General features: G+C 41.4%; 1 protein-coding gene across 1 annotated transcript; it reads right to left on the bottom strand.

The window, feature by feature from the left end:
• Positions 1-44,446: 44,446 nt before the first annotated feature.
• Positions 44,447-139,682, bottom strand: HS3ST3A1 (heparan sulfate-glucosamine 3-sulfotransferase 3A1). The gene is made up of 2 exons (XM_036920687.2): positions 138,936-139,682; positions 44,447-48,019 (listed from the first exon to the last, which is right to left on the bottom strand). The coding sequence occupies exons 1-2, from the start codon at positions 139,532-139,534 to the stop codon at positions 47,398-47,400; spliced, it is 1,221 nt and encodes a 406-aa protein (XP_036776582.1). The 5' UTR covers positions 139,535-139,682; the 3' UTR covers positions 44,447-47,397.
• Between the last annotated feature and the right edge of the window lie 4,497 nt (positions 139,683-144,179).

Raw genomic sequence — 144,179 nt, 5'->3', positions numbered from 1 at the left:
AGGGTTGGGCTTTATAATACCCACCTTTTACAGTTCCTGGAAGGGTCCTCCAATTTCTTTATGCCCTCCAGGCAGTTTATATTGTTTGGTATTAGTCACCTGTCAAGGCACAGGCAAAGCTATGGGCGGGTGCCTAGCATGTCCCCTCAGAACTGCCTTCACCACACATACTCTCAGTCTGAACTCACCTGAAGTAGTCTGCAACCATAGACCCTGCAGGATATCAATCCCCAAAATATATTTGGGATGAGAGAGATATACACAGTATACTCTTTTGGGTGTAGATGCCCCATTCCCAAAGGGATTTGGGCTTGTTTCATTCTGATAGCCTTACTCCCATATCCATTTATAATAGTGTGGGTCCCAGGAAACCTCTTAGGGTTATCATAAATCAGTGAACATTCAGCCCCTGTGTCCACCAGGGCCAGGACAAGACACATTGTATGTTCACTGGGACCAATGGATAGCTATTTCAACATGTGGCCTCCTGTTCCCCCCAATCCCTCAGGGCAGATACCTCAACTGTCCCCTCAGTCAAACTGTGTTCCCCAGTTATCTTCCTGTGTGGTCTCAAGTGGGGTTGGCTCACACTCCAGCAGGAAGTCTTGCAAACACACAGGCTGGACTTGTGGCTCTATTGCTGGCCTCTTCCTCTTTGTTCTTAATGGCTAGAACTGCTGCTCTGGTTTTAGTTGTTGCCATAGCTCCAGTAAGATTCTATTTGACTTCCCATCTAATTTCCTTCTGTCTGCTCCTATCCTTATTAAATCAACCCACATCTGGGCCCTTGTAACCTTCATGGGGCTATTTAAATTCTTCCTGTGAGTAGCAGACATTATTTCTTTCTGTGCTGTCATTGCTTCAGCCTCTCCTCAGTCTGCTACTGTATGGGTAACCTTGCTTATGGGATGCCCTAAGTGAGGGTCAAGAATCACCACTAGAGACCCAAAGAGGGATGTGGGAGTCATTTGAAGAACATTTCTCATGCCTTCAGTAAAAGGCTCCTCATCTGGGCTGTAAGTCTCTGGACTATAAATGACATTTTTTATGCCTAGCTCGCATAAAACCTGTTGGAGCTCAGCATACATCTGCCATCTACCAGGGAAGGATGGTAAATCACCCTGATTGGGCTACACAGCATGAAGTACAATCATAAACCAATTGAGGAGGGAGTGATTTCCTGGGGTCTGATGTGCATTTTGTACTCACTTCCTTAAGGCAGGCTGAACTGTCATGGAATCCAGCTTTCCCATCTCTGATCCTGACAGAACAACTCCATCCACCCCTAAATCCCACAGATGCAGGAACCAAGCTGATATAGAGTCTGAAGGGCTTTGGCATAAACCAGGAGCCCAAATCTACCAGCTCAGCCTGAGTATAGGGGCAGAGCATAGACAACTCCATAACCTGGGGAGGGGCTGCACCTCTCCTGGAGGAGCTCATGTGGATGAAGTGAAGGTTCCTATGGCCAAGATTCCCATCTGGCCCTGGTTGGCTAACTCACTACACATGTGTGGGCAATATGTCGTTATTGACTCTCTATAAAAAGCTCCACTCTGGGTGACATGGTGGCAGGCACCACTTAAAGGCTGCAGGAGAGCAGAGATGAGATGGGCGTGGTGGTAGCACTGAGGACAGAGACTGAGACAGCTGCAGGTGTAGAGAGGCCCAGAGGCAGAGACTGGCTTCCTGCATACAGATTCGCTCGGAGTGGATGGGATTCTAGTGACTGACCTGCCACCATGGAAATAAAGTTGGGTATAAGCCCTTTCACCCCAAGAACATTCCACGCTCATTTCTTTGGTCTCATTGAATCCATAGTGAACTTGTCTGGGGCTGAAACCCATTGGCAAGACAACGCGGTTGCCGAGTCTTTATCTTCTTTCGGGCTTTTCACCGGTGTTCAATCAGGTGGGGTTTCAACCGAGAAGGGGCTGATGCCTCTGGCACTGGCAGGGCCTCCACCCCTACCTGTTTGTCAAACCTCCTCTCCTCCTTCATTTCTGGGGCTGACAGCTCCACTACACCCTTCACCTGCCCCACAGCACCTGGCAGCCTGCACTCTCGGGCTGCTTCTTCTAGGGCTGCTCCTTCTCGTGCTACTTCCTCTCAGGCTACCACGGGACATCCTTTACCATTTCCACAGTACATCGTAGTGATGCCATTTCAGTCACCAACAAATTTTTTACCTCCTCAATGGCTCCTCACAGCTCACGTTCTCATGCTGCCTCTTCCTGTGCTTCCTGCAGGAGGACGTCTTTCTCCCTTAAGGCCTTCTAAGTACTGTGAGAATAAAACTCCCCACCATTCCCATGACCTTATGGGCACTCTGTTTCTCTAAGGAATTCCCTATTTTGCTGAAGGCCAACTTTACTGCCTCAGGTGTTGTCTCCACCCCTTCCCAGTCTAGGGGTGGAGCCCAGTGCTCTAGGAGGCAAGCCACCTCAGACCACACGTCCACTGGGGGACACTCAAATGTCTCCCCATCCACAGGCACAGCTGCTGAAACACTCCTCTCGTGAGGGCAGCCTGTTCTTTTCCTTGGTCAACAATAAATCCTGCCAACTATCGCCAACTGTCTTGCCAATGGATTTCAACCCTGGACAAGTTTATCATTTTTTCGATCTCACTGAATCCAAGTGAACTTGTTTGGTGCTGAAACCCATTGGCAAGACAACTGCCCTCTAGACACTAACTCCTTCTCCTTCTCCTTCTCCTTCTCCTTATGTCATCTGCTTATCACAGTCCTTGGGACATGAGAGGTGCACCCTCCTTAATTGTTTTGGGAACAAATGACTTACCCAGAAGGAGAACAGTTCTGGAGATGATTTTCAGGCACATGCATCATTAAACATGGAATGCTTGCTAAAAATGCAAATCTTTAGGCCCCCACCCTATCCAATTACTAAATACACACCTATGGCATCCATCTCTAAATTGTATTTTAATTACTTAAATAACTACATGTTCTCTACATGCTTCTCTTTTTAAAAATTTACATATTTATAGAATACATAATAAATAACATCCACATAATACAATATTCAAAACATAGCTTAGGATTCAAAGAAGCATAAATCTTTCTAGCACCCTACACCCACCCACCCACACAGGTCTCCTGCAGTGCAATTACAGGGAGCAGGGTTTGTTCTGTTTGCTTGTTTCTCTTAGATTCTTTCAGAAATTTTATACTTACATAAGCAGTGACACACACATGCACACACAGTACAAAAGGATCATACTTCTGTCCCTATTTTTTTCTCTCAACTTTGTATCTAGAATCTACATTTAAACAATTTCACCAAGTGATTCTACAGTAGGTGCAGCCACAATGGAAAACAGCATGAAGGTTCCTCAAAAACTAAAACTAGAACTACCATACAATCCAATAATCCCACTTCTGAGTATTTATCTGAAGGAAACGAAACACTAACTCCAAAAGATACCTGCAACCCCATGTTCGCTGCAGCATTATTTACAATAGCCAAGATGTGGAAGCAACCCAAGTGTAAACACACTTTTGAGAGTTACTTTTTTGGATTTTTGGACAGAATTTGAAAAATGGGTTCCCATAACCAAGTTATATATTCTTCAGAGAGCTCTAAATTGAATCTGAGGTCATCCCACATATAGGACCCACAAGTTGTGGATAGATAGGCTCTGAACCAATGAGGTAACCTTTAATTTATACTTATCCTTAGGTTCTTATTTGTGTAGCTCTCATGTGTCTGTTTTTAGTATAGGAAAACCACTTAGAAGAGAGCAGTTCTTTTCTTTCTGTTCACACATACCTAACACTTAGGGTAGTAGCACCTGGCACAGGTTGACATGCAGTAAATAGTGTCGAGTGTGTGAATAAATGTGTTGTATACATGGCTGACTATCAGTGGGAGTGACTGAGTCGTCTGGACGTTTCAGCCTAGCAGAGTCACAAGTACTGAAGTTCAGGGGGCTTGTGAGGGAGACAGAAATTCTAAGCCTCTGAGCCTCACTTCACACCTTCTCTCTTTCTAAACATGTATAGCCCAACTCTTTGCCACGCTAAGTTGTCAACAGTTAAAGTCAGTAGGTTGGAAAGGCATGCTGAAGGGCTTCTCTAAGACAGAGGCAGGCTGCTCTTAGGAAAGGAGCTGTAGCAGCGACAAGCATACAAATAAACAAAATACATGAAACCAACAAACAAACCACCTTCCATCTAGGCAGTCATCCAGGGCAGAGAACAACTCCAACTCTTGCAGGACTCCTTAGATTCATAGCTTGGATTCACAGCTCTCTGACCTCCCAAATCTATGATTAAAATAAGAAAAATGTCTACTATTTCTTCTTCCTAATGTATGCAAGTTATCTTTCCAGTTAGTTCAATAAAGCAAAGCAAATGGAAGTTTCCAAAAAAAAAAAAGTTTTCTTGGCAATTTATGCTCCTGAAAATGCAGAGATTGAATTTAAAAGACCCTCTGTGAAGCTTGAGATCAGCAGCTAGATCCTCCCAGGACCTTTTAAAGACAAAAAACAAGCTGGGTTTATTAAGGGATAAAGCCTCAAGCTGTAGGCTAAAGACAAGGGCGTGTTAGGAATAGGATTAAATGGTCCTGGAACTGTTGGAGTCTAGAAGACGAGGGGGTATAAATAGCTGAATCAAAGGATGTCTATTCTAAGTTGTCCTTTTTGCTGGGCATTCTGGGAGAGGGCAGAGCCTGGGGCAGCCCCACTGGATCTTGGAGGAGGGAAGCAAGGACTGACAGAGCAGGCACCACATTCCCTCACAGCTGTTTGGTTTACTGGTTTGCGGGCAACTCATATCCATTCCAGTGCCTCTGCCTGCAAGAAGGGTCTAGAGATAAAATGCAGACTGAGTGTTCCCCAGGGGTAGGAAGACCCAGGTGGCTTAATGACAGTGTGGTCAACAAAGGCCTGCAATGGATAAAAATGGGCTGGAACCTGGCAGGAATCAAATCTGTGAGAGTGAGAGCTGAGATCATATTGAGCTAAAATGCTTTCCTTAAAAAAATAAATCTCCAAAAACATTCCATGGATGATTTTGGTGCCTCCACAATGTCTCTGTTATGGAGAGGAAAAGTTCCTGCTTTCATCTGATGGATTCCCAGCATTCTGCCTCTGTGCCTCAGATTAGCTCTCTGACTTTCAGTTCACTTCAACTCAACTGATACTCTGTCATCCAGTGAAGCCAAGAAACCATGTTGAAACACCTGGAGGATACATAAATGAACAAGGCAAGAAACAAAGAGTAGTAATATAAAGGGCCTTAGAGATCATTTGTTAATTCATTTAAATAAATACTGAGTTGCCACTATGTGCCAAGCCTTGTATCCCCCTAGAAAACCAAGAAGGTAGCAATAAGCAAGATCTTTAGTTCCTGTGATCCAGGGATACATTCTAAAGCACTTGAAGTGCTTGTAAGATGCCCATGCCAGGACTTTATCCCACCCCAAAGATTGTGATTCAGTTAGCTTTCACAGAATCATGGAAACACAGGTAAATTCTGATGTACATTCTGAACAGGAACCAGTAATGTAGCACCATTTTACTATCATTAAGTTGAGAAAACCAGAGATCAGAAAGAAACTGAGATGTTCTCAAGGAAATATATTGCTTAATGTGGAGACATGCTAGCACCCTGAATTTCATCCTGTACCATGCCATGGCCTGATAGATAAAAGTATGTGGACACAAGTGACCATAAAAATAGGTAAAACATGACAAAGGTGCCAGGAAAAGTCCAGAGTATGTGAGTACATGAGGATATAGATGGAGAGACTACTTCTGGGATGGTAATCAAAGATGCCAGAAGAAAAGGACCTTAGGAAGAGCCATGAGGGTTGATGGGGATTATGTAAACTTTTAAATAAGGAAGTATGAGTTCTCCAACTTTGTTCTCTGTTTTCAAGACTGTTTTGGCTGTTTAGAGACCCTTGCAACTCTCTATGAGTTTTAGGATTGGCTTTCTCATTTCTGCAAAAAAGGCCACTGGGATTTTGACAGAAATCATTGCATCTATAGATTGCTTTGGAGCATATTGTCATCTTATTAATATTAAGTCTTGCAATCCATAAACAGAGATTTATTTTTAATTATTTAGGTCTTCTTTAATTTTCTTCTGCAGTGTTTTGTCATTTTCAGTACATATATTTTGCACCTCCTTGGTAAAATTGATATCTAAGTGTTTTATTCTTTTTGATGCTATTGTAAATAAAAGTGTTTTCCTAATTCTCTTTGTTCATTGCCTGTGTACAGAAGTGCAACTGATTTTTGCATGTTAATCTTAAATTCCGTAACTTTGCTCAATAAGTTTACTAACTCTAATGGAGTTTTTTTCTTTAAATCGATTCTCTAGGATTTTCTGTATATAAGGTAATGGCATCTGTGACTGGTTTTACTTCTGCCTTCCAATTTGGATGCTTTTGTTTCTTTTCTTCCCTAATTGCTCTGACTAGGATGTCTAGTACTATGTGGAATAGAAATGGAGGGAGGAGACATTTTTGTTTTTCTTCCTGATTTTAGAGGAAAAGCTTTCAGTCTTTCACCATTGAGTAAAATGTTAAATGTGTTTTTTTTTTCATACACCCCATTTATCCAGAAGGAAGTTTTCTTCTATTTCTAATTTTTTTGGGAATTTTTAGTCATGAAAAGATATTGGATTTTGTCAAATGTCTTTTTATACATCAACTGAGAAGATGATTCTTTTCCCCATTCTACTAATGTGCATGTTGATTTTCATGTGTTGAACCAGCGTTACATTCCTGGGATAAATCCCACTTGGTCATGGTATATAATCCTTTTAATGAGCTGCTGGATTTGGAGGGATTCTTTCTTAGCTAATTAAATTAATCTACTACACAATATAGCTACCAGTTAGATTCCTGGTGAAGGGAGCACATGATCTAAAGAGAAAGATTAATATTTTTACCTCTTACATGGATGTAGGAATAGCAAGCATGGAAATGAGAAAGGAAAATGCAAACTTTCTTCCTGCCGGCTTGGAGAAATTTCAGAAAAGACTTTGTAAAGGTCTTAAACTGCCAAGAAAGAAAGGCTGCTGGTGAAATCCCTGACAGGTGGTGAAGCTTCAAAATCCCCAGTGAGTGAGGTGGTTGCCACACCCATGACATGGGTACCCCCAGCAAGGTCTGTGCATCAGGTGATAATTAAGTTAAACTGAAGAATAATTTCTATGTCTATTATTCTGTACGCTTTCATGATTAATTTGTATTTCTGTTATTTATCAGTATCTAACAAACCACTCCAAGACATAGTGGCTTAAAATAAGAGCAATAGTTTTATCATTTCTGGCAGTTTCTGTGGGTTAGGTATTTGGAAAAGGTTCATATAGGCAGTCCTGGCTTGAGGTCTCTCATTTCAGTCAAACAGGGACTGACCAGGCATCTTTCTGTCTTCATGCTGTCTCAGGGCTTCTCTATGTGCTTTTTTCACAGGGGCCCCCTTGAGCTTCCTCAGCAAGGTGTCCTCGGAGGATAAGACTTTGTGCATGGCAACTCACAACTCTAGCTTGTATATTCCAGGTACCAGGCTGAAACTCTATGTCTTATGACCTGCTTCCAAAGCCACACAGCATCACTTGTGCCATAGCTTGTGAGCTGGCCCATCACTAAGGTTGGTTAGACTCACCAGAGGGAACATAGATCCCACCTCTCCGTGACAGGAGAGCCAGAGCTTTGCAGGCATGTTTTCAAACTGCCGCAATTGCCTCAACTGATCACTTTAATGATATTTTATTTAATTGATAGGAAAATTTAATCCCATGATGCTGAAGTATGAGCTTTGCCTTTTGGCCCTCAGAATTCACAGCAAGGCAGGGCTGCTCACCCAATGCAGGCAAAATGCCCGAGAGGAAACAATGAACTTCTTGAGTCCTGCATTTGCAACCCTAGTATAAGTGAGAATTTTACAAAAAAAAAAACACTACTCCCAACACACATATATAAAACCCATTTTCCAGAAAACAAAATTCCATTTTTCTTTATGTGAAGTTTAAGAAAATATCGTAAAATATCCTAAAGTCAAGGTGCTCACAGAACTTCTGGCTGATATTTATTTGCTATTTTCCTTTGCATGAACCATCTCTTTTGCTCTACAGCGCACAGAAGAAACAGCTGGTTAGCCCTTAAATGAACATGATGATACAAGGATAATGTTCTCTGTGTGCGCTAAAGGAGGCCTTGCTGGATAAATAAAAGGTTGCTCATTTATTTATGATGCAAAAATCCATTGTGCTTTCGGCAGAAGAATCATCAATTATTTATTCACAACCCCCTATCCCCAAGTACAGCTTTTTGTGTGCATGAAGCATGTTTGCTATCATTATTTTAAAACATGCAATTTTCTTCATGATTGTGGTGGATGTTTTCTTCCAAAGTGTACAGCATTGTGGTAACCTGTACATTTGATAAAGGGTTTCTAGTTTATTATACCATTTTTATCTGAACCCTCTGTTGCCTTGTCCAAAACACAGGAATTATGACAGATGGATATCAGGAGTTCATTCATCCCCTTGCACACTCATTCCCTTCTCCTTCCTCCAAATAGAATTACTACATCATTAATTTTATTCTGGGAGCAAACATCTTCTCACACATCACTGACTTATCATAACTCTGGTGAGGACATGGTTTGGGTGAGATCATTTCTCAAAGGTGTGTTATAGCCCTTAAATTGACTTCCATTCACATTAACTTGCATCCATCATGTCTGTTGCCAGATCAGACTATCTGGTTTCTGTGGTCTGTGTGGAAAATATAAATATCTGAAATAGACATGTCCATAGCTCCTATGTAGGCCCTCCAGCGGCTCATCCAACCTCGGGTGGGCAAACAGCAGCCATCTGCTGCGTCACTCAATCAGATAGGGACTTAGGGAAGCCGTGTGATATGGGCCAGGAATTACTGTTCAGCCATTTATCAAGAGCTTTCCTGAGGCAGAGGATGGGAAGTTCCCCTCATTTAAGATTGGGTGGCTGGCTGGCAAAGATTTACCTAACAGTTTTGAGGCACACAAGCCCTGCCAGTAGGAAAGGGCAGCTCTTGACTCCTCGCCCAGCACTAGCAGGGAGCAGTCTACTCTTCAGCCCCCTGTCCTGGTTTGAGGCACTCCAGGGGCAGTATCCATACAGGTGCATGGCTCAGATTTGCCTTAGGATGAGCCTACCGAGTGGAGGATACTCACCTTTGGATCCACTCTGGCATGCAGGCTGAGCCCACACTCTTCCCAGGCTGCTTCCATCCAATGACTGAGCACAGTGGAGGCCTGGTGGGTGGCAGGCCTCTTCTTCCAATGTAGAGCTCTGCTCCTGGGTGGTCTTGCTCTAGATCTCCCCCGCTGAGCCTTCCTCAGGGCTGCACTGCAGTTTGAGGCTCTGCTACCCAAGCTTCCTTCCTTCCCCATGTCCTCTCATGGATACCAGACCTGCATCGTGACTGGAAGGCTCTTCTCACCTCCTTCTGCTCCATCTCCCCTTTACTGGAAGACAGACAGGCATTTCCCCTGCAAGTCAGTCCTTCCTCCAGTGCCACTTGAATGCCTGCCTTCTGGAGAGCTGAACAGGCATACTGGGTTTCTCAGTTCATACTTCCTTCTCCCATTCTTCCATTCTGCTTTCATATCCTACATCTGCCAACACAGTAGCCCTATTTCCTTCTTTTCTTTTTTAGTGATGGATCAGAAAGAGAAAAACATCCCATTTGTCTAAACCTGAATCATGAGCCCACACCCCCAAAAAACTGGTTTGTTTTCCACTCTTTACAGAGTTTGGGTTTGGAACTCCCTCCTCCAGCCCCTCTCAGCACTGATGAATCCTTCCAATGAAGCAAAGAAAACAGTAAAAATCAAGCTGAAGTTTGCAAACATAGATGAAGCATCATGCTACTGTATCTGAATTTTCCTTGGCCATGTTTTATTCATCTGCATATTAGCATTATCAGTGCCTAGACTAGTTCTGACATAGTTGTAATAATTGCTGACTGAACACCCCACAAAAATTTGTCTCTGCTGCCTCCACCCCTACACACACACACACACACACACACACACACACACACACACACACACACTCCTCTTTACATAACCGCTCTGGTACCTCCTGGCATCCAGTGGCTTCAAGCTTCCTTCTGGCATTTTCTAAGACCTTAATTATTATATTCCAATCAGAAGTTTCACCACCCAATGTGTTCTTGTTGCTCACCTAAAATCCATGTTATAACCCTTATTCCATTAGTGCCCAGTATTCCAGCTTCCAGAAATCTGAATAAACTCATAAAGTACGGAAAAAATGTCCATGGCATTCAGAATGCTGCCTTTAAGTGGCTGTAGATTTTGGACAACTAGTTTCATTTCCCTTGGCATCTGTTTTATCACCCATGCTACTTAGTTTATAATGTCTATTGTAAAATGAAAGTATTTTCTGGGCAATTAATCCATACAATATGAATAATTGAAATTTTACTTTATATTTTCTGGGATATATATAAACATGTATTATATATATGTATATATTTATTTATTTAAATATTTGCTAAATCAAATATATCAGTTATAGTCATCCTTTCTGTTGATGGAAGTGAAGAAAGTCAAGTAGTGTTGAGAACATGGGAGGACTGAGGTTTATTCACCCCTGCCTTGTCACCCTCACCCCACCAACCACCTTCCCCACCCATACCTCTTGAGAGTTATAGCCTCATCTGTTCTGGGCAATAGTCTTGCTGACACCCTTGGGCAAGTTTGCCAGCTCATGGGTTAGACTCTATGTCCAACCTTGGGTTGCCCATCAAGGTGAGAAATGGACATCCTGACAATGACAGATAACTAATACACTACTAGTTTAATAAATGACATGCAAGGGGTTTGAAATACAGTGTAAAACCTTGCTCATTTATCTTTAACTATTCCAAAGTTCTGAAAGAAAGGAAATCTTAACATAAGCCTGCACATTTCCTTTCTCCACCACTGAGAAGATACACTGGAACACACACAGCTTAAAAAAACGCCCCCTCCACCCACCGGCTTTGGATCTTGGATCTAAGCACCCCCCCACCGGCTTTAAATACCATAATATGCTGAGATGATGGACAGCCTGGAGACAGCAGATGTTCCGCAGGGAATGTGCCCTGTGAAGACCCCTGCCCGACTCCCATTTGAGAGACTGGAAGAGAAATGAAATACATAGTTCTCTCTAGTCCCAATTTTTTGGCAGGTACCTGGTTTTTCAGCTCCTCTTTAGTTTCAAAATCTGGGCAGTATGTATCAAGACCTTTTACCTCAATATTCCTGATGGACCCTTGGAGACACAGGACTGGCAGCTTCAGGACAGACACAGAATGTGGGAAGATTATTGTATCCATTTGATCAAAAGCAGCAGGCAAAGCAGGATCATATTTTGAAGTATTGGCCAAAGGTTTTCCCTTTTCTTTACTCTGGGACACTTTCCCTAAACCAGACAGAGAGAAGACACCCCCACCATGTCTCAGGGTGAGGATATTTTAGCAGCTATGCCAAGAGGAAGAGGAATCGAGTCAGCTTTGGATTGAAATTGATTTTTGAAGTTCCTGGCAGGAACAATGGTCCGTGGGAAAAATATTTTTTAGGTCATGAGAACGTCAAAATAATGAATTTCAATGGCATACATGGTACAGCAAGTGTTTTCACAAGCATCTCCAAAAGGAGAGTAGAGGAAGAGCTGTGCCACCCCACCCATACACTAGGCAGATTGCAGAGAGGAGGGTAGGAAGTCAGGCCCTGCTGAGGGTAGTGCTGCCCCCATCCCCACCCACCTGGCCCAGCGGTGGGTCAGCCTGGTAACAGCTCCGATGGCTTGGGAAGGGAGAAGTCGGTCAGGGACATCTGTGTCTCTTCTGTGTGGATCTTAGGGAGACGAAAAACCATGGTCCGGGGGTACACTGGAGCTGTGGAGTAGAAATGGCTGGGACTCGAATGGTGTGGGAGCACAGCTGAGTGTTTGCCTTACACCCCCACCCCAGAAAAGCACAGAAAATGCTGGAGGGGAGTCAGACAAGTGCGTGTGAGGAGGCTTTCTGTTGGAGCAAGAAGGATGAATTAACAGGCTAAATGTTCAAATAAATGGAGAAACACTGGGAACAAGGACAGCTCAACGACTGTGATCAGCTCTGACTGGTAACAACCCAGCACCAGACGCCAGCACCCCCATGATACACACACACACACACACACACACACACACACACATACACACACTCACACTCACACTCTCTCTCACTCATACTCACAGCTGTGCACACACACCTGCCTTGGCACATGGCAAGAAACTGAGATACAACACTATGGAGCTGGGAGAATCCTAAAGTTCAAACATTCAAAAACTTGCTTCTTGAGGGGCAGACATCAGGTTAGGTTTCTGGGGATACAGAGGTACCGCCCAGTGGCTCAGGACCTTAAAAGAGAAAATAAGATTAACTATAGAAAATAAAGGGGAGTTTGTGGCCTGAGATGAGTATTCATTCCCCAGGGATCTCAGAGGTGTGGCAGAAGTCCCAAGGCACACAGAGAAGGACGCAATGTTTCTGTCTGGTTTCCCTAACTTGAGGGCCTCATTTTGCCAACCTGATGTACAATATGTTTCTCTTCTCCTGGTTGAGCACCCACAGCCAACTTTCTGGAAGTTTAACCTCAGAGCAAGAAGGAAGGAGGGCTGTCTTGATAGGAGACTCAGACTAGAGGCAGATGCTAGGGGACTGAATTAGATTTCTCTTAGTCTTAGACTCCTGGTCCTGCCTCGACGCCCATGCTCACGCCAGCACAGCTTGTGCACCAACTCTGCTAGAAGGACTTGTCTTCTGGCTCAGCTGCTGTTTTTCCATGTGCCCAGCCTCTAGCTACTAAGCTACTACTGACCCTAGTTAGTAGTCCCTAGCTCCCTGAGGCCCAGGGAAGACTGCCAACTCAGTTTTGATGGAAACCATGTTTGCAACTTCATATCAGTGTCAGACGGCAGGACATGGAATAGAAGCCATGGCTTCTTGTTCCAAGGAGTGTTTGCTTGCCTTAGGCTCCTAACAATCATTCCTACAGGCTGTTGGGATCACCCAGCATTCCCAAACTCCATAAAAAAACAAAAGAAACCCTTTGCTTAGACTTGCATTAGCTCTTGGTACTACCAGACAAGCAGTCAGAACAGCCATCTTAAAACTGAAGCCGTGCACGCCTCACATCACCCACCCTGCTGTGGCTCCCTATGGGGAACTGGCTCACCTAGAAAGCAGTGAGGATGCATCTGGGCTTTGTGTACCGTGGTGGTGGAAAATACTAGTCACAAAGCTGCAAAGTCTCCCTGAGTGCCTGTGGGTGATCGCAAACTAAGGGGAGGGCCTGAGATGGGCAGAGTCTAGGGCCAGGGCCACCACCTCGGGCCTGAGCATAGGAGGGGCATAAAGACTCCTATTGTTTACACTGGGTCCCTCTGATGCCCAGTCAGGAAGCCCCTTCGTAAACAGGGGAATACGTGCACCCGGCCTTTGGTCTGTGTGTTTAGACTCATGCCACACCGGATTTCATCTGGGAGGAAAAGCTTTTTCAGGTGACCATGAATAGCAGCTTTCATCAGCTGTCACTTCCCATTACAGCCAGCATGACATGGAAATGTACTGGAGGCTGCTGGAGACCTGGAATAGGAGCAGCTCTTTCTATTCTAAACATTTATTGACTTCATTTATCCTTTTAAAAAAGTTAATCAGCCCATGTGGTGTTTTTCCCCTTCTTGCTTAGGTTTGTCTGAATCTTTGGGGCAGAAAGGTTTGGCACTGCAGGCCAGCTCAGGGTGGAACTAACATGCCAATCTAGATGATTCCTGGAGCTCCATTCAGTGTTCTTTTCCTGGGACCATCAGCTGTGCACCTCAGTTTCCTTTTACAGCCTTGGCCTCAAAGCAATTGGATACATTTTCTGTTTTAGGAGAAATGGGATAATGTCCCTGTGAGCAGGTACTCTGTTTTATAACTGTTGCTAGGAATAGTGATGGGTTTACTTCAGTGACATTTGGTAAACCAGTTCTCTAAAAAGAAAAATAAGCCATATTTGTAGCATGAATACTCCACCATGGCATATTCCAAGTTACTAGCATAACATGACTGAGTGTAGACTCCACCAAGTTGGGAAGAGATGTAGACAACTGGCTCTAGGAGCCAAGAGACATCAGCTCCAACACACCGCTGGGCCACAGACCTCCAGATTGGTTACACAGAGCCGGGTAATGGGTAAAAGCCTAGGAACTTCTTATTGATCTATATTCTTCAAGCAGCACAGATAATAAAAGAGCTCTTGATCCAAGTGATGCAGGGAGCAAAAATAGGAGAGGGCATGACTGACTGTAGCCTAAGCTAGTTGCTGCAATTCATTTTAAGCTTCAGCCAAACAGGTAAGAAGAACCACTCATTGGCTATTCAGGATGTTGAAACAAGCAATGGGAACAGGCCAAGCTCTCCTATCTTGACCCTCAAAACCCTACCTAGGTTTGGCCACGGTTTGGCAAAACACAGAATGGGGAACCAGGACTTACTCATTCAGCTTTGACAGAAATCACCCACTCTGCTGGGCAGACAGGAGAAGGAATCTACTTTAGAAAAATCTTGCTCACTTGTAAGTTTCTGTATAAGCTGATATGGCTAAAGTAAACTCACATAAAGCAAACTGGACTTCCCTGATCGCCACTGACTAGGTGAAGGATTAGTGCCTGATTCAGAGCAACTGTATATTAGGTGGGGACAAGGAAGTCAAAGGCCTCTGGGGTGACCTGGGACAAACATCGCCCAGGAGGGCGCTTGCACAGCGTGGTGACCAAATGGCCCTGTCAGGTCCTCTTTGGGAAAACATAAAGTAAATGCAGAAGAGCTGAATCCTTTGCCCTCAGTTTTTCTCAGTGAAGTGCCAGGAGATGCTTTTCTGGTTCTTTGTGAAACGTGAGGCACCGCCAGGGCCACATCGGCTGGGCCCTGCCCTCCTTCCCTCAGCCTGCACCCGAATGCCCCGGTTGGTTGCTGTCTCAGAGCAAAAACCACCCTGTGCATAAGGAAACTGCAGCCTAGGAATGTCAGTCTTGTATACAAATAACAACCTAGAAATCATCAGCAAAGGGCTCTGATGAAGGGCTAGGACAAGAGAGGGGGCTTACACTGTGGAGGACTGGAGAGGGGATCATGAAAGACACAGCATTGTAACTGGGCTGTAAGGTTCACACTATGAAGACCCTCAGAGAAATGAAGAGGTGGGGAGAACAGGAGAACATTCTGGAAAGCATGAGCCGATGTATCAGTCAGGCAGGCATGGACAGAAAGATGGGGAGGCAGAAAGGAAGGAATCACAGAAAATAACATCAGAAAAAAATAATCCTGACTGGTTTATGGGAAGACAAATAATGAGCTAAAGAGAATTTTGACTAGGAGAGAGACTGTGTAAGAATTTCTGGAAAATTACTGGGGTGACAGTGTGAAGCCAGAAACATCCAAGAAACAAGATCCTTTGCACCAGCGCATCTAGTAACAATCACATCCAAACTTTTTCTGATCACGATGCCATTTGTATTAAGGGTTGCCAAGTGATAGGATACTTGGCATCGAAGAAAAGGACACAGAGTTGTGCAGAACTGGCTCTGGAGGTAAGTGAACTCTGCTGGACCACCTGCCAGGGCTGGGGTACCTGACCCAGGGAAGGTGGTTCCTACATGGCATGAATGGAACGTGAACAACCAAGAGAGTGGAGATAACAGGATTCATTCATTCAATTTTTCTTTTGTTTTTTTTCCTCCATAAAAGTGCAATTTTGAGGGAAAATGTTATCACTTCTATTATAAACCTACTCTTCCAAGAAAAAGGTTAGAAAGAAATGGAACAGATCATCCCAGAGTCATTGCAAAAAGTAATATAAAACCGTCTAACCCCATGCCTGTAGGAACTGCTTAGAAATGCTTCCTAAATGTCACTCACTGGACTTTGAAGCTCTCAAGGGCAAAGTCTGTGATGATGTACCTGTCATATGCCAGACGTGGTGGGGCAGTGGGTTAGGAGTGAAGGCTGTGGAGCCAGACTGTTTGGCTTAGAATTGGGCTCTATCGCTTGCCTCCTTTGAAAATGTAAACACTCAGCTATCCTGTACCTCACTTTCCTCTTCCATAAACTAACCTTGGGGTTGCTGAGAACACCAAATGAACCCACACAGGAACTCAGGATAGTATGTAACACTTACGATAGCTCTCAATAAATATCAGCCAGGAATACCTATCGATTTCTCTTTACGAAATGTTTACCTTTGTTTCTATCACATCAGAGGTGTGTTAACATCCTCTGACATCCAGAATGGAACCAGGACATGTTTATGCCGCCAGAATCTACCCACAGTAGGGTGTTCCCTGCTGCTTGTGGAGAGAGATTGTCTTACCGAAGCCCATTTCAGTCTGTGGACAATAAGGATGTGTGATTGCTCCCTATCAAAGTCCCCCTTGACAGCTTTCTGGAACCATTCTATAATAAGGTCTTCTGATTGTTCTAGACCTTCCTGCCTGCCCTTCATTCCCATATCTCATGCAGGGTCAATTCCCTCCCGAGGCCCTGGGAAACAGGACCGCATTTGGCAGGGCATTATTTAACAGGAACATAAAGAATTCCTCAGCTTTTACCACTTTCCTCTGAGCACACGTTTCTTTCATTGGCTAAGTGAGCCTTTTGAAAGCAGTGAGATCTTTTTTTCCCCACATTTTTAGGTCACCACTGACATCTACAACAGGTTTTTAAACAAAATGTTGAAGGATGTGCTGGTGTGCATCACTGAGTGAGAAACAGATCTGGGCCCCACCCCACTGCTGCTTACTGGCCCAACAACACTTTGGACATTTGAGCCTCTTTTCCCAGTCTCAGTTCACAGCATTTCTATTCAGGAGGTGATTTTATTCCAAGATAATCTACTTGCCCTCCCCTTAAAAAAAACAACAAAAAACAACGCACATAAGGAACTCAGGAGCAGACTTCAGTTGTGTTACTTCTGCTTCACTTGAGCTCTGCTGTCTCTCACATACCCTGTGGGCCCATCAGCTCATCTCAACTTTCTTCAAAAATGCCTGCTGTTCCCCCAGTTTTAAGATAAGGAAGTCATGCTCTATAGCATCTTACTATGCTGGACAGTGACTGCAATGGGGTGCGTGGGGGGGACTGGATAATACGGCTGAATGCAGTAAACCAAATGTTGCTCATGTGAAACCTTCATAAGATTGTGTATCATGATACTATAATAAAAAAATATATATAAATAAGTCATGGAGATGTACAGCATGGTGACTATAGTTAATACTGTATTGTATATTTGAAAGTTCTAAGAGAGTAGATCTTAAAAGTTCTCATCACAAGACAAAAATGGGTGTAACTACATAAGGTAAGTATGACTGACTTTGGTAATCATTTCCCATTATATATGTGTATTGAATCATTATTATGCACCTTAAACTAATGTAAAGTTATAAGCCAATTATATATTAACAAAACTGGAAAATGCACACTTTTAATGCCATTCTCGCATTATAGGGAGAATGAACACAGGGACATTTTCTTCCTGAAATTCCCCTTAGTCCCAAGTTAGTATTTTCAAGAAAACAACGACTGAGCCCTTTTTTCTCAGAGTCTCCTAAATATATATTTTAAGAGACCAAATCAGTAGATGCGCTGTGGTTAATACACAGCAAGGTGGGAGGCAGGCTTGGGTGTGTGGAATACAAAATGGCAAGCAAGCCGAAACAGTGAGTTTTAGGGGTTCTCATCTGCCTCTCACCCTGTCCCACCCAGATAGGGGTGCTGAAGAATCTGGAATGTTGGAGCCTTCCTACTCATACCCTCTCTGACTTCACTTGGCAATTCTTCCCAGCAGTTTATAGTAATGTGGGCTATTCTGTATGCCAGGGTCTAACGGGTTCCCCGACAAACACTGGGAAACTGCTCCAGTCACTGCCCTTCTACGGAGGTGAAGAAACCTTCCAATTGCCCACTGCCCTGTGCCATGCTGGTGGGGGCTGGATGCTACTCTGATGCACAGGACTCATGCGCACACGCCAAATAGATTGATGAGGTCAGAGAAAGAGAGAAGGGAGAATGTTTTTCACCCAATCAGATTGAGAGAGAGAGACAGAGGGAAAAAGTTTCAAATTCTTTTCTAAGACATTCCTCTTGTTGAGTGCTAAATTCAAGTTCACTTATTTGTGACTACAAAGGGTCAAAGTGGTCCACGTGTGTGGCTTCTAACTTTTCTGCTTTTTTGTGCACAATTTTGTACAGCAGTTTTACTCCTAGAAAACAATTCATTTTTTGCATCAATAAAATTTATAAGCTAAAATGAAGGAAAGAGAAGAATTACTAGACAAAGGTCCCAGGATCCCAGGGAGATGCTTACAGAGGAGGAGGCCCTGTGGCTCAGGAATCCCCAAGGAGGAGAGCCCGAGCACCACCAGGGGCTCCCCCCCAGCAGCCCAGGGGGCCTCGCAGCCCAGCCTTCATGCTGGGAGCCTCCTGCCTTCCCTGTGGAGCGCTGTTCCCTGGGCACTGAATACAGAGCAGCTGCATTTTGTGCATACTGAAAGAACACTAGGGAGAAGTCATTAGTACAATTTCACCTTATGTGAAAACATGGTTTAAAAGGCCCAAATTAAGTAAAGAACCACATCATTCCAAATGACCAAATGTGCTGTCCCCTTTGCAAAGTAGCACCCTCATTTGATCCGTCAAGAGCCATTCTTGGTACCTTGTGTCCGTCTCCTTTGCACTATGCTATTGTTTCTGTGTGTGGAAACTTCTGAGGTGGGAATGTTGACTGTTGTGCTGTGACTTTAGCATTCATTGTAAACATAATTTAAAATCCTCTGAATCTCAGAAGAGCATCAGCTGAATATTCATTCAGCTGAGGTCCAAAAGTTATCCCCAAAACTGCCCTTAAAATCAGTAGGTTTAGTTTGTAATCTAAATGGTGTATTGGTACATTACCAAGTAGAAATGGTACATTGCTCAGGTGAAGCCTGATAGTCGCTATGATATAGCACCCAGTTATTTACAAAGACCTCTGCAAAGTATTAGAGAGTACTGAAAAAAAAAGCATGGAAATGAAACTGTTCTCAGTGATTGTAGATTTGTGACATCCAGAAACATAATTCTCCTGCTTCATAAGTAGTTTTAAAATATGCAAGTCCTCTAAGATTGCATCCTTGGTACCAAATACGGCTTTCTTAAGTCACTGATGGGACTTTTATTTCCCCATCGTGTAATGACCCAGCAAGAGGGGCGTTTATCTAGGCTCTCAGACCTTTGCTTAGTCCTGGTCTCCTCCTTGTTTGTGCAAAGCCCCTGAAAAACTAACTCAGGGAAGAGGGCGAGCCCAGGACCCTGGAGGGGAGGGAGGACAAGGGGCAGTGTGTGTCCTTTGGTGGGAAAGGCATTGAGGGACCATCTCAGAAACCTGTGAGCTGGACAGTCATTAACAACACTATTCACTGATGATGTAAAATAATCTGCTCGGTTTCTCCCTTCAGAGCCCCTGTGACTGGGTTAAATGATGTAAGAACTTTGGAACTGAAGTTGAAAATCAAGTAAAACGTCACGCTAAGAGAATAAGCAGAATGTAGATCAAGTTTCACCCTGGAGAAGAGTAAGTTTCAATATGTGGGAAAAGAAATGCAGAAAATGGGATATTGTGTCATCTCGCAGGAGACTCACTGGTGGTTGATATCCAGCTTTTTGCTACCTGACAGCTGGGCATTGAAAGTTTGCAGAAGGTGCTATCGGTGAACACATTACCTGGAACTGGGGCGCAGACTCCTGGGACTGTGCCTGAGATTACAGCAGCCACCACTAAATACTCCCAGAAGAAACCAGCAATATCCCCCAAGGTCAGTACTGAAAAGTATTATGATGGTGATAGCCATCAGGGACGTGTTACAGAAGAGAGAGGCCTCCCTGCACCAGAGAATTACTATTACTACTTTCAGTACTGTGTAGATAGATTGGAGAAAATGCAGTTTCCTAACTGATTCAACTGGGCAGGATGTGCTCAGCCCTGCCCATGGATGATGCTTTACAGCGAGACCTGAGTTACTCCACTCACAGGAACTTCTGGCATTGCCGGCGTGAGGGCCTTTGGCTGGAGAGCATGTCACTCTGGAGTAGACAAGGAGCTGAGAGGAGAGCCTTACTGATCAAGTAAACTCACACTGTACAGCCTTGACCCTCTCATCTCTTCCCAGGTCCCTTTGAGCAATCCTGCTGTCACACTGTCTTATCTCCATTTGTGCTTTGATTTCTCTCACTTGATTCATGTCATCCCTCCATCAGAGTGAGTCTGGTATGCAGTAAATTCCTTCAGTCCAAACCTTCTGACTGATAGAACCAGGGCTTTGTCTGTATTGGACTCTTTCTTTATGAATTGGATCAAACCCCTCTCTGACCTCCTATCATATGTGCTTTGCGTTAATATCAGGAAGAATGTCTCATGCCAAACTTTGAGCTGAGCCTGTGTGCTATACAAAGCAACAGTATTCATTTCTTCCTTCAAGGCTCAGACTACACCTCTTGCATGTGTGTTGCCCTTGTGCTCTCTGCACTGGGACCCAAGGTAAGTCAGAAGGAGCATAGAGCTGAGCAAATAGCTTAAATACCCTATGGGTAGCAGAGACTGCGGCTGGGAGCCCAGCATGCCAGGAAAAGGGGCAAGGCAGTGAAGGTGCAATTGGTCAGAAAGTCAGAGCCAGTGGCATTAGTCAGGCAAAGGACAGAGTCCACAAAGGCGGGTCTGCACATTCGGGAGTCACAGCCCAGGGTGACTCAAGTGTGAAATTGTTAGCAGCAGCCAGCACCCTGCTGGACTGCTGGGTTCTCCCCATCCGCTCCCTCTAACCTAAAGAAAATGTTATCAGTGTGGTGCTGTATGGAGTTTGAAGTTGCAGGAATGAAGTTAATAGCTCCTGTTTTCTAACGGGGGAGCCCATTTAAGATCTCTCTCTACTCCCAAATTGTTAACAGAGTAAAGAGCCACCAAATGGGCCTCCTCTTCTTCCTTTAGAAGGTCAGGGAAATCAGGATGTGACCACTGGAAAAAAAGACGAAGGTGGCCCCTTGGGGTCTTTGTCTAGAGCTTAGGGAAGCTGGAATGGTCAGCTCCAAAGGTCTCTTTGAATTCCAAGATTCCATTAAATTGAAAATTAGCTGGGATCTTCCGCAGCGCCTGCAGTGCCTTGCTCATTGGCAGTCCTGCACCTTTGTTTATGCCCCTAGCCAATCATATTGAATTCTTGGATTTGATCTAGGGGATTGGGAAAAGGATCAAATTGCTTCCCGTCTTTTAAACTCGAAGTTGTTTGAAACCTTTAAAAATTGATGCATCTTCTATTTTTCATGAAAAAGACTGTGTAGGTTGTGGATATAATTAGGACCAAAGCCGAACAATATTTGGTGGCAATAATTGGAATCACTGATTCCACTGAGGTAACTTATTTTTAATTCCTTTCAAAGATTTTTCTTGGAGCACAGGCAATAAATAAATAAATAAATACCCTGTGATAAGCTAAATTCTGTAAAATCATCCCACCTTCCCTATTCCAGCCCTCCGGAGGGCTGCAGTGCATGGTTCAAAGGCACGGGAGGAGGAAACGATACACCTTTGAGGTTTGGAATGGAAGTCGAAATCTCAGAACACTTCATAAAGCTGGGAGGGCTTCCTCATGCCTGTTGGCAAACACTTGGCCTCTGATCCCTGGTCCGGTTGCTCCTTTCCTTAGTAAGTATCTCAGACTTAAAGTGTAACTCATTGTGCAACAAGAAGGTCCCTGAGGCCACCTGGCTCCAATTTCCCTTGCTCTATTGAAAGGAAGTCTACCCATCTTTTGTATTTTTAGACAGTAAAATAGACACCAAAAGTTGTGCTGGCCATCATTAGCTTTAGCCTGAAAATACGGTAGAAGCCCATGACCCATTTTGCTTCAAGGCTACAGCTAAGCCCATGAAAACTGCATTGATCACCAAGGGTGTGATTGCGAAATCACTTTTCCTGGTTGCTCTTGAATGTAATGAAGCAGAAAAGAGAGGCAGGTCTTTTGATTCCTAGCCTCATCAGTAGCTAATGAATCAAGCCTTCCATCCCTGGATACCACTAGGTTTAACTAGCAATAGGCACAGGATTTGTTGGGGTGGCAGATGGTTATGATATAGGATGCTGGTGTGTGAAAGCTGCCCGAGAATCGGAGAGCTCTGTACCCACGGGGGCGACCCAGTGCCACGGAACAGATGCATTTCCTGCCCTGGGTACTTCACCTGTGGTCTGTAACTCAAGAGGTCCCCGATGACAAATTCCTCCAACACGTTTAAAACCACATTTTCCATGAAGGTCTTTCTGAGCTGAAGTAAAAGTTAACGGGAAGCACAGTGAGGGGCCTGGGTCAGGTTGCACTGGGGAAGTTTGTTATGATTCACACCACACGGTGGACCCTGCAGACGTATCCACTCTGCCGTGACCTGGTGAATGTAGAGGTCAGCAAATTTGCCAGGGCATTCACACGGCTTGTCACTGGAGCAGAGGCGGGACTCTGGCTAGCCCACACAGGAAAGGCTGTGTTGGTAGGAAAAGACGTTTCCCAAGCCTCACCCAAAGGATGGCCTCTTGGAAATCCTAACGGATATTAACACCAATGACAGCAAATATTTATCAAGTCGCAATCACACACCTAGCACTCCTCCAAGAACCTGACACATATAACTTTATTGAATCTTTATGACAGCTCTACAGATGTGAAGCCATTATTTCTCTTATTTTACAAATGAAAAGGAAGCCAATTAAAAATACTACAATCTGGTTCTGAGATCTTAGGGAACTCAGATATCTTCTGGGCTCCAATATGGGACTGGAAGCTGAAATGGGATGGAGTTAAATGTGCTGTAAAAAGACTAACCTGTCCTTTGGGAGCCCAGTGATCTTGTCCATTTTCCTTTCTAAGTCTTTTTTCCCATTTTATCCCTTTATGTTTCCTGAGCTCTACTGCTGGGATGGCAAATATAGTGGCCACAGTTGGCTGGTCAAGCACATGGTAGCTTCCCAAGCACGTGGTTTGGGAGGATCCTCTGGGGATATCGGGGTTCCATATGTCAGAGTACTCTGATCTTTTAATGTTTTCTTGTGTGGGTACAGAAGGCTGCATAGAAGGCAGGTGGGCCAGGTAACGTCCATCTAACAGTGGTGCCACTGTATCTCTGTTGATACTTCAATAGTGACCTGAAACAATAAATTAATTCATTAACTTAGGTATTGTGAGAAGCTTCTCTGTGGTGGCACTATGCTGTCAACTGCCATCATGTCACCGCACATAACCCTGCCACCCTATGCAGCTGCTGTCAGATGCTGCTGTGCTCAGGAACGGGTTCGCTGTTCTGAGGCTGGAGATTCGAAGGAGAGTTTCCTCAGATCTAGGCCCTCGGTTGGAATTGCTTTACTTGAATCTCAGCATAAAAGTCATCTAGCTCTACATTGTTCTAACACAGGTTTGAGAATGTCTTCTCTTACCCATGAGGTGAGAGGGAGGGTGGGGGTGAAGAGTGGAGCAGAGAGCAGGCTGAGGCGGAGGAGGAGGGGGTGCCAGGGTTTTGGGGACTGCAGGAGGTGGAGAGCCTAGTGTCATGGGGAGTGGAGGGATGGGAAAAGCCAGGGCAGGGTGGACAGGTGCGTGGACAGGGGCCTGGGTGACAGCTCAGCAGGAAACCCGGGGTGGGGACACACAAGTTCTGAGCTCTTCTCTTCCAGGAGCATCTGTTTTCAACCAGAAATGGTAGAGTAGAAAGGAGAGTGGGCCAACAGCTAGCTACATCGCTGCTGAGACAGGATGAGAAAAGGGAGGTTGACAGGGATGTGAGAAAAGGTGAAGAAAGGGAACAGCCGCTGTGGGGTCATGTGTGTGTGTTTTATTTTGCAGCTGTTTTTAGTAGAACGCTCTTGCTGTGGCCAGGCTGGGACTGGTTGTAGCTTGAGCTGCCCAGAAAAGAGAGAAGACAGGGGGAGAGAAAGAAAAGCTGGTAGAGCAACCAAAAGGCATCCTGTGGCATGTGGGAGAAGGGTTGGAAAGCAAGGTCTTCTAGGCCAGAGTCCCATGATCCAATCTGATCAAAGCAGCCCAGGAAAAACGCAATATGCTGGGAACCTTCCTTAGTATTGAGTAAGTCGTATCAAAAAGTCATAGTTCTGCAGTTCATATTTTAGAAGTGAAGAATTTGATGAAAACTCAAATCAGCAACAAAAATATTCTTCAAGAGACTATGCAAGAGAATGTATCAAGAAAAAGCAAGTCAGGAGTATTATAAATTCAAGTTATTCTACTCAGAGGAAAGTGAGGGCCTTGTGCAGGAATTAAAATTCACCCTTACATTGGTTAAAGAAGCATTTCTATGAATGGTTACGAATCTCAGCAAAGGTAGCAGATAACTCTGGGTGTTTTGCAGAAAATGACAACACTAACTGAAGAAAATGAAAACACTATCTGTACTCCCATATTCACGGCAGGATTATTTACAATAGCCAAGATAAGGAAACAACCTAAGTGTCTGTCAGTGGCTGAAGGGATAAATAAAATGTGGAACAGATATACAATAGAATATTATTCAGCGATAAAAGGAATGAAATCTCGCTGTTTCTGACAACCTGGTGGACCTTGAAGTTGCTATGCTAAGTGAAATAAGTCAGAGAAAGACAAATACTGTATGACCTCAATATTTGTTAAAAAACAAAAACAAACAAAAAGACAAGCTCATAGGTACAGAAAACAGATTGGTGATTGCCAGAGGTGAGAAGTGGTGGTGGGGGGCAAGGTGTCGGGGAGTTGAAATGAGAGGTGAAAGGGGTCAAAATGTACCAATTCCCAGTTATAAATCTCAGGAGGCTGTGATGTGCAGCATAGTGACCACCATTAGTAATATTGTGCTGTGTGTTTGAAAGTTGCTAAGAGAGTCGATCTTAAAAGTTCTAATGACAAGGAAAAAGCTTTGTAACTATGCGTGGTAACAAGGTAACTAGACTTAATTGTGGTGATCAGTTCAAAATGTATGTGATTAGCAAATCTTTACATTGTACACGGAAATTAATGGAATGTTATATGTCAATTATAATTCAATGTTAAGGGGATGAGGTCATACTGGATTAGGGGGCCCCTAAATGTAATGACTGGTGTTTTTATAAGAGGCAGGAGATTTGGAGATGGAGGGAACACAGACATGCACAGATGGAAGATGGTCACGTGAAGACAGAGGTAGAAATTTCAGCTGTAAGCCAAGGAACACCAACGATCCTAGGAACCACCAGAAGCTAGGAGAAGAGCAGGAAATAGATTTTCCTTCCGAGCCTACAGAAGGAAGGAAGCCTGCCAGTGCCATGATTTCAGACTTCTAGACTCCTGAACGGTGAAAGGATACATTTCTGTTGTTTTAAGCCCCTCGGTTGGTGGCCATCTGTTATGGCAGCCCTGGGCAGCTAATATACCTACCCTGGAAATAAGCTTAGTGACCCAAGTTCTCCTAAATCTGAGTTCTTTAAAGTGATGAGGTCTCAGAACAGAATTAGAGATGTTCTCAAATGAGAGCAGTGAAGAAATGGAGTGTATGAGTGGATCTGTACATATTCTCACTCAACCCACGTAATAATGAGCAGGTGGCAGGTAGGATTTAATGCTAGTGGAAGAAACATAGTCCTTGTGTTCTTTTCATGGAACCATAAAGCCTAGACATTGTGACAATCCCACTTTTTTTGAAATATCTCACCCAAGAATAGAACTCATTATGCTTCAGAAACCCACTTGCACGTGCCAACAAGGATAAGATGGAATCATAAAAAAAAAGTCAGTGAATGCAAAGGAAGGCAAAGATAGATAAAAAATGGAACAAAAGGCAAATGGGCCAAATAGAAAGCAAAAACCAAGATGATAGATTTTAAACGTAATTATATTGATAATCACATTAAATGTAGATGATTTAAATGCTTCAGTTCTGCTTAGATTGTCATAATGGATAAAAAAGAGCACGACCCAGCCATATTTCTGCCTGCAAGAAAAAGTGTTATCAAATATAAAGATGCAAGTTGATTAAAGTATAAAAATTGGGGGAAAAAAGACTTACTAAGCTAACGTTAATAAAAATCAATCTTGAATAACTATATTAACACTCAACAAAGCATGTTTCCAAGAAAAAAATGTTACCAGGGACATAGGAGACTAATTCATAATGGTAAAGAGTTCAATTTATCAAGGGAACATGATAATCCTAAATGTGTATGTACTTAACAGCACTTCAAAACATATGAAGCAAAACCTGATAAGAAGAAATTGGAAAATTTTGGAGCATTGGATGTATTTGTCATTTTGAATATTGTGATGTTTTCATGGGTTTTTACATGTCGCAAGATTTATCAAACCATATGCTTTAAATGTGTGTACAGTTTATTATGTTTCATTGTATGTCAATAGAGCTACTTAAAAAAGTACCTTGGAAATAGAAAAAAATAAAATCAACAAACTATTTAAAGAATAAATACACTAATGTTAGTTTTTGCTTGATCAGAAAACTTAAACCCTCCCATATCTTACTTTTGGGTCCAAAGGAGGTTAGACATAATCAATTTTAAGGAAGGAAAAGAAGATATCAAGTCTAAAGTTTTGATATTTTTTGTATTAAGAATTTGAAACTAACTTTAATGTTGAAATAACATTGGGATCCTTAAGCATTATATACTATAAATAAGTATCAATGAATGACAGCAGATGACATGTATTATATGAAAAGGGTGACTTTTATTATGTAAAATACAAAACAAAGATTTTTTAATCAGAAATAACACTAAAAGGAAAATGTCCAACACAATATTATGTGAAGACAGATGTTTTATGCTCTCTGAACCTTCTTCATAGAAAACACACATTTTCTTACACAGAAAACACGGTGTAGTAATACAATTTAAAAAATACATCTAAAATGGGTTTTTCCAATTTTAAGTTTAAATTTCTAATTTGTTGCTATGGTCTGTAATAGTAGCAAATGGTAATTTTGGTAGTTTTGTCACAATGAATTTACATTTAATATATTGAACAGTTTCCAGTTCAAATTACTAGAGTGGAAATGTTACTGAAATAGGAAAATTCCAGAGCAGCATTTTGAATAAAGACCTTAGCAGCTTTTGTAAGAAATCCTCAGGAAAGATGCTCATAAAACACAAGAAAAAAATATAATTCCTCACAGAAAGAAACTGGTCAGTTCTCTCAGATGGGGTAAAATTTGCCATACTAAAGAAAAAAACAAAGACGTGAAATACGTGAAAGCTACCTTTTTGATGACTTAGTCATAGAAAAATATTTTAAAGGAGCTTTGAAAGGCTTTTTTTATGTTAATGATCATCATATAATGCCAAAAAAACTAGGAACTTCAAATAGAGTGCCTCCTTAATACAGCATATACATAAATATAATTTCTAGTTCAATAAATATGAGAAAACAAATTGCTTTAAATCAACACTGCCATAGACGATCTCTTTTCAGTCCCCTTCCCATGACAGGGGGAAGAAAATAACCAAAAATGTACAATTGGCTTGACTGAACCAAACCATCAAGGGAAACTTGGTTATTATTATTTTTTTTTAAATAATTATTTTTTATTGAAGGGTAGTTGACACACAGTATTACATTACATGAGTTTCAAGTGTACAACACAGTGGTAGAACATTTATATACATAATTCTAGGTTCCAGCTATCACCCTACCAAGCTGTTACAATATCTTGACTATATTCCTTATGCTATACATTACATCCCGGTTACTAATTTATTTTACCATTGGAAGTCTGTCCTTCTTTTTTTTTTTTGTGAGGGCATCTCTCATATTTATTGATCAAATGGTTGTTAACGACAATAAAATTCTGTATAGGGGAGTCAATGCTCAATGCACAATCATTAATCCACCCCAAGCCTAATTTTCGTCAGTCTCCAATCTTCTGAGGCATAACAAACAAGTTCTTACATGGAGAACAAATTCTTACATAATGAATAAGTTACATGGTGAACAGTACAAGGGCAGTCATCACAGAAACTTTCGGTTTTGCTCATGCATTATGAACTATAAACAGTCAGTTCAAATATGAATACTCATTTGGTTTTTATACTTGATTTATATGTGGATACCACATTTCTCTCTTTATTATTATTATTTTTAATAAAATGCTGAAGTGGTAGGTAGATACAAGATAAAGGTAGAAAACATAGTTTAGTGTTGTAAGAGAGCACATGTAGATGATCAGGTGTGTGCCTGTAGACTATGTGTTAATCCAAGCTAGACACGGGCAATAAAACATCCACGTATGCAGAAGATTTCTCTCAGAACGGGGGGGTGAGGTTCTAAGCCTCACCTCTGTTGATCCCCAATTTCTCACCTGATGGCCCCCCTGCGACTGTGCCTGTCTTAGGTTGTTCCTCCCTTGAGGAATCTTACCCGTCTCTGGCTAACCAGTCATCTTCCGGGGCCATACAGGGAAATGTGAAGTTGGTAAGTGAGAGAGAAGCCTTATTGTTTGAAAAAGTTAGCTTTTTACTTCTTTGCATATTTATGCCCTGTGGCTTCTATGCCCAGCATTTGTCTTGAGGTATCTTTACCACTTGGAAGAATTATGATACTCGGTAAATTTGATATGAGGCACGAATTCTATTTAAGGGTTGTAATTAGGAAGGAAGAAGAAAAGCTATAGAAGTAGCAGGCGGAAGAAAACATGGGAAGATTGATTATTTCTTTGATATATCTTCTTGTAGAGTAACTTCAGGATGTATAGGTTTTAAGCTACTACTTAAATTGCACACACACATTAACATAATAGGAGTATAGTTACATAACCAAAGCATACCTGTAATTACCAGCCATCTCCAGTGAAACCAAGAAAACCAGTTAGGCACCTTAGGCATTTGTGAAAACTTATCTATGATATGGTGGATATTGTCCAACTGAACTTGAACAGTCTGAGAGAAATCAGACAAATTAAAACAACCCATTCCTGGGAACTGTTCACATCCCATATGTTCTTTTAACAGTAAATAGTCTGTAGTTGTAAGATTTTGGAGTGCTACAATTTGCACTTCTCCTAATTCTTGGTTGAGTTCCAACAGTATAGATCCAGTCAAATTTGTTGTTTTACTGTATGCACAGGCCAGCTGAAATATCTCCTTCTTCATTCCCATGGCAAGTCCAGGAACTGGTGGGATGAGTGCATCTACAGCTGTAGCAGTGCATGGATCTTTGTTGGGGTTTTTTGATGATCATCTTCTGGCATGAGTCTTCCAGAGAGTGCTGATGTTGGAAGTTTTTTTCATATCGTATCTTAGTTCATTTTCGGGGTAGCCCAACTAGGCTTTGATCCTCTGTATAAACACAAACAGACCCTTTGCATACACTTTTATATGCCCTTTATACCCTTGTGTAGAACTCATTGGAGGTCTCAACACAAGAACTGCCCTTCTTTTTTTTTTTTTTGTCATTGATCTACACTTACATGATGAATATTATGTTTACTAGGCTCTCCCCAATACCAGGTCTCCCCTATAAACCACTTTACACTCACTGTCCATCTGCATAGCAAAATGTTGTAGAATCACTACTTGCCTTCTCTGTGTTGTACAGCCTTCCCCTTTCTCCCACCCCCCCATGCATGCTAATCTTAATACCCCCCTACTTCTCCCCCCCTTATCCCTCCCTACCCACCCATCCTCCCCAGTCCCTTTCCCTTTGGTACCTGTTAGTCCATTCTTGAGTTCTGTGATTCTGCTGCTGTTTTGTTCCTTCAGTTTTTCCTTTGTTCTTATATTCCACAGATGAGTGAAGTCATTTGGTATTTCTCTTTCTCCGCTTGGCTTGTTTCACTGAGCATAATACCCTCCAGCTCCATCCATGTTGCTGCAAATGATTGGATTTGCCCTTTTCTTATGGCTGAGTAGTATTCCATTGTGTATATGTACCACATCTTCTTTATCCATTCATCTATTGATGGACATTTAGGTTGCTTCCAATTCTTGGCTATTGTAAATAGTGCTGCAATAAACATAGGGGTGCATCTGTCTTTCTCAAACTTGATTGCTGCGTTCTTAGGGTAAATTCCTACGAGTGCAATTCCTGGGTCAAATGGTAAGTCTGTTTTGAGCATTTTGATGTACCTCCATACTGCTTTCCACAATGGTTGAACTAACTTACATTCCCACCAGCAGTGTAGGAGGGTTCCCCTTTCTCCACAGCCTCGCCAACATTTGTTGTTGTTTGTCTTTTGGATGGCAGCTATCCTTACTGGTGTGAGGTGATACCTCATTGTAGTTTTAATTTGCATTTCTCTGATAATTAGCGATGTGGAGCATCTTTTCATGTGTCTGTTGGCCATCTGTATTTCTTTTTTGGAGAACTGTCTGTTCAGTTCCTCTGCCCATTTTTTAATTGGGTTATTTGTTTTTTGTTTGTTGAGGCGTGAGAGCTCCTTATATATTCTGGACGTCAAGCCTTTATCGGATGTGTCATTTTCAAATATATTCTCCCATACTGTAGGGATCCTTCTTGTTCTATTGATGGTGTCTTTTGCTGTACAGAAGCTTTTCAGCTTAATATAGTCCCACTTACTCATTTTTGCTGTTGTTTTCCTTGCCCGGGGAGATATGTTCAAGAAGAGGTCACTCATGTTTATGTCTAAGAGGTTTTTGCCTATGTTTTCTTCCAAGAGTTTAATGGTTTCATGGCTTACATTCAGGTCTTTGATCCATTTTGAGTTTACTTTTGTATATGGGGTTAGACAATGGTCCAGTTTCATTCTCCTACATGTAGCTGTCCAGTTTTGCCAGCACCACCTGTTGAAGAGACTGTCACTTCGCCATTGTATGTCCATGGCTCCTTTATCAAATATTAATTGACCATATATGTCTGGGTTAATGTCTGGATTCTCTAGTCTGTTCCATTGGTCTGTGGCTCTGCTCTTGTGCCAGTACCAAATTGTCTTGATTACTATGGCTTTATAGTAGAGCTTGAAGTTGGGGAGTGAGATCCCCCCTACTTTCTTCTTCTTTCTCAGGATTGCTTTGGCTATTCGGGGTCTTTGGTGTTTCCATATGAATTTTTGAATTATTTGTTCCAGTTCATTGAAGAATGTTGCTGGTAGTTTCATAGGGATTGCATCAAATCTGTATATTGCTTTGGGCAGGATGGCCATTTTGACGATATTAATTCTTCCTAGCCACGAGCATGGGATGAGTTTCCATCTGTTAGTGTCCCCTTTAATTTCTCTTAAGAGTGACTTGTAGTTTTCAGAGTATAAGTCTTTCACTTCTTTGGTTAGGTTTATTCCTAGGTATTTTATTTTTTTTGATGCAATTGTGAATGGAGTTGCTTTCCTGATTTCTCTTTCTGTTGGTTCATTGTTAGTATATAGGAAAGCCACAGATTTCTGTGTGTTGATTTTGTATCCTGAAACTTTGCTGTATTCCGATATCAGTTCTAGTAGTTTTGGGGTGGAGTCTTTAGGGTTTTTTATGTACAGTATCATGTCATCTGCAAATAGTGACATTTTAACTTCTTATTTACCAATCTGGATTCCTTGTATTTCTTTATTTTGTCTGATTGCCGTGGCTAGGACCTCCAGTACTATGTTAAATAACAGTGGAGAGAGTGGGCATCCCTGTCTAGTTCCCGATCTCAGAGGAAATGCTTTAGCTTCTCGCTGTTCAATATAATGTTGGCTTTGGGTTTATCATAGATGGCCTTTATTATGTTGAGGTACTTGCCCTCTATTCCCATTTTGCTGAGAGTTTTTAACATGAATGGATGTTGAACTTTGTCAAATGCTTTTTCAGCATCTATGGAGATGATCATGTGGTTTTTGTCTTTCTTTTTGTTGATGTGGTGGATGATGTTGATGGACTTTCGAATGTTGTACCATCCTTGCATCCCTGGGATGAATCCCACTTGGTCATGGTGTATGATCCTTTTGATGTATTTTTGAATTCGGTTTGCTAATATTTTGTTGAGTATTTTTGCATCTACGTTCATCAGGGATATTGGTCTGTAGTTTTCTTTTTTGGTGGTGTCTTTGCCTGGTTTTGGTATTAGGGTGATGTTAGCTTCATAGAATGAGTTTGGGAGTATCCCCTCCTCCTCTATTTTTTGGAAAACTTTAAAGAGAATGGGTATTATGTCTTCCCTGTATGTCTGATAAAATTCCGAGGTAAATCCATCTGGCCCGGGGGTTTTGTTCTTTGGTAGTTTTTTTATTACCTCTTCAATTTCGTTGCTGGTAATTGGTCTGTTTAGATTTTCTGTTTCTTCCTGGGTCAATCTTGGAAGGTTATATTTTTCTAGGAAGTTGTACATTTCTCCTAGGTTTCCCAGCTTGTTAGCATATAGGTTTTCATAGTATTCTCCAATAATTCTTTGCATTTCCGTGGGGTCCGTCGTGATTTTTCCTTTCTCGTTTCTGATACTGTTGATTTGTGTTGACTCTCTTTTCTTCTTAATAAGTCTGGCTAGAGGCTTATCTATTTTGTTTATTTTCTCGAAGAACCAGCTCTTGGTTTCATTGATTTTTGCTATTGTTTTATTCTTCTCAAGTTTATTTATTTCTTCTCTGATCTTTATTATGTCCCTCCTTCTGCTGACCTTAGGCCTCATCTGTTCTTCTTTTTCCAATTTCGATAATTGTGACATTAGACCATTCATTTGGGACTGCTCTTCCTTTTTTAAATATGCTTGGATTGCTATATACTTTCCTCTTAAGACTGCTTTTGCTGTGTCCCACAGAAGTTGGGGCTTAGTGTTGTTGTTGTCATTTGTTTCCATATATTGCTGGATCTCCATTTTGATTTGGTCATTGATCCATTGATTATTTAGGAGCGTGTTGTTAAGCCTCCATGTGTTTGTGAGCCTCTTTGCTTTCTTTGTACAGTTTATTTCTAGTTTTATGCCTTTGTGGTCTGAAAAGTTGGTTGGTAGGATTTCAATCTTTTGGAATTTTCTGAGGCTCTTTTTGTGGCCTAGTATGTGGTCTATTCTGGAGAATGTTCCATGTGCACTTGAGAAGAATGTATATCCTGTTGCTTTTGGATGTAGAGTTCTATAGATGTCTATTAGGTCCATCTGCTCTACTGTGTTGTTCAGTGCTTCCGTGTCCTTACTTATTTTCTGCCCAGTGGATCTATCCTTTGGGGTGAGTGGTGTGTTGAAGTCTCCTAGAATGAATGCATTGCAGTCTATATCCCCCTTTAGTTCTGTTAGTATTTGTTTCACATATGCTGGTCCTCCTGTGTTGGGTGCATATATATTTAGAATGGTTATATCCTCTTGTTTGACTGAGCCCTTTATCATTATGTAGTGTCCTTCTTTATCTCTTGTTACTTTCTTTGTTTTGAAGTCTATTTTGTCTGTTATTAGTACTGCAACCCCTGCTTTCTTCTCACTGTTGTTTGCTTGAAATATGTTTTTCCATCCCTTGACTTTTAGTCTGTACATGTCTTTGGGTTTGAGGTGAGTTTCTTGTAAGCAGCATATACATGGGTCTTGCTTTTTTATCCATTCTGTTACTCTGTGTCTTTTGATTGGTGCATTCAACCCATTAACATTTAGGGTGACTATTGAAAGATATGTACTTATTGCCATTGCAGGCTTTAAATTCGTGGTTACCAAAGGTTCAAGGTTAGCCTCTTTAGTATCTTACTGCCTAACTTAGCTCGCTTATTGAGCTGTTATATACACTGTCTGGAGATTCTTTTCTTCTCTCCCTTCTTGTTCCTCCTCCTCGATTCTTCATATGTTGGGTGTTTTGTGCTGTGCTCTTTCTAGGAGTGCTCCCATCTAGAGCAGTCCATGTAAGATGTTCTGTAGAGGTGGTTTGTGGAAAGCAAATTCCCTCAGCTTTTGTTTGTCTGGGAATTGTTTAATCCCACCGTCATATTTGAATGATAGTCGTGCTGGATACAGTATCCTTGGTTCAAGGCCCTTCTGTTTCATTGTATTAAATATATCATGCCATTCTCTTCTGGCCTGTAGGGTTTCTGTTGAGAAATCTGACGTTAGCCTGATGGGTTTCCCTTTATAGGTGACCTTTTTCTCTCTAGCTGCCTTTAACACTCTTTCCTTGTCCTTGATCTTTGCCATTTTAATTATTATGTGTCTTGGTGTTGCCCTTCTTGGATCCTTTCTGTTGGGGGTTCTGTGTATTTCCGTGGTCTGTTTGATTACTTCCTCCCCCAGTGTGGGGAAGTTTTCAGCAATTATTTCTTCTAAGATACTTTCCATCTCTTTTCCTCTCTCTTCTTCTTCTGGGACCCCTATAATACGGATATTGTTCCTTTTGGATTGGTCACACAGTTCTCTTAATATTGTTTCATTCCTGGAGATCCTTTTGTCTCTCTCTATGTCAGCTTCTATGCGTTCCTGTTCTCTGATTTCAATTCCATCAATGGCCTCTTGCATCCTATCCATTCTGCTTATAAACCCTTCCAGAGTTTGTTTCATTTCTGCGATCTCCTTTCTGGCATCTGTGATCTCCTTCCGGACTTCATCCCATTTCTCTTGCGTATTTCTCTGCATGTCTGTCAGCATGTTTATGATTCTTATTTTGAATTCTTTTTCAGGGAGACTGGTTAGGTCTGTCTCCTTCTCTGGTGTTGTCTCTGTGATCTTTGTCTGCCTGTAGCTTTGCCGTTTCATGGTGATAGGAATAGTCTGCAGAACTGGGACGAGTGACGGCTGGAAGGACTTCCTTTCTTGTTGGTTTGTGGCCCTCCTCTCCTGGGAGAACAGCGACCTCTAGTGGCTCATGCTGCGCAGCTGCGCGCAGACAGGGTTTCTGCTTCCTGCCCGGCTGCTATGGAGTTAATCTCCGCTGTTGCTGTGGGCGTGGCCTGGCTCGGGCAGCTACTCCAAAATGGTGGAGTCGCGTTGGAGGGGGAGCGGCTGGGAGGCTATTTATCTCCGTCAGGGGCCTCCCTGCTCCCTGCAGCCCAGGGGTTAGGGTGCCCAGAGATCCCGGATTCCCTACCTCTGGATTAAGTGACCCGCCCTGCCCCTTTAAGACTTCCAAAAAGCACCCGCCAAAACAAAACAACGACCACAAAAAAAAACAAGAAAAAAAATTTTTTTAATTAAAAAAAAAAAATTTTTAATTAAAAAAAAAAGGTGGTCGTTCGTTTTTCTTTATTCTCCGGTGCCAGCCTCAGGCCTCTGCTCACTGGTCTTTCTGTCCTGTTTCCCTAGTATTGGGGTCCCTGTCCCTTTAAGACTTCCAAAAAGCGCTCGCCAAAACAAAGCAGCAAAAAAGCAAAAAAAAAAAAAAATGGTCGTGCGCTTTTCTTATGTCCTCTGTCGCCCAGCCTCCAGTGCCTGCTCACTGTTCTTGCTGCCCTGTTTTCCTAGTATCGAGCGCCCTGCACTCTGGCCCGGATGGCTGGGGCTGGGTGTTCGGCAGCCCTGGGCTCCGTCTCCCTCCCGCTCTGCCTGCTCTTCTCCCGCCGGGAGCTGGGGGGAGGGGCGCTCGGCTCCCGCCGGGCCGGGGCTTGTATCTTACCCCCTTCGTGAGGCGCTGGGTTCTCTCAGGTGCGGATGTGGTCTGGATATTGTCCTGTGTCCTCTGGTCTTTATTCTAGGAAGGGTTGTCTTTGTTATATTTTCATAGATATGTTGTTTTGGGAGGAGATTTCCGCTGCTCTACTCACGCCGCCATCTTCCGCCCCTCTCTGCTCTATTTTTTGAACCTTAATATATTTGCAAAAATTTCTAGGAAGCCCCAGATTTACCTTTGCAAAATCACAACTTTTAATTTAAGGAAAGGCAGGGGAGCCAAAACTGTTGAACCCATCCGATAGATACATAAAGTGCTAATTGTCCTAGTCTGTGAAGCCATTGTAGGGTTTCACAGGAGCATTGCAGAGTTTTATTTCATAGCATAGCAGTCCTTGTTCATGATAAATATCTTATGCAACTGCTGCTGAAGACTGTCTGCATCATGTTGCAGTCTTGCAGCTGTGAATATGAATTCATTCTACGACCTCAAAACATTCTGATAGAGTGTTGCTGTTTATCAGAAGCTTTGTTACCTAAAACTTACCACTTAAAAAATCAATTGATTCTGTCTCCCATATCCCCATCTTTCTTCCTCTTCTAATGAAAATATAAAATGTGAATTTAAATTGTTTCCTCACAAGATATCTCAGAAGTGGGGTGTACTACAGAGTACTAAATGTATCAGATCACTGTGCCCGTAGTAATGATGTTTTTTAAAGGAGACACTCTGCCACATTGTTGCAAAGGAATTTTGACCAGGAATTTTACCAAGGAAATGTCATTGAATTTAGGTGCTGTTAGGAGTGTTTGGTGATGAACATGGAAATAATCCCACTTTTAGTAGGCACACTGGCTGCTAAAGAAAAAAATGCAGCCTGTGCCATCAAGACTTACTTGTGCAAACTCTTAAGTGTCCTGCAAGGGAAATGTGGCATTGCCAAACAGTTTGAAGAAATTTGCATTTATATTTGCTTAGAGCTGGCAGAGACCTTCCAAACCATTTAATCTACTCCCTGGTGAGCAAACTGAGACTCTGAGAGCCCCTAACAATTTATGTAAAGTCATGACAGAGTGTCAGACAGAGCAGACCTCCAGGGCCCAAGCTGTTAAGGGCTGCTCCTTCCAGAGGCTCACGGCCCTGCACTGGGGGGACCCGTGTGCCACTCTGCCAAGTAGCCCCAAATGTGTAGGTCCTGCTGGATGACTTATGATGAGGAAGCTGAGGTGATCCCCTCCTGCCCACGACTTATTTCTGCAAAATATGGGGGTATAACTATGGAATCACAAACAGGGACTCCATCAGTGGCTTGAAACTATTCCTCTCCCCTTCTGATTTCTAATTAGCTATTAGAGAGCTTTAGGATTTGGGAACTTCCAGTGCGTATTTGAGCAGTCTTCTCATTTCAAGATAAACTAATCTTAAAATGCAATGCAGTTGTCCCAAGTTGTATGTCTGTGCTTGGAGAGCATAGGAAGAACATAGGATGCTCATGTGTGGAAAAGTATTCATGTAAACTACAGTTATTTTCCAGAATTACAAGAGGGGGTCTACTAAGCTTCCAAATAATAGCTAATATAAAAGCTGAAACTTAGAACCTATTTACTCTCTGCCAAGTACAAGCATAATAATTTAATCCTAGTAGAAACTCTATTAATCTGTTAGTATTATCATCCCTTTTTTGCAGGTTAGAAACTGAGGCACAGAGAGATTGCATATGTTTCCCAGAGTTACCCAGCTAGAATTTAGTAAATCTGGAATTCAAATGGAATGCCCATTCTCTTAGCTAATAATCTACACCGACTCTCAGCAATGAAGACTGATGGTAGAAAACAGGCTTAGAAGGGCTTCTGAGGAGTGTTGGGGTGATTTGCACGTCATATTGACATAGCTAGTGGTCCTGGTCACCAAGGGTTAAGGCCTGTGCTGATCAGTTTTATCTGGCATACCAGGTAAAATTAAAATGCTTCATTATCATTCTTGTCCAATGGAGCTGAGAGAATGGTCTCCTATTGCACTGGTTCGTCCAGGTTCCTTACCCAGATCTATATGCCTGCCTCTAGGCTACAGCTCCCAGTCAGGAGCACATGAATGGAATGGGGAGGAGGAATGGGAGATATGACTAAGAATCACACAGGCAGCAGTGGAGGCAGGCTTTGTGGGGCCCGGAACTAAGACAATTTTAGATGCCCCTTTAAGAAAAGAATACCAAACTGCAAATGCAAAACTGGCGAAAGGACCCTGTAAGGGACTTAAGCCATTGAAGGAGCTAAAGCTTGACCTTTATTGTAAATCCACCTGCTTGAGGGTGGAGGCAGAAAGAGCTCCTGCTCTCCCTGTGCCCAGTAGACTGGAGAGTTCTTCAAGGAAACCCTTCAGGGGAAACAACAGCCAGCTGGGGAATATCAATTCAAGTAGGGGGAAGCTCTTATTGTTTAATGGGTAGAGAGTTTCTGTTGGAATTACTAAAAAGTTCTGCAAAACCTACCCTTCAAATTCCTACAAGAAACACTTTCAAATGGAGAGAGAAAACTGATCTGCATTCGAAAATCTATGAAGAAAAAAATGGGCCACAGCCATTGGAACATGTTCTTTGGAATTAGTCTTGCCTTCACTTTAGCATGGGTCCACAAGGACATTCTAAGATGATAGAATAAGGTCAGGTGCTTGGGGAATTCACAGAGAGGACTGTTGCCCCATCTTCTGACCTGCCCAGGCAGATAAAGCAAGGGAGGAGTGGCAGCAGACATCAGGAACATGGTCAGAGATAGGTTTGGCATCCCTTCTGATCCTGGAGTAACCGGGGGAAGGGGGTGGAAAGGCTAACCCCCAGAAGAGAGGTGGAAAGCATTTAGCTCCTAGGCAGAAGTTTGAGATTGGAAGCATGGTTACAGAAAAGTAAAATGAGCCTAATTATTGGAATTTGAGCAAAATGTTAAAGCAGGTGGGAACTAAGTGACAAAGGACAGGATTAGTCTCTGAACTTGGGGTGGTTTTGATTTTGTTCCTAGTAGTGTATGTCCCATATGTGTTTTTCAGGGTGACAGCAGCAAGAATTCAGGCAGATCCTTTCCTTCATGGTGACACTTTAATTTATTTATTTTTGAAGTCGAAAAGAAAATAACAAGTGTTGAAGAGAATGTGGAGGAACTATAACCTTCAGGCATTGCTGCTGTTTGGCAGTGGCTCAAAATCATTGAAAGTAGAGATTCTGGCAGATATTTGTATATCCATGCTCACAGCAACATTGTTCACAACAGCCAAAAGGTGGAAACCACCCACATGTCCTTGAATAGATGAAGGGATAAACAAAATGTGGCCTATATGTACAACGGAATATTACTTCAGCATCAAAAAGGAAGGGGATTCTGACACACCACACCCTGGATGATCCTTAACAACATTATGAGAGAAATAAGCCAAATACAGAAGGGCAAATATTGTATGATTCCCCTATGTGAATACCTACAAGAGTCAAATTTTCATGGAGATGGAAAGTGGCATAGAGATTACCTGGGGCAGAGGGAGGGGGCAGTGGGAGTTCCTGTTTAATGGGTACAGAGTTTCTGTTGGGATCACTGAAAAGTTCTGGATGTGGATAGTGGTAATAGTTGCAGAACAATATTGTGAATATACTTTATGCCACTGAATTATACACTTGATGGTGAAGATGGTAAATTTTATGTTATGTGCATTTTACTAAAGTTTTTTAGAAAGGACCTTTTTTAAAAAAGGGAGTTCAAAGCACACCTGGCAAACTAAGTAAACTCCCATAAATCAAAGTTGACTGGATTTAATTATAAGATCACCGAGGCCAGTATACAAAGCAACGGAGCTTGCCTTTTCTGGTCATTTGAAGATCATCTTAGGGTAACCCCCAAACTCAGAGGCCTGTGTACAGTTGATTGAGAGGCAAGAAACACTGTCCTTAGATCCGAATGGCTATAGTGGTGAATTCTCTCAGCAGTAGAGGATTCAAAGAGGAAGGTCCCTACCTCCTTCTCTTGCAAAAGTAGGGGATGGTGAGGGAGGTATGAAAAACCAGGGCATAAAAATTATCAGAAAATAGCATATGTCAAAGGAAAATCATGTCTGGACCAGATCAGAGGGATGATGGAAGCAATGGGTAACACAAGAATGAATGAGTTTCTTTACAGCTATATTTTACTGCTCAAGGTGGGGGGGTCGTCTGTAAATTAAGGGACCAAAACTGAATGAATGAAGTCTATAAATGAAAGGACCAATTTAGAAACTGTTACTAAGTACTTCTTTTCAACAGAATATTTTCAGAATCCAGAGAAGGTATGGACTCGGAGTCAAAGAGGAATGCTAATGCCAGGATCTCAAGGAAAATAGGAAGAAATACATAATTGAAGGGCAGTCGCCCCTCCTCTAACACTGACACGTGTGACCCAGTTAAGAGGACGGTTAGGTCTGCTGGCCAGCTAGCGCTAACTCTTATTAGTAAAAGCAAACATTGGTAATGATTCTCAGGGGCCTATGGGAAGCAGGTAAAATGATTGATTTAATGATAATCATCTTAAGAGATAGAAGAAAAAAAAATTATTAGTAACAGGCCCAATCATAAAATGTATCCAGGCATTTTAGTTGGAATGAGCCAATGAGCAGTTTACCCTCTGCCATTTTTTTTAGATAAATGAGAAGACTGGCATTCATTAGTACTGAATGATTCATGGAAGCTTTCATGATTTGTGGTCAAGACGAGTCACAGAATTATCCACAAGGCACAGAAAGAGCTGATGAATTGAAGAAACATCATTTTGAAAAGAGAGAAGAAAGGAAGGATCAAGAAAATGGATGATTTGGACAATTATGGTTTCCTTTCTATCTATCTATCTATCTATATATGTATGAAGTGCCAGGTAAGTCTGATGAATGTATAATCACATTATTTATCAGTACAGTATCCCAGGACTCAGTGAGTGGAGAAAATTTTTAAATAATTAGAAAATGAAGGAGAGCTGTTCATGACGATAATAGAGCTGCAGGAAAGGGGGACTTAGCACGGTTTTAGATACTTGGAAAATATCGCAGTGGCAATAGTAGAAATAAGGAAGTAAAGATGGTGAAGATCAGGTTGCAGAAAGTGAGGCTAGAGCCAATTAAATAATGAAAACGTAGGAATAAGTGGGCACAAAGAAGCAGAGAACAGCCTGGTGAGGAACCTAGGGACAAGCACTGAAGGACTGATGAGGAAAACAGACTCTGGGCATTGTTACCATGTGGCAGATTTGCAACTTAAGTAGGAAGACAGGATGAGGCTGGTAAAAACAGATCTGCTTCCAATTTTTCTATATATTCGTTACATATGGCTTGGGCTAGAAGAGTTTATCATTCTGTTGATACAGAATTTGTCTGAATGGCTTCATTAAAGAGCAGGGACCGAAGACTCTGAAGAAGGGCACGTTATTTACAGCTGGATGGAAGAAGAGCTAGACAGGTTCAACACGGAATCACTGTGCAGTTGGAAGCCAGGGCCGTTTGGTACTCTCACATTTCAGTGAGTAAGAAAGGGTAGAAAGCTGTATCTCCAGGAAAAGTTCCAAATGCCACATGCCGTAAGACTGGCGAAAGGGGATTTTCCCCTCTAAGGTGACCTTTTCCTGACGTGGGAAGGCATAATCTGAGAAGAGGTAAGGAAGTTCAAGGAAAGTGAAACGAAGGTCAAATTTTGAAAACGAAAGATAATTCTGGGGCCAGATGGCTACAAAAAGAGAAAAGGGACGATTCAGAGTCTTGTGGAAAAAAAAGGAGGAACACAAAGGAAGACTGCTCACTGAGGTTTGGCATAAGGACTGAGATGCAGGAAAATACTGAAAAAAAGATGCTGGGAACAAGTTTGTAAGTAGTTCCATTGAGGGGCAACGGGGAGTTTGTTGGAAGTGGGAAAGAGCTGTAATAGACTATGTGAACACGCATTTTTTTTAATCTAGAAAGAAAAGAAAAAGAAAACTCTTCGAGCCTAAGGTAGGATGTAAAAGTGCTTTGAATCATTCTATATAAAGGTAAGTTATTATTATAGACCGTTTAGTTGAACATTTCCTAACAAAGAACAACCAATCTGGGATTTAAAGAGTAAGACTGCATAGTCTGAAAGAAGAATTAGGTTCGACTCTATAGGAGCCAGTTGATAGTAGCTAACCAAGAACTCTTGATCCTTCTGAAAAATTTCAATGACATGACTGTAAGGTTTGCCAGCTTCCTACTGTTCTTTGGTCGACCAGCTGTCGCAGGCTTGCAATAAAGAAATCTGAGCTTACATAAGAGTTTATGGAAAAACAGGTGGGAGAGGGATGCCACTGCCCAGACCAGAGGCAGGCAACCTTTTGGAAGTGGAATGCCAAGTGGCTGGCTGACCGTGGCTCTTCAGGTCAGTGGTGAGGGGTGGGGCCCAGAGGGGTGAGGATACTGGTCAGCACCTCAATCTCCTGTTCAAAATGTGCTCCCATGCTTTCATATTCTGTTTCCCCCATCTTCCTTCAGACCCCTGTTTCCTAAGGTAAATCCTGTTAGGGAAAGCTAAATCCATCTGGCCTTCACCTGTCCAGGTAGCTACATCAGGTTACTCTCTCTAGAGCCAAAGCCAAGAGCATTTGTCCTGCCTAGACTGCAAGGATTTCCCCGGGAAACTGAGGAAGTGGACACCATCAAGGACAGTGCATTTGAAGAGAGGACAGAACCTAGGCCAGTAGATAGTGGGATATGAGGATCATAGGACGCAGGGAGAGAAGGCACAGAAAGTGAGGGAAGCATAGAGACAGGAGGTGAGGGGTAAAAACCTGTTTGCAACGAAGACAAGCCCCAGGGGTGGTAAATGCTCTGGATTTACTATGAAGTGACCTTGGGAGAGACCTGAAGCCAAAGACCATGGTTTGCCAATGTGTGGGCTGGCCAGTGACCCAAAAGCCCTGGTAGGAATTGTCAGTTAGCACCAAGCTAAAAACCTACCCTAATCATGGACCAGCCAGGCAGAACCAATAAAGGTGCCATTTGTCATGATGTCTGATCCTCTGAAAGCGCATAATATATCTGACCCAGGGATTTGGGGATGAAAAGAACTCTTAGCAGAATATACATTTCCTATTTATTGTTACCTTTTATTTTGACAGTAAAACTAGAGGAGAGTAAGTTGTTGAGTAGATTGCTCTTAAAAGAACACAACCAACAGTTGAAACTTGAATTAGGAAATTAGGGGCATAGCCTGAAACATACCAGTATTACCTAATATCCCACATAGGTCCATAGATTACAAGCCCTTTCTTTTTTCCATTTTATTTCCTCCTGGGAAAACTTAAAATCCATTATTTTATTACTCTGTGTATAAAGTCACACTACCTCATAATTTTCTCAAATTCACTTTTCTCTGAGCTTTAAAGGGGAGGTCTACCATTCCAATATTCCATGGGGTGACAAATAGGTTTATATTTCCCAATCCATGTTTTTCCCCCATATAATTGAGACTGAGTGCAAATCTCATGAAATACCATGTTGAGGGTATTTCAAGGGCCAGAAATTCTACAACAATGTTGATGTTTCCCACAAGGGCTCGAAATTTCAGGTTTTAAAGTCCCATTCAACTTCAGTGATTACAGGATGCAGTAGGAGAATATGTAGGGTCTTCTATTTTTACACTAAGACTTTTATTGGACTGAATTTCAGTCACACATTCCTGTGTTTGACAACCATAATCTCTTCTCTTCTCTGGTTCTATGGAAATTACACCCAAAGTTCTGGGGCTTCTAGAAAATGTGGCTGTAAGAATTTGCCTTCCTTTGCTATTACCCAGCAACTCCGGTCTGTTTGTAAGCCATAGCACATCCATCTGAATTTGGCTGCCTCACGGAAAAGGAGTCATTTACTTCTGTCCCTTGACCCTTCAGTTGTGTCAGGTGACAGGAAGTATTGTCACATCACTGTCCTGGAGGCAGATTGGACCTGCAAGACTTGAACCTGAAAAAGCCTTTGGAATTGTTTTATTGAAATGTTATTTTTCCACCTCACACTGACTGATTCTACATCCCAGATATGCAATTACCCATTTGTCACAAACGGCTCCCGTATCTCAGTTGTAAAAATCCAGTTCAGTGGTGTTTCTTTTACTATTTTTACACTAAGTACTCCTCTTGGCAATATATGACATTAACTATTGATGGAGTCCTTCTAGACTTGGAGAAAGAAAGGTTTTCAAGAGAAAAACCCAGAGGGGTGAGGGGAAGAATCACTAGCCAAGTACTAATCAGAATCTGGTGCTCAGACCTGCCCCAGATGCACACTGGTTGTGACTAGGTTTTCTTGTTCTTAAACCCTCAGCATTACTGACATTTTGGGTGGGGTGATTCTTTGTCGTGGGGGCTCTCCTGTGCATGAGAAGATGTTTAGGAGCATCTGTGGCATCTGCCCACGAGAAGCACCCTACACTATTCCATAACAAAAATATCCCCAGACATCACCCTGGGCTGCCAAATCATCTTTTGTTGAGAACCACCTTGTTAAATATTAGTTTCCTCATCTGTAAAGTGAAAGTGAAGAGCTGCTGTTGATTTAAGGTGGAATGATGCATTCAAAAGAGTAATGTGCTACATGAATATAAGGTATGATTATTTAATAGACACATTTAATAGACACACATCTGCCCACGAGAAGCACCCTACACTATTCCACAACAAAAATATCCCCAGACATCATCCTGGGCTGCCAAATCATCTTTTGTTGAGAACCACCTTCTTAAATATTAGTTTCCTCATCTGTAAAGTGAAAGTGAAGAGCTGCTGTTGATTTAAGGTGGAATGATGCATTCAAAAGAGTAATGTGCTACATGAATATAAGGTATGATTATTTAATAGACACATTTCTTTGTTCACACATTGAATTTTAGATATCTTCATGGGTAACAGATTTGGCCAGTCTCAGCTGACCAATGAAGGTGTATAGCAGAATTCTATCCTCTTTACAGCTGCAAAATCAAGAGTTAAGAATTTATAGATGCATTGATGCTTTAACCCTCTGCATAACTAAAGAAAAGATTCAAGCACCAAATGGGGATTTGATCGATTAGGTTTATTCTAACTGAAGATCTTTGAAAATAAAGAAATTAGAATGGGATTAATACTCCTAGAATAATAAACATCCATTCCCTAGAATCATATTAATTCCCAGTTATTAGAGTAAAATTAATTTCCTTTTAAAGTTACTGGTTTTCTGGAGAACTCATATGCTATAGACAGGGCCTCAGAAGCAAATTGCTTAGAATGGAGCTGTAGACCTCTGGTTGTTCTGGAGATGTTAATTCTCCACATTTGCAAAGAGTTAAGGAGGTGAGAAGGCATAGCAAGGAAGCAGACAGCATAGAGGAAGGACGGCCAAGGTGCTCAAATCAAGAGCAAAACCTATTGCTTGGTATAGTTAAATGGATGAAAGAAATCTGAAGGCAAGTCTGTGCATAGTAGCAGCAGGTGCCACACAAAGGTGGGAATTCCTGTTCTGGAGGAAATTTTGAGTATACTGACTCCAGGTCTTCATACATTTTGCTGGGATCTGTAACTTCTAACACTGCTATGAAATCTTAGAAGTTAGAAAATTTTCCTGGAGTGCTCTGTAGTCATTCATCTTAAAAATAATAGGAATTAAAAAAAAAATCTCCATGCCAAAAGAGGTGCTTTGCACTCAATTCTGTTCTTTTATTAATTCTTCACATACAGAGAGAAAGACTGGTAATACAGTTGTTAGATGTCTTTGTTTCTTTGTTGCAAGTCATGTTTGCATTATGTCAAGGTTATAAAAGAATCATCAGCATCAATCAACAAAACAAGTTAAGAGAAAAGATGAGAAGGGTTTAAAAATGAGTATCTTATTGCTGGTAGTGATGACTGAAGTAGAACAAAACAAGCTGTTGCACTGGAAAACTGAGATCAAGGAAGGGAAGGAAATCAGCTGGAAAAGGGGACCTGGATTTGGGGTTTCTTAACTCCTCTAAATGGGATATTAGCATATAAATCCAGAGAGGTGGGGCAATGATGGAAAGACTAGAAACTCAAATTATTTTTTTCTCCTTCATTTTAATCCTTTATCCATCTTCTCAAGTGATATTTACTTCAGCTGAATGTAGTATCTATGGCAAATGCACACTTGTACCACATATATTAAAACAACTTCAGTTTCTTTTAATTGACAACATTGGAAGAGAAAAAGAATATTATTTTAGAATACTAGAGTGTCTGGTCCTTTAAATTTTGGCAGATGTGGAAAACGTCCATGAGACAGGAGACATTTTCCTCTTGGGTTTAAACCTGTAATAAAATGTGGCTGACAGACTAATTATAAATGTTTTATATATTTTGCACATATGTGCTCCTCTCTAAACCAATTTAATTCCCATTAATGCTAATCTTGTTAATGCCCACTCAGAGAGAAAAGGAATACTCTTAATAAACTATTGATTTATTTGAGCTATTTAAATGGGGGATGGGCAAAAACAGATAGAAGAAAATCCACCATTTTACCCACATCTGTATTTCTTAGAATAATTTCCAAATATTAATGAACACTAGGTTATATGTGGTGTGAGTAGGAAATGGGGAAAAATTAAAGTGACAAAGTGACATTCTGCCACCCATGAAAAATAATGGTGCTGTAAATAAAACATTTATTATATTCTTTCTAGCTCCAAGGGTAGAAATGAAACAGTTCAAAGAGAAGCAGATTTCCTTCGTTAAAAAGGAGGTCAAGGAAAATGAGATTCATACCTATAAGCTCTTACTGAAGTCAAGGTTTTACTTAAAAAGAAAAAAGTCGAACAACCAGTACGTGAATTATGCTCCTACCATATATTGTCCTGTTCCTATTGTGATTGCCACTTTTATCTCCATACAAGAATCCCATAATTTCCCTCACCCTCAATCAAGCTGAGATTTCCACGTCTCAGGGTACTTTACCAAGCCAACGTCTGCTCTTGAATGGTGTCGTGTCCAGGTCTGAGTGGTTTCCTTGAACATTTGTGACTCCTTGTGACTGAATGCCATGAGGTCAGCCTGGCACTGAGAAAGCAGTAGGAAACCTTCCCTGTCCCCAGCTAGCTAACCATTTCTAAAGGTACAGAGGCTATTTCCCATCCCCCCGGGGAAATGTGGCATCAACTAGGAACAAGTGGAAGATGGGGTTTTGTCCAGGGGCCACCATCTGGCTTTAAGTCCTGTAACCTTCCTGAGACTCAGCTTCCTTATCTGTAAAATGGGGACAATAATATTTGTGTACCGTTCTTAGAGAATTTAGCAGAGTAAGGATGGAAAAAGGTGTTTTATTTGAAAGCACTGAGACAACTGGGAAATGGTGTGCAAACATGCAGTATCATTAATTGGGAAGTGTTTTTTTTAAAATGGCACAGAAAAAAAAATAGAGGGAGAAAAGCATAAGGTTAGAAAGATATCAGTGTTCTAGGGGCCTTTCAATAGAGAGGGAGAGAGGTTTGTTCTCCAGATTTTCTTCAAAGTTTTAACGGCAACTGATGCTCATGCTTTATAATTGTGTACATAAAACATAAAATACACATTGAAAACTGAAAGTGTGTAGGTAAGTGAAGTTTTCCTTGTTTATCCAAATGTTTGGCGTGAGTGAAACAGGAAGATGGGGCGGAGGCGAGAAAATCCCTTAACATTCATTGAAAAAAATACTGAAACCAATATTTTCAGCACAAGTATTAAACGGCCTTTTTCTCTACCGATTGGTAAAAAAATATATTATATCTTGATATTTTCTTTTTTCTTTTTAAATTATATCATTATCCGTCCCAGCCGAAGTCCTGCCCGGTCATCTGGTAGAACTTGAGGTTGAAGGGCCGGTAGAAGTCGCGCAGCCTGCGCACCACCTCGCCGTCGATGTCGGGGTGCGTCCTGCCCTTGGTCTTGCCCAGGCAGTGGGGCTTGCTGCTCCCCTCGGCCTTCTTCAGGCAGGGGAAGCCCTTGGTCTTGTTGAAGTAGAAGTGCTTGTCCGTGATGATCCTCTTGAGGCCCAGGAAGTCCTGCACGCGGCCCAGCTCGCCGGCCGGGTCGCGGATGAGCCGCTCGCCGCTCACGAAGAGCATCTGGCCGAGCGGGAAGTGGCGCAGCCAGTGCTCCAGGTGCTTGGCGTAGATGCCGATCTGGATGGCGCTCCACGACGTGTCGATGAGGCCCGCGCTGCGGTTGCGGAACGTCAGGCTCTCGAAGGTGGGGATGTCGGGCCGCTTGGACAGCGTCTGCGTGTAGTCCGAGATGGCCCTGGTCACCGGGTCACGCACCACCACGATGAGCTTGGTGTCCTTGGACATGGCCGAGATGCGCGCCGGCGCCTCCCGGGTGACGAAGTAGCTGGGCGTCTTCTCCATGGTGATCTGCCCGTCCAGGGTTCTGGGCATCAGCTCCCTGGGCAAAGCAAAGAGGGAGGTTAGGGCCTGGAGAGTGAGGGCTTTCCTGACTTACACAGAGAGCTCGTCCACAGAGAAGCAGCGCGATGCGCGTTCTGGAGGCAGACGGCCTAAGTGATCCGGCCAGCTCTCCACTGAAGACGTGTGACCACGGCATCCCTCACGTATTTACTGGGAAATGTGACCTGATCGATCACATATGGCTGCTGTGACAATTAAACGAGTGATATACCTCAATAGCTTAGCAAAGTGCCTGGCACTGAGTACGTACTGTACAGCTTTTATTTTTTATCATTTTCAATCCACTATGCTGTAAGGAAATAAACTTGATCACATCCTTTTGGTGAATTAGAATATTGTAATAAACACAATTAGTCTTCTGTGAGATGGTATTAAAATACCCTGAGACCTTTCTGTAGTTTCCTTATAAACAAAGCAATTATAGTTAATACAATATCATAGCACAGTGTACAAAATACTTCTCTTTGTAATTCCTGAATTTTCCTGTAACAAACAAGACTTATTAAAGAATTCATCTTTTACCTAGTACTGAAACCATCATTGCAGTAGTCTGCCTATCTTGGTTCCCATGTTGTAGTATATTGTCATGTATGCCAAAGTAAATTCTCTCTATTGCTTAAAGTGTTCTTGATGCTCCTTGTCTGTTTATTCTTTCTAATGAATGTTAGGATCACTTTGTTATGTCGAAAAAAAAAAACATGATTGGAGTATTGATGCAGCAGACATTGTCCCCACCAGGGTGAGTCAAAAAGTATGAGCTGGAGAGATAAAATCTATTTACTTTTCCAATTGAAAAGTATTGCCATTAAATCCACTACTTATTTGATTTTTTCCCTAATATTAAGGTACTATCTTTCTAATTCCAAGTTTTATAAGAAATTGATGCTGCTCAAATCAATATTAGAATAAATATGTTTGGGGGGATTTATTGCAATGACTAAATGTATTTGTCCTTTGATCCACTGATATGAAGATTCAAACTTAGAAAACTCTTATATTGGATTCTCTTTTATTCCTGTAATAAATTCCATTTGATCATGTATACTACACATGATCTTTTAATATAGTCCTGGATTTGATCCATTATTACGTTTGTTCTGGATTTTCATCTGTAATTATTAATAGGATGTTCCTGTAGTTTTTCTTTTGATCATTAGCTTAATCACTTGTTAGAATATGAATTATTCCATAAATAAAGTGGTTTGAGAAAAGTTTCATATGTTTCTATACCCTAAAGAAGCTTAAGTAGCAAAATAATTTTCCATTACTTCAAAATTTCATGGATGTTACTAATGAAGCCATCTAATGCTGGCACTTTGTGGGGGGTGAAGGTAAGGACAGAACTCAAACCCTTAAATATCTTTTCAGTCCCTTTTATGGTTTTTTTTGTGTGTAATGCTCTGCCTTGTGCCAATTTTGGAAGTTAGTATTTTTTCTAAAAAGCACCCAATTGGGTGGTTGAAGTTATATCTCCAGTCTCAACTTTAATTTTGTAATTTTGTGTCTTCTGTCTTTCTGCTTTCTAGCTTGCATTATCTTTTTAAATTCATTTATTTGCACTTTAACTTCTTAATTTGCCCTTTACTCCTTTTCTATTTATGCTTGTTGTTCTTCCAATTTATTTAACTGAATGCTTAGTTCATTTCCTTTCAATCTCTTTTCTCAAGTAATAAAAGCATTTTGAGGCTTTTATTTTCCCTTTAAATACAGACTTGATAGAATTCCACAAGTTTTGACATGTCCTGTTGTCATTTTTATAACTTCTTAAAGATTTGGTTAATTGCATTTTGTACTTTTTTTTCCCTCTTTAGTCCAGGTATTATCTAGGATTGCTCTGATTTTTATTGTTAAGTCTAATGGTTGCTTTGGTTTTTTAAATAATTTTATTACCAATTTTTATTTTACCTTTGTAATAAAATAATATACTCTATGTTATATGAATTGGCCTTTGTTGACTTCCTGTAATTTTGTCCCACGTACACAATTTGCTAAAAATATATGATGAAATATTTCAAGCATATCTAAAAGTAGAGAGAAATGTAACATAAATTTCATGTACCTTACCTCCAACTTCAAGGAGTAACAACCCGGTGGCCAATTTCATTTCATTCATAACTTCTCCATCTTTATTTCCCACACTCCAGATGAATTACTTTGAAGTCTATCTCAGATATCATACCAATTGGTCATACACTTCCTGGTTCCCATCTGCATGATTTCTGGCACAAATTCCTCAACATCTGTGGCCATAAGCCACTGACCTTGGGCTAGTTTAATGATGCAGGTTTTCTCACATTTTTGCTTTCTTTGATATTTCAGGCAGGTTATCTTTCCTTGTTTTTTGAGGGGGAAATGATAATTAGATTGCTGATTTCTGTTACTTTTGTTGTGGTTATTTTAAGAAGTCTGTAATTCCTTTTGCAAAAGAATTTGTAATGTGTCCCATTCCCTACTCCTTAAATATACCTTAAGATCTGGCCAAGATTAAGCAAAGACCAGAGACTTTGGGGCTGACCCAAGGTAGACACAGAGGTTGTCGTTACCACCTATGACATGCTGGCGTCACTGTGGGACAGAATTGATGGGCCCTGCCGCCGCGAAACTCCCTTCACAGACGCGAGAAACTGGCTTGGCCAAACAACTTTGGAAACTTAGCTTACACTTTTCTAAGATGAGCCAGGAGTTCTATCCAGACATTGCTGGAATATCTCAGTGAAGGAAATTTGATCAACTGTTTGAAAAAGTTTTGGACAGCAAAAGCAAACATCAAATCTCACTGCAGTGATAAGAAAGAGCATTTGTTGATTTAAAAAAGGCGTTCTTGCTTCCTTTCCTATAATCCATGACTTTTAACAGCTTGACCTCCTATTTCCGCCAGTAAAATAGAGATAACATATTTCCCTCCCGAGCTACTGGTTGGCAGTCGCAGCCCTCCTCTTTTCCTATCTCTGGGGAATGCACAAATCCCCAGGAGCCTTTCAGCAGAAATTCACACTGCAGATTGTGCTGAGCAAGAGGAAATGCAACCAACAACTCTGAAAAAAGAAACCATATTTTACATTTAAATTACCTCCGTAGAGCAGGGGAAAGGCTATCCAAAATAGGAGGAGTTTGAAGAAGAAACAGCTAAAATAGGATTTCTGAAGAGAAACACATTAATTACTGTCATCAACAGGATGCAGAAGACAAACTGGTTTAGCATTGGGTGGAGTGAGAAATCGGGTTAACGAAACTGCATGCCTGCAAGCTACTTTTTTCAAAAAGAAAGAACTGACCGTCTAAATACATCCTTAATGAAGCTTACCTAGTGGAGAGTGGTTGCTTTGTAAAAGGACTCACATCAGGATTCTTTAAATAGTGATGTGCTTTTTAATTTCTATATTTGTTTTCTTTTTGCAATTTGAATTTTAGTGTCCCTCAAAGAGGTCATCTCTGACATAAAATGAAATGCACATGTAATTAGAATACCATATTTCAAAGTGTTTAGGAGAACCTGGAAACGGTCCTCCCTTTCCTAAGTGAGACATATACTGACTCTGTCTGTGCAAGGACTTGGGCTCAGCATGGGCCAGGGGAAAGCCATCCCAGATCATGAAAGCTTTCTTATATACCAGATAAGGTATGGCAGCAAAAAGTGTGTGCAGGGAAAAGACACATGAAGTTTGCCTCAAGTCAGACCAAGCTGGGAGGGGTATTTCCAGGCTAACAGAATAAGCTGTTTGGAGTCATTTATAGTAGGTAGGGGGTAGGAAAATGGGTAGAAACCAGAATAACAAGGAGAATTTAGAGAAGTTTATTTGTTTTCTCCTGACGAGGGCAAGGATAAGAAAGGATTCCATGAACAATTAAGGATGATTATGAGGTGGGCTGCACATATTTGCTCTTTCTCCCCAGAGAATGTAATGAAAATTCACAATAGCCAGAAGGTAAAAGCATCTCAAATGTCCATGGATGGATGAATGGATGGGCTAGGCATACAATAAAATACTACTCAGGCTTAAAAAGGAGGGAATTCTGACACCTGCTGCTCATGGATGAACCTTGAAGACATGCTACATAAAATAAGCCAGCCATAGAGGGACATATATTGTATGATTCCACTTACATGTAGGACCTAGAACAGTTAAATTTATAAAGACAGAAAGTAGGATGGTTCTTGCAGGGGTTGGGAGAGGAGCAACAGGGAGCTGTTCAATGGTACAGAATTTTCTGTACCATTGTGTGAGATGACAAGGGCTCTGGAGAGTACTTATTCATAGTGTAAGTGCACTGGACACTACTGAACTGTGCATTTAGTAATGGTTAAGATGGTAAACTGTATGTTATTTCACCATAATTTATTAAAAAGAGAACTCACCAGAAGACAAGCGCTTCAATTGCATCAATGGAATTTAACTAGACAAAAGAGTCTTTTTGGCTTTTCAGATGATTAAACATTAGCACAAGCTACTGGAAGGAGGTTGTGGTTTTGCTTTGCTCTTGCTAGACCAAAGGGAATATGATAATTTATGAGATTCCATGGCGCTGTCTGAAATTAGAAAATGAGGTTTGTGATCTGTGTCTGTCCACTGCTGGCTGGGTGACCAAGAGCGAGTCATTTAAACCTTTCTATTCTCAGTTTACTCACTTCACCAGAAAAACCAAGCCAAGGGGTTTGGAAAATCTGGATGTAAACAGTGTCAGTGTAACCATTACTATGGTGAGCATACCAAGAGCTGTTCTCAAGAAACCGATGCCTAATGTTGGGAATTCCCCTCTGCCAGGAGCACCCCATCGAGCCCAGATCACAAGGGTCCAGAGAAGATCACAGAATCTCTGGCCTTTTCCTGGAACACCCACACACCTATCCATGTGAGGCCCCATATGTATGATATTCAGATAGTGAGGATGTCTGATTTGAAAGCCATGAACTGGCAAAGCCAATCTGTTTGGAAGGACTGGCTTGTTTATGGTGAGAGAGATGAGCTCTGTTTTTAAGGGGGTCCATGTCTTCCCATGCCATGTGGTACAATTATACCAAGAAGGAAGCTCTTTGGTAAGACTTCCATGTTATCCATGACCTTGTGCTACTTTGATGTCCTGGATTTATTTCATTTTGGATCTGATCAGTCACTCTGGGATAAGTCTCTATGGGCCTGAAGTTATTTGAGCAGATTTCTACATAGTCTATGGTGTAGGAAATAGCCAATCAGGAACCACGATCAACCTGCTAAATTGTGTGTTCTTTTTTACTCAAACCCTAAGTCAAGTGAGTAGTTTATTCTAGGACTACTAAGATGACCCAGAAAGCTTTCCTACTGCCACACTGATGATAGGACACACCTGCCTTCAGGACAGTGCCCCCACCCCTCAACAGTCTTCGAGATAAGGCCTCCCCTGGGAGAAAGTGGACACTGCTTTAGCACTGTCTACACCACCGCCTCTGTGGGCAGGGCACTACCCAGAGGGAGCCCTTGATGGCACTTAACAACACATGTTCATTGTGCATATAACACATTCAGGAAAGTGTATTAAAGGAACTCATCTCCTGTGCCTTGGCCTTCTTACCATTTGGCCCATTGCCCCTGAATTCCCACTGCCCTCATCTTGTCTTCTTGCTTCCCCTGCCCTCCCACTGGAACTGCCACTGGCTGTCTCTGTGGGGACTTCTTTCTTGAAAGAAATTACCCTTCTCCATTATATGTTTCATGAATAGTGATTGGTCAATGGTTACTCATGTATAAAAATAAATCTTGATCTCTCACCATATATTTTATATCTTACCATATATATTTTATCTCTTACCATATATATCTCTTACCACATATGTTACCAGAATCAACTCCAGATGGCTTGCACGTATAAATGTGAATTTAAAATAATAAAAGTTTTGGAAAGAAGCCTAGGAGAGCATCTTAATGATTTTGAGAGGGGCAGATATTTCTCAAGTTTTTTAAAGGAATAACTGCAAAGAAAAGAATGGTAATTAGATTATATTAACAGAAGGAATTTCTGTTTCTCAAATGATACCATTAGAAAAGTAAAAAGGCAAGCCTTAAAATAGAAAATAGTTTAAATACTTGTATCTGATGAAAATATGTATCCATAATACATAGAGTTCCTTTAAATCAATGACTGTATAAAAGAAAAACTAGACAGCATAAAAGAAAAATGGGTACAATACTCGAATAGTCATTACATACAAAAAAACAGTACCAGATTGTCACTAAATGTATGAAAAAGTACTAAGCTTCATCAGTTATCAAGGGGATGCAAATCAAAACACCATGCTATAGGTCCACCTGAATGGCTAGGAGTGCAGAGAATTCAGAGTGCGAGCAAGGATCTGGGACAACTGACTCTCTGTTGGTCTGGGCACAAATTGACATCATGACTTCAGAAAGCTGTTTGGCAGTATCCATCAAAGCTGAGCATGTACATAAGCTATGGCTCAGTGATTTCACTCCCACGAATATACTCAATAGAAATCATACAAACATTCACCAAAAGACATGTTCACAAATGTTATCATAGTTAACTATAATAGCCCAAAACATAAGCTATCCAAACATGCAGCAAAAATAAGATATATATCTATATGTATATATGTGTGTTTATATATATATTTATTGATATAAACATATATATGTATGGCGTATATGTCTATCATGTGTATATATATATGTATATGAAACACTATAGAGTTGGCATGAATGACAAAACCTGTGAGTGAATCTCACAAACACAATGTTAACAAACACAGCCAGTCACGAAATGCATATATTATTTCTCTTATAAAAAGTTCAAAGACACACAAGAACAGAGCCACAGACCAGTGGAACAGACTAGAGACTCCAGACATTAACCCAAACATATATGGTCAGTTAATATTTGATAAAGGAGCCATGGACATACAATGGCGATATGACAGTCTGTTCAACAGATGGTGCTGGCAAAACTGGACAGCTACATGTAGGAGAATGAAACTGGACCATTGTCTAACCCCATATACAAAAGTAAATTTAAAATGGATCAAAGACCTGAATGTAAGTCATCAAACCATTAAACTCGTGGAAAAAAACATAGGCAAAAACCTCTTAGACATAAACATGAGTGACCTCTTCTTGAACATATCTCCCCAGGTAAGGAAAACAACAGCAAAAATGAACAAGTGGGACTATATTAAGCTGAAAAACTTCTGTACAGCAAAAGACACCATCAATAGAACAAAAAGGAACCCTACAGTATGGGAGAATATATTTGTAAATGACAGATCCGATAAAGGCTTGATGTCCAAAATATATAAAGAGCTCACACACCTTAACAAACAAAAAACAAATAATCCAATTAAAAATGGGCAGAGGAACTGAACAGACAGTTCTCCAAAAAAGAAATACAGATGGCCAACAGGCACATGAAAAGATGCTCCACATCACTAATTATCAGAGAAATGCAAATTAAAACTACAATGAGGTATCACCTCACACCAGTAAGGATGGCTGCCATCCAAAAGACAAACAACAAATGTTGGCGAGGCTGTGGTGTAAGGGGAACCCTCCTACACTACTGGTGGGAATGTAAATTAGTTCAACCATTGTGGAAAGCAGTATGGAGGTACATCAAAATGCTCAAAACAGACTTACCATTTGACCCAGGAATTGCACTCCTAGGAATTTACCCTAAGAACTCAGCAATCAAGTTTGAGAAAGACAGAAGCGCCCCTATGTTTATTGCAGCACTATTTACAATAGCCAAGAGTTGGAAGCAACCTAAATGTCCATCAGTAGATGAATGGATAAAGAAGATGTGGTACATATACACAATGGAATACTACTCAGCCATAAGAAGAGGGCAAATCCTACCATTTGCAGCAACCTGGATGGAGCTGGAGGGTATTATGCTCATGAAATAAGCCAAGCGGAGAAAGAGAAATACCAAATGATTTCACTCATCTGTGGAGTATAAGAACAAAGGAAAAACTGAAGGAAGAAAACAGCAGCAGAATCACAGAACCCAAGAATGGACTAACAGGTACCAAAGGGAAAGGGACTGGGGAGGATGGGTGGGTAGGGAGGGATAAGGGGGCCGGAAGAAGAAGGGGGTATTAAGATTAGCATGCATGGGGGGTGGGAGAAAGAGGAGGGCTGTACAACACAGAGAAGACAAGTAGTGATTCTACAACATTTTGCTATGCTGATGGACAGTGACTGTAAAGGGGTTTATAGGGGGTACCTGGTATAGGGGAGAGCCTAGTAAACATAATATTCTTCATGTAAGTGTAGATTAATGATAACAAAAAAAAAAAAAAGAAATAAAGAAAAGGGGGATTACTCCCTGATAGGATAAAACTAACTGTAAATCAACGATTAATGCATGCTTTAAATATCCTTAATTTTGATCACTTAAAGGGTGTCAGATGATTGGCTATGGAGGTGCATTTTTCTGATAATATTCCTTTCTCTTAAAAAAAAAAAAAGCAGTTCCTGTGTGGTGACATCCAATGAGTTCTACACAAGGGTATAAAGGGCATATCAAAGTGTGGGCAAAGAGTCTGTTTGTGTTTATACAGAGGATCAAAGCCTAATTTGGCTACCCAGAAAATGAACTAAGATACGATAAGAAGAAGAACTTCCAACATCAGCACTCTCTGGAAGAGTCATACCAGAAGATGATCATCAAAAAACCTCAACAAAGATCCAGGCGATGCTGCAGTTGTAGCTGCATTCATCCCACCGGTTCCTGGACTTGCCATTGGAATGAGGAAGGAGATACCTAAGCTGGCCTGTGCATACAGTAAAACAACAAATTTGACTGGATCTATACTGTTGGAACTCAACCAAGAATTAGGAGAAGTGCAAGTTGTAGCACTCCAAAATCTTACAACTACAGACTATCCACTGTTAAAAGAACATAAGGGATGTGAACAGTTCCCAGGAATGGGTTGTTTTAATTTGTCTGATTTCTCTCAGACTGTTCAAGTACAGTTGGACAATATCCATCATATCATAGACAAATTTTCACAAATGCCTAGGGTGCCTAACTGGTTTTCTTGGCTTCACTGGAGATGGGTGGTAATTATAGATCTGCTTTGGTTATGTAACTGTATTCCTATTGTGTTAATGTGTGTGCGCAATTTAATTAGTAGTTTAAAACCTATACATGCTGAAGTTACTCTTCAAGAAGATATGTCAAAGAAATAATCAATCTTCCCATGTTTTCTTCCGTCTGCTACCTCTATAGCTTTTCTTTTTCCTTCCTAATTACAACCCTTAAATAGAATTCATGCCTCATATCGAATTTACCGAGTATCATAATTCCTCCAAGTGCTAAAGATACCTCAAGACAAATGCTGGGCATAGAAGCCACAGGGCATAAATCTGCAAAGAAGTAAAAAGCTAACCTTTTCAAACAATATGGCTTCTCTCTCACTTACCAACTTTACATTTCCCTGTATGGCCCCGGAAGATGACTGGTTAGCCAGAGACGGGTAAGATTCCTCAAGGGAGGAACAACCTAAGACAGGCATAGTTGCAGGGGGGCCATCAGGTGAGAAATTGGGGATCAACAGAGGTGAGGCTTGGAACCTCACCCCCCCTGTTTTGAGAGAAATCTTCTGCATCCGTGGATGTTTTATTGCCCTTGTCTAGCTTGTATTAACACATAGTCTACAGGCACACACCTGATCATCTACATTTGCTCTCTTACAACACTAAACTATGTTTTCTACCTTTATCTTATATCTACCTACCACTTCAACATTTTATTTAAAAAAAATAATAATAATAATAAAGGGAGAAATGTGGGATCCACATATAAATCAAGTATAAAAATCAAACGAATATTCATATTTGACCTGATTGTTTATAGTTCATGCTGCGTGATCAAAACCGAAAGTTTCTGTGATGACTGCCCTTGTACTGTTCACCACGTAAGAACTTATTCACTATGTAAGAATTTGTTCACCATGTAAGAACTTGTTCGTTATGCTTCAGAAGATTGGATACTGATGAGAATTAGGCTTGGGGTGGATTAATGATTATGCATTGAGCATTGAGTCCCCTCTATAGAATTTTATTGTTGTTAACAACCATTTGATCAATAAATATGAGAAATGCCCTCTCAAAAATAAAAAAAAAAATAAATAAATAAAAGTAAAAATAAAAATAAAAATAAAAATGCCAAAAAAAAAAATGTTCAAAGACAGACAGAATTCATCTATAGTGTTAGATGTCAGGACAGTGGTTACTCTTGGGGGAATCAGTGACTGGAAGCAGGGGGACATAGGGGGCTTCTGGAGAGATGGAAATATCTCATTCTGTGATGTGGGATTTATGTCCTCTGAATATTTTTATGTTTTAATAAGAAGTTTTCAAAACTTACAGAAAAATAAATAGACAAATTTCCATAATTCTCAAAAAAATTCATTTCAAAAATAGGGCATTTGTTAAACCAACTACATCTCCAATGTTTACTGGAAACTGATGGCAATTTTGATCATAAAGGAAAAGGAGATGGGCTTGCCTACTTAGGAACCAGCGTTGCTCTCAGTGACCCCTTCCCTCCTGCCCATCAGCACAGGGCTGCCTAGCCTATGCCCCAGCGGAGTCCATGGTATTGTAATGGATGTGTTTCTAGTGTGGACCCAAGTTATGGAGGTATTTGAAGAACGTGTTGTTTGCAAACATTTTAGCAATTCTTCCTCATTTAACCTTTTAGTCATAGGAGAGAAAACATAGGTATTACATTCCCCAGTTTTTCTGATGAGGAAGCTGAGATTCCAAGCGGCTGAGCAGCGTGTGCAAGTTCCCGTGATCAGCGTGCGGCAGGTGATGGATGGTCCTCCTGATGCCTCATGCAAGGTAATGCCTATAGCACTGGATGAGGGAAAGTCAGCAGACAAAAGAGATAGGTAAAGAATATGCACAAGATGGCTTGGGTGGAGCAAAGTCGATACATGGAGAACAAGAGAACATGAGGAAGTTAACCAGAGGGTAGCGGTGAGGATCCTGTGATCCAAATGCTGAATTGGATACAGCTGAAGGAATGTGCCCACATGCACCGGGGGAGTTGTATAGAATGAGACTGAAAAGATGATGGCATGACTCATGTCTGTGGTTAATGAATAAAGTCTGAGGCCATGTGCCTGTTTGAACGGAGCAAGAAAATTGTGCAGGTAGCTTAATACTTTGGGAGGCTCTTCTACTACAATACAGGCTTGGAGCTAAAGACCTGGGTTAGGGGGCTGGCAGTGGGAAAGGAAGGGGCCGTGACAACAAGAGATAATGCAGGAAAAACGATGAGGCAGGGCAGCTGATTTATGAACAAAGTAGAAGTTTTCAAAGAAGATCCCAAATCTTGCAGATGGAAAATGATAGAAATTTTATCCCCTCCCCTCAAAAGGGCACAACAGTCAGTTTGAAGAAAGAAGCAGGCTCCCCTAAAAAAGGGAAAAATTGTAGAGTTGAGGCTAATGTTAAACAGTTAGGGTTTCTGCCTAAGAATGCTAATGGAGACAAAACACTACGGCTCTATTCTAAAACAGTGCACAAAAGGGTCACCACAGAGCTGTAGGAAACTCAAAACTGGGAATGGGAATGTGGACTCAGTCTCTTGATTCTTTTCTCAATAAGCTCTCTGATCTTGAGTGAATGACATAAGCAGAGTAAGACTACTGTCCGCATGTCTCTAAGGTGTCCACCTCCAAGATTCCCTGTAGGTGCCGGACTTTAGTTTACTATGAATCTGTCGATTTTAAAGCTCTGCAAAGCCTCACGCTGCTCTGCTGTGAAGTGTGACTCTGCCAATCAAATCAAAAGATTTGAGTAAATCATTAGGCAGGGCAATTCTGCATCAACAGAATTGATATCAAAATCAATGAGGTCTGAAAGACCACAGCTCAAATAAAACGGGTGCTGAGGGAAAGCACTGAGGTTACTTCAAACGAAGGCCCACTTGGCACTTCCCTAGCACTTGGAAGCAGCAGAAAGACCAGGAAGTCCGAGTCCATTTTATTTATACATGTGTATATATACATATATATGTTAAGTTCCATACAAATGGATAAGTACTGCTGAAGCCTTTTACCTATTTTTCTTTTTTGCTGTACAGTTCTTTTTTTAAAGCCGTGACTAAGGAGACCCATCTTTGTCCCACACTTCCTCTGTGCTGGGAACACCAAAATAAGGTGTGACTGTGAGAAGATGAAGTTTGTGGATAAGGAATAATTCAAGTTCAGGTGTCTCAGGAAGAACACGATGAAGACAAAGGCAAACGAACATTTATTAAGCATTTACCACAGGCCAGGATCTGATGGATGCTTTCATGTATCTCACAACCAAAGTGGAAGACTAGCATTATCAGCATAATTTCCCAGATGAGGAAATAGGCTCAGAGAGGTAAAGTAACATGTCCGAAAACATACAGTTATGTGTGAAAGGGACAGAATGAAAATCCAGGTCTGTTCAGCTTGAAGCATGGGTCCTTACAACCTTCCCAGACCCCCAGGCAACATGAGCAGAACTCTTTGTGATGATGTCATTGGCCGTCTTTTACGTTCTGTCAAAACATATGAGAGTTAAACGTACCACTTCCCTATTCACCTCAGAGTGCAAATCATTGTGCCTGGAACCTTGCAAGCAGGTAAAAGATGAGGCATGTTTTTCAAAGACTTTCTTCAGTAAGAAAAGGAAATGCTGCAAGAGAAAGTCCCTGAGCTGTAATGTAAAGGTAATTCACTTTGAGGCATAAATAAATCTGGCCCATGTACATATATATATATATATATATATATATTTTTTTTTTCTTTTTCATCTGTACAACCAAACAGAGCCCTGTGTCTATTTTTGGAAGCCTCCAGCAGCAGAAAATTCTAGGGAAAACATGCTCTTTTCATGGCCATGACGTGAAGGTAGTTCCCGTGGGTCCCTGCGGGCGTGAGCCTGGAGGAGAGGAAGCTGCTACAAACTCCCAGGGCTGTCAGCCTGCCTCCCTGGGGCCAAGGCCTGACCACATCAATATTTCTTTTCCTGCTGTTGTTATATGGGATCCCACTCAAAACGTGACTTGTAAGACTGGAAAGAAAACTCCCTTTCATTGTTTTGAGTTGGCTTCTGTGGGAGAGGAAGACTTACGTTTTCGAACCTGCTCCCACGCTGACTGCATGTAGACGTGCAATCCTAATAAGCAAACGGTCCGTCGTCAAGATATGTCAAGCCTCGAACTTAAAGGCTGGTACGCTTCCCAGGGCTGTTGAGAGCAGAGTCCTAAAACTCTGAACGACCGTATAAAGAAAGAGAAAGAGATGGTCCTTACTCACACCAGGTTTTATGACAAAGACTAAATGCTTGCTTCAAGAAAGCAGCGTAAGGCTCCTGGGTGTGCCGGGGGAGGAGAGAAAAGGCTAGGGTTCTTGCTTGATAAATTGGAGGAACTTCATGAAAGGGCAAAAATGCAATGGTATCCAGGTCAGAGAGGAGAACAGTATTGACAGGGTTGGGGCAAAAGTTTCCTGGGAACATAAATTTCAAGCAATAGTCCTTCATGTCTGTGGAGGGCCATGGAGTGCCCCAATTCCCACACAGGATCTCATTCAGTGACTCCCAGGAAATGCGAAAACAGACCAAGACCTCACAAGGGTCATTGCTTTACCCTCCGCTCTTTTCCTTCTAAGTTTACTTCATTGGGGAACTCATATACTCTTGAGATTTAAAATATCATTTCTTACCCTGTCTGTACACATTATCTCAAACTCTTATTTAAAAAGGTGTCTGGTTCTTGGCAACTGATGTTTCACCCAATGTCCTATCAAAATATCAAAGAATATAAAGGAGAAAAACCCAAACAACATTAAAAAACTAAAATTCACAGACAGCCTAAAAATAATATCAGAATCCATAGGATAATCAGGGCCTAAGGAACCACCTGGGAAGAGGTAAGAACATGTCATGCCTCCCCAGGGCAGTTATCTCTGGACAGAAGACATTCTTTATGCACCAAGCTAACTAATGACAATAGTTCTTCTACCTCTGCAGAATTCGACCCTTGTACTACCCTGCAGGTAAGCATCTCCTCAAATTTACACCCTGTGTGCTACTGGTTCTGGTCCTGGTAAAGATCCACACTTGGAAAATATATTAGCAACATTTTTAGAGTTTGTGAATAAAGAAAGTATTTCATATGCATTCATATAGAAAAGGCAAGCAAAATAACACAGTAACTAGGGTGCTGACAAATGAAGTTGGGAGAGGGGTGGGTTGGCATTACTTCTGAAAGTCCAAAGGTCGTAAAAAGATTAAAGAGAAAAGCACCTTTATACTGAGTTCAGTTTTATTCCATTTAAAATAGTATCAAGAGAGCATTTTCAGATATGCAATGATTCAACAAAATGTAGCATCTCAGTAAACTTGAGAAAAACAAACTTGAAGTTTCTTTTCCATTGAACAACAGTGCAACATACAATGCTCCAGAGTGAAGGAGTCAGGGTGTAAGGAACAAACGGCATCTAAAATCTGAAGAGAAACACACCTTAAAGAATGATTCTAAATCCGGTTATAAAGGCTGACTCTAAATAGCAGAGACAAACTATAATTAAATGAGTCAGGATCTAAAGCCGGATGAATATTTACAAACCCTTAGAAGTGTGAATGTATGTGTGTGGGTGTGAAGAAGAGAGACAAAGAGGGAGGGAGGGAGGGATAGAGACTCGGTGATTACAGAGACAGAGAGGTTCTGAAGAGATCAAGAAGGCAGGAGAGAACAAGAGAGGAATGTGCGTGGAGAAGGGAAAGCTGGAGGACTGTGCTCTAAGGACCACTGAATGTTAGAATAGGGAGAAATCCTAGAAATCCCCTAAAGGCAGCCCCTTCAGGGCTGAGAAATCCTGCAGCCAAATGGACCCAGAGCTTGGCTTAGATTCTGGGCTTCCGCCCTTGGCTCAAGGTTCTTTCTTGGACATAACAGTCTTCCCTTATTCTAGAATTATAATATGCCCAGGGCTCAGCCACCAAGAATTTTCAAATCCCTGAAACATCAAGTGCATCCATGAAGGGGAAATTCCCTTGTAGGGCTTCTGAAGCAAGAAAGCCCCATTAAGGGAGAATTGTTTACTCTTCATTCCATCTGGTCCTTTTAACTATGCTGTAAGATCAACGATCTAGAAGGGGAAGATGGAATTCCTAATCAAAGTGGGCAGGGCTCGGGCCAAGGGGAGGCACCAGCATGCGGTGACTTCCACCACAAACCTCCCATACACGCTCTTCTTCGGTCCTGACAGTTTTATAAATGGTCAGTGTGAGGGCTGTGCTATCCTATCAGCTCGTGGGCTCTCATAGCCGGGACTTATCAGGTCTTTGCATATGTGCTGTTGCAGATAAGAGGCGTGCTTTCCCGGCCTGGAAATCAACAACCTAAGGAGAGTGGAGAAGCTGAGACACAGACATGCTGAGGAAAAACCTGAAATTTTAGACAGGTCCTTTGCTGTATTTTGACAAAGGGGTATTTTAAATTTGTTTTGGTAGCCTTGCTTTTTTTTTTTCTTTCATTTATTAAGTTCTGGACACAGAGTAGGTGCTACTTCATATGTCTTTTAAGATTAATACAGAAAATGTGACATGAAGCTATGATTTTGCAAGGTCTGGGGCTGGGACTGCCTGGATATTCTTTCTAAACAGCAGAAAATGATACACATTCTGTCTCACTAATAGAACTTCTAAAATAATCTCACTCAGGATATAAAACAAACCTCCAAAATAATGACATCATCACGCAGTGAGGCATGCAGACAAAACAAATTCCAGGAAAGCTATCAAGGAGGGTCCGTGTGACACAGTCCATCAGCGTAGGCGTAAAGCATGCCACTCTGAAGGACGACACCATTGTTTGGATAGGGACATGGGTGACAGTTTCCGTAGCGCCCTTAGACATGAAGTGCCCCAGCTGAAAGTCCCATAATTTAACAAGTCCACATATCACATACACAGGTTTATTAAAGAAGCTGTAATTCAAGCACTGGCACAGGGCGACCTCACAACAACCTTACACTTCTACTCTCATGACTAATGCTGCTTGGGTCCCAGGGAGAAGCTTCTCCAAACCTCTTCCCGTGTCTTCAAAACAAAAGCTCTGAATGCTGGAACCATACATGGGTTTGTGTTGCTGCCAACATTGGAGATGAATATTGCTTCCAGTTTGGGGAAGGCTCGAGTGAGGGAAAAAGCTGAGAGAAAAGATACATAACTGAGTAAGTGTTTCATCAGACAGCATGGAACGGCTTCTCGATATAAAGTACCACTTGCTAGTATGACCTAGTGCTCATTTCTTTCCTTTGCCTCCTATTCCAATTCCTGGGCCATACATTAGCATGGTACACACAACAGGTGCACATGGAGGTAGAGAGATATTTTGTATTATTGAGCAAATGATGCCACAGGAAAACTTGTAGATATGTAGGTCTAAGTGAAAAAGGTGAAGCATGATACTGAATTCTTTTCACTGGCAACTAGTTGGACACTGAAAGCTACAGTTGAGAGTAGTTCTGATTTCGTGAAAGTGTTTAATTAGACTTAAGGATAATTTTTAAGAATTAACAAAAAGTCAACTTTAATATTGATTTCAAATTCTGATATTTATTATAATATTTGTTATATTTTTGTTATATTTATTTTGATATTATGATATTTTTTTATAATATTTGCTATTATGATGTTTGTTTTGTTTTTGGGTTTTGATAGGTAATTTGAAGTACTTTAGAAGAAAAATATAAAAACATAAGAAAATGATTCTCATTTTTATGTTCACTTCAATTTACAGTCTAGATTGGGATATGTCCAAATCTGTACATTTGCTGTTTAAAATTATTTCAGGTAAAGGGTCACCAAACTGTGGCCCACAAGTCAAATCTATGTATTTTTATAAGTTTTATGGAAACATAGTTGTGCCTGTTTGCTGTGTATTGTCTATGGCTACTTTCAAACAGTTGTGACAGAGACCATATGGCCTACAAAGTCTAAAATATTTATTATCTTCACCTTTTCAGAAAATATTTGCCAACCCCTGCTTTAGATCATTATTGTCAATAGAGCAAAATTAATATAAAACTTTTGATTGGAACATAATTAGCATATTGCTGAAATTAAGCTTGCAAAACAAATTGTGCTGGGTAACTGTGTAATAGCTCATGATTTGTGTATGTCTTCATTTTATCACCCACCCAAACACTGCTGCCCCATCAACAGAATATCCAGCTGAGTGATAAGAATTAAATCTAGTCATCTTTGGTATTTTGCCAAAATGTTCAGACATATAAAAACAAGCAATTTAAACATTTTTCCATTTTATTGTTGGGAAGGAATATCTATCAAAAAAGGAGAATAGAATATATTATATTTAACAGTTTATTAGTTTGATTTATCACTTTTTAAATGTTTAGACATATGGGATATGGGGCCTCCATTTGTACTCTTGCCCAGGGACCTGACAGGGTTAAGGGTGGGCCTGAGGAGAATGCACCAGGGCTCAGTGAAGTCATTATGAAGAAGAAGAAGGCAGGCAGATGAGGCTCTGGTTCCAATCAAGCCTGAGGGCCCTCAGGAATCGGACTCTCCAAATGAAGCAATTCACATGGATGAGGGGGTCTTGCCGCCACGGAGATGTCACAGACTTGCTCTCGCCACATCTGTGTGACTGAACAGGAAAGAGTCCCTCTTCTTTCAGCAAGGAAAACAAAACATCACAGGCTCTAGGGTGAGACCGTGGGGGAACATCACTGCCTTCCAAATGGAGGGCTTTTTAAATTAAATATTTAAGAAATTAAAAAATTGCCCAAGAAAAAATTTCCTTATGGAAAATTGGAAAAGACAGAGAAACATAAAATTCTAAAAATTAAAATCATCAACCCATCACTCAGATGCAGTATTTTAAAATATGTCCATCCACACTCTTCTATGCAGCTCTTTGTAACTTATTGATAAAATGAGATTGTTTTGTACATACACCATTCTAAACAGCCTTTTGCACTTAGGAATAAACGGGAAACATGATTCTTGGTGTTAAATACATATCAACTTCATTTTAAGTGACTGTGCTGTATTTCATTAAATGAATTGACAAATTGTTTAGTGAATCCCTCATTGTTGGATATCTAGGTTGTGACCAAAGTTAGACATTTTTATACACGTGTATATTCTTGATGTAGAAAGGAAAGCATGTATATTTTAAAGGTAGTTGAACCATATTGCAAATTTGCCTTCTATGAAGGAATATAAATGTTGCCTTTGAAATTTAATATATTATTTTAAATATCTTAGTTCTATTTCAGTATATTCAGTGTATTTTTTCTCATGTACTCATTAATATTGTGTATTGTGATATTGCACAATTACTGCCAATAAACATAGGGAAATGATTTTTCAATATTTTAATACTTACATTTTAAACTAGAGAGCATTTATTTATATCCAGATATTTATTAGGAATATGATTTTAAACACATTTCCTGGTTATGTATTTTTTTTTTTGCCTGTTATTTTCTACTTGGATGTCTTTTTTCTTAGTATTTAAGCATTTCTTTATATTAATTATATTTTTACCTTTTCTTTTATGTAGAAAATATTCTGGCTTATCATTTCTCTGTCCTTTTTGTTTTTCTTAATGTTTTTAAATCAGACTTTTTCTTCATGACTTTTGCTTTCAATGTTTTCTAGGTAAGGTCTTTCTTAATTTAATATTAAATAAATATCCAACTTTGATTTTAATTTTACTTATTTTGGAATTAATTTTAAATTATTACAGAGGTTGAATTCTAAATAGATTTTTTTAATGATAGATAACTGTCTTTTTATCCAATACTGATATGTCACCTACTTCATATACTAAATTACTATGAAAGTTTCATTTTGTGTATTAACTTTTTATATTCTGTTCTATGTTGAATTTAGCACTAGTAGAGCACTATTTTAATTATCATAATTTTATGATAGGTCTCAAATCCATATGAGATTGCCTGTCTATTTCTATTCTTGAATGTTTTTTATCGAATGCGTTTTCCTCCAAATGGGCTGAAGAATTATAAAATAGGTTCATCAAGTCCTCTTTCTCTTCTCACTTTCATGGGGATTTCATTAGATAAATGGATAAAGAAGATATGGGACATACACAATGGAATATTATTCTGTCATAAAAAAGAAATACTGCCATTTGCAACAACGTGGATGGAACTAGAGGGTATTATGTTCGGTGAAATAAGTCAGGCAGACAAAGACAAATACCATATGATTTCACTTATTTGTGGGATATAATACAAAGCAAAACTGAAGGAACAAAACAGCAGTAGACTTACAGACACTGAGAAGGGACTGGTGGTTACCATGGGGGGTGGTTTGGAGTGGGTCAGTAGAGAGGTTGAGTGGGATAAAAAGGCACAAAAAGTCTCAATCATAATGTTTGTTGGTCATGGGGATAGTAGTACAGCACGGAAAATACAGCCTGTGATTCTGTAACATCTTCCAGTGTTGGCAGAAATTAACTGCACTACTGGGGTTGAGGATTTAATATTATGGGTAACTGTTGAACTGTGTGTTGTATACCAGAAACTAATGTAAGATTGCATATCAATGATATGTCAATAAAAATGTTTTCCTAAATAAAAATGTAAAGACTGATTTAGGAAGAAATAATGTTTCTGTGAACCTGTCAATCTAGGAAGATGATATGAATTTAGTTTGTACAGATCTTCCTTTATATTCCTCAGTAAAGCTTTTATTTTATATTTAAATTAACATATTAAAACTGAAATTTTTAGAACACAATTACATGAAATGCAACATGTATCCAGATTTGTGTAACCACAACCACAATCAGAATACAAAACAGTTCCAGGACTCCAACACCATGCCGTTATTTAGTAGTCCTACCTTCCCTTTACCCTTAACCCCTGACAAACATTGATCTGTTCTCTGTCACTATATTTTTGTCTCCTTGATAATATCATATAAATGGAATCATATAATATATAATCTTTTGACACTGATTTCTTTCAGTTACATTATATCTTTAAGATCTTTTCAAGCTATTGCACCCAGCAATAGTTTGCTCCTTTTCATTGCTGAGTAGCACTCCATCCAGTTCATGTACTGATTTGTTTAGTCATTTACATGTTGGAGGACAGTTAGGTTGTGTGATTCCCACTCTTCCAACACCAAATGCTATGGTGTATTTCTTCCCTACATATATGTATAAGAGTAACAATATTATACACAGCAGTAATATTAGTGTAACTTCATTCAGGTACCTGGACCCCATTCCAGTGTGTATATGTGTGTGGGAGGGGGTCTTCCCACACATACTTACACCAAGAAATTCTTGAACACCAGCAGGTGTCTGAGAACTCAATTCAGTTCTGATGCTCTCTGCCTAGGACAGCACCAGATTCTCAGGTTAAGGGCTCCATCCTACAAGACTGTCCTCCACCCCCCACTCCAGATGCTGGTCACAAGCCCCAGGCAGTTACCTGTGCTTCTGACCTACCGGCTACAGACTGGAGGTTCCCACAACCCCTCTTAGGTTCAATTAATTTTCTAGAGTGGCTCACAGAACTCAGGAAAACATTTAGGTTTACCAGTTTAATAAAGGATACCGTAAAAGATAAGTTAACAGGCAGATGAAGAGATACATAAGGCAAAGTCCCAAATAAAGGAGCTGCTATCCTTGTGGACCTTGAGGCCTGGCTCAGTGGCACGTGGAGGCGTTCTGGTTCCCCAAACATAGAAGTTCTCTCTGACCAAGAAGCAGGATCCAACCGAGCGGAGCAGGCAGAGAGAGCTCTTCTCATGGGTTTTGTGAGGGCTTCATTGCATTGTCATGACTGACTAAATTATTGGCCATTAGCTGATTCAGCCTCCAGCCCCTGCCCTTGGGTGGGGTCCAAAAGTCTCTGTTAACATGACAAAACACCTGTTTCACCTTTAAGACTCTGCAGGGTCTTCAGGAACTGTGGATGAAGACCAAATACACTTGGGAAATATATTTTTGGTCATATGAATGACCAAATATGTATTTCTTATAACTCATTATATCACAGGTTGGTTCCAGTTTTCGACAAGGAATGGAACTCCTATAAATACATGGTACAGATTTGTGTGCAAGAGTTAAGTTTTTCTCTTGGTTAAATAGCAAGGAGTGGGATTTATGAGTCATTTGGTAAATATATATTCAACTTTATAGGCAAAGCTGCTGAACAGTTGTAAAGAGTGGCAGTGCCATTTGCATTCGCACAGTGAGGCATGAGGGTTCCATTTGCTCCGATCCCTATCAGCACTTGCTATTGTCAGGATTTTTTTTTTTAGCCTTTCTATTGGATATTTAGTAGTATTTCATAGTGGTTTTAATTTATATTTTTCTAATGACTAATGATTGTGAAGCTCTTTTCATTTGCTTAATTGCCTTTTTCTTGAAATGTTTGTTAAAGGGAAATGTCCCTTTTTTAACTGGGTTGGTTATTACTGTTGAACTTTTCAGAAGTTATTTATGTAGTCTAACTTGAAGTCCTTTGTTGGATGCAGGATTTAGAGTGTTTTTCCATGGATTATGCTGTTAGCACCATATCTAAGAACTCTTTGCCTTATAGCAAATTCTCAGAATGTGTTTTCCAGGCAAGTTGTGCATACTTCTTGTTGATATGACTCCTAAACAGTTTCTGTTTTTGCTACTACTTTGAAAGGAATATTAATGCTTCGTGTAATCTAAATACACCTTAAAATGCTTTTTAAGATGCAGAAATCATATTTCCTACCCAGTGATTTTTTTTGCTTATTTTGAAACTTTCTTTCTTCCAACAAATCAAATAGACCTATGTGTTTGCATAGAATTATGGTTAAGTAATGTCAAATGTGTCATGAGACATATTTATGGTAGATTTTTCATTTACACATATCTCATTATCAGCAGCCTAAAATAATGTGAATCTCAAAAATTAAAATATTTTAGGGAAAAACAAGATCACTAAAATATAGATTAAGACAAAACTATGACAGAATCCATGTTCTGGTCACTTGCACATGAGATAAGAATGAAAGACTATGATGGGTAAGTCATAATGGACAGTCTAACCTCAAGTCCCCCAAATCTGTCCTCTGTATAGCTAAGTCTGACATAAGACCATGTTTTTATTGATTGAAGGCATAGGTTCTTAACCAAAGTTTCAATTCTGAGTATCAGGAAGTAGTGAATCCACTGTAAATAGAGGTAAAACTGGGTCCATGAACATTTATACATTTTTTTTTTGGAGGGAAAAGTCTGAATATCACCAGACTGTCTAGAAACACCATTCCATTTCAATAGGGCATATGCACATTCTCCCCATCCTCTCAGCTCAAACATATCTGATTCACTGCACATATTCAATAAATATTTATCAATGAATTAACAAATAAATATTTATTGAAATATTATTTGGCCACCTTTAAGCTTGACCCTAGGTGTGAGATTTTTATTTAGCAAACATTTAATGAGTGTCTATTTATTTTGGCCAAGCACCCTATTAGAAAGTGGAACTATGAGGATGAAAAGACAACATCCCTCCTCTCAAAGAGCTTAACATCTTGGTAGAAGAATGTAACAGCCAATGCATTTTTGTGGCAGAATTACAATAGTGGGAGCGGGTTATTATGGAAAAGGAGTACCTGACCTGCCTGAGTACTTTAGAGAGAGCTTTGAAAATACGGTGGTGCTTGGGTGCAGGCCGGTGCGATGATGAGGGCAGGGCTATAGTGGCCCCAAAACAGTTTGATTACATGCAATGTAAACTTGAGATGCTGTAGCGTGAGGCTCACACAGAAGCTGGGAGCCAATAACCAATCATGTTACATGTAGATACACTTTATCATGGGTTTCACTGTAGTTAATTCATAATCAAGTGGGATAGGAAGGAGGAGTCTAGGAAAAATGGAGTTTGAGGAGCAGGGGAGATTGTGGCACATCCAGGGAACTACCAGTGGTCCAGTCTTGCTGGAGGATAAAGTATGAGGGATCCCACAGTCCTATGTCGACAGGTTCAGTTTACAGAAACACCAGTATGAATACACAAACATTCATGCAAGCAGGTGTCCACTGAAGCACTCCTTTAAAAAGCTTCCAAAACAGGAAACAACTTAAATGTCCATCAGTAGGGGTCTGGATAAAAACTTTGGTTATATCTGTATAATGGAACATATTGCAATATTATAAAGATTGACTTACATCTCTTTCAAATTCAGGTCTTCAATGCAGTATAAGCCATAAAATGATAGGATATAATCTCATGTGTTAAAAACACAGGCAATAAAAAAAAACAGTGCTTATGTTTTAGAATGTGTCAGTGCTTGGTAGACTTGAGTGTGTTCATGCCTCCAATTCTTAATACCTCTTTCTATCCTTGCCCTTTGCCATGGATTTGCAGCTTTTCATCATGACTGCAACCTACTTTCCCATTCCTGGATATTGACTTCAGCCACGTGACTTGCTTTGGCCAATGGACATTAGTTATTTCAAGCAGTAGCTTGAAAACCTCTTGCATATTCCACTCATGCTCTTGTTCCTGGCCATTGCTGTGGGGGCATGTCTGCATGAGCCTTACGGAGAATGGAAGACAAATGCAATAAAATTGAGTTACTCAGATTATCGCAGCAAAGACCACCCTAGGTCAGCCTTCAGCCAGCTGCTTTCCCCATACATGTGAGTAGACCCAGACAAGATCAGGAGAGCCTTCAGGTTGACCCATAGCTGACCACAGACACATGAATAAGACTGGCTGAAATCTCAAAAATGCCTGGACCAGCAGAACCCGACAGCCTTGTCAAACAAATAACTGTGTGCCTCTGAGATTTGTGGTAATATTTTGAAACATTATTTCAGCCATAGATAACTAACATGCTCTGTTTGTATATAATACAGACTTACCAAATACCTAGACAGACATCCACCAAGCTACTTAAAGTGGTTACCTCTACAGAATGGAATTGTTGGTCAACTTGTATTTACAAATACTGTATGTCTGTACTCTTTAAGAAACAGAACTGCTACTTCTGATTTGATTCATTTTCTTTCCTTAACTTGTTCTTAAAATGCCAAAGTAGAGTAGGTAAGAAAATAGGTCCTAATCCTGGCAGCTGCTGGTGACCTTAAGCCAAAGTCTACATCGACTGTGTTTGAAAAAGTCTTAGAATGGTCAACCTTTGTTCTTGTCTGCAACACTGATAATTGGAACATCAGTGAATGAGCCACTTACCCTCTATTTTAGCCCATTTTTCTTTTGTAAAGATGCAGTGGCTCCTCCTGGGGTCTGGTAATTGAGATAATGATTAAATCTACTACAAATGGGAGAAGCCATGATGAGAAACTCTTAAAGCTATGCAAAGTGCTGCACCAATGAGCAAATACTCTTGTTTACCATGGCTCTGATGATGATGGCGCATATGCGTTTATTTTTAGCCACAGTGTCAGCCAAGTCCCTTATCAACTCTTAAGTGCCTTGAGGTTGAGCTAGTTTGGGCTCTCAGATGATTAAAATAAATGAGATGTTTAATAAATAACTGGGTATTGATGTGCACAGTTATTTTCATTCTTTCATGCCAACTGTAGGCGAGAAGTTAGGGTTATGGTGTAACCTTTACCAAGTCTAGAAAAGAGAAAGAAATGATAAACTACTAGTAATTTGATTGGATTTTTCTCCCACATTAGCTTCAGTAAATAGTATTAACTGCTTGCAAGGCAGTTAAAATAGCTACAGAAGTCCAAAATATCAGAGGATCATCCCCTGGTGTGAAGCACAGAACTTAGAGGTAGTAATATGGGAAAACAGCATGACAATGGATTACATTTGGGGACTGGAAGTATCTGGTTCCATTTCCTAATAACTACTTGACTCATAAGTGTCTTACCTTCTTCATCTTGACTCATAAGTGTCTGTTTCTTTACCTATTTGATAGAAATAATCAAAGTTCCCTTGTTATAAAAATATAATTTAGTTATTTGCCACCATCCCTTTACTTCTGCCTTCAAAATAAGAAGAAACCTGTTAAAGGATCAGCAAAGAGTATTATGCTATTGCTATTGGCACTCTCCATATCTCTTTGAACCAAAAAGTTTTGACTTATTGTTAACTTCCCTTTCCCCAGTATGTTTTTATTTTCTTATGCCTGCTTGAGTGGAGATATGGAGGATGTGCTGTACTTTGGACAGTTCCATTATTATCCAATTCTCCTAAATGCATAGTACGTTCAATGGGAAATATACCTTTAGAGGTCATACCAGTCCAACCACATGTTGAAGTAGAACAAAAGCCTGGTGGAGGATGTAAAATAATTTGCCCAACATTATACAAGTCAAATAAGAACAAAACTCTAGGACCCTACCCAGGCCAGAGTAACCTTTAAAATATTTCCCAACCAGCGTTATGTCTGTAGAACTAATCCAGAGTGATTACAGCTGAGAATGTTGAAGATTATGCAAAATATTTCCATTTGGAGAAATAAAATATGTAGCTTATTCATAGAAAAACTAGCACATCCCTGTATGTTGAGTTTGATAAGAGCCTGCTTAGGAAACCTCAAATCTTCCCACCAAAAACAACTTCCTATGCCTTTTTTTCAGATTCTCTATCATTTACATGTAATTCTGTAACACATTCCTAGTCCCCTGCCATGCTCTCTGTCTACACAGCTGCAGGGGGCTGCGGTGGCACCTTTCCCAAACCCATGCCTCCGAGCTTTCTGCTGCTTGGTGGGGTTGGTCTACAGACCACATTAGAAGTCCCTCCACTTAGGGTTCTGCCTCCAGTGTCTTTACTAATAGCCTATTTCTTTTGAGGGGCACAAAAATGGCCTTAGCTTCCCTGCCCCAGAAGGCAGGATGTTCTCTGCTTTCAGATGTCTCAGCCCTTTCAAAACACAGTGTTGATCTTGGGAAAAGAAGTAATTAGCCTGATGGGGAATAGACTGCCATTTCAGCACTTTTCTCTCTATTGGGTGTTGAAGTAATAGCGGCCCAAGCAGGTCAGAAAGAAGTTGAGTGCTGATGGGTCTTACTGCCCCACTAAGTTCCAGTGCCAGCTACTGGCACCCGAAGCTCATTAGTTCTGACCCAACACTGCTAATTGCCCTGGGTGCTGAATCAGCTTTCATGGATACTGAGAGAAGCATTCATTAGCTCTTTAACCTCAAAGTGCCCTGAATGGCCTCAGAGACCTAAGTCTCAAAGGTTGACATAAACTTGAAGAAAGAATGCACCAAGCCCTATAATAAGGAGAAATGCATCTACTTTGTGCAGTCCCCATAAAAATTGTTCTTAGCATTCCTTTTGAAAGAACCTTGGCAAGTAATTATAGGCAATGTTTGCCCCTTCTTGATAATCCTAGAATAGAAGTGTTTTAGGTCTGTGGTCACAACCCTTTAGAGGCTTCAGGGTTTTCCAAGCTCAACACAACTGACATCTCAGGCTGGAGGAGCCTTTGTTGTGGGGCTGCCCCTTGTGTTGTAATAGTGAGCAGCACCCCTGGAATCTGCCTACTAGAAGCCAGTAGCAGTCTCCCCAACCCCCAACCAAAAATGTCTCCAGACATTGACAAATGCCCTCTAGGGACAAAATCACCTCCTGTTGATGATCCCTGCTTTAAAAGACTGCCACTTGCATTAAAAAGAATAGAAGGAATGGGGGAAAAGGGACATTATGATTAGGAGACATAATGTGGAGGGGGCACGGGGAGGCTGTACAACAACACAGAGGAGACAAGTAGTGATTCTATAGCATCTTACTAAGCTGATGGACAGTGACTGTAATGGGGTATGTGGTGGGGACTTGATGGGGGGAGTCTAGTAACCATAATGTTGTTCATGTAATTGTAGATTAATTATACCAAAAAAAAAAGAATAGAAGGAAATAAAATACAATAAGATGGAAACTATCAGACAGTGCCACCTGAGATGGGAGAAAGTGTTCTTTCATGATTGAAAGGGTATCTCTCCGTGACCCTCCTTACCCAGAAGGACTCGGGGGCAGCCACTTTCTCTTTCAGATAATAAAATCTCTTGTGTGGGCCCGTGTCTCCTGAGTCCTTCTGGGTAAGGAGGGTCGTGGCGAGATACCCTTTCAATGACTTCATGAATATGCATTTCATGCATTTCATGCTTGTTTGTTTGTATGTATAGCATGTATGTATGCATATTAACAATGTGGATCACGGTAAACAAATGTTTGAAAAATACTGATAAGAGTATTTTGACTCTGAAAAACAATTATTTATCTGTGTATGGCTAAGATATGGGTATTAATTTCCCACCTGGAAATTATTTTTTCTCAATAATTTTTTGGGCTGTTTTTTAATATAATATGGTTTTCTTTCAACAATTAATGGCACTTGGTCTTCTACCTTATTAAGACAACTGTGTTTATTTATCTTTACCTTTGATATACAAAAGTATCAAAACAGATTGCTATGTGTCATCCAGCAGATTAAAGACCAGATGAGTCTTGACTACGTCCTTAAGGAAAACATGAGAAGCCAGACTCTGCCGTCTAGGGTTTATCATCTGTCTTGGGAGGCAATCCATGACGGAGGTAAAATGACGTTAACAATACTAAAGCTGTTTCAAGTCAAGCTTCAGAGATCGCAAAAAACGGTGAGCATAAAGATGTTGCTCTTAGTTTTGGTCATATTAGCATAGAACACAAAAGTGGAGCTTACCAGGCAGTGGAAGGGCAAGTTCTCAAGTGGCAGCAGACATCGGAACCAAGTTAGAAATGCTGAGTGGTTGGGAATGAACCAGAATGGGTCAAGATAGGACCCAGAGGCAGGAGGCGTGGTCAAAAGTGAGAAGTATACAAGCCAGGAGGGCTCATAAAGGAGAGAGGAGGAGCTGGATCTCAAGGGTCCAGCACCTACGACTCCAGAAGCAAGCCAAAAAGCAAGCGAAGTTTTGTCCTTTCCTTCTCACACAGTTCTTTTCTAGAAGAAAAATGATTTGAAGATCTGGCCATGTAGTTGGGCAGAAAGTGGGTGAAATAATAAGGAAAAGATAAAGAATGTGGTCAGCTCAGTTATTTTGAGAAGAAACAATCAGTTGAGACAAAGGACCTAACAATTGGTAGGACAAAGCTTGGACCTATGGGGTCTACCTGGAGTAAATTAGGAAGACAAGCCAGCAGAGGAGAGGGGTGTCAATGGAAAACCAGGGGATGAAGGAAAACCTTTTAAAAAGTGGTCCTGATCGATAGTGTCAAATATCAAACACTACAGAGGCAAGTAAAGATGGTGAGGGATGGCAGATTTGGCAACACAGCAGATTGCTGTTGCCCTTGATAAAAATGGTTTCCCTAGAATATGTGCTCCCTGTGGCGAGGCAGGATTTTTTAATACTTCAGGTAATAGATGAGAGATGGTTTTACCTGGAGAAATCTCCAACAGTTTTCTCCCAGTAAGTTTCATCTGCTTTCGTTTGGTTGTTTTAATTTAATTCGGATCCTCTTTCAGTAACTGATGTTCCCTTTAATTCCTACTGGCAGTTTTGGTGATTTGCATCTTTCATTAGATACTAATTTATTTCAAGTATATTTTAAATTCACTGTTATTATTTCAAAATAAAAAGTGAAGACAAAAACAAAGACATAAAAAATCTCTGCATTTCTAACAGCTTTCACTTCATATATTTTAATGCTGCATGGTATATCACTTGGCACACAAAAGCTCATGAAAATTAAGCTATAGGGTATAGTCCTGATTATTAAAGATAGATCTTTTTGTTTCATTCAAAGTTTAATTTTGAATTTTACATTGGTGTGTATTTTGTCACTCCAGCTTGCTTTCTTTCATTTCTTTTTGTCTCTTTGTGTGTAAGTGTGCACCTGGTAATTCAGTTTTGACCATTCTCATATTTGTAAACATTATTTCATATGGTTTTAGCATGAGTCCTGTAAACAAAGAATAACCATCACAGATTATTAATACCCTTTTTTACAATGTAATTTCCCTTCATTCATTTTTATTGGGAGGCCTTAACTTGCTTAAGCCATTTGAGATCATTGGGTGGTTAAAAATTCTTATATCACAAACCTTTTCTTCCTCAAGACTGTCATATTTGGCTCCTGCTTTCTGGACTATAACATTTTGAGGACCACGTCTAATGCGAACTTCATTTTCTTTTGAGGAACCTGTTTTCATCATCCTGACGATTGGAGGGCTTTGCTTTGCTTTGTTTTCCCCCCTTCATTCTGTGACTACACTTTTCTCCTTGGAATCAGGATACATTTAGGCCTTTTTCATTATTTTTGCATGGCATTCACTTAACCTTTTCAATTCAAGACTAAAAATCATGAGAGATTTTTCTCAAGTTTTATCCTATTCCATACAGAAACTGTATATCATGGAGGAACAGGAAGAGAGGCTATTTGCTCCAACTCTTCCATCTGCTTGTGTTCTTTTAATTGACTGAGACATGTTTGATCATGTTTCTGCCTGCTGACCTTACAGGGCTCCAGAGGTGAATCTGCGTTTGTCCATACTTAGGGATGAAATGGCTTTTTTGTTTCTGAGTTCCTGTTGAAATCCGTCAGGGACAGAAGAAGGGAAAAGCGAAGTTACCTAATGGCTGGGATTTACTTTGTCAAATTAAAAGTCAAACAAATAGTCCACCAGGAGGAGGTAGGGCGTGCACACACAGGCAGAGGCCACGGAGGAGACCTGAAATTAGCTGTGTTGGGTCCCCACCTGCCCTGAAAGGGTGGGGTCAGTGCCCCAGGCCCCAACTTGCCAGCTGCTGCTGTGCAGGCTGCTTGTTCAGTCCTGGCACTGGCGTCTGCCCTGGGGAGACTCAGGATGCGCCCTGGGCCCCTGCCCTGCCACACAGCCTCCTGCAGGGCCTGCTGCCTCAGCAGAGGCGTTTCCAGGGACCCCTTCTGCTTCCTTCCCAGGCCTGTCTGTCGCTCCCTGCCGCCTTTCTAAATTCCCCTGCATTGTGTCCCAGAGAGCTCTAGGGGTCTTCTGGTCTGTGGATTGTGACCTGCTCCTTCACTGCTATTGCTTTCTCCTTGTTGCTTTAATTTTCATATTTTTCATATTATCTGATTGGCTTGTGATGGACTTTCACTTCCTCAAGTTGAGAAAACAGATTCTCTTCACCTGAGGACACTGGGAAGATTAGAGTGAAGGGAAAGTTGACCAGCACAGGTTATTTCCTAGAGGTGCCCCTCTGGGCTGCCACCCTCTGTGCTTCTGATGGACACTTCACTCTTCCAGGTCGGGTCTCATTCCCAGAGGCTCCCTGAACACCACGTGTGCCAGTCCCAAAAAGCTGGCTCATCTCCACTCCTAAAGCCCCAAATGCAGAGGCCGGCTACCAGGAGCAAATGGCAAACCCTAAGAACAGAAACCAGGCAGCCTGGGTCTGCCCTTACCTTCTACGTCTCAAGTTCATCCCTGCCAATGGATTTTTTTCCTTTTCTGCCTGGGCTTTAAAAACATGAAATAGAGGCCTCCTGTGTCCACAAAATGATGCTTTGAGGGAAGAGGAGGGAGGGAATGGGGCATGAAAAAGAAAAGAGAGAGAGAATGCTCAAGGGACACAGAGTTGATTCTGTCTAATTACACTTTTTAAATTTCCTCTAATTGCTCTGTTTAATTATTGATGTGGAAAGTGTTTCCTTTTAGGGAGATGAGTAATCAAGAGCCCTCAGGTCCAAGAAGACAGACATCACCTGCTCTAGGTTTGGCAATTAAGGCATTATCAGTCACCGATCAAGTGGGCCAGACCCTGGGGGAGGCTGGAGCGCCACCCCCCCCAACAGAGATCCCTCACGAGGCACCCAGGGCTGCAAACACAATCCTGGGGAGTGCATCTAACACAGCCTTGGTGCCCAGCAGCTTCCAGGAAGAGTGACTGAGAATGGAAAACACTGCTGAGACGGACTCCATTCTGCTCACTGATTTTCCTCCTTCTATTAACAAAAATCTGTTGGTGGACCCCCAGCTACTGCTGGGCAGACCTGGCTTTGCGGGGTAGTTCCTCTTCATTACCTGTAGTTGGGGACTTCCAGCCGCAAAAGCCTAACATTTAAAGGGTCAGTGATGTTTTATTTTTTAAATGTGAAATTGAATGGCTCTGGCTAGTGCAGATAGCACTAATAATTTCCCCATTTTCTGACCTGACATCCATCAACACTCATTCCTCTTGGTCCCCAGGAAAAGGCAATGCCTCTGGGGGTGGCTGGACAAATGGATTCCTGGATGTCATCGGAAGAAGGGGTAGAAATGGGAATGGTTGGTTTGATCTGCTAGAATTTGGCCTGGGATTCAACGCAATGTGGATCATGCAATGAAGGAAATCAGTCCAGTGTGAGTGGCTATGCCTCCATTTCCTTGTCTGGAAAATGAGGAAGCTCAGCTATCTGATCTCTAAAGCCGCTTCTGGGTCTACATTCTGGGGATGTGGGTCAAGGAATAAAATCTCTGACAGGCAGCATAAAGGTGAAAGACACAGAGAAGAGCCATTCTGATCCCTTTCACAGGACTTGGAACCTGGCTATGTGAAGTGTGGTCACTCGCAGGCTCCCACTACTGGAGTCCTTAGGGCCCATGTGAGCCATCAAGCAAACAGGTGGCTCTGGGAGGCTCTTGGTCAATGACTGAACAAGGTGGCAGCATAGGCATGTGGCCCTGTCTGCCCAAGTTGGGCTCCCCCAGTGGGCAACCTGCTCCAGGTCTCCCGGGGACTGGAGGAGATGGTCAGGTCTGCACCGCCCTCATGGCATCATTTGCATTCCTTGACTCCTCAGGATCAGCCTCCTGGAGAAGCGAAGATGACTGAAAAGAGTTGTGCACCAAGTGGGATCCAGTGATGAGTCCAACCACTGGAGCCAATGGGAGAGCAAAGTCATGATGAAAGTGGCATTTGAGTTTACCTTTGAAGAATGAGTGGGGGTTAATGGGTACAAAAGAAGAAAATAGGCATTTGAAGCAGACGGATGGTCACGTGTGGAAAGGCACAGTAATACAAAGACGCAGGATGCAGGACCATGGGAGGTGCATGGGAATGGAGTGTGGGGGTATGTGGTCAGTGGTAGGAGGGTGGACTGGGGAGACAGAGCTGCAAAGTACAGGACCCAAGACACACAGCTGCCACAGTGCCCTGCATAGACAGTCCTACTGGTTTGCGGACTCTGATAGGGGAAAACGGTAACCCTGGAAGAATAACAAGCCACCCAAAGCAATAAAATATGGAAAACTCCATAGCATAGCAGCTTTGACAGCCCTAAAAATAAGAGATATTTTACTTTGATGTAGGTGGTTTCCTTGAACAAGTAACACCTGTTGTTTGTTAGGGAGAAAACAAATTGCTTGTCCCATGGTGCAGCACAATTAATCATATCATAACGCCAATCCATCATGTAAAATTCAGTCTCTAGGCCCATGTTTTCAGGAAAGAAATAGGCAGTTAGTGTTCCTACCACTGTCTATATTTATTTAAGAAGAGGACCTGGGCATGGGATCCTAAAATAACTTCCTTAAGACCATTATCAAATTCTAATAACTAAGTTCATCTATCCTAACAAAGTTTTCGCTTTGTAAATCAAGATTTGCTTTAATTTTTTAAAAACCAGCATTTCCCAAACTGTGTTCCAAGCACAGAGGCCTGTAGGTTTTTGTGACAAATACTTTTCAGAACCACTGCCTATGACAGATCCCATTTGACCTGTCACAGTGAACCTTAGAAACACAACTCTTAAAAGTCCACTGTAAAAAAAAAAATCCATGTGAGTTTGTTGAATTCATTTCCCAGTCATATCTGAGCACAAAATATGCCTACTTTCCTAACGCCCAGAAACACTGCAGAAGAAACATTAAAGGGAAGACAGTTTGAGGCTTGGCTTTGAGGACTTGAGAAGCATTTCTTATCCAAGTGTGACAGTAGTACACAAAAGAACTCCTTTCAAAAAATTCATCTCCTATTTTTGAACTTGCTGCCTCTGGACTGAAGGATAAAGTTAAATGGGTTTTATCCCCAGCTAGGTATGCAGATGGTCCTTCCAGCCAGTCATGTTCTGAGGAGTCCAGCGAATGGTGGGGCCAAGGGATATTCAATTGACTATTTCTGTGGCAGGAGAGAAGCTCCCAAATGGAAGCACACTTTGAAGAAGTTCCAGGTCTATGGTTTGCTGAGTTGCTGAACAACCTTGAATCCCATATCTATTGAAAGAATTTCCTATTCTGCAAAATGAAGGGACATCTGTGACCACAGTGCAATATTTTTATATTCATTTGAAGTTCCAGGTATATGATAAAAATTGTACATCACTAAAACAATGATGCAAAACTATCCAACACAGCTAGAAAAAATGCAAGCCAAAGAGCTACAGGCTGAATGCAGTCCTAGAGCCTACTTGGGAATGTTTAAAAACACCCTACAAAATGAGAGAGTGGGCTAAGCAGATGGGTCCTAAACACCCACCCACCTTCATTCTAGCAGCACAGATTCTATTATATGGTAAGTGTTGGCAACAGGGTTCTACTTTTCATAAGACTGAGTGCTAGTGGTGCCTACACCTGAAACCATAACTGTAAATCTGTCTACACACATACACACACATGTGCACACACATACACACAGTGGAAGGTAAGTCTGTCATTAGCAAAGGGGACATGACCAAGGGCTTGATCACAGGGACAGAAATGCCCTGTTTTTCACTGCTCTGAATAGATACAATGCAAAGTTCCCAAGGAATTCTCCTGGTCAGATACATACAGTCCCACCTAAAATACAGATCTTATTTTTAGTTTTGAAAGTCAGAGGAAATGGCGGGTCCAGTGTCTCACATCACGCTGAGTGTAAAGGACGTCCACAAATGATGAGTCCAAAGGATGGCTTCATGAGGTCACGGGTCAAATGACAAAAATGAGAATAATAATAACAACAAGATAGTTCACATGCACGATCTCTGCTCCTAACAAAAGCCAAAGAAGTCAGGCATTATTACCTTCACTTTTCCAGATCAGTCACTCAAGGGTAGGGAGGTTAAGCAACTTGCCCAAAGTTACTCAGGGGTTAAGGAGTTAAGGAGGAGTGTTGGGAACTGAGTCCAAGACAGGCAGATTTCAGAGGCAGTGTTCTTACAAAGGCAGGGGTCACATTAATAACTTGTAAAATCCCTATGTAACACAGTCTGTTCAGATATAGGACAAGGTACATTATTCTCAATGGTTCTCAAGATCAGGTTGCTTTGTGGAATGCGGAGAACCCAGCTGCCACCCAAAATTTAAGTGATGCTTCAGAAAGCTTATATTCCTAAATTGTGGTTTTCTCTGCTTAATGCTCCCAGTGGCCACAGTTAGCACAATGCACGGTCATTCCAAGTAGAAACACGTTTTAATCTCTCAGTTATATAAATGTGACTTTTCATTTTGTTAGTCTCTTCCACCTAGCAATTTTACCCCATTGACAAAGTCCTCGTCTCTTCCCCTAAGCACTCCTTGAGGAAGATCTCACCTTCAGCAAGGGTCCTGCCCACTCTAGTCTGCCCAGGAAGGAATCCATCAGCTTTCACATTCTGATGAGCAGAATCAAACCCTACTGAATGTGTCCATTTGATCCGCTCAAGCAACTCTAGCTGAGGTCTCTTGAGGGTCATCCGGAATTCAGGAGAATCTATCCACTCCTCCTTAACTCCTTAACCCCTGAGTAACTTTGGACAAGTTGCTTAACCTCCCTGCACTTGAGTGAGTCATCTGGAAAAATGGAGGTAATAATGCCTGCCTTCTCTGGCTTTTGTCGGGAGCAGAGATGGTATATGTGAACTATCTTGTTATTATTGTTATTGTCATTTTTGTCATTTGACCTGTGACCTCATGAAGCCATCACTTGGAAGAGCCTGAATTTCTTGGTTAATTCCATCAAACACTTAGGGAATAAAGCCTAAAAAAATGGCTGTGTGATTTTATCATTTCTTTCCTAAGTGAATTCAAAACAAACCATGGACTGAGTTTGTTCGAAGAATGGCCCACTCCCTAGACATGCTCACTGTAAACACCTCAAAATCCAGAATCCAGGGTTAGGATTTTCAATTGCCAATCAATTTTTGTTGTAGCTGCAACTCCTGAGTAACTAGCCACCCTCACATAGGACATGTCCTCTCATGAGAACAGGAGATTGCAAATGGCCGCTGTACGAGTGTGGGCGGAGCAGGCTGCCGATGCTAACTACAGCCCAGTATCTGAGAGAGAAAAACTACATCGGTTTTGTCCCTTTAAAAAGTGTTTCAGACAGGAAAGACCTCCTTGAATGTTATAAACTAGCATAGGAAAAATGTCCATTCTCCTTCCCCACCCCCCACTCCATTTCAGAATCTTTGTTTGAAGGAGTCTCAAAAAACATGTAAATCTTGGCCCAGACTAAGCAAATCACCTTAAAAAGGAAGGTTAGAGAACTGTTTATTATTTGAAATGTCTCTCTCTGGGCCTTATTTTTGATAAATTGGCTTCGGCTTCATTACTTCATGATATATCTCCCTTGACATTTAATTATACTTACTCCAAACACATTAAGCGAATCAGTCTGAACAGCTTCTTATTAATATGCAAATTTCTCCTTTGAAAACCCATGAATCTGTGAAAAATCTCTTTAGGCTTCCATTAAACCCACTCAGGAAGTTGTATACCTCACACAGACACTCGCTTCATTCACTGACTCAATGATTCAGCATTTACTAATTGTTTGAGTTAACTATTCTGGCCACATTAAGGGGAGGTGGTAGGAAAGCAAGGGGACAGGGAATCAAATGGGATTCAGAAGCTGAACTCTTAAAAGATGAATGATCAGAAGGCCAGGCCTGAATTAGCGGCCGTAATTAGAGTTGAAAATCAAGCGTCTTTGCAAGCAGCAGCAGCCAGATGAGTTGAAACAGCCCACTCTGAGGCGGCGGAGCCACAGATGCAGCTCACCGGTGTGTGGCTTCTCCGGCAATTGCTGTCACTCCTGGAGCTGGGCCCGCTGGACCCAGACTTAACATGGTCTCCTGCACACAGAGAAATCTCCCACGCCCTCACCAGTGCCCACTGCACACGAATTCATCTACAGTTGCATTTGCAAAAGGCCTGGTTGTCATGTATCACAGAGGACCATGGATAGAGTCTCCTAGTTAGTGGTAAGACAAGGCGAAGACCAGGAGCACTTCTTCAGCATCTGTTGACAGGATACCCACCGTGCGGAAAGCCAAGCTTTCTCAGTCATCCTCAGACAAAAGTGCGAAATGAGGGATGTCTGGGCAGAAGAAGAGCATCAAAAAGCAGCATGCTGGAGTCAGGTTCTGGTGGTTTTATCATCTGGGTGGTTTTGAATATTTTCAAGAAATGTGTGCCGTTAGTAAGCAATATGATGTAATGCATGCTTTGACTCATGATGAACACAGCGGAAGTCTAACAGGTTGCTTCCAGGGTTGCCGTAAGGATTAAATTGAATGAAACATGTTCAGGGGCAGGGAAGGTGCTCCACAAACTGTAGACAATTCTACACATGTAAAGCTATGATACATAGTAAAATCTGCCACAGGAGCTTTCACATCTACACACTCTCCTTATCTCCTTATAAATGACCTCAACTGCTAAACAGAAGTAAACTGCCTAATATGGGGAGAAGGAAAGGAAGTAATATTTAATGAGACCAACTACAATCTAGGTACTGTCTAACGTGATTTTTATAGTTATTTCATTTTCTCCTTACACCAGCCTTGAAGGAACAGAAAACAAATGTCATTGTTCTAAGTCCTTTTAGGAAGGGACAGGTCTGCAGCACAGACCCTAATGTAAGAGATCCCAGATCTTTAAAGGAAAGACAAGAAGAAAATAAAATACAAGAAATCTCATAATTTGAAAAATTATTAAACTTAGTTTTTTAAAGGTAATAGGAAAGCCCTCTTAATCTGTCATTTGAGGATGGTTACATGCATTGCAAAAGGGTTAAGTCAAAACAATAAATAATAAGAGTAAGAATCTGATGGCATGGGGTTAAAATATGTTATTTTCATGGAAACAAGTACTTAAAGCTTTAGATATGATCTATAAATTGATCAAACAAGACACCAGAAAAACATAAAATGGCATTTCTTGTGATGGACGATCAGAGTTCAGAATATAAAGTTCTTGTTTGTCTAAAATTCCTGTCTTATATTTAATGCAACATAGCAGAAGAAAAAAGACTTATATTAAGGGTTGTACATTCTAGAAGAGCTTCCCTACGAACATTTTTACAGATAACTCAAAGCAGGCTAGAGGGAGAAATTAGGATGGACGTGGTATTTTTGAGGAAACCAAGCAGCAATAATCTGTTTTGGTACCTTCTTTTTCTCAATCCAATAGTGACAGAGTGCAAGTTGCCTTCACCTTGACTAGACAGAGAGAAGAGTCTGGGAGGGTGAATGCATGATCTGGGGAGAAAGAGCATCATTGAGCCAAATCTTGGGGGTGCCACTGGCAGTCTTGCCAACTTGAGTCAGTGCCCAACTTATGCCAAGGTGATTTAAAGAAGGTACTGTGTTTAAGGCGCTTGGAATAAGTAGTATTCAAGGCTGGTCATGACTGCATTGAACACAGTCCTTGAGGATGGGATATGGGATATAGTCTCTTGCCTTTTGTTTGCTTCCAAGCACTTGAACAGGATGGAATCTCAACACATGCAGTCCATCCTCTTTATTCTAGGTACTTATTTCTACGATGTCTCTGTGAATACTGAATTCGCAAATATGGAACTTTTGTTCTAGTGGAAACACAGGATTAGTTCCCCATGAGCCTGTGGTTAAAACATTTGTATCCATCAATCAATGCATGATTTTGTTTTATATATTTCTGTCCAAAGACCCCTTAGTTACTACATATTGTTGATTCATTAACACTGAGCTCATTGCCAACCTTACAGTAACTCATGCCTGAACAAACCTTATCCAACATGTGTTTTCTCCATAGGGCACGTCACAGCTTTCCTGCACTGAGGGGTTCTAGACAGCACTTCAGCACTACGTGTGGGGGCCACTTCAAACAGTGATATCACCAACAAAAAGCACAAGAAAAACATGACACTGAATAGGCTGCAAAAAGAACACTTGTTTGCCCTATAAGAGCTGAATCAGGAAGGCAGAGAGCTGCTCTGTTTGACCTCACCTGGGAACACACACGTGCACATGACTCAAACTTTGTGTAGCTCTGTGCATGTCCGAAAACGACCTTGAAAGTGGTGCAAGTATTAATTTTGGGGTTGCAAATAAATTTTAGCAAGCAGGCGAATTCACAAACACAAATCTGTAAATAACACAAGACAACTGCATTTATGAAATGGATGACTAGAAAAGAGAAGTTACAAACCTGGAAAAGCAGGCCAAATACATTGCAGGACTTCTGCTCTTCCCCTTAGGTTCTCCCTTCTTACAAAATAAAGTACAACATCTATAGATCAGAAACATACCATTCATACAAAATGGCAAGTTGCCATGAGATTGTTCTCCCTCTGCTCATGAGTGGCTTTGAGGACTCACCGTTCATCCTCTGGGGCATGAAAAGTAGAAAAACAGCATGTCTGCAGAATCATAGCTCTCACCAAGACCAGAAACTGAAGTATCAGCATGTTTTTCTGGCAACTCTAGAACTTTCCCTAACTGCCCCAGAGAACCACAGTGTTACTCATTTTGCAGCTACTGGACCCTGAGTGATGTCTCTCAGTGCTCACAAGCCAAATCGGTGTGTCAGGTTGAGTGATTCTGTTATGGTTAAGGCAAGAAAAGTCATATTTCATCCCATCCTCATCTGTCATCTCCCAGAAGTTCAACTTCAGAGACCAAGCTTTAAAGAAAGTATTTGGGTCTCAAGTTCTCTTTTGAAAGAGATAAACCTGCCCACATTGCCTGCAAAGTCAGATCCAAGAGAAATGAGCCTTTGCTACTTTTCAAAATGTCTGTTTGGTGACAAAAAGAGCCTTAAGTTGTTTTAGAAGAAAGGCAAAGATCAACTTTTAATGCAACTGTAGGGACTTGATTTTATTTCCTAAGTATGAGAAAATACATTTTCTTTTTTAGCATAAGTTCTTTTTTTCTCTATGAGACAGTGGCCGCAAGCTTCTGCTCCCCACTTCCTGGGTACCCAAGAGGGTCCCTGAACCTCTCTGCAAAGATACCATGGTTTCAAGAACAAGATGGAGAGAGTTTCTTCAGACTTAAGACTTGATTTTCCTAATAGAGAGACATTGCTGATTCCACCAATGCCCCTCTCCACTACCCAATACAAAAGCTGCTGATTATGTCCAATTCAGTTGATTTCAACATGTGGAAGCTGAGGACTCCAAAGGAGAGGCTTCTTGTCACCAAGTCCTGGAGCCAGAATGGGGTTTTGGGCATGAAGCCTGGGCAGCCTCACTGGGCTCCTGCTTAGAAGAGCTGCACCCTTTGTTTCATGCTCTGCTGTTGCAGTCCAAACATTCTCCATTTTTTAAACAAAAAGCTCTACATTTGCATTTTGCACTGAGCCCCACAAGTGATGAATCTGATCCTGCATGGAGCTGGTTATTGGCTGAGGGAGGACTCCACAGATTCCTGGCCCAGGACCTCCTCCCATCTACATTAAGCAATCCAACCTCAGGTCTGTGAGATAGGTCACAACCACAGACCTCTGGGTGCATTGACTTTGTGCCTCAAGAACCCATCCACCTGCCCCAGGGAGGCTGCGAGCCAATCTCTCTGGCGCTACCAGACTCAGATAGCCTGGAACCAGAGCCTGGGCTCTGCCATGCACAGAGCTCGTTTATCTTTATTAAAGGAATGAGCTAACAGACAGGCAGGCTGGGAATACAACCGTTCCCTGGATAAACAGTGTGGCCTCTGCTCACTCCAGCTGCACCGTGTGGCATATTTTATGCATATGTATTTTTACAAAGCAGCTAGAGAAATAAAGCAATCTTATATCATCTAAGAACAACAATCTGACTTTCTGTTTGGCAGGCTGCCTGTGATCCTTCCCTCCATGAGTCTCCCTATCTCTCCTTCAGGATCCTGGAACAGTCCCCCGCCTGTTCTCATCACTTTGCACAAAGGTGAATAAATCAACGTGAAACTCTTATTATCTTATTTTCTCTCTGCTCCCTCCTGTTCTGTCCTCCCAGTCTTTCAATGGTTTGAGAAAAATTAATGCCCCTGTCTCTGCCAAATGTATTGCACCTATAATTCAGTTTTAAAACAAGCATACCAGCAGTGGCCAAACCTTCGGTAGAAGGTTCATTTTTCACATGAGTAATTGAATCCTTCCCTTTGATTTCTTTCAAGTATTAAAGACAACTGATGCCTCACTGAAAAATCTTATAAAATTTCCACCAGACCTGCTGATGGACAGTGACTATAATGGGGTATGTGGTAGGGACTTGATAATAGGGGGGAATTTAATAACCACAATGTTGCTCATGTGAAAGTTGAACATAAGATTGTATATCAATGATATCTTAATTTTAAAAAAGTAAAAAAACCAAATTAATTAAAAAAAATTTCCACCAGACCCTTGTCAACAAAAAGTAGGGTTACCTCTTGTGCAAGACAGGGATGGGGCGGGGAGGAAATGACAGTAGGAAAACATTTTTTCTGTAGTCCACAGGTAGAAGGTTATTCCAGGGTTCTGAAACTAATAAGAATCTTTTATTTCATCTGCCTTCACATTATGGCATCAGTATTTCAGTGAGGTTAAAATCTGGGCTTTGGTGTTTCTTAGGTGACAACATTACTGAATTTGACTGAGTTTTCAACTAACACAATAAACATTTTTTAGCACATTGTTTTGCCCTGCCAAGGTTTGAAAAGGTGTTTTCTGTCAAAAAATATCTGTTTGGTCTGTAAGTGCTACATTTGTGTATTTTAAGTGACACACCGATTTTATAGCGTTTTGTGTTTTTCTGTCCAACTCAAGTGACATGTCTTACTAAATAATCGTCATACATCCAGCAACTGTGTTTTATGAAATTAAGCTTACTGTGGATAAGTCACCCTTCCTGTTTACAGACGGCCATTTCACTTTTTTTTCCCAGACCGTTACTTTTATTTGAGCCCCACTGCTGTCCGCTCCTACACAGCGGAGAGCCACATCAGGCCCTGGAGCCAGCAGCTCCAGTCCACAGTCTGTTTGGGTGCAAGGCAAGATTAGGCAGGGTCTACCCCTGAGGAAGTCTGTGATGTTTTGTTTTATTTGGCTTTTCTTCACCAAGAGTCTGGGTGGCATCAGAAGACATAAAAGCACAAAAGTCTGTGTGCAGGAAGGAAAAGGATCAGGAACAGCCCACGAAACGAATCTATCGTAAGAAATCTCCTGGCCCACTGTCTCAGCTTTCTCCTGCTGTTCATCAGAGCACTCAGAACTTAGTGTTTAAAACAATGCTAAGTATTTATTTGCTTATGATTCTGTATTTTAGGAAGGGCTTGAGTAAGTGGTTCTTCTGCTCCATATGGAATCAGGGGGACTCATTCTGCCTATTCATCCTCGAGCTCGGCTGGGGGCTGGAATGACCAAGACAGCTTCCCTAACACAACAGGTCCTCTGCTGAGGAGGCTGCAGAGCTGGGGCTGGCTGACCTCTCTCCCCAGCAGCATAACTGGCCTCCCTGTATGGCTCAGGGCTCTAGGGAACTAAAGCAGAAGCTGTCCGGCTGTACATGGCTGGGCCTGGCCCTGGCACAAACCACCTCTGCCTTATTCTACTGGCCTCTTCAAGTCTTAAGGGCAGCTCATATCCAAGGGGAGAGGAAATAGATTCCACCTGTGGACAGGAGAAGTAGAATGCACAAATACACATGGGAGGAATTGCTGGTGGCCATCACTGGATAAAACCCCACACCAACCGCCAGTGTTTTTCTAACCCCAGATCCTGGCTCAGAGGAGCGTCCTGAAGGTCAGCTGGGGCATTTTGTGGCCGTTCTCCACAATGTCACTTCACAGGTTAGACACATTGCCAAAGAACATCGTTTTTCTTTAACACCACCACATATTTGTTATTATAACCTCTGTTCAAATTCACTTAGTTACAAGTCAGTCCTATTGCCATGAGTCAATTTGTGGCCAGTGTAACTTGTGCACTATAGCAAAATCGGATCACATTAAATTCCTCAACCTATCAACCAATCGAGCTCAGAGGGAACACAATATATAATATATTTATGCTACCTTGGTCAGTTCAAGAAAGACCTTGACTTCCAACATCTTAAGAAAAGGGATGTCTCATCCAGATTGCCAGAGACAAAAATAATGTATGATCTGTCTTAGAGCTTTTGCAAATATGAAGGATTCTCAGAGGCTATTTTAATTTTGTAGGATCTTTACCTTTGCACTGATTTTAGAAGCTCACCATCAGCCATGTAAGATGAGAGTCTACTCTGTGTGTTCCAGATGTTGTCACTGAAGAGCCTTAAAGAGAGGGTGCCCCTCTGCTCCTCAGTTTGGGCTGCGTACATGAGCCTGAATTCCCTCCATGAACACGTTTTAGACTTGGAGGTTCCGACTGACAGACTTATCTTTAGTGTCCCACCAAAAAGTGGCTCCCTGGGATCCATCTCTGGTACAGATGAAAAGTATTTTTGTACAAAAGAAAGTAAATGCCTTTGTTTTCATTTTTGACTGACCTGTGATTACTAGGTTTTTATGACTTGTTGAAATGTCCTCAAGCAACAATCCGTAATGTCCTGGTATTATCTGCTTGACACTGGGAAGGATATATTTTCCCATGTCTGAGCCCCAGTTAAGGGATCAGGGGAATAATAAAGCTCCAGATACAGGAAGAGGGTGAACTTCATTATCATCAACATTTACTCTTGCAAAATGTGTTACAGGTTACAAATCATCTTTATGTAATTATTTGACTTCAGTTTCTAAGGTCCTTTCCATCTTCAACTGTGTATGATTTGGAGGATTAAAAAATGCAGGCTCAGTTGGTAAAATACACCTTTTTTCCATCAGTTTTAAATATTCCTGTTGTGGGGAAAATCTTCCTGCAATCTCTGCCTTTATGTTGGAAGGTAACATTATCATTTTCAAAATATCTTTCCAAACCAAAGGAGAGATGTGACCTACTATTGAGGGATCAGCTTTCATGTACATGTTTTACAGTTCACTGGGAGAAATTTGCTGTAGAGTAAGAATCTCCCAGAGAAAAAGCATTCAAGCCATCTTTTCAGAAGATCTTGGCATTTGTTTCCATTAAGGGCTACCCCCAAAGAGCCGACTGGAAAGGTGGGGGCTCTGAGACCTCCCTTCCTTCTTTAAGCAGATCAACTTTCCTTTTATTATTTTTTTCCATTTTATGTCAGGGTAAAATTTCATTTGAACCAAGAGTTTTAAGGTCATCAAATATTTGAAAACTACTGCTTAAGGGAACACGTGTGGGTTTGTAAATCTTGCTAAATCTACTTACATCTTGTGACACAAGTCTTCCTGCTAGTGCTCTAAAATATGTATACATTTTACTGAAAGCTATGATATAAACTATTCAGACTGACCCTGCATATTCCCAACGGATACTATTATAGTTCTACTTTGTGGTTTGAATGAGTTTTGAAGGGGTGCCAAACATTTCCTATCTCTCTACAAAAGAGGCTAAGACTACAAAAGAAATCAAGCCAAAAAAAAAAAAAAAAAAAAACAGAAAATCCCTTCCTAGCCATAAAGTTTTAAAGGATTCTCAGATGTTAATTCTGACCCCAGAGCCAGAGTAATTCACTGGCGGGTGATGCTGAGCGGTCTTACTTTGGACTTCTTAATCCATGTTCTATTAGTGGGTTTTAGCTATAGCTCAAAAGGTTAGGAATTAAAGACCCCATTTCCACCTCTTTTTATTAAATTATTCTAACCTCATCCTGGGTAATTCATCACTGTCTCACTTGCTCCTGGTGTACATGTTGGGAATGGAAGGGCCAGGTTATATAATTACCCTCTCCACCTTCCCAAGTGTATTACAAGGAAACAAGACCTGAGTCCATTAAGACTCGAGATGGTGAGTCTTCCAATTTTACATCCTAGGCTGCCGAATAGCCAGTTTACAGAGACTCAAGCTCCTTGAGAACTCTCTTCCTTTAGAGGAATCAGATCCCTGGCCTCAGGCTTGAACACTTCCAGTGTTGACGTAGGTTTGCATCTTCGAGCATGGCCAGATGGCCGCCTGTTGGCTCTTTACATAGCACTCTCTCAGTGGACACACATTCTGAAGGCTACTTGAATAAAGGAGATGCAGGTCAGGCCCTTCCACCTGCAAACAGCACTGGCTTTCTTTGTTTCCTGAACATCTATGAAATATGCTGAAGAAATGAAGGCCCTAACTTAATTGTACCTGCTATGGACTTGTGTCCCCCCAAATTCATGTGTTGAGGCCTTAACCCCCAATGTGATTATATTTGGAGATGTGGGCCTTTAAGAGAGTAATTAGGGTTAAATGAGGCCATAAGAGTGAGTCTTCATCTAATAGGACTGGTGTCCTTATAAGAAGATAGAGAGACAGACACCAAGGATGTACACGGACAGAGGACAGGCCATGTGAAGACACAGCAATAAGGCAAAGGAGAGAGGCCTCAGGAGACACCAATTCTGTCTACACCTTGATCTAATACTTTCAGCCTCCAAGTCTGTGGAAAAACTAATTTCTGTTGTTGAAGCCACTTTAGACTGCAGTATTTTGTTAGGGCAGTCCTAGAAGACTAATACAGTTAGTTACACAAACCTCAATACCTAGAATTAATCTAAAGAAGAGACATTTCCAGAGACATTATGACACTCTTTAAATAACTGAGGGGCTACTTTATGGAGAATCAGAGTTTTTACTATGTGTACCTAGGAGGAAATACAGAGTCATCAGGAAATTTTAAAGATAAAGATTTTGGTTCAATTATAAAAAGTAATTATTAACTGTTACAGCTATTCAGAAGAAGAATGGACTATACACCAAAAGGAAGTAAGGTTACCACACAGACCTGTTAGGATTCTGGAACATCCCACATGGTGCTGGGCCACTGTGACCCTATGGTGATGTCAGGGTGGTAAAGGTGAGACTAGGTGGGGGCCTCTCTCAAAAGGATACACTAAACAGCTCATGCTGGGCAAGGTGCACAATGTCTCTTAACTAGCTTAGTTTCCAAAATCTCTGCATTTTTTTAAAGGAAGTCCAATTTTTGTGAAAATCAAGAAAGGTTGCATTTGTGAAGCATCGTGTGAATGGGCAGTGTCATCAGCAGGACTCTCATCATCACCACGTTGTACGTGACACCCAATGAAACCATTCCCAGGACAAACACATACACATATATGTGCAAATATAGATACAGAAATATACATGCTCCCTTTAGGTTTTCTTAAAAAATAAACAAATATAAAATTCACATTAATTTTAATTTTACATTTATGTGTTTATTGGAAAGGCATCCTCTAGACCCATTAAAAAACCAAACCCTGAAAATCTACATGACTTCAGAAGGGGAACTTTAGCCTAAGAGAACCTGGACAGAGACAAAGGGCTCTCTTTTCCAGAACGGTTGGGAAGGGGCCCCAGCAAGCTGTGGATGCATGGAAACGAATGTTTGTCCTTCGTTACCAGGGGCTGGGATGACCTTGCAAACTCAGGCAAAACTTTCTGCTGTGAGTCACCCTTTGAAGGGATCTCTGCCTGGGGGCAAGTCTGCCCCTTCCCGTGGCTTCCGCTCACCACTTCTCAGGGTCAGAGACGTCCCCTTCATTTGTTCAGTTGGGCTCACGCTGCTGTGGACCGGTGATGTCAGGAGGCTCTGACTCAGGTGAGCATGAGGAGTAGGTGGTGCCCCCCATGCTCTGGAGTCCCTCCTTGTGCCCTGCTCCTAGGAACAAGAGTAATGCTTATAAATGGGTGGGTGAGAGAGTTAGCCAAGATGCAGGCTCTCCAAGCGATCTGCAAGGCAGCGTCCTCTAAAAAGAAATGCAGCCACTGCCCCGGGCAACACAAAGGCACCTTGATTGGCAATTGTCCACGAACATGGTGCTCCCTCCACGGGTTACTGTCCTAATCTGATTAATGAAATGATGATGCTAATGGTGTGTCCAGCATGCTGCATCTTATGGCTGACCCAGGTTGGGCAATTCCCCCCTGAGCATCAATTCTCTGCACCCTTGTCAGTTTGCTGTTTATGAGAAGATGAATGCGTGTGGCGATCTCGGGTGAAGGAGGCTGATGTATGTGTTGTTAATGATTGAAATAATCAGTTTGGTAATAACTGGCATGTGTGTTTGTCAACTGCAAGCTGAGCAGCATTAGCATTCCTCAGACACCTCGTCTGTATCTCCAGGCTGGTGTCTGGCAATCCCCAAGATCACCCATGAATAAATACCGAGTCTCCCCCAGACATGATTAAACTGCCAAAGCAGAAATACCTAAATAACACTGATATCTTAATGACACCAGAGAGTGTTCAAATAGTGAGAGCCTGGTGAGAGGGATGGGCGTCGTCCGTGGAGACATCAGCACTGCACCCGCTCCATGGGGAGCCCCTCCCTGGGAGCTCGACCCAGGGCTCACTCATCATCACGGCACGGGCTTTCATGTCTCCATTTTCCTGTTCTGCCGGTTTGCCTTCCGTTTGAAACCCCTTTTCTCCCTTCTCCCTAACTATACCTGGGAGCTAAGCATCTTCCTGCATGGAAGAGGTTTGGCATTTTCTGTCTCACTCTGCAGGGCCTAGGGCTCACGGTCATGTGATCTTTGAAATAACCCAGCTGTGTTGGGACCCGCATGATGGTTGATCTTGGATCTGAGGCTGCCTACATCTTCCCTGAGGTCATAGAAGAGACCATTCTTCCATGGAAGGTACTCTCTCTCCTGTGTCTGTGTCCCCTGGAGCATCTGGCACAGTAACTCAGAAAGTACCAGGTGAATCTTTATCTCCAGCCTATTGCCAGTTTGGGAGGTTTGTTGAGTACAGGATTATGTGTGTGTCTTTCTGCTTAATGTCCACCAGTCCTTCTACTCTAATGTCATGAAATTGACTGTCGACCAGGTTAAGCCCTCTCCTCCCACTATGCTATGTATGCTTTCGCCTTGTCTTATCCCTTTAACTTCCTATGCCATCCCCACGAAAAAAGTGGAAGGAAAAAATTATCTGGTTCCAAACTTACTCCTCCTGGCCTCAAATCACTCTTCTCAATTTCATCATCCTGTAGCTGATTTTCCCCATTGACTGCCAGATGGAAACCCCGCCACTTTCAGCCTCTCCCTTTACCCACACCCTTGGCTGACTATTCAGATGCTTAATTTCCTCATCCAAGAAATGAAGACATTGGACAAGATCATCATTTCTGCAACTGCGTTCTCTAGACCACCAACCTTCCGTAGCACAGTGCCAAGTAGTAGATGTTCAACAAATGTGCTGAATGAATGAGAATGTATGTACCATGAAAAAAATGGATTTCACAGACAAATAACTTTGCAAGAGTTGATACATGTGTGTAATCTTTACTCTGGGGCTTTTCAGACCCTGTAATGTGCTAATAAGCAGTATGGAACTCCAAAATCATATGATATGCAACATTTAGCCAACATCCTGAATTGTGGAATCCATGCCTTACAGGTTGCCTAGGAAACCCTCACACAACACACATTAGACTTAATGATTACCAAATTTCCTATTCTATGAACCTATTACATTCTGTGACCAGGTCTCTTACACAGAGATACATCTTCCACTTCCACCCATCTCAGGGAACAGACAGGAGTCTTCAACTCATCCCTCCCCTTAGCATCTAATGTGATAACTCTCCCTTTAAAGTCCCTGTTATTTAATTATACTAACAAGTCCGAGTCTCAAGTATTTCCAGTCTTCAATGCCTTCATAGCTGCCTTGCGTTTATATATTGCCTTAATCAGTTGAGGTCGCTACACTAAAATATCAGACTGGGTAGCTAAACAACAAACAAGTATCTCTCGCATTTCTGGAGGCTGGGAGGTCTGAAATCAAGGTGCTGGCAGACCAAGTTTCTGGGGAGAGCTCTTGTCCTGGTTTGGAACATCTACCTTTGTACTGCAGCCTCACATGGCATGGAGAGAGGACTCTGGTCTCTTCCTCTTCTTAAAAGGGCACTGATCCCAGTATGGGGGCTCTACCCTCATGACCTCACCTAAACCTATCCACTTCCCAAATACCATCACATATACATTTGGGGGGAGGACAAAGACATTCTGTCCATAGCACATATGCAGCATGTTTCTTAACATCTTAGATGATGTTCAGGTCAACAAACCCTCTATGACCTTGACCTTCAGTCTATCATCATCCAAGACTCTGGTGACAGTGTCCACCAATCTGTCACCTACCAACAAAGGCATAGCTTAGTTACCGCACAGCACCACCCCGTCTCTGGGGTTCCAAATACCTGCCTCTTCCATGGGTATTTTCTTGTGCTGCATTCATTTTGTTCCCCACTACTGAGCAGTCCTCTGACTTCAGGGAAATTTCCCTAACACTGACTCCTCTCAATGAACCAAATCTACTGGACCTTTTCTGACAGTATTTGTTCTTCCTTTGTTGGACTCCACAGCTGGACTCATCAGTACCATCCGAAGCAATCCCCTAACCATCACACAGACCAGTTCGCTGGACTGACTGTCACACGTGGGACTCCCTGGCCAGGAAGGCGTCCATTCTAGCCTCTAGGGAAGTTACTGAGAAAAGTCACAAAACTAGCTTATCTTAGTTCACTACAAATGCTTGCCAGCTAAAATAAATGAATTGTTAATGATTAATGGTACTCAAAGGACCTTTCATTCATTTTTTTTTATCAATTATCTCAAAACTTCCCTTTCCTCTAGAAACACCATTTCCCAAAATGCTCATAGGATATTCATAGACATTCTATGAAAAGAAGGTCCTGGAATGTAAGGTTAAATTAAAATAAGCATGTTTCATTTATTGTAAGTCTTAAAATGTTAATGTAAATTATATCTGTTGGAGGGCCCAACAACATGAAACATTTACAAGTTTATTTGATAACTGAACTTATTTATGTTAGTAGTAATTTAAAAAAAATTTTTGAGTACATAGATAGAACTTTGAATAGTGTATTTACATTTTCTTGTTTTCTCCTTTGCTATTAAAATTTAGTATCTTTTTTTTTCCATTAAATTTCCTTCCCAGGGCTTGCAACAGAGTTGTCATCTAGCTGTCACCCAGACCACTTACTTTTCTTCCTGAGAATACGGCCACACATGATTTGCTGACCACCTACCTAGTATGGTATGGCTTATGACTGAGCCCCAGCCAACAGCATGAGAAGAGAGATGACGTGCCTCACTTCCAAGCCTGGGCTGTGAAAATCCCGCCTCCACAATCCTCCATGTCCTTTCCCACGTGTGACTGCTGGAATGGACATGAGCCCCAGCACAAGCTTGGAGGCATTGTCATGTTAGAAACCTGAGCCCCTGAATCACCACTTGGAGCAGAGTCACCTGCCCCCAAACCTTTGCATTGTTGGTTATCTGAGTGAAAGATGAACTTTTTTAATGCAGACATTCACATGTATTCAGAGATAGGATGACATGAGTGAGACAGGTGTTTTCTCAGGTGCAAAAAATTAAGGGGGAACCAAAAAATTCAGCAGTCAATATTAATAAGATTTTAATGCATTTTTAATCAAAATTGATGCAAGAAACATCCATCACAGAAAATTTTTTTTTAAAAAGACAAGATCATCATTTATTTGCTCCCAGCAGCCACATTTCCCTAACTAATAGTGGTTTCCACCACACACAGCAACAGGTTGATTGTCCTGCAGCACCACTTAGAGCCTGTCTCTGCCCTGGATAACTCTAAACTGCTCCGCAAAGCCCTCTGCCCTCTGTTTCCAAGCTGTTTTTCCCTGCTTAAATGAATTTCATTCTCTGAAAAAAAAAAGTAAATTTTAAAACGTTTTTTGGAATACACTATATTTGCTTCTTACTTTATAATCAAAGCTTAAATAAACTGTTTCCCAACCTTAGCTTCTATTTCTTCCCCTTCCTCATCATAACAAACTCTTCTCAGTGAAGGGCCAACCATCTACCCCATGTAACGTTCTCGTCATGACCGATTTGCCTTGTGGCATTTACTTTTTCTCTTGTGTTTTTCGTGTATTATTTAGCTCGCCACTGCGGCACCCCTAATACTTGATACTGCAACTGCAAGCCATGGCCACACCCATAGGATTTCCTTGAGGACAATACCATGCTTTCTCTCTTAGTTGAAAAACCTAAGATCTTCTCTACCTGTGGTTCCTTTACAATCCTAAAGATTTGTCCAGATCAGATTACATTCTAAAGAAGCTATCCATACACCACAATTCTAAATAGCAGCTCCAGTCTCCCTAAATACCAGAGATGTTGCCACTGAGCCACTCAAGTTCCCATCCACAGCAACACTGGCTTTGAAGACTTTTCTCCTGAGGTTCCCTGGGCAGCTCATTTACCACTTGCGGAGTGCTCAGAGTTCCTCCTAGGCACGTGAAATAGTCATGATTTCCCCAAATATATTTTTTAAGCTCATTATCCCTAACCCTTTCTCCTACTCTTCAGGCACTTCCTTTTGAAACTGTAAGTTGGTTCTTGGCCTAACAAGCAACATCTTTACCAAATTTCCCTTAAAATGACATCCAGATGAATTTTACACCTTTGATACCCCTTGCATCTAGGTAAGGGCTTTCGAGCAACAATCTAACAACCATTTTCTTACAAAAACTCTAGGCAGGAATCTGCCAGGAAAATAGGACACCAAGATAAGGGAGTTGCACCACTGAGAGGTGCATTGGCAGGTATGGAGGCTGCAGGCTCCAAGGAAAATCAGAAGCTCCAAAGGCCAAACAACATTCTTGGTGAATCAACCAGAGCTGGGGATTTCCAGCCTCATAAATAAGGCATCTTATCCATCGGATCATAGGTTTGTCCTTTTGGGGGTCTGTGTTCATTGGCTAGTTTTGTTTTGGTCTGTTTCCAAGAGTATCGGTTGAGTGACTAGCCTGCACTCCAGCCAGGACTGGGCTCAGCGCTTCTACCCACCCAGTGCAAAGCCCCCAGCGGAAGGCCAGTGGCTCGGTGTTCAGCTGCGAGCCTATGCCCCGGCAAATCAGGAATGGGTGCTGAGACTATCCACGCTCCCTTTGGGTGTCCCACCACGTCCCTCAGGGCCCCTCAGAAGGGGAGCACCTCACCTCACAGACTCCAAACATATTAAAGGGATTCAACTCTGAGAACTTGCCTTGCACATGGAGTTGAAGACCTAACATCCACACAGGACATGATTCTACAAAGCAAATGTGGCACTTCTTAATGAAATTATAAAAATTAGAAAGATGTTTATGTTCAGCAGAAGGTGCTGGCGCAACCATTTAACTATTTGGGATAAGAAATAAAGTTCCATCTATACCTCCACCAGAGGATGGAAGTAAATTCCAGCTATGTTAAGAATTAAATGTGTCTATGAATATCTTATATTATACATAAGAACTTGAAAACAGAGTATGCAGCCATTCCCAGAGAAGTGTGTTCTAAGTATAAAAGCAAAGAAACAAATCATGAAGGTCAACAATACTTCTGACTTTATCAACATCCCTTCCTCTAACATCCTTTATTCAATCTTAAGACTAAAGGCCCAAGGAAGATAAAAATGTGGGAAACCTTCAGTACTGAAAGCTAGCGAAGGGCAACCTTCACATGCAGCTGTGAGGCATTTCTGCGGATAGACACAGAAGGATCAAGTTCAGGCACAATGGCTATGGTGCCCAGGCATCTTTCCTACAACAGTGGTGTGGCGTGATAAGCAGTAAGGAGGGGCTAGAATTCCCTGGATTTCCCTAGATTTGGGGAGGATTAGAAGGCAGGGAGAAACCATAGCATAAACAGAGACTCAGAAAATCAAAGGCAGTGGTGCTCGCACCCAGCAGAAAATCCTCAGACCGCAGAAAGTTTCCCTGAAAGGGTAGGTAGCAGTAGAGGGAGTAGGCCAGACAAATCAAATACCCGGAAAGAGGGGCTTAGCCAAACAAATCAAAACAAACAGAAACAACAAAGTCCCAGGAAACAAAAGCCCACATAGAGAGCAGCCTTTTAGCCTAGCAGATTCACAGAACTGAACAGGGGTCATTCCCCCAATGGGTGCCCTGAGTTGCGGTCTCTTTTCCCCTTCCTGTCGTAGCTGAATCAACTAATTAGAATGGATTTTTTATTAACTGGACCTCCTGTTTATCTGAAGGTGAATCACACACCCTATTTTTTGAGCAAATTAAAGGCCTGAATAAATCCTTGAATGTTCAACTGTGAGTCAACAGATAACAACAAGCATCAGTTCTAGAAAGGGAAGCCACAAAATTATAGGAAAGGAATGAAGCCCTACATAGAAAGACAACAAAGGTACTTTTGGAGAGGAAAAAAGAAAGATGGGTAAAAAACAAACAAAACCCAAAGTAAGTTTTAAGGGGATGCCTGCCCAATATGCACACAAAAATTAAATATAGACAGGAAATCCTAAAGATAAAGGCTAGAAGGAGCTAACTTGAGAAGTAGATCAAAATGAAAAGGAGATACTGAGATCATTGAAAGAAACTGAAAGTATGAAAGTATAAAGTTAAGTAGTATCATTGGGGAGGCCAAACGTGAGGTCCTCTTCTTCTTAGGCTTCAGAGAAAAACTTTCAAGGGAGGAGAACAGGAAGGAGGGGGCAGCCATGCAGAGATCAAAGAGCAGAGCTTCAGGATGCAGGGGGCTGGGTGTTCTGGAAAAAGCTCTCAAAATCTTGAATCTGCAGACAGAAAAAGGCTTACCATTGACAAGGCAAAATTACTGAAAAGCGGCAATCATGTGAGATGTCCTAGTATGTTTTGAATTTTAAGAATAAAGACAGAATCCTACACATCACCAAAAGTGTAAGATAACATTGTGTAAAGCCATCTAATTCACACATTAAAAGCCCTAAGACCAGGAAGCATACTTGGCAGAATTTGGGAGAGAAATATCTATGACTCAGGAAAGCTGTACTTCACCAAGATTTCATTTATTATGAGATTTTTTTCCAACTTCAGTGTGCAAAGAATCACAAATGCTGAAAATATTACATAGATCAAATTCAAAGTTTAAAATATTTTATATACATTTTAAAAACAAAACGTAATAGAGTTAGTGTCTATTGTATATGTCAGTAATAAAAATATCAAAATATGCAAGTAAATCCTTCAAAAACAGATTCTCCACCTCAAGGGAGAGAGGAAAGGAGGTGGAACTTAAGAGAGGCACAAGGAGGCTTACACAGAATTAACTACACTAGTTTATTTATTTTAAACAAAGGCTATTAAAAAGCCTCATTCACCTCTATCTATGTCTGAAATGAATATGGCAAAATGCCAAGTCTGGTATAGGAAAGATTATCTGTACTATTTGTACACTTGTTATATTGTAGGTGTTCTTTAAAAGAACTGATTCATGGAGAGGTTGGATTATAAAAGGCTTGATCATCAAATAAGCTAAATACAAAAGTCTAAACAGCCGTCATAATAAAAATGTTAACAAAATGCCAATGCTAAAAATAGCTCTTGAAAACACTACAGTATTATTGAAAAGTAATAATAAAATGCCAGATGGTATAAAAGAGTTACGTAAAGGCCTGAGCTCTGGAATAATCCTGACCTGTGTTCAAAGCCTGACTCTAGCATTTAATGGCTGTGTGACTTCAGGAAATGTGTGATGCTTCTCTGAATTGCAGTTTCCCCCTTTGTATTGGGTTAATAATGATGCCAACTCATAGGGTAGCTAACAATTATGTAAAACAATGACTACACATCTCTTGTATCAGAACCTGGAAATACAAATTCTCAATTAATATTAGCTCTTCATATTAGTATTGCAAAAAAACAAAACAAAAAAAACAGGACCAAGCAGAGAAAGTATTATGGGAAGTAAAAGCAGAAATATAAGCTCACTTTGTAGAGGAGGAGTTGATAGGTACTCTTTCTCTGTGTATCCTGATTATAAAATAAATGTATTTTCAATTAAAAAATACAGATAAAATTAGCAGAATTAGGAATATGATGAATACCATCCAAGTAATTTTAGGCAGTTAATAAAAATCTTAGTCCATATAGAAAAATAGAAAGAAAAAAACTGAAAAATAAAAACAAAAGCCATGAAATGTGATAATTGGCCAAATATAGCACTTATGGTGACATCAATGAAGGAAAGTGAAGAAAAACTATCAGATTGGTATATGTATTTTTTAACAATGCAGGAACATGTTACTCTAAAGAGACAGACCTAGAAAAAAGTGGCACCAAACAGTTTCAGAATTAAAATAATAAGCTTAGCAAACAAAAAGTAATGAAAACCTAATTAAAGTAGAAGAGTAATACCAGGTAAGTCAGAGTTTAGGGGCAAATGCACTAAATAATGGTAAGAGTCAAAACCTCCTTGTTGCCCATATATGCACCTGGATGCAAATAAAAAGTACCCCATCCCTGGGAACCGCAGCCCCATGCCGGGATGCTCCATGTGGCAGCAGGCTTCCCTGCTTCAGGCCCTTGCGCCTCAGCTGGGCACCATCGCCCAGGCAACCACAGAAGGTCATTCCATATTAATGGGTGATACCATCCCAGAATGTGTGTCTGCCCAACGTTAGTTGTACACTATACTTAGAACTAAGCATAAGACTAAAATACGTATGCTATATATAATATCTTATAATATAAAAATATGTGTATGTATAAAGTTTTTACACAGTTAATTATCTTTAAGGTATCCCTCCTATCTTGCCTGAGGGTTTCAGCTCTGGGCAAGGATTCAGTGAGACTGAGAAATGACAACAGAATGTTCTTAGGTAAAAGCGTTTATACCCAGGTTTATTTTTCAGGCAGTAGATCGAGCTGGCCAGAGCTCCTTATATAGTGACTCAGTCAATAACAACCTATTGCCTACGGGTGTAGGAGCATTCAGCTAGCAGCAGGCTCATTACATCATCAAATATTTCAGGTTAGGTGAGGATCCTGGCCATAGGAACTTAAATTTTCCCCACACTTCCCCTTAACAAATTCTAGAAATTAACACACTGTTAACAGATAGCTTATGTGAATAGCTGATAGCAACTAGCATTTTCTTTACCACATTCTGAGCACAGAAGGTAACCAAGCAGTCCTTAAAGTAATGAAATTTATAAGCAATATGCAAATATGTTTGTACTAATTTCTTTTCCTTAGACTGTATGATTAACAATATTCATTTTTCAAAGAGTTAACTTACAGTGGGGCCACCTATTTTTAAATCAATTCTTTGATTCTGACAAATTTTACTGTGAAAAATTTCAGTTAGAGGAGAGTTACCACAATAGTATGAGTGAATTGCCCATATGTTCTTGACTTAGAATCACCAACTGTGGGTTTTTTGTTTTTTTTTTGCCACATTTGCCTCTGTGTCTGTGAAAATGTTTATGTTCTTTTGTTGAACCATAATAGAATTAGTTGCAGGCATTGTGAAATCTTACCCCTGAATAGTCTGCATGTTATCTCCTAAAAACCAAAACATTCTCCTAAGTAATCACAATACAATTACCATACTCAGGCTATTTAACATTGAGACAATGTGAGTTTGTCATAACCTGTGTCTGGTTTTTTTGGTTAGAACACAGGGTTTCCATCAGTCTGAACATCCTGACTGATAATGCCCATGCTAAAGTGAGCTGACCTCTTTCAGAGAAAACTGATAAAGCTCCATTACTTCATACCATGGATCAATATTCTAATTCCATTTTACTCAAAGTACAACTGCAATACAGGTGCCTAATAAAGAAACAGATTTTGAACTAAAGTACTTAGTATTTCAGAAAACCTTCTTAAAAGTTTCTTGCTTTGAAAGATAGAAGACACCAACATTTGGGAAATCAAAGTGGCATCCCTCAAGTTTCCAGAATGAGATGTTGCCAAAAATTCAGATTTAAATTCCAGCAATATCATCCAGCAAATCACAAATTTTAACGTGCTCAGCCTGTCGATGTGGATGTAAGAGCCACCAAAAGACCAGACACAAAGTGCTCCAGCAACCTTGTCTCTGTTCCTAACATATCTGGGCAGAGGTCCCCATGCCTCATGCACATTAGAACCATTGTGGGACGTCTTAAACGACACCCAGATGCCTTGGAGCCCACCTCGGGCCAATTACAAAGGAACCTCTGGGTAGAGCACCAGGGCATCCATATTTACAAGCTCCCCAGGTGATTCTAATAAGCAGGCACCACTGGGAATCGAGGCCCTGGAGGAGTGGAAGTGCGAACACTGGCTGCAGCTGTGTATTCACATCCACCTCCAGCAAGCACTCAAGCTCTTGTTTTAGGCGGTCATGCTTGCATTTTTCTCTCCCTGCTGCTGATTTGCTCACAAGCACTCACTGTGCCAGGCCAGAACCATTCCTAAATACATGGGCCACAGGCCTCCCACCAGGCTGGGGACACTAGGGAATTCCAGCAGGAGACAGACACAGCCACGAATGGCAGGCACATCAAAAAGACAGAGCCAGGCATTCGGGCAGAGCAAGTGTCCTGATCGCAGGGGTGGGGAGGGGAGGGACCAAGAGCAGAATGAGGGTATAGTGTGCGGGCGCGGGTGGTGCTGAGGGCAGCTTCTCAGAGAGGTTCTTGGCACTGATGGGACTGTCACAGGGCCAGGTTGCTCAGCCCCAAGACAAATCTACAGCCAACAAAGTCACACTGCAACCGGCCCTTACACACGGTGGAACCCTAAAGCAAAGACCAGCGTTTGTGCTGCCTCAAAAGTGGGAGCACATCATGAGTCCGCCTCGGTCCCTACTTGCCATAGCCACCCTGTCTTTTTGGGAATGGGTGAGCAGTACCTGTGGCTCTGTCTCTGGGGAGGGTAGCCCAGCCATGTGCAGGAGTTTATGGGGCTCCTCCCACGTGCCAGGAGATGAGTCAGACACAGGCCCGGCCTGGAGCAGTCGCGGTGACTCACTCTGTGAGAGGTGGGGCAAAAGTGTCTGCCCTGGACAGATGGACAGACAGACACCCCAGGCCATTCTATGAACCTTCGCATCCCGTCACCTGCAGGGCAGCGAGGGCACACACGGAGAAACAGTGGGCCGGGGATAGTAACACTATCAGATTCCTGATGGTGCAGCCCCCTCCTGTCCCTCCGATCTGCCTCACATCCTGGGATTGAATGGCCCTATAAAAACGTCCAGCGTGAAAGACAGATTCCATCACTGAGAAACAGTATCCTGATGGAAGTCCCTTCCCATCCCACCCCTCTGTCTTCAGACAGCTTCCCCAAGTCCCCCCACCCTGCCAGGCAGAGAATTTGTGGGCTTCACGTCCTGTTTTTCTACATTGATGGAAATCGCTGGCAAACGTTTCCACCGGGCCAAACTCCATCCAAAGAGTCAAATATCAAGGCACCCAGCTGAGTTCCAGGAGTCAGGGTTTATGAGGCCAATCGATGTGCCCTGAGAACGTAAACCATAGTATATTTACTGTGACAGGGCAGTATGCAAGTTCATAAAAAGATGACTTTTGTCTAACTTCAGTTGCCTGCAAGACCTGAGCTTCTTTTACAAGGAGATTGTGTATCAGGAGTGGAACAGAGCCTGAAAAGCTCAGTCAGCCAGCTGTTGTTTGCTCACTTTGTTGGAGTAAAGGAGTCGAATCAGACCTAGAGGGGCCCTAAACAAGACCCCAGAGGTTCAGGGATCACTGAAGGTGGGAAAGAATGTGTACCTGTTATGTGGTATGCTGTACATGGGAGGCGGGGGGACACGAATTCTACCCAACTCCCCAGACCCCACTTCCTCCAGGGAGGCATGGATCTCATTTGGAAAGGATAGTCTGTGATGAGCCCCTCAAACGGGCCACCAGAATCCTGGGGAAAGCTAGAATCACAGGCCAGCTTTTCAGGGTTTGAAAGGCACTGAAAGAAACGACAGTTGGGGTACGAGGTGAGTGGAAGGGTGAAATGAGCACCAGCCACTGCAGCAGGGCAATGGCGGACTCTGCTCTTTCAGTGGCCCAGAGGGTCTGCCTGTGAGTCGGTATCAATGTCGGGTTCCACCTTAGGTCAGCTGGAGCCAGGGCCACTGGAATAGAATTTTGTAGGCAATCTAGCAGTAGGAATCTAGGCAAACTAAGAAGATGTCAAGATGTCCAGCTATTCTGCTGATCCGAGCAAGGTAGGGGCCGTGGGCAGATGAGGAAGTCGTTTTGTTCTCTTCATCTCCATAGCCGCTGGCCAGGTCAGAAATTCAGTTCTTTCCAGCTCCGACACTCTCTGTCTCTTGGAATCACTAAGTGTATGGTTGCAGCCCAGCAGAATACGAGGAATGGTCTTGTCTCCAGACACAGGTCTCCGATGCGGGACTGAACACAGCTGGAGTGCCTTCAATTCCTGAATATATGTTTTGGACTTTTTAAATGCTTTTAATGAACTGTGAGAGAGCAACTTAAAAATCATAAAATGGCCACTATTAGTGCTGGTGCCAGGCATGTAGTTTTTCTTCATTAATTATCATTGAATGAATGCCCCAATTTCCTAGTACACGGGGAAACATTTGGATGCATCCCATTGACCAAAAAGCTGTATTACCACTGCTCTGTATGTAGGAAGCTAAAGGTTTAGGATTGGTTTTAGGAAGTTTTCCATGTTTACCCAGGAAAAGCAAGGTTTCCATCAGCAGCACCTCAGGACATGTGCTAATGGTATTTTTTTTCTGTATACTGATCTTTCCTCTGCCTGTGCACAGCAACATGTATTTTCACCCCTTGGTATAGACGATACTAGAAATGAAGCATACTGAGCAAGTTGGAAGGGATTAGGGATTTTCTCCAAAGATCCAGATTATTTTTGATGAAGACTTATTTTTCTTAAGAAATTATCCAATCTGAGAATCTGCAATGTTTGAGCTGAATCCATTTACATTTATTTTGATTACTTATAAATTTGGGCTTGTTTTCTACCACCTTATTGGATGCTTTCTATTTATTAAGTTTATTTCTTTGCTCCTTTCTTAACTTCTATGGCATTGGTCCAGTCTGTGTTTTGTTTCATCTGAGGTTTTTTTTTGTTGTAGTGGTTACATTTAAATGTTTGCAAAATGATGAACTTCAGAAAATCTAAAGTTAATATTGCTGTCCTTCTCGCTATCAACACAAAGACTTTAAAATGCTTTAACCCTACCCCTCCCTTCTATTGTCATTCTCATCAATAACCCAACCAATTTATTCCCTTTATTAATTTTATGTCATTGCTTGTTCAGATGTACTAGCATGTTTACCAATTTCTTGGTCCAACATTACTTTTATTACATCATGCTTTCCATCTGGATTCAGTCGTTCTTGCCAAAGGATGTCATTTGGTAGCTGTTTCAGCAGGAGTCTGTGCTTTATTTATCCACAAGTTCACATTCTGTCCTCGGAAGTCTTTTTAAATGAATCTTGGACCTAGTCAGTATTTTCTCTACATTTCTAACCCACCCTTTTCTAGTGCCCATCTCTCTATCTCTTTGGTAATTTTCAAATCTTTCTGCTATTAAATAGTTTTCAGCTGTTGTATACCACGGTTTGGTAAATCTGCAGTTTATCCCATCAGGTTTTTAATTTCAAGCCTATTTTTCATTTCACATACTATTTGGTTCTTTTCAAATCTTCCTTAGGCTTTCATACATTTCATTATGATGTTTAGATTTTATTTCTTTAATGATCTGAAGCCAGCATGGAAGTATCTTTCCGAGCATTACACTTCTGAGGTCTATCTTGGGGCTTGCATCTACCGCCTCTTCCTCACGGCTGATTTCTTTCCTCAAGTGACTGAAATTGCTAATGGAGCACTCATCCTCAATTGTGGTTGTTCATTCCAGAGACGTCTCCCGGGAACCGAGTTATGGAAAATCATCCAGAGCAGTTTTGGTTTTATTTTGGCCAAAGATACCAGAGGCTCAATGGTCCTGAGACCGGTCTTATATTTCTCAGTTTGTGGTTCTCACACTTCATAGGAAGTGTAAACTCAGACCACATGTAAGCAGACAGCTCACACAGCTGTGGTTTTAATTCCTCGTGGGCGTTTTCTTATTTTGTCCAAAAACCTGCAGAGAAGGCAAGCTTCCTCTCCACTTTGTCTGACCCTGGGAGGTGAGCCCTGAGGGGAGGGAGCATGCAGTTCTCTGGAGGCACTGGCTTTTCGTGTGAGGGATAGTTTGTCTCTCCTGGCAAATGTGGGCCAGATTCCAGAACCCCAGCCTTGGGCCTGGGGATCCTCTCTCCTGCTTATCCTCTGAGAGTTACTGTAGCCTCCCTCAGCCTACACTTACCGTTCTGGCGGACTTTCCTTCCTTTGAACTTGGGGTGGGTGTACTTGTTTCTGCTATGGTGGTTGTTATATTTTATGTAACATTCCTAAGCGTTTATTGTTAGTGGGTGGAGGGGGGCAAGAAGCAGATCACATCTTTCTTCAGTCCATCTCATTGTTGGAAGTGTTTCTGAGATAATTAAAGGTTTCAACTGTGAGGCTATGTTGGTACCGCATCTCGTAAGCGGACAGGTTAAGCGTCACCCACAGGTCTCGCTGTAACACACAGCAGATGCTCACAACATGAGCCCTCCAGTAGGAGAACCAAGGGATGCTGTCAAGTACACAAAACCTGACAGGAATGAATCCAATGACTCACTGCCCATGTTCTCCGGCTGTGTCCTGTCAGTTCCTTCCATTTGTTTCTCTCTATATAAAATCATTAATGATTTTTAAGATGTCCATTTTTCACAACTATCAACTTCTGAAACTTCAATGTAGGAGACTAGATTGGAAGTGAAATTGTGATGTAAATCCCATCCCTGGGGAAAAGTACTGGGGGAAAATAAAGGTAAAATGGAACTTCTGAATAGTACATCCAAAGAATCTCCATGACACCCCCCCACACACCCTGTGACTTCCTTGGTTTCTACCTTCTCTGTTCTAAAAGTCTAAGCCATTCCACACTCCTCCCACCTTCCTGCTCACATAAGCTGTATCTTAGACGGGTAGACTGGAAACTCTATTCTGGGAATCTCCACTAATCCAGCTTGGAAAGTGCCACAGCACAGAAGACAGGAGTTAGCAGGTCAACCAACAGTTAGCCTCTCCAAGTCTCATCTCAAGAGTGAGAAAATCTAGAATTTTTGGCATTCGAATATTCTCAACACATCTGATAGATGTCAGCTCTTACCCAGGATGCAAAATAAAGGAATGGGCCATGGAAAATGTAAGTCAACAGTCGGTGTTACTATTAGGCAAAGAAGCTTCATCTCTATAATATTTCAATTTCTCTCCCAAACTCCTGGTTGTTTCCTTCTTCGACTGTCTACTACAGAAAGTCACCTCTTGCTTTTTGCCCTAAAATGTTAAGAACAACAGATGCTCAGTCCTAATACACTTTTCCATGGTAAAGGTGGTATCACAGTATAAACAATTTTGGAGACAGGAAGAGGACACAATCACTCATGCATAATTCTAGTAAGCAAGCAACTTTATGTATTTCCTTTCAGTTTTTTTTTTTTTTTGCCTTACAACTTTTATTTCCATATAGTTAAAATCATATTATCCTACACATTTTTTTTCAGGTAGTTACAGGAGTTTTAGGTTTGTAACTATCTCATTTCTTCTTTGCTCATTTTTCATCACAACTATCTTCTAACTAGAGCAAGATAAAAATTCCTGGCTGTATTTTATGGAGAAGGAAACTGAGACACAGGCATCTGATGGTGAATTGCTCAGCATCAGAGAGACAGGAGATGCCTGTTGTTCTTAAAGCTCTTCTTAGATATCTGCAAACCCAGGGACTCACATTTGCTACTTCAGCCCCCACAAACTCATGGGAAGTGAAAACATGAGCCACAGCTGGCATTAAAGGGAGAAAGGTGGGATTGAGGGTGGCTTTGAGAAGTAGATTATGTTTCTCATCAGCATGTGCCTAACCAGAAGCAATAAAGCCAGTTTTTTTGTGAGCTGTATAGTTTGAGGAGAATCCCAAAAGAACGAATTCCCCAAAGCATGTTGTCTGATAGCAATACTGGAACAGATACATAACCTCTACTGGAGATCTTATTGATGCACATTGCTGGTTTGCATCTACAAACTCTAATTTAAAAAACAAACAAAAACTCAGTCTCCTTGTTTTTGTGTTTTATATCGCACAGTTGCATTATTTTAGTAAATGCTCTACTCTGAAGATGGCAGGAAGAACATCTCCCTCAGAAGGTATCCAAGATGGCGTTTGTTAACCAGTTTGCCGAGTCCGACTTGTCTCTCTGGTTAACTGGCAACTTGCCCCATCGTGTCTGAGGGATCATGACACAGAAGAGGCTCCACACAGGATGAAGGGTTAATAAATAGAAAGATATGTGGTAAAACAAGTATAGTAAAAGGATTAGAACAGCACCTAGATGGTGAGTAGAGGGATGTTCACTGTGAGGTTCTTTTAGCTTTGCTAGACATTGAAATTTTCCACAATATAATGCTGTTTAAGAAAACGAAACAAGAGAGACTACGGGAAAATGCTTCCCTAAGTGGCAAAGTGCTGCCAGGTAGGTATTACGTTCACCTCCCTTCATCTTGCTTCAGTTCGCCTCTTCACCGTGTTCTTTTCACATCTATAAATTGCTTGGAAACATTTTTCTACAGATGCCCAAATGCAGTCAAAAAGCATCGAGCCAAACCCATTTTTGAGAGGACAAAACTGAGTCCTAGGAAGGGAAACTGACATTCCAAATGGAGGTATCACATGGCAGGTTCCCGAGCAGAACCCAAATCCCCTGGGCCTCAGATCACACGGTATCCCTGTACATGGTCCTTCCCAGAGAATGAACAGCTGAACCTCTCTTTTGTGTGTGTGTGTGTGTTTAGGTAATTAATATTTAGTATAGAAAATACAGAATAAAATTATAAAGGAGAAAAAAAACCACATAAATTTCATCTAACAAGAGATGACCATTTTCTCTTACTGGGTTGTTTTCTTCTAGGTTTTGTTTTTTGGTCTAGACATATATATTAATATATACCAATTTTATAAAATTAGTAGGGTATTCTATTGCCTCCACAACATCCACTGCAGTCCATATTGCTTGATAGGCTTCAGGAATGGGTCCCAACTGGTTAAGGCAATGAGCACTTCTTATTTCCCTAGACACATGATTAGGTCATGGACATACTACTGAAATATAAGGAAACTTTGGCTGAGACGTTTTGAGAAAGTAAGCTTATTTCCTCCCATGAGGTTACCAAAAAAGATGATTTCCCCTTGATTATATGTGTCTGTTGGACCTCTTTTTTGAGGGGCTTTTCCCGGAAGGACTAGGAAACTAATGCATTTGGAAATTTTAAGTGGGGTTTTTAAAGAAGTTAGGATGCTAAGGACAATCCATGAGCTGGCAGAGGCCAGGGAACTGCCCTAGTGAATTTCATGCTGGGGTTGATAGAGGGCTCACCACCCAACTAACTGACTGTTAGTGAACCTCTGGCTCCTGTTCACACAGGCTGGGCTGTGTGTCATCTTAGAAGAGATGTGCTATCTGTGTGTTTCAGTCCACTAAGGTCATTTCACCTGGTTGATCTTCAAACCCATCCTCTTATTTTACAGGACATAGAAGATAGGGAAACAGTGATTTCTGAGTTTTTCCCAGGTGCCAGGCACTGGGCCAGAAACCACAGGAAAATAAAAAATTGAGCAAAACACAGACTTAAGGAGCTAACCATCCTATTCAAGATAAACAAGATATGAATAAGTTAAAAGTTTATATGTTGAATTGCAGAAAAGTCATGACCCTTTTCCAGCTGTAAGACCATGCTAATTTAACAGCCTGATCCCAATGGGCAGAAAGGGATTTTTATATGCAGTCCTGGAGTTCAGGGGATCCTGGGGAAATAGTATAGCCAATCCATTAAGTTTTTTCTTTTATATCTGGTTTTTGGTCAAAATAGTGAATGCCCCTGAGATTGCTCACCTTGCCCTCCTAAATGCCAATCCATTTGATCTTTAGTATTCTTGGTTCTCTCCAGCCTCCTACCGATCTGCACCTAAGATGACCACTGTCCTGACCTCCGTGGCACTGCAGTGGCCCTATGTTTCTATGACCTCTCTGAATGCATTTTGGAATATTTTTCCATAGTCCAATGCCCCCCATAACCCCCTAAGGCTCCTCTTAGGCCTCCTACTCTCTATCTCTTAAATGTTCAATTCACCCATGGCTTCCCCTCTTGCTTCCAAGGAGATCATTCCAGCTCACATCTGCAGTGTGATTCCATCATCCGATGAAGGCCCACCCATAACTCACCCCGACTGCCGTGTGTGTCCAGAGCCACAGCCACTCCTCCGTGCTCATTCCAGTTCAGCCATTTCCGTACTACGACAATGAAAATCTGGGAAGAGTCACTGTTAATTCCTTTTTTATTCCCCCCCAACCGATCAGACACCAGATGTGATGACTGGTCCCCTCCAGTCTCATCCTGCCTCAGGTCCTCATTGCTTCTCATGCCAGCTGCCAAACTTGCTCCCTTGGGAGAATCCTTAGCTGAGTGCACTCCCCTCCACACCCAACAGCGCCTCATTTACTTCAGTCTATGCCCACTGCCGTATCAGTCCTCCTAAACCATTTCAGGATATACAGCAATTCACTGCTCACTACTTTCCCCATTTCCACAGGAAAAATGTCAAAACTGTTAAACAGACTTTCAGGACCTCCCACCCCCTGCCCCCACCATGAGGTTCTAATGTTTTTTTTCTCATCATATCTCACAATACTTTTCATAGACAAAACAGTGACCTAGTTGCATTAGTCCTCTTACCTCCACCCTGCGACAGCACCCAGTATGGCTCGCTGCCCTGCTTTGCAGGTGCCCCACCTGGAGTTCTTCCCAGTATCTCAGTTCATTTAATCCCCACCTTTTTTTATGATCCCATCTCCTTCAGGACTTAACTGAATGCCCCAGCACCCAAAGGTCTCTCCTGCCCTCTCAGCTCTGAAATTCTCTGGCACTTATCTGCACCCCCTCACCTGGTGTGGCACCTTACACTGCAGTTCTCTGCTCATGTCTCCACCAAATTGCAAAAGCTCCTCTACTATATGGGAAAAAAGTGTCTTTTAAAGGCTCAAGAAAGTTGGATAATGATGCTGGAGATCAGAAGTGAATGAAACTCCCAGCCTTCATTTTGATTTTATAGTTTGCCAAATCTATAAGCCCTTGTACATGGAACTGCATCAGTCAGATAAAGGCAGGTGTGTGCTTTGAAGAAGGAACCACACAGACATAAGCATGAATCTGCATCCCATCAATTCCCAGTTTAACCAGGGAGTTTTTGCTCTGTCTCTTCTAGTTGTGGTGTTTGTCAGAGAAACAAATAGGAAAAACATTCTTGATCTTCAACTCCTAGCATTTTGGCTTACAGCTTATTGTATGGGTCATTCAGAGATTTTAGCTCCTTCTGCATTTGTCCAAGAGGTTCCCAGAGAGCACAAAACAATGCCAAGGGTTAGCAGATTCTGCCATCAGAAGGTAAGAAAAGAGGGAAGTTGTACTGGTAAAGAATGAACTGTAAAACTAATTGCTGGAATGGCTGCAAACAGACCAGCAGGTTTAGAAGCCCCAAAAGCCTTCCTTATAAGCAGTAAGCTTCATGTGCAGCTTCAATGCTGGGTAGCGAATAGAGACTCCAGGTAGATTAGAAAGGTTAGAAAAATGTCCCAGGACACTGCCATGGAAAAACCCTGCCCTCTGTGGACAGTATGTTCATTGCAAGGTTTTCCAGGAAGCAGAAAAAGGCCTCTGCTCTGAAAGGATGTTTCCCACTTGAGAACTTGTTAGAAATGCAAATTCTCAGGTTCCACATTAAGCTTACTGAATCAGATTCTAGGATCTGGGGCCCAGGAATGTGAGTGTGTTTTACTAAGGTATAACTGACATACATTATATTCATTTCCAGTATATAACATAATGATTTGGTATTGGTATGTACTGCAAAATGATCACCACAATAAGTCTAGTTAATACCTGTCACAATACATAGCTACCAAACATTTTTCTTACGATGAAAACTTTTAAGATTTACTCTGTTAGCAACTTTTAAATATGCAATAGTCACCATGCTGTACATTACAGTCCCTGAACTAATTTATTTTATAAGTTTATACATTTTGACCACCTTCACCCATTCTGACCAACCCCAGTCCCTACCTCTGGACACCACCAGTCTGTTTTCTGTGTCTATGAGCTTAATTTTCTGTTTTTGGGGGGATTCCACATATAAGTAAGAACATACAGTATTTGTATTTCTCTGTCTGGCTTATTTCATTTAGTATGATGTCCTCTAGGTCTATGTGTGTTGTTGCAAATGGTGAGATTTCATTTTTCTGGCTAAATAATATTCTACCACCTTTTTTTTATTCATTTAACTTAGGTTGTTGCTTTATTTTGGCTATTGTAAGTAATCCTGCAATGAACATGGGAGGTGCAGTTATCTTTTCAAGTTAGTGTTTTCATTTTCTCCAGATAAATCCCCAGAAGTGGGACTGTTGGATTATACAGTAGTTTTATTTTTAATCTTTTGAGAAAATTCCATACTGTTTTCCAAAGTGGCTATACCAATTTACATCCCCATCAAAAGTGCTCAAGGTTTTGTTTTTTTCCACATCCTCACCAACACTTGTTATTTCTTTTTTTTTTTTTTAATAATAACCATTCTAACAGGTGTGAGGTGATATCTCATTGTGGTTTTGATTTGCATTTCCCTGATGATTAGCAATGTGGAGGAGCATCTTTTCATGTGCCTATTGGCCATCTGTATGTCTTCTTTAGAAAAACATCTTTCCAGGTCTTCTGGCCATTTTTTAAAATAAAGGTATCATTGATATACACTCTTATGAAGGTTTCACAAGAAAAAACAATGTGGTTATTACATTCACCCTTATTATCGAGTCCCCCCATGCCCCAAGGCAGTCACTGTCCATCAGTGTAGTAAGATGCCACAGAGTCCCTATTTGTCTTCTCTGTGCTTCACTGTCTTCCCCATGTTCTCACACACACCATGTGCACCAATTGTGATACCCCACAATCCCTTTCTCCCTTCCTCCCCGCCCGTCCTCTCCCACCCTGCCCCTTTGGTAACCACTAGTCCGTTCTTGGAGTCTGTTAGTCTGCTGCAATTTTGTTCCTTCAGTTTTGCTTCGTTGTTATACTCCACAGATGAGGGAAATCATTTGGTATTTGTCTTTCTTTGCCTGACTTATTTCACTGAGCATAATACCCTCTAGCTCCATCCATGTTGTTGCAAATGGTAGGATTTGTTTCTTTCTTATGGCTGAATAGTACTCCATTGTGTATATGTACCACCTCTTCTTTATTCATTCATCTACTGATGGACACTTAGGTTGCTTCCATATCTTGGCTGTTATAAATAGTGCTGTGATAAACACAGGGGTGCATGTATCTTTTTGAATCTGAGAAGTTGTTTTCTTTGAGTAAATCCCTAGGAGTGGAATTCCCAGGCCAAATGGTATTTATATTTTTAGTTTTATGAGGAACCTCCATATTGCTTTCCACAATGGTTGAACTGGCTTACATTCCCATCAGCGGTGTAGGAGGGTTTCCCTTTCTCCACGTCTTCACCAGCATTTGTTGTTCCTAGTCTTTTCTATGTTGGCCATCCTAACTGGTGTGAGGTGATATCTTACTGTGGTTTTAATTTGCATTTCCCTGATAATTAGCGATGTGGAGCATCTTTCATGTGCCTGTTGGCCATCTGAATTTCTTCTTTGGAGAATTGTCTGTTCATATCCTCCACCCATTTTTTAATCAGGTTATTTGCTTTTTGAGTGTTGAGGCATGTGAGTTCTTTATATATTTTGGATGTTAACCCCTTGTCGGATATGTCATTTACAAATATATTCTCCCATACTATAGGATGCCTTTTTGTTCTGTTAATGGTGTCCTTTCCTGTACCCTTTTTAGCTTGATGTAGTTCCATTTGTTCATTTTTTATTTTGTTTCCCTTGCATGAGGAGATGCGTTCAGGAAAAAGTTGCTCATGTTTATATTCAAGAGATTTTTTTGCTTATGTTTTCTTCTAAGAGTTTTATGGTTTCATGACTTACATTCATGTTTTTGATCCATTTTGAGTTTACTTTTGTGTATGGGGTTAGACAATAATCCAGTTTCATTATCTTACATGTAGCTGCCCAGTTTTACCAACATCAGTTGTTGAAGAGACTGTCATTTCCCCACTGTATATCCATGGCTCCTTTATCATATATTAATTGACCATATATGCTTGGGTTTATATCTGGTCTCTCTAGTCTGTTCCATTGGTCTATGGGTCTGTTCTTGTGCCAGTACCAAATTGTCTTGTTTAGTGTGGCTCTGTAGTAGAGCTTGAAGTCAGGAAGTGTAATCCCCCCCACTTTATTCTTCCTTCTCAGGATTGCTTTGGCTATTCAGGAACTTTTGTGGTTCCATATGAATTTTAGAACAATTTGCTCTAGTTCATTGAAGAATGCTATTGGTATTTTGATAGGGATTGCACTGAATATGCAGATTGCTTTAAGCAGGATGGCCATTTTGACAATATTAATTCTTCCTATCCATGAGCATGGGGTGTGTTTCCATTTATTGGTATCTTCTTTAATTTCTCTCATGAGTGTCTTGTAGTTTTCAGAGCATAGGTATTTCACTTTGTTGGTTAGGTTTATTCCTATGCATTTTATTCTTTTTGATGCAATTGTGAATGGAATTGTTTTCCTGATTTCTCTTTCTGCTAGATCATCATTAGTGTATAGGAATGCAACAGATTTCCATGTATTAATTTTGTATCCTGCAACTTTACTGAATTTAGATATTAGATCTAGTAGTTTGGCAGTGGATTCTTTAGGGTTTTTATGTACAATATCATGTCAGCTGTAAACAGGGACAGTTTAACTTCTTCCTTGCCAATCTGGATGCCTTTTATTTCTTTGTGTTGTCTGACTACCGTGGCTAGGACCTCCAGAACTATGTTGAATAAAAGTGGTGAGAATGGGCATCCTTGTCTTGTTTCCCATCTTAAAGGAAAAGCTTTCAGCTTCTCGCTGTTAAGTATAATGTTGGCTGTGCGTCTGTCTCCTCTGTCAATTTTTTAAATTAAATTTGCTATTGAGTTGTATGAGTTCTTTATATATTTTGGCTATTAACTTGTTTATCAGACATATGATTTGCAAATACTTTCTCACATTCAGTGGGTTGTCTTTTCATTTTGTTGATTTCTTTTGCTGTGCAGAAGCTTTTTAGTTTGACTTAATCCCACTTGCTTATTTTTGTCTTTGTTGTCAAATGCAAACTAGAAAGTCACCTCCAAGACTGACATCAGGGAATTTATTGCTTACTTTTCCCTAGGAGTTTTATGGTTTCAAGTCTTACATTCAAGTCTTTAATCCATATTGAGTTAATTTTGTGTACAGTGTAATATAGCGGTTCAGTTTAATTCTTTTGCTTATGTCTGTCCAGTTTTCCCAACATCATTCATTGAAGAGACTATCCTTTCCCCATTGTGTATTTATAGTTTGTCATAAATTAGTTGACCTTATATGCATGGATTTGTCTCTGTTCCATTGATCTATGTGCTTGTTTTGATGCTACTACCATACATACTGTTTTGGTTACTATAGCTTTGTAATATAGTTGGAAACCAGGACTTGTGATGCCTAGAACTTTATTCTTGTTTCTCAAGATTTCTTTGGCAATTCAGTGTCTTTTTATGGTTACATACACATTTCATGAGTGTTTGTTCTATTTTCTAATGTAAAAAATACCATTGTAATTTTGATAGGGTTTGCACTGAATCTATAGATTACTTTGGGTAGTGCAGACATTTTAACAATATTAATTCTTCCAATCCATGAGCATGGAATGCCTTTCCATATATTTGTGTCTTCTTCAATGTCTTTCATCAAAGCTATCTGTGTTTTAATAAGCTCTCTAAGTGGTTTTGATGCCCACTTAGATATGAAAAGCAAAATAGTACTGGTGGTTGTATTAGTAGCTGCCATATGACAAAAAACTCCAGAAATTAGTAACTTAAAATGACAGACACTGATTATCTCACACAGTTTCTGCAGGAATCTTGGAGAAGCTTATGTGGGTGGTTCTGGCTCAGGATATCTCTTGAGATTGTAGTCAAGTTGTCAGCTTGGGCTGCAGTCACATAAGATTTAACTTTGCTGGAAGACACATTTTGAACTCACTAATGTGGCTGTTGTCAGGGGACTTCAGTTTCTCACCATGTGGACCTCTGTACAGGGCTGCTCACAATGTATGGCAGCTAACTTCCTCATGTCAAGTTAGAGGAGACAAAGAACATATCCAAGTTGGAAAGCACAGTTTTTATAACAGAACCCTAGAAGGAACATTCTATCACTTCTATATTCAATTTGATATAAGTGAATCACTCAAGAGTAGGAGGAGAATTAAGTTTCACTTCTTAAAGGAAAGAGCATCATATATTTGTGGGCATATCTTCAAAACCCACCACAGCAGTATTGGGGGTACCCAGAAACTGTTCATAGCACTTAGTATCTGAAGCATCCTTTATTAATCAAGATCTCCCCAAGATGTGAGGTGAAGGGACACCCTAGAGCCAGTTAGCTATTTCTTCAGCAAGCAACTACTCTAACAGGTTTTTGTTTGTTTGTTTGTTTGGCTTGGTTTCTGTTGCCAGTATAGTGACTAGTGCCATTAATTGCAAGTTTCATGTCTAGCATTAGATGACAAAATAGGTGTGTGCTTAGTAGGACCACGTACCTAAACAGCATGCTATTCATTTGTGGAACAAAGGTATCTTTATCCTGATTCTGCCTAGCCTGGACTGCATGAGATCTTGCCAGTCCCGAGTCCTCTAAGCAGTTTTCACTGTGCCCATGGGTTGCTTCCCAGCTGCCTCACTATGGAGGGCCTGCCTTCTCCACAGGCTTCTACCCCAAAGAGCTTTTGGTCTGGCTGTGGAGGGAACCAGCAAAGTTAACCGTCACAATGTAAGAGAAAGGAAGAATGAAGGCTAGAGGATATGTTTTATTCTCAGTAAGCCCACAAGCTTTCCCTAGTCTATATTCAGATAGCACAGCACAGAATATATATTGAATGGTGGAATTTTAGGCCCAGAGGAAAATTAATGGAAATCACTTAACTTGTCATTCTTATTTTGCAGATGAAAAAACTTAGTTACAGGGATGTCACTAACTAATCAACGACAAAGCCAGGACTTGATCCCAGGCTTTTATACTAGAAAGTGTTGTTCTTGCATAGTCCATGTGACTGCTGTTTGCATTAAGTTCAAGTATGCCTCAGTTCAACTGCATGTTTGATGACTATTTTAAGGATCCCAAGAAATGTTGGTAACAGTGTGCATGTATGTGTGTATTTTTTTTCGGAATGCCTGTTAATCTAGAACCCAATCAAATGTACTCTTTCATACTGTTAGTGGGAGTATTTAGTATAAATTTTCTGAAAGGCAATTTTGCAATATCTATCAAAAGCCTTTAAAAAGTAGATGGCTTTTACCCAACATTTCTTTTTCTAAGATGTTAGCCTAAGAAAATAATCATGGGTAAGTATGTTACAAGGAGTCCATTACAGTTTTGTCATAGTGAAATACTGGAATCAAGTTAGACATTGAACAATAAAGTGTGCTTAAGTGACTTTTGGCACATCCAGACAACAGAATCCATGCACCATTAAAAAACCTTTACATCTTTTTAAACGTCAGTGGCTTCCACAGTGGTATTTGGAGAGCTGTACTTTCACATTCAATGCCTTAATTCAATCTAATCTGGAGCCTGAGCCCCATGGTTCTCCTCCTACTTAGATCCAGTACCTATTTATAGTGCTTGGCACAGAAAAGGACTTGACAATATTTTAGACATGAGTAAATGACTGAATGACAATTAGATGCTTAGTGTGACACTGGAAGCACCCTAATAGCAAAATCATGCCCAAGTAGAAGGGATTATAAATATTATGTCCATATAAATAATTATTTGCAGGTAAATCAATTATTTGAATTTGAATTACTTCATATATGAAAAACAGAATTTGATTCTCCATTATTATAATACCCAAATTTACCATTTACATTATACGAGGAGCAATACATAGCCATGCGACAGCTAAATACCTAGGAAAACATTTTACTATTAGATGAGCTAGAGATTTGCTGCCCATGTCGCTCAACTAAATATGCTAAAATATCTAGGTGCCTAGTATTGTGTATCTTTTTTAAAAAGAAATTTAAACTTTTATATAATTGAGTATGTTTGCCATTCAAATGAAATTTTCTCTCCACTTGGTTTAGAATCATGGAAACATAGAAACTTTATCACATTTTAACTTGTACAATACTCTTGGGGGTATAAATTCGTACAACCATTTTGGAAATCAATTTAGCAATATGTATCAAATGTTCACAGCCTTGACCTTATGATTCTGTTTCTGGGAGCACATTCTAAACAACTTGTGCTCAATATATAACAAACAGCATTACAAACACAGATTATCCATCAAAGTATTATTTCTAATAGCTCCAAATTAAGTTACCTACCTAAAAAATACATGGCAAGGGGCATTACGATTAGCACACATAATGTAGTGGCGGGGGGTACACAGGGAAGGCAGTATAGCACAAAGAAGACAAGTAGTGACTCTATAGCATCTTACTACGCTGATGGACAGTGACTATAATAGGGTTTGTCGGGGGGACTTGATAATGGGGGGAAACTAGTAACCACAATGCTGCTCATGTAAGTGTGTATTAATGATACCAAAATTAAAAAAAAGTTAAAAAAAAATGGCATGTAAGTTATGATATATTCTTAAAAGAGGATTGGGATGTTAATATTTATGTAATATTTATACAATATTTATAAATATTATTTATATAATATTGTTTTTATTTGTGTAAATATTTATATAATTATAAAATTATATAATATATAATACTTATTGTATATTATATAATACATTTACATTATATAGTTATTTACATATAACCAATTACATACTATATAATAGGTATATAATTATATTATATTAAACAGCATATTTATATTTATTTATAAATAGTTTTTATTTACATATTCTATTGTCATTTCTATTACAAATGTTTTAATATAAAATATAACAAATATTATAAATATTTATACTTTATAGAAGCTGTAACAATATTAGAAAATGTTTATACTCCTAAGTGATAATCATAAGAAATTGTACATATGTTCTGAGCCTAAAAGTATGTTAATACTTTTTAAAAATATATATGTCACACACAGTAAAATGCCTGGGAGGAAATACATAAAATTGGTTACAAAGGCAGTCTTGACTGCATTTGCTCCATTTTCTGCAGTGGGTAAGCATACACTGTCTGCTGTAACTCCAATGTATGCATCCCTAAAATCACTACACTATATAAAATCACACAATAAAAACCACAGGGCTTACGAGGCAAATGGAGTTAGAGTACACACTCCAAAACTTTACCACTCGCACATTAAAAACAAAGGTGGGAACCTAATAACAACAGTTATATGATAACACAGTTTTATACACCTTCAGTGGTTAAGCAATTCTTAAATACTACAATAAACATGACATTTGATCTTGACAAATCCCTAAAACTTTCTTGTGGAAGTGGCTATTGGAAGGGATGCAGCTTGTGAATTCCTGTGAAGTGAAAGAAGGACGATGGAGGGAAAGTTGTACACCAGGCATGGATGTGTATGTGTGTGTGTGTGTGTGTGTGTCCCTGCACAGCTGCTTCAGCGGAGTGCAGTGTTCTGCATTCATCCAGTGTTTCTTGTGGATGGAAATGCATAGAAGCACATACAAAGTTGGCATTATACTCAATGGTGTCCTAATATATTAATTTCATTGGAATAAATTCATGTTTTCAAAGCAAACATTATAATAGAACTGACTGTATTCTGTTTCTAATAAATAAACTTAAATGTGAGCTAAAAAAATCATATTTGTAAAGTTGTCTACACATTCTACACCACCTCAAAACAACTGAGTACATGAATAAATAATAAACATATGTGAATCGGTTTGGCAACCAGCAGGCAAATGAAGCAATAGACTGACTAAATATTTCACTCTTCAAGTAAGTTATGTCTTACAGGTGTTTTGAAGATGGATCTCAAAAGCATTATTTGATGACGAGAATAGCAATGAAACTGTCTTAACCAACTATGGTCCATCAGATAAGTATTGGGTGGATGACCTGGAGGTCATTTCCAAAGCATATAATGAGATTTTATGATAATGTACTGTTTTCTTAATAATAAGGTACTTTATTTTTGGATAAGAATAAACAATCCCCAGAGGGTTGAGACTTAGCACGAACTCCACAAATTCCAAACAGCAATTGAAAATAATTAACAGTAAATCCAGTCACACCATTCAGTAAATGGCATAAATATTTCAAACTTTTTTTAAAAAAAGTGTTTAAAATACTTTTTCTATCTTGTTGTGGTTGTGTCTAAAAAACTGCAAATATGTGAAACATCTCTTACTTCTGTCATTTGTATATGAACATAAGTTGTTATTTAGTCCAGGTTACCTTCCTCCAATTATGGAAGACACTTACATTTTTAACTACTCGGCATCTCTGTGCCAAGAGAATATAACCCACAGACTCAAATCTTTTTATTTCCAAAATCTCACCTGAGAATAATATGAAGTTTTCCTCTGATTTTAAAATTACCTTGACTTAAACTAACACAAAAAAAGGCCTTTCCTGGAAAATAGCTTGTCCAGCTGAACACTTCTTGTTTTTCTGATGGATGTTATAAAAGAGGAAACGACTCATTTGGCAAAGTATAGGACATCATTACTCAAATCAGAGTTCAACAGTTCAGATTTTTAGAGGCCTTGGGGAGGAAGAAAAAGAACTTTGTTTTCAAGGGAAATGATTTTGCCCAAGATTTCAAAACTGAGCTAGCATATTCTACAGATTCTGCAAATAGGCATATGTAAGGCAGATATCCAAGTCAATATAGTGAAATTGCTTACGTAGCTAATCATTATTTGATTTTTAAAGCTCCCTGTTTTGAAAGGCAATGATTATTCCCAAGCCTTTAAAACTGTGCTGCTGTATTACAATATGTATGTATAACTCACATGTTCAAGCCAATATATTAAAAGGTTGTTTAAATGAACTGCCACTTATTTGCTTTTTTTATAAATGAAGGGAAAACATGCTTGCAAAAATAAATAAATTATAATTTATCCATTGATGTAGTTCACTAAACAATCAAAGGGCTGCACATGGAATGAGACATTAATACCCAATGTATTTCTAAGCATTTCGTAATAATCACCTTACATGTTTGCATAGCACTGCACATACATTACAGCATTTGATAATGATTTTCATATCTGCTCTCCATGATAAATCAATAATCTGTTATAAGAAACCACATTTGAAATACTGTCACATCTTTCCAAATGACTTAATTTTTGACAAACATTGACAAGCATACCATTTGGTATCCAGGCGGCTATTTCTTTCCAAAAGAGATCAAGTGAATAAAATGATGGTGGAAACTGAAAAGGCAATCAGCGTAGGGTCTGAGGAAACTGAGTGGCTACCCATGGCTGTAGAGGGGCATGTGACCGGGGAGACAGACATGCAAGAGCAGGGACCAGCACTTCCACACCTGAGAACTTCGGGACTCCCAAAGTCTCCAGGGGTATCTGCAGGATACATCAAGGTTCACCAGGAACAAGATGTGAAGGTGCTCTTTCACCATGCTCCCTTTATGCCGGCCTCTGCACCCATCACTGGTGACCTCTGAAACACTTGTTCACTGCTGCATTCCTTCTCTTCCTCGTGTACTTTTCTACTCTCTCCTCTGCTGCAATTATGTAGTTTCTGGTCATGCCACGAAACATTTTAAAGTTCTGCCACACATATGCAAAGGCTGCATATGGCACCCGGCTTTACTTTAATCAGGGTATCAGATGAGCAAAGATTTGCTGCAGTTGTTTATTTAGACTTAAGCCCACTAGCTTTTAAATTTGCTGGTTCTCTGAGCTCCCGACTCACTCCTCTCTCCCCTCGTCATCCTCTCCATATAAGACCCCTTGCCCCCTTTCTTTGCTGCGAGGCCACTGAAAGCTCACCCAGTTGTCTTGGGGTGGACTGGGAAGGACAGCCATGGTGAAATAGATGAATGCTTTGTGGTATACTAATACTAAATCTACAAGATGCCTTGAAAATAGTCTCTGGACTTTAGACACAGGAAGTCTCCTTACTTCAAGGAATCTACAGCCTGAAACATCCTCCACGTCCTTTCTCTATGAGCCTCTGGGAATTGAAGAGAAATAAGTCATCACTAACTAAATGAGAAATAAACACTATCAATGTTTGGTTGTTTGTTTGGACTCAAGCCATAAATTTGTGAGTCATACAGTGAAGGAATAAATCGATTTGGTTTTCCTTTCTTTTTTTTTTTTTTCTTTTCTTAATGCTTTCCCACCATCACCAATATTTCCAGAGAGGTGACAGGGATGTATAAGGAGATAACAAAGAATGTCTGATACTTGGTGTTCATGGTGAAGAAATGAGATTATGCCATTGATAAAAGACTAGTTGATGGTTGAAACTTTTAAAAAAGTTCAATGTTGGTGAGAGAAAACACAAAGCATTTAAATGTCTTTACTCCTCCCTGGAACTTTGAAGCGAGTATTCAAAAAGATGGAGACTCTTGGAGCAAGTGCATTTTGCTTCCCACACTTGCAACAGAGTTTAGGATAGGCTGGCACAGCGTTGCCTTACAAAACAGCCACTGTGCTCCTACTGCAACATTTAAGACAACAGGCATATCACATACTATTTGTGTTCAATAATGCTGGAAACCTTGAACATCCATTAAAAAAAGACCTAGTTAAAACCCTGTCATAAAGAAAATGTTGATCAAGTCACCACACACAAATTACCACATCAGTGTAGAAAGCAGGGCATACAAATGCAATAATCAGGGTGAAAACTCACTGAACACACTTTAAACCCTCCTTGCATATAGGGAAGTTTTATGTACACAAATGGCTAGCCATCACGGTCATAAAGTACCTATGAGGACCTCACTGGTCAGCTCAAGTCCAGGAAAGAAAAGGAGACGGAACAGATTAGACAGACGAATGGGTGAAGTTCACTACATTCCCCACCTCTTCTGACACATCTCCTTTACCTCATCAGCCCTCTGCAGGCCAGCTTCCCTCATACCACAACAGCCCACCCAATCTCAGGATCACCAATGACTTCCTGACCAATGAGGCAAGCACTCTTTTGTCTTGAGCCTGTGTTCATCCTTTCAGCAGCATTTGATGCCATTAACCTTGAAGCTATCTCCTCACTACCACCAACATCACGAACATTTTAAGCAGGACAAAATGGAAAGAATTATATGATAAACACCCACTTATTCACCACCCAAATTCTAAAAAGACATTTTTCTCTATTTTTCTTATCATATATCTATCCATCCAATTCATCTTATTATTTTTGATGGTTTCCAAGTAAATTGCAGACATCAGTGCAATTCCCTCTGAACACTTCTGCATGCATGGCACAAACCAAAGATACTACCTCCCTTTGGGGCAAGAAGATAAACATGTGTTCCTGGTCCTGCTCTTTCCACCCTCTCCTGTGTCCTGTTACACACTTTTACATCTTGGCTATGGTGGCAGCTGAAACAACCTCAACAATAGTGCCTTAGAGGGCTCTTGAGCCTGACCTTATGCTTAAGCTCCAGTTTACCAGAGGTACTTACCACTTCAGGTGTCTGAAAAAAAGTTGTGTTAATACCTGTTATTCCCTTGTGTTTCTTATCATAGTCACAATTACTAATAAGTAAACCTGAGCTAGCACTCTTGAAATTTTCTTCCCCTTCCCTCATTGTATTCCACACACAGTTTTATAATTCCTACTACCAAGACTTCTAGCAAATCTTTCCCCACGTCCCAAGTCCACTGTCTTCCATCATCTGCCTTCTGGATTCCTCAACAGTCCCCCAGCTCAGTCTGCATTGTCTATGATTTGAGCACCACCTGATTGGTTTTCACAACAAAGCCAGAGGTCTGTGGAATCGGTCCTTTATTGAAAGCCTTCACTATCAATTTCCCTGTCCTTATGTCTAGAGCTGTGCTGTCCAGTATGGTAGCCACTGGCCTCATGGGGCTAGTGAGTACATGAAATGTGGCTAATCAGAATTGAGATGTGGTGGAAGTATAAAATGCAGAGTAGATCTGGAAGATTCCATATGAAAAATGCAAATCGTCTCATTGATGGTGTTTGATTTTTGGTTGCATGTTGAAATTATCATACTTCAGACATTTTGACTTAAATCTAACTAGTACTGAAATTAACTTCACCTCTTCAATCTTACTTTTTTAAGGTGGCTACTAGAAACTTAAATGACATATGCAGTCCCATTACATTTCTATTGGACAGTGCTGATCAAGAATAAAATCCAAGCTCCTTAAGCATGCCATTTAACGATCCTCAACAATCTTTACCCGGGCTTTGTTCTCAACTTGATGTCTTGCTCCTCACAGGCTAAGACAGAATGCTGAATTGAAGCACACAGTAGGATTGTTTCTTAGAACAGAGGCAGGTGATGGAGAATTGCCTCACTGTGTCCTCCACTAATCCCACCAAAGGCTTCACAGGCTGCTCAGGCATCCAAAAGACAAAAGAGAAATGGAGAATAAATAAACTAAACACACACTCAAGTACAATCAAGGAAACATAGAAATGGACTACTCAGGTTTAAAAAACAAATGACCAAAGACTGCTTTGATTTGTGTTTGTGTGATGTCTCTTTCATAATGGAGTGTAGCTAAGTATCTAATCACCTTTATATGAAATGCTATCATCCCAAACAGCTCTGTATATTTCAAAAGTTCCCACAGGTCACCGCCAGCTGGTCTGGGATGGACTATCTGATTCTCAAGCAGCCACACCGAGCTCTGTTAGTTCTGAGTTGTACCTCGGGTGGGAGGTGAATCACCTACACCATGCATTCACAATCGCTCTCATGATCGTCAGCAGTGGGGACTCACCTGAGAGTAACAAGGTAAGTAAAGGAAGATGGGGTTCATATTTGAAGCCTTTAGCCCACCCTTGGTGTCTGCAAACTACAGCCAATGAGCCAAAAGCTGGTTTGGTGAATTAAGTTTTAGTGGAACAGAGTCATGCACATTCACTTACATACAGTCTCAGGCTGCTTTCCTGCTACAAAAGCAGAGTTGAACAATTGTGAAGGAAACCACGCAGCCCACAGTCTAAAATATTTACTGTCTGGCCCTTCCCAGTAAAAAACTGCTGACCTCTAGCCTAAGAGGTCAGTGTTTCATCAAACCAATAGTGAATCTTTAATGTGACAAGTAGAGTTCCAGGCCATGGACATGTAAGGCTTAAGGTTTCAAATTCATAGCATAGAATGCTCCCACTCAACCTCTCAAGGGGGTGTGAAGAGCACTCATTTCAGACTTTTCAAACAGGACTTCTGTTCCTTCTCGCCAGTGTTTTTCAAACTTTTTTCTGTTGAGATCCACTATACCAAATACGTTTCGTATCTAGCCCTTCCTGCACACACACACACACACACATACACACACACACACACACACACACACACACACACACACAAACTGAGCCAAGTCTGTTAAGATATTTGTTTTGCTTACTACATGGCATCCACTCTCCTATCTTATTCTATTTTAGTACCTTCCACTTAAAATGATAATAACTGATTTTATAATACATCAATGCCTTATGATTCAGTTTGAAAAATTCTTGGTATACACTAGCTTTTCATTGTCTAACTCTGGTCTTCCCCATAAGCCATGTTATGAACTAGCAGCCATTCACCTTCAGGTGAGACTGATTTGCTCCATCCATGCAGAATTTTGTTTTTTGATTTTGTTTTACTATATGAATTACTTCCCAATATGTTTTTAGAAAAAGAGTATTCCAAGATTCTTTTGAAAAGTCAGAGGGCATGGCAATAATGAGCCCACTTTCTTACTTAGCAATCAGCTAGAGCTGAGTAGTTTCTCCAAAGCTTGCTTCCAACTTGCCACCCTTTGCCACAGGGCAAATGTACCTGAAAATCCCAAGAATTTCCATCACAAGCATTAGCTCCCCATGACCTCCACCTATATAAGTATAAACCAGATCCAATTTGTTTTCTTTCCGTCATTAAACCTTAGCAGGACATTCTAGGAGACCCTCTGGCTTTGGGGAAAGCCTTCTTAACAAATACTGTCATAATTCCAAGCCCTCCCACACCAAGAAGAAAGCGTAAAAACCTCATTAGAAAGAAAAATTAGTAGGCTTTATTTCTTAAAAAAAACAAACACCGACAACATCTGATGAAAGAAACTACAAGCATAATTAGGGTCCACCAGGAAATAAAAAAGAAAAACAACAGATGCCTGCTTTTATTTACTCAAAAGCTTTGTTTGTGAAATGAAATCGCTTCATTGCTGCAGCGTTTTTCTATAGCCAGAACTTTTCAAAACATTAAGTTAGAGCAAACATGGCTTCAGTTAAGAAAGGTGATGAGGGGAGCAGTTAGCTCTGGGAATGTAACTGTAGTTGCAGCTTAATCCAGCTCCTTTTTAAAATACCTGAAGTTAATGAGAATCTGCAAAGATTTATGACCATAACAAACACATCATTTTTGACTTTGTCATTCAAACCAGCCTGGCAACTTTGATATTTCCTCCTGAAAGGAGAGATCTAATCCAAGTAAGAACTCTAAAAAAGGGGAAAAGGAATTTTATTCCCATAATTTGATTGATTACTTCCTACTGTGAACACTCAGGAGAGAAAAAGCAAACTTTTTCCTGTCTGTACTCGGATTTCTCCCACTAATCTTTTACAAGCAGGCAATGACTATAAAACACAAATTACTTAGAGGATCCATAGGCCAATCACACCAGCTGGGTTCCATTGTCTATATGCACCAAAATATTGGGGAAAACATCTGAGATGAAAACCAGAAATTTACACATGAATTGATCACTGACTCAATTCGATTCTATGCTTTAGTTCACCCATTCTGGGAGGAGGAAAAAATACTGCTATAACTTGTTACATTTTCTGGAATATTTTTGTCATTATTGCTAATCCTCCAAAATTAAATTTCTATCATTCAGAGCATGCAATTATTTCCCAACTGTATTCTCCAGAATCGTACCCTGGGCATCAGAATCCTTCAGTTTGGGTCTCTAAGCTTTGCCTTGGGCAAGACACCCTGGTGTCTTCATAAGCAAAAGACAATCTTTACATCAAACATGCATCTTCTATACTTTATGATTCTACCTGACTGGAACCAAAGGAATTCAAATCAAAGCCATGTTGTATGTGGCAATGGCCTGACCGCTATAGTAAAGGGCTTGGCACTAATGCTGTCCAAATGGCAGGAAAGCAATTTGATGAAAATTATTAATAACAATAATAATGAAGATAGAACAGTGCTTGGAGGTAAAATCGGGCTGTGCCCTGATTGGGATTATTAACATATATAAAGGATATGAAATAAGAATGTCAATCAGAAGGTGCAAATACAGGACAGGGAGAGAAGGAGGGACTTGGGCCTGGCCCAGCTATGTCCAGGGAGAGTGCCCAGTGGGGATCCATACAGTCCAAAGGGGGCATGGGATTGCAACTGAGCACAGCCATGGGCTCAGCTTGCTCCAATTCCAAGACCAGCGAGCAGCCTTCTCATCACACTTCTGACTATATTTTGGCTCTCCTATGCAGCGATCTGGAAAGAAGTTGCTCATTTGGACTATTTAACAGGAAGATTTTTTTCAGGGTTATTGTCATGTTTTAATGGATGGGGGAAAATACAATTGAATGTTCCAGGATTTCTGATATGTTCAACAGAATGAATTCCATGATCAGACTGCTTATAAGAGAGAGAGAGAGAGACAGAGAAGCTGACTTAAACCAGAAATAGCTTTGGTTATCACAAAGAGGCTAACAGATTTGCAAGGATATTTCAGTACTTTTAAAAATTCTTATTTTCAATCATATGTTGATATTTGCCCAGTTGTCTAACTAAAGGTCCAAGACCAGAATCAAACATATCAATCACATGGGACAGCCTTTCTATCCCCCCAGTCTCTGGCTACTGGCTTGCTGTTTGGGCAGTAGCCACATATGGACAATTCTGACAATATGACAAAATGCCCCAGTGGTGTAGTGCTGCCATGCTGGAGCCCAGTGGACCTGGGCCCAGCACCAGTTTTGCCATGCACTGGGCTATAGGACCTTGGCCAAGGTACTTCTCCTTTCTAAGCTTCTGTTTATTGATCTGCGGAAGGCAGAGAATGACAGGGAAAAACAGTATCAACAAATATAAAAAGACTGAAATCATATCAGGTATCTTTCTTGACCACAATGAATGAAACTACAAATTAGTACCTGGAAAATTCATGAACATGTAGAGATTAAGCAACCCACCCTTGAACAACCAATGGGTCAAAGAAGAAATTAAAAGGGAAATCAAAAAATATCCTGAGACAAGCAAAAACAGAAACACAATATACCAAAACTTACAGGATGCAACAAAAGCAGATCTAAGAGGGAGTTTATAGTGACAAATGACTACGTGGAGAAAAAGAAAAGGATCTCAAACACCCCAGTTTTATATCTCAAGGAACTAGAAAAAGAACAATCTAAGCCCTGATTTAGTAGAAGGAAGGAAATAGCAAAGATCAGAGCAAAAACAAATGAAATAAGAGATTTTAATAATAAATTTCATCAAATGTACATTGCAGGTTTCAAATTTTTGCTCTTTTTAAAAAGATTCACAGTGCATGAAGAGAAATGTATGCCAACTAAGATGGAAAAACACCAAATAACAAATAGGGCATGGTATTATATCACAGAAATCACTTTACCTACATAAGCATTAGTAGCCCGAACTTTGCATGAAACAGGTTTATAAAATGAATCCAGTAAAGAAAAGTGAATCAATGATTAAGAAACACTGTTAAGTTCTTTGAGTTTCATGATGTAGTGGGTGTCATTTTGTTTTGATGAAGTAAAAATGTAATGTGGACACAACTATTTTTACATTCATTGAAAATAGCAACGGAAACGATTTTCACTACTGTTTATTAAACCAGAATCTCAGATGCAAAACTACATGTTTAAAAACAGAAGCAGAAAATGCCAGCATGCAACCTAGGCAGGAACTTTGAGTCTGATAACACTGGCATCCTGGCCATGGCGCCTCCAGCAAGAACCACATAGGATGCCCAGGGCTCTGGAGGCTGGGTTTTCTCTCCCTGCCTCATCCTTTCACCCTATGATCACCCCAGGAGTGTTCTGCTCCCATGGTCTCCTAAGCCAAAGAGTCTGAACCAAAAAGATTAAAGCACCAGGTCAAATAAGCAAATAGAATATTTAAGCTGGCCTGGGAAATCTGGACTGTCTTGTCATATTAGCTATAGGGAGCATCCCCAGCACAGCCCCATCTCTTCACCCCAGAGCCAGCACCAACTCCTGACAACTGCTCCTCCAATATTTGTAGCACAAAAGCCAGATGCCCGCATCTGATTTTCCTCTGTCCCCGACTTCATTTCTTTGTGTTCTCAAAAACCTGTCATTTATATCAAAGTTATTGCTCTCCAACACAAGCAGGATTCAGTTAAGGGTGGTTGACTTTTTATACCTTCTTCATTTTACATCTGCCAGCTATAAAGAAGAGCAAGGAAGAAAAACAAAACCGTCTCTGTGGTTGTTCCAGGGACAAGAAAGTAGGAGGGGAGCCGTGAGCCAATTTTATTATGAAATAAGCTGAGGGTAAGATCAGCCTGTCTGGACACAACAGGTGCTGGCAGTGGAGGGGAAGCCAGCAGGCCTGTGCTGGGGGCCTTCAGAAGGAAAGGGAGCCGGCGTGCAGAAGACTAGTTCAGTATGAGCCCCCCTTCCTTGATGCTGCGAGGCATCTATCTCCTGCCTTCTTCGTTGATGTTGCTGTTCTTAATTTGGTTTTAGAATCATTTCAGATATTAACATTGTAAACCAAAAATAGTATAGAATATTCTCAGGTACCCCTTCACCCAGATCCTCCTGGGGATGTCATCTTACATACCCCTAGAACAATGATCAAAACCCAGAAATTAACTAAACTCCACAAAAAATTTCCATTTCCCTAGTTTATTCATAAACATCCTTTTCCTGTTCCAGGATTCAATCAAGGTACTGCACTATATTAACTTCCTAGTTAATTCATGACTTAATGAATGATTAATCTCTTGTCTCCTCTGATGTATAACAGCTCATCAGGCTTACTTTGTCGCACACAATCTTGACATTTTTGAGGAATACGGTCCAGTTGTTTCATAGCTGCTACTCCATTTGGGTTGGTCTACCATTTTGTCATGATTCCACTGGGATTATGGATTTGGGTGGGTGGGGAGCAAATGCCCCCCAGGCACAGTGCCCTCCTCACTGCAGTGCACCAGGGGTACATGATCTGCGCAGGATGACAAGGCAGGGTTAGCCTTACCACTTGGTTAAGGTGGTATATGTCAGGTCTCTTCATGTGGTGTTCCTGTCTTTCCCTGTCCTTCGGCCTTACTTTTAAAACCTGACCATGAGCTCCCACACTCCCCATGCTGCCCTCCAGTGCCTGCTGGACGGCAGTCACAGGAAAATCTATCTTGTTGGAACTCTGAAATCCCCTTCCCGTGACATTGTCCCACCTGGGCAGGACCCTCAATAGTGTATCTCAGGTACATCAAGGGTTAGAAGGCTTCTGTGTGCTGCCTGTTAAGAATGATGGGACCCCCTCCAAAACCCATAGGACACAGGGGAAGGAATAGGTTGCATTACTGATGTTGCAATAAAATCATCTGCAAGTATTTTCATTTGAAGCTGGTTTTCAGAAACAGAGGCAAAACACACTAACAAAGCTAATCTGGGGCATATGGCATTCCTTTCAGTCACGCACATTTCTAATATAAACTCCTAATCATTTATATCTTGCTTTTCAGGTTCATTGTGAAGGTAAGTCGCTTTTATTTCTCTCTAAAGAATAAATTCACTGCTGAAAAGAAGTGAACCCAGCCACACTGAACAGATCATACTTGATGGAAGTGCTACCTAACGTGACCACCACCCCACCACCCTAACTCTTTTAACTGAGCCTGCAAATTATACGCTGGTATTGATGAGGTTTTCAAAGAGCAGCCCTTTGGGTTCCTTCTGACGCTCCCTCCCGCTAGGTGGTGCTGCATGTCACATTTGAAGTGAGCTGCTCTCAAGAATGGGATTTTTTTTTTAACCTTTGCAAGAATATCACATGCCTAATGGCAAGTACTGAACTTCAGTCTGAATAAACTTTTCACCTTTTCTTTTTCATACTGACTGTCACCTGATAACTTCCAAAACCGGTCAAATCTGAACTTCTGGAATACCATCCTCAAGTGATCATAAGATAACTGTGAATGCTAGAAGCGTGACAGTCATGAGCACATGAGAAAAACAAAGCATCAAGAATTGCATCACTGGGGACAAGCAACTGGCAGGATGCTTCAGGTCACTGAACTCAGCATTTCCACAGTTTCTAAGTTCTGCTGTCAACCTAAGTATGTCTATTAACTGTATCAATATCCCCTGCAGAGATTTTTAAACTGTTATCAAATTAGCAGAGGTTTTAAAGTGTTGGCAAGCATTTTAAAGACTTTCTTAGAAATGCAAAGACTCGGGATCTAAAATATTACTTAGGTGCAACTTCAGCTGATTACATATTAAAGGCATCTATTTAATAAAAAATGCCATTCTCACAAGGGTAACTCATCACTTAGGCAGAAACAATTTTTCTAAAAGCTTGGAGTCTAACATCCTTGGGAAACACATCAAGAAATGATGCTTTTTATCAACCAAGTTACTATTACTTAGTGCAGAAAGATGTTCCCCCTAAGGAAAAATTATAAATAAAAAAGTACCCAACCCTGGGCCCAGCAATTTGACTTAATGGTAATTGCAAATTTGCAATTGTTCACATGCGTCCCTTAGAGATGTGAGGCCTTTTGTTGTTTATATCAAGTAGGTTTGTTTGCTCCAGGACACTTTTCTGTTCATGATGCGAGCATCTGGTCTATGTAAGGTTAGCCCCTGTTGTCATTAATTGCACAGGCTTATGTCATTCCCATGACCCCTGCAAAATATGGATTTAGCACATATTCTTTCCTGGCCAATCAACAGCCATATTTATATGAGACCGATATTTTGGCCAGAGTGCTTTCTTTTTAAGGGGAGGGCAGGAGATTACAACATTGGGGAGGCTTTTCACATATAGATGCTTATGCATTTCACATAAAATATACGAGCACATTGTAAATCTCATCCTTATTAAGAAATATTCACTCACACAAGGTATTCCAATTCCAGGCTATACCAAATACGGTTTCTGTTGCTGTTTTTAATTACTGAACCCCACAGTCCCAAAGCCTGTTCCATATCTGGGGAGTATGATATTGCTCTGAGGTCCCCCAACTACTTCATAACATGCCCGTTGTCTACTCTAACACTTTCCCTACCTACTAGGTGTCTGCTCTTGTATGCACGGGTGCATGGGGTGCTTGAGTGTATGCATGTATACAGCTGGGAACTAGGCTGTCTGACTTGTATTGCTGGGGCAGTCTACTGGGAAGATGATCCCAGACCATGGAAGTTCAGCAAAGTGACAGCACCATGTCTTCTCCAAGGGGCTGTTTGCAAACTCTCAGTGAATTTTCTCCACTGATTTTTTCTGCTTTTTTCTAGACACTGACATCTTCTGGGAACTATATGCCTGAGAGAAATTATACCTTCTCCTCCTGTAGGCATGTACCCTAAGCTCAAGGTCCAAAGCCATTCTCCCCACTTTCCTCCTGCTACCACTCCTCCCTTCCCAATGGTTTTAACTCTACTGAAGGACAGAAGAGCCTCTGTGGACTTCAGTCTATATGAGCTTGCATGGGTGGCCAGACTGCAGCTAGACTTGGCTCAGGTTTCACTTCCAACCCTTCCTGCAGAGGAGGCTTGTGGCTCAGGAGGGTGGGAAACTGCACACTGAGGCCCTTTGCAGCTGCTCCCAGCTGCTACGCAATGTCGATGTCTCCTGATAGGAAGCGAAAGTTCCCTTCTTCAATTTGCCTCTTCTTGAAAAACTAGGCAACGATCATTAGAGGCCAGAAAACTTCAACTTTTGATGAAGCTAGGGGGAGAACTAATCCCTAAACTCCAAGTTGAGTAATCTCTAATCTTCCTGGATGCTGTAGAGTAAAATACTTTAGCAATATTCTTCTTTGTTGAAAGTATCCAGTCTTACTAAAGGAAACGAATCAAAACGTAGGGAAGAGATAACCTTGTCCTAAAATAAGAGACTAAAGTGTTACAGAAACTAAAATGTTACATATACATATACAAATGTATGTGCATATATATATGTATACTCTTTAAATACTTATACAAATGCTCTTTAAATACTTTATAAATAGGTATCTTTTGTTTTAGGAGAAAAAAACACCTTTTAGTTGGTACGGATACACACAAAAAGGGGAGTCTTCTCATTAAATTCTAAGCTCACCTGCTCTTGAACTACAGTAATTTGGTCTTCACTTCCAGAAAACAGCTCAAACCGTTGTGTTTAATGAAACAATTCCGCACTTTCCTTTACGGAACCACCATACGTACAATGCGAATGGCAACTATTCACTGCAAAGGATTGCTTTCCCAGGACACGCAGGCCGCAGACATTTGTTGTGCTGATATCATGTCTGCTAAAATAAGTCATGTGGAATGTTTTTTTAAACCCCATCATCAGGGTGGAGTTTCATATTCAGAAAACTCGAAGCGTCCTAAATTATCATTAACAAATTTCCTGGCACATAAAAACTTGCCTTTTGTTTATTTATTTTGGAGCAATATTAGGACATTTTAAACTAGTAATAATTTCCTTTTCAAATATTTTGAATAAATTCATTTTCCTGCTTTTACTACAAATTTGTTCAAACGAGAAAACTGTTGATCACACTATTCTTGGGTTGCAGTAAGTACTTAATTTTTTTCCCAGTGAGTGAAATTTATAGAAACATCCTAGCAACAGGCGTTTCTAACTCTCAAACTCCTCTGTCGAAGGGGTTTCTTCGTACTTCCTAACAGCAACACATTTCCCCCTCTGTGAGGACAGTAGGGGGCAGTGCCACAACAAACTAGCACAGCAAACAGCAAGATTTTACTGGGCAAAACAGCAAGGCTAGACATTTATGATTCTCCCATGTCAATAAGCATGTAAAAAATATTTTACAGATTTTTCTCTCCCATAAGTCACCCCAGGATGCAAATCCTGGGGTTGTCTTTCTTTTTGTGCACATGTGTGTGGACGTGTGTGTGGTCATAGTGTGTGACTGAAATCCTGTATTACAAATTTGGGGCTGAGTCAGGAAGGTCTGACCAGATCCCTTATTCTAAAATGCTGGCTAAATAAAAGCAGTTAAAATGCACTTAGCAGTTGAGAGGTATGCTGTGTGGGAAATTTATTTTCATAGTTCAGTCTTCAGTCTTTCTCACAAACATCGCACTGAAATTTCAGAGCCAATGAAAGAGAACGGTGGCACAATTTCATTAAGTAATCACATAATCCAGGCTCCACCAGTTGAAATTTTGTTTTAATAAAAGTTTTCTATGTAACTGAGTTAAACTTAAATTTATGCACCCAATAAAAAACCATTGCAAATAGTAAAACAAAGACATTGCTACAACACTTAGAAAATTAAATTCACCAAACCATGAAGTCTACTGTGTAGTTATTTTTGTAACCACCATAAATTGCTTTGTAGAACTACTCGGCTGGAGTAAACAATCCAGGGAGAGATTTACTTTACAGCATGAATCCAGTTTCCAAATGTAAAAGTGGCCTAAAAGTTTATGACTTTCTCCTTTTTTTTTTCTTTTCTTTCTTTCTCTTTTTTTTTAAATGCTTGTGTTTCTAGTTATCTTGAAATCTTGCTTCTGTCACACAACCTCAGAAAGCTCCACAGAAAATAAGATTCAGGCCTGTAGATATACTGTGCTCTCAAATAGTCTTTTCTGGAATAAAAGAAACAGTTCTATTTTGTGGAAATGAAGTCTATATGGCAAAATGTAAGGGTTTTAGTACTAAATATTTCACCATATTTAATGGCATCTCAGAGGCAAACATTGTCTTAGATGTTTTGTGCAGTTGGCTTGAAATGTGTTCACTTATAGCACTGTACGAGGCCGAATTCAATGCAAACTGCTACAGATAAGGAGTTTTAGGGGTCTTTAATCACTTCTTTCTTGTGTCCTTGATGGAAAAAACAGAGCTGCCTTTGTGCTAAAAAGAAGGACCTGTTGTTTCCAGATTCAACAGGTCATTTTTATAAGAACTTCCCAGAGGATACAACATAAATGACAGAAACACACGGGGATTTTTTTAAGTGGCTGATGATTTTTAAATGATATATATTCTGTAGTAAGGGAAGCTTGTTTGTTTTTCTTTCGCACAAATGGAAAGTTACCGTTTTAAAAGTGTTTAATGTTTGAATTTGACTTTAAGGACCAAATGTTTTCTCATGAGTTGAGTTACTGTAAATTCAGTTCTTGAAATCAGTCTGAGGGTGAGTTTCGCCTAAATCAACTGGCCAAATCACATCCACTCCTGTTTGGGGGCTGAATGGTTAATTTAGTGGGCTTTTGAAATATGTCCAATTACGTTGCAACTTTTATAGTATTGTTTCAGTTAAAATAACAAGTAGAATGAATAGTTAAGGAACAAGACAGAACTTTATAAAATGGAAAGTTCTGGCCTCATGATTTTGTTTCCTGTTCCCAGAGAACAAAAAAAAAAAAGAAAGGCCAATATTTTATGGCAAACAAAATCCAGGTGTCACTACGATTTATTATTAGAGTTTAGCTGGTTCTGTTATTAGAGGTGGTCTGGATTTGAGAAGACTGGCAAATTTAAGATTAACAGCTAAATCAAGTGTTTTCTGATCTGTATGAGGAGAGTTTTTTTTTACAATGTAACCAGTGCCGTCCCCTTTCCCCCTTTCTTACTAAAAAAAAAAAAAAAAAATTGACTACCTCATTTGTAGAGAATTGTTTGCAGATCTTTAGAAAAGTTTCTGCCAGTGCAGAGACAAAAGATATTTTTTCCTATGCATATGGAAAACACTTTACCAAACTGATTCTTTCCTCCAAACCCAAGTAAGCCTTCTTGAAAACAAGGTGACTGGCTGCTGGCACTTGCTGGAGCATATATTTCCCAACTTCCTAGACCACATCTTGACACTTTTACTGAGTCTGTATATTACTTATCACCTCAGACAAATATCTGGCAAAGGGTCAAGGTAAATTAATACAGGGAATTGCCCAGAAGAAAGAAGAAATAAAAGCAGGATTCCTTGGGAAAGGGATCGACTAGGTTATAATAATTGACGAACTAGCTTTTGGGTTATGAGGGACTTTTTTTTTCTTTAGCTGACAACGGGGGTACCTCCACAGAGCCACAGAAAAAGATGAGACTGGCTAGCTGAGGCAAAGAGAATCTCAAGAACTAAGGGAACAAAATCCTTAAGGCCAGAATTCCCCTCCCACCCCCTCCCTCAATATCTCTAGGAGGAGAAGGCGGGGGGCGGGCTCGGGAGGACCTAGACCCCTCCACTTAAGGACAACTACTGGTGACCACTTGCCTTCTGCAAAAAATGGGGAGGGGGTGACCTAGGGTCACCACGGGTCCTTTCAAGCCCCCACCAACGCCGCCTCTCCCTGCGCGTTGGCTCCCCCGCCCGTGACCACGCAAGCTCACCGGTACCAGGCGAGGCCCTTGTCGTAGCTGCGGTCGAAAAAGTGGGGCTCGGCGCCCACGGCGCGCACGTCGGGGTGCACGCGCAGGAACTCCAGCAGCGCCCGCGTGCCGCCCTTCTTCACGCCGATGATGATAGCCTGAGGCAGCTGCTTGCTGCCTTCGTCCAGCAGCAGGGCCAGGGTCCCCGGCGGGGTCTCGGCCACGCTGCTCCCAGCCCCGGAGCCTCCAGGAGCCCCGGCCAGCGCGGGGGACTCCTCCTCCCAGGGCGCCTCCTCGCCGCCGTCCCGCCGCGCGGGCGGCCGGCGCCTCCGCCACTGCTGCACTTGCAGGAGGCGCTTTCTCTGCGCCGCCGCCGGCCACACCGCCAGCTCCCTCGGGCCTACGGCCAGGACGCCACGACCCGCCGCGCCCACCTCCTCGCCGCCACCCGACTGCCCCACGACGGGGCCCAACAGGGTCTGGCAGCGCTCGGCCAGGCAGTAGAAGACGTAAAGGGACGTGAGCAGGGAGCAAAGCATCAGCAAGAACTTCCGGAAGATGCTGCGGGACAGCGGCTCGGCCGAGGTGGGGTGCGCGCCGGCCGGACCCGGGGGGGCCATCCTAGCCGGAGGCGACGTCGGGCAACGCGCTGGCCATGCTAGGCCAGGCCTCCGCCAGGTGCCATGACATCCTCCGCGAGGGCCTGCGCGCTGGACGGAGGCCACGGCGGCCGTGCGTCCCTGTGGCCGTGCGAGCTGCCCCGGGAGGCGGCGGCCGGGGACCCTCCCGGGGACAGAGTCCCGGGAGCCCTGCGCGGGATCCCTGCCTCCGGTCGAGGGGGCGGGAAGGGGACGTGGTGCGGTGCTTAAGAAACCATCGTCTTAGACTCGCCCAAGCTCTGAGCCTCGGGCAGCGCTCGGCGCCGCAGGTCCCCGAGAGTCGCCGGAACGGGATCTCGGCGGCGGCGGCGGCGTGCGTCTCGGCTCCGGCCCCGAGCGGCCTCTCGCCGCGGAACTGCACTCAGCGATCGTGCATCCCTCTCTCGGTCCCGGTGAGCGGACGCGAGGCTCCCGTGCCGCGGAGCCCCGGGCGCTCCAGACAGAGGCGGCCGACAGTGCCTCCCAGCCCACGCGTCCTTCGTCCCCGTGCCCGCCTGGGCGCGCCCTCCCGGCTCTGGTGCGAGGTCCCACCGAGGCCCAGTGCCCGGGCGGCAGCCAGGGGCCCGCGCCGAGCCGTCCGCCCCTCTCGGTGCGCGCCCGGCTGCTCCGAGCTGCTCCCGGGCTCACCTGTGAGCCGTGTGGCGGGACCGGAATGCGCGGGACCTGTCACCGCCGCGGCTACGGTGCTCGCAGGCGCTACCCGCCGCCTCCCGGGCCGCCACCGCCGCCACACGTGGAGCGCCGAGGGCAGCAAACTTGGCGCTGACGTCAACGGCCCGGCCGGACCAGCCCCCGGACGGGTGCAGCCGAGAGGGCGGGCTGCGACGGGGAAAGGTGGTGCGGACCCGCCGCGGCGGCCCAATGGCATCGGAGAGGGCGGGGGCGACCGGGGCGACGCCCCTGCCCACTCCGCCTCCTCCGCCGCAGCCTCGCCCCCTTGGAGCCAAGCTGGGGGCCGCGGCAACTCCCGAGGTCTGACTGACAGCTCGGGCCGGCCGGGCCCCGGGCCCCTGACTTCCACCCCGCCAGCCACTCGCTGCGTTAGGATTTCCCAAATGCCTCATACCCATCTCAGCCCTTCGCAGCTCCGACCCCGTCCAGATCCCCTGCGGTACGCTCCCCTCCGACCTCCGTCACCACATCCTCCCCTTCCCCGCCCCCTCCCCGAACCTTCCGAAGTTTTGTTGGCGGCGGCGCCCTGGACCGCGCGGCGCGCCACGCCCCCATATGTCCAGAGAACTGAAGTCATGCAGCAGCTTTGACTTCCACCTACTCGACCGTCTACAGCGGGCCTTTGAGCGAAGCCTTTTTTCCTCTCAGCAGTACTTTGCCTTCCTTTTGATCGTTTTCCCTTTTATTACTTTGAGATGATCAAGAGTTCACAGGAACTTCCTCTTAGAAAGAAACGTCTTAGAAAACGAGCCAATAAATAAATCAAGGGGAGAAATTAAGATTAAAAGAAAAATTGGCTACAATTCCATCTTAATATGCCCAGATTTTTAATGAAGGAATTTTTTTATATTGTTTTACATGTGTGTGTGTGTGTGTGTGTGCGCACGCGCGCGCGCGAGCACGCGACTCGGTAAAGGAATTAATATCCTTTGATAAACAGCGGTTTCCTCTTTCTCTTGCCTCCCCTGACCCTATATCCTTTCCATGCGCTCCTCCGAGAGCGGGTCAGGAAGGGATACAAATCGCCTTGCTGTTTAATGGAGGGAGGTGGCCCGTGGAACCTGCATGAGGTGGTTTTTTATTGCAATGCGATTTGTCCTGATTTCTTGGCTTCCTTGTCTCAGCGGGACGCCCAGCAATGTAGGCGGTAGCCTGGCCAAGAAACCCTTTTAAGTTATGGAGGCAGCTTTCTGCGCCCACTGTGGGTGCTCACCCGGGCCTGCAACAGACACAGTGTCCCTGTTGCAGGAAACTCACAGAAATTCTTGCTGCCCCGTTTTGGAACCTCAAAACTTTCCTCTAGCCAGCCTTCCTGTCTCTATGCTCTCTTTGACCTTGGAAGTGAAGGGGGAAGTCCTTAACCTTACAAAGGGGACCTGGTGATTCTAACTCTGAGCTCGGATGGAACTGGTGTATTTGGGTCCTGCTGGATATGGACTTATATTTATGAAGTACCAATCCCACTCAATTTACAAACCAGACAAGAGCTGATTAGATTCTGATGCCTTAAAGCAGTGGGCTTTTACAAGGATGAACAGCTAGCCTTGTCAAGGTTTGATGCCTCTGTGTGTCCTAAAATTGGATATCCACAAACCAGTTGTGCTCTAATACTAACTTGAGCTTTATAAGGTTTTTCTCTAGGTATTTCAATCTGATTTGCAGAAGGAAGAGAAAAAAAGACCACTTTAAAGTTACTCTGAAAGCATATGCAAGGCCATAAATATTTACAAACATGCCTTGGTTTCCTTGTCCAGAAAATGATGGTCTCCAAGTTCCCTTCTAGCTCCAGTTATGATACCATTTTGTGCATTAAGCTGACACATTTCAAGTATAGATATTTCCTTTATGTGGGGATTAAAAACCCACACTATGTAGGAGACAGGGTTCTCAGGATCACTCACAAGACCTAGGGTATTTCGAAATAAAATATGGGCCACAAGTTCAAACCTTATAGATAATTTAAAAATTCATAGTAACCACCTTAAAAGAGGTAAAAAGAAACAGGTGAAATTAATTTTAGTAATATATATCCAATATACCTGAAAATGTAACTTTAACATGTAGTCAATATAAAAATTACCGAGGTCATTTATGTTCTTCCTTTTCATACCGAGTCTTAGAAACCCCATTTCTATTTTACATCTCCAGCACACTGGGACTAGCTACACTTCAAATACTCAAAACCCACATGCAGCAAGTGGCTACCACCCTGGACAGCACAGATTGGGATGCTGGTTTTGGTGAGAGCATCATATCTGTCAAAGTCTCAACAGGAAATAGCACATTCAAATTAGGATAGTTCATGGATGGTTTATTTTTTTTAAAAAAAGGTATTGGCCCGGAAGTGGGAAAGACAAAGGCCAAGATATAGTGCAATAACCCCCAGCTAGGCGTACTGGGGCTGCTAGTGTATTTAAATCTAAAGGAATGGGGGAAAGGAGAGGATATCAAAACCTAGAGGGAAAACGTCATCCAGAGAAGGCCCTTGAGAGAAGGGGCAAGCTTTATGAGTGGGACCCAGCCTGCCTGAGGCCCCCTCTCAGGGTAAGAGCAAGGACAAGAGAGATTCTTGACAAACAATAGGGTACAGGTATGTGGCACTATGTCTCATTATGGAAAAAATCAAGAAGACTGAGTAAAGTCTTCAGCTAACATTAGTTACAGTCATACTCCACCACCCTTTAGAGAATGCTTCCTTTCATCTATTCACATGCATTTATTCTAATGGAAACCAGCTCTAGTCAGTCATTATGGTGCTTTGAACGAGAGGGACAGGCTACACAAATACCGACAAGCACAGTGGACTTTGGTTCGGTTTCTTCTTTTTTCTCCCTTTGTCTTTGTCCTTTCCTGATTCTGCCAGGAGAAACCCTTGCAGTCATAGAGGCCAATCCTGTGCTCAGTGGTGAGGTCAGTGTGCAGTGACTTCCAGCTTCCTGCTTGGTACTTCTCTTCACTCCACTCCAGCTCCACCTCACCCAGTGTCTTCCCAGGCTTCCTACCCTCAGGCTTTTCCAGGTCTGCATCTAATAAACCTGTTTACTCTGCTGTGCAACGATTGCTTATCTTCTCTCACCCACAGAGGTTTACATTTTAAAGGTGTATTTTCTAAAAATGACTCTCCTGCCTGCCCCAAAATGAATAATCCATGCTTACTTAAAAAACTTGATACACAATAAAGAATAAACAAAACACACCCAAAACATCAAATTTCATTGCCCAGAGATGACCATGATTAATAGTTAGTTACTTATATATAATATGTATTACTTATATGTATTTATACATAAAATCATATATATATATATATATATATATATAAATTATCAGTCTATCTACAGAGAAAGGAGAGAGGAGATATAGATATATATGAGTTAGATTAGATTGATGATAGATAGATAGACAGTAGATAAATGTAGAGGTAGATAATCTTTTAAAAATCTAAGACTTTTTAGTACTGTGGTTAACATGGACAGCATCCTTTGGCCACCTATAATGAAGAGCATGATTGATGTGTACAGAGCCATGAATGGTTCTGCTTGAAGAACTGAGGGTGCTTCCCTGGACCTGAACCTCCCCTTATCCCACAAGATGGGCATTTCTAAGAAAAAGCCCATGGCCCTCCACATGCCTCATTCCTTTCCTATGTGCTCCTCATCCCCACACCCCCTTCCATCTCCTGCCAGGGCACCCACTGGCCAAACCAGCATGAGAGAGTGCTCAGGAGCCCACTGATGAACTTTATCTGGGTGAACCTCCTGCAGCAGAGGCAAGGGTAAAGAGGATCCTGGAAGGCAGAGTATGTCCTGCACATGGTGAAATACAGGTGTTAAGAGCTTGTAATCCTAATGAGACAAACCCTGCACAAGCCCCTTAGAATGCCTATTTGCCTTGTGTTCAACTGAACTACCAGACATTGTGCCTGGCAAGCACC

This window comes from Manis pentadactyla, chromosome 4 (genome assembly GCF_030020395.1).
Source record: "Manis pentadactyla isolate mManPen7 chromosome 4, mManPen7.hap1, whole genome shotgun sequence".
In the NCBI taxonomy this organism is placed as follows: domain Eukaryota; kingdom Metazoa; phylum Chordata; class Mammalia; order Pholidota; family Manidae; genus Manis; species Manis pentadactyla.
Note: the sequence above shows the minus strand (reverse complement) of the source record. Positions and strands in the feature narration are given on the sequence as shown.

Excerpts from the sequence above, each read along its gene's own strand:
- HS3ST3A1 (XM_036920687.2), bottom strand. The coding sequence starts at position 139,534 with ATGGCCCCCCCGGGTCCGGCCGGCGCGCACCCCACCTCGGCCGAGCCG. Across the intron at positions 48,020-138,935 it reads AAGGGCCTCGCCTGGTACCG|GGAGCTGATGCCCAGAACCC; the intron begins GTGAGCTTGCGT and ends TGCTTTGCCCAG.